The sequence below is a fragment of the Lampetra fluviatilis genome, chromosome 59 (assembly GCF_964198595.1).
Source record: "Lampetra fluviatilis chromosome 59, kcLamFluv1.1, whole genome shotgun sequence".
Classification (NCBI taxonomy): domain Eukaryota; kingdom Metazoa; phylum Chordata; class Hyperoartia; order Petromyzontiformes; family Petromyzontidae; genus Lampetra; species Lampetra fluviatilis.
In genome coordinates, this window is record NC_136333.1 from 5,705,417 (window position 1) to 5,849,595 (window position 144,179).

General features: G+C 54.6%; 2 protein-coding genes and 1 long non-coding RNA gene across 10 annotated transcripts in view; all 3 read right to left on the reverse strand.

Annotated features, from left to right (window-relative positions):
* Positions 1-827: 827 nt before the first annotated feature.
* LOC144950846 (high affinity cAMP-specific and IBMX-insensitive 3',5'-cyclic phosphodiesterase 8B-like) lies at positions 828-79,827 on the reverse strand. 8 transcript variants are annotated; one of them, XM_078880973.1, is made up of 23 exons: positions 79,590-79,827; positions 63,714-65,595; positions 49,985-50,041; positions 26,388-26,578; positions 25,157-25,216; positions 24,431-24,488; positions 22,008-22,096; positions 20,679-20,757; positions 19,422-19,802; positions 18,911-18,999; positions 18,103-18,157; positions 16,441-16,492; positions 14,627-14,704; positions 13,037-13,113; positions 12,108-12,272; positions 10,765-10,810; positions 8,833-8,983; positions 8,196-8,394; positions 7,316-7,533; positions 4,193-4,331; positions 3,213-3,380; positions 1,675-1,804; positions 828-1,038 (listed from the first exon to the last, which is right to left on the reverse strand). In XM_078880973.1, exons 2-23 carry the CDS (start codon positions 64,140-64,142, stop codon positions 929-931), a joined length of 3,021 nt encoding a protein of 1,006 aa, XP_078737099.1. In that variant the 5' UTR covers positions 64,143-65,595; positions 79,590-79,827; the 3' UTR covers positions 828-928. The 8 variants fall into 8 exon arrangements, with proteins under 8 accessions (XP_078737099.1, XP_078737101.1, XP_078737100.1 ...); XM_078880975.1 differs by lacking the exon at positions 79,590-79,827 and adding an exon at positions 70,504-70,570 and having other exon boundaries at positions 63,714-65,445; XM_078880974.1 differs by lacking the exon at positions 79,590-79,827 and adding an exon at positions 70,511-70,542.
* Positions 79,828-96,013: 16,186 nt separating this feature from the next.
* The window catches only part of LOC144950707 (uncharacterized), a 306,816-nt gene continuing 258,650 nt past the window's right edge, over positions 96,014-144,179 (reverse strand). Inside the window, exon 2 of the long non-coding RNA XR_013640396.1 lies at positions 96,014-96,583. This is a non-coding gene — a long non-coding RNA (uncharacterized LOC144950707). The remainder of the gene's footprint in view (positions 96,584-144,179) is intronic.
* Positions 100,805-144,179, reverse strand: part of LHFPL2 (LHFPL tetraspan subfamily member 2) — a 47,522-nt gene continuing 4,147 nt past the window's right edge. The window contains exons 2-3 of the mRNA XM_078880780.1: positions 103,516-104,176; positions 100,805-101,950 (exon numbers count right to left, since the gene is read on the reverse strand). Of these exons, the coding sequence (XP_078736906.1) occupies positions 101,694-101,950; positions 103,516-104,167 (909 nt within the window). The 5' untranslated portion in view covers positions 104,168-104,176 and the 3' untranslated portion in view covers positions 100,805-101,693. The remainder of the gene's footprint in view (positions 101,951-103,515; positions 104,177-144,179) is intronic.

The window sequence follows — 144,179 nt, forward strand, 5'->3', positions numbered from 1 at the left end:
CTGCGTGTCCGTTCCCCGTCTGCGTGTCCGTTCCCCGTCTGCGTGTCCGTCCCCCGTCTGCGTGTCCGTCCCCCGTCTGCGTGTTCGTTCCCCGTCTGCGTGTCCGTTCCCCGTCTGCGTGTCCGTTCCCCGTCTGCGTGTCCGTCCCCCGTCTGCGTGTTCGTTCCCCGTCTGCGTGTCCGTTCCCCGTCTGCGTGTCCGTTCCCCGTCTGCGTGTCCGTTCCCCGTCTGCGTGTCCGTTCCCCGTCTGCGTGTCCGTCCCCCGTCTGCGTGTCCGTCCCCCGTCTGCGTGTTTCGTTCCCCGTCTGCGTGTTTCGTTCCCCGTCTGCGTGTCCGTCCCCCGTCTGCGTGTTCGTTCCCCGTCTGCGTGTTTCGTTCCCCGTCTGCGTGTCCGTCCCCCGTCTGCGTGTTCGTTCCCCGTCTGCGTGTCCGTCCCCCGTCTGCGTGTTTCGTTCCCCGTCTGCGTGTTTCGTTCCCCGTCTGCGTGTTCGTTCCCCGTCTGCGTGTTTCGTTCCCCGTCTGCGTGTCCGTCCCCCGTCTGCGTGTTTCGTTCCCCGTCTGCGTGTTTCGTTCCCCGTCTGCGTGTCCGTCCCCCGTCTGCGTGTTCGTTCCCCGTCTGCGTGTTTCGTTCCCCGTCTGCGTGTCCGTTCCCCGTCTGCGTGTTTCGTTCCCCGTCTGCGTGTTTCGTTCCCCGTCTGCGTGTTTCGTTCCCCGTCTGCGTGTTCGTTCCCCGTCTGCGTGTTTCGTTCCCCGTCTGCGTGTTCGTTCCCCGTCTGCGTGTTTCGTTCCCCGTCTGCGTGTCCGTTCCCCGTCTGCGTGTTTCGTTCCCCGTCTGCGTGTTTCGTTCCCCGTCTGCGTGTTCGTTCCCCGTCTGCGTGTTTCGTTCCCCGTCTGCGTGTTCCGTTCCCCGTCTGCGTGTCTGCGTGCGTCACTGCGAGGGCGGAGGTCGCAACGTCTTCAGCTGCTGCTCGTCCATGCTCTTCCAGTAGCGGTAATTCTGGCCCAGGTGCTCCATGAGGTCAGGGAGGTCGGCAAACGCTGCGCACACCAACCACAGACGACAAGTCAACAACGCCGACCAGTCAACAACGCCGACAGTCAACAACGACGAATATCGGATCCTCTCGGAGAAAAGGTTCTGGAAGAACCAACGTTGGTTTAAACACCGGCTCAATAATGGGGACCCGAATGATGGAACGTGTCACCGTGTCCACACGGCGCTGTGTCCGTCCCCTCATGCCCGTATCTCCAGGACCCTGGCATCCCGTGTTCCCGTTGACCCCGTGTCCCTATGTCCCCTCGTCCCCGTGACCCCCCGTGACCCCGTGACCCCCCGTCCCCCTGCAATCATCCCGGTCTCTGTGTCCCCCCCCCTCCCCGCATTCTCACATCCCCGTGACCCCGTGACCCCTCGACAACCCCTCCCCCCCATGACCCCGTGACCCCCGCGCCACCGTCTCTCAAAGTCCCCGTGTCCCCCCGTCCCCCCACATTCCCACGTCCCCGTGACCCCGTGCCCCCTCGACGATCCCCCCCCCCATGACCCCGTGACCCCCGCGCCACCGTCTCTCAAAGTCCCCGTGTCCCCCCGTCCCCCCGCATTCCCACGTCCCCGTGTCCCCCTGACCCCTCGACGACCCCCCCATGACCCCGCGGGCGCCCGGCAGCTCTCACCGTCCCAGGCGTCGAACATGTCGCTGATGAAGTAGTCGATGAAGGAGATCTGGGACTTGGGGATGCTGCAGGAGGAGCGGTCAAACACCGGCATCACCACCGGCAGCCCCTTTCGCTTCTCCTCGTCCGTCTGCGGCGCACGCCACCATCACCACCGTCATCAACATCACCACCATCACCACCGTCATCAACATCACCACCATCACCACCGTCATCACCATCACCACCGTCACCACCGTCATCAACATCACCACCATCACCACCATCACCACCGTCACCAACATCACCACTGTCATCAACATCACCACCATCACCACCGTCATCAACATCATCACCATCACCACCGTCACCACCATCACCACCATCACCACCGTCACCAACATCACCACCGTCACCAACATCACCACCATCACCACCGTCACCAACATCACCACCGTCATCAACATCATCACCATCACCACCGTCACCACCATCACCACCGTCACCACCATCACCACCATCACCACCGTCACCAACATCACCACCGTCATCAACATCACCACCGTCATCAACATCATCACCATCACCACCGTGACCACCATCACCACCACCGTCACCACCGTCATCAACATCACCACCGTCATCACCATCACCACCGTCACCACCGTCATTAACATCACCACCATCACCACCACATTCATCATCATCACCGCCGCCATTATCATCACCATCATTATTACCACCACCAACAATATCACCACCACTATCATGAACATCACCGTCATCAACGTCACCACCATCATCAACATCACCACCGTCATCAACATCACCACCATCACCACCGTCATCAACATCACCACCGTCATCAACATCACCACCGTCATCAACATCACCACCGTCATCAACATCACCACCGTCATCAACATCATCACCATCACCACCGTCATCACCATCACCACCGTCATCAACATCACCACCGTCATCACCATCACCACCATCACCACATTCATCATCATCACCGCCGCCATTATCATCACCATCATTATTACCACCACCAACAATATCACCACCACTATCATGAACATCACCATCATCATCACCACCACCATAATCGCCATCATCATCACCACCGCCATCCAGAACATCAACATCACCACCACCATATCAACATCACCATCATCGCCATCATCATCAGTAAGAGGTTAATTTTGGGGTTAGACCAGGTACTGGTAGTGCGGTGGTACTGGTAGTGCGGTGGCTCTGGGAGTGTGGTGGTACTGGTCGTGCGGTGGTTTTGGTAGTGCGGTGGTACTGGTAGTGCGGTGGTTCTGGTCGTGCGGTGGTTCTGGTAGTGCAGTGGTACTGGTAGTGCGGTGGTACTGGTAGTGCGGTGGTTCTGGTAGTGCGGTGGTACTGGTAGTGCGGTGGCTCTGGGAGTGCGGTGGTTCTGGTAGTGCGGTGGTACTGGTAGTGCGGTGGCTCTGGTAGTGCGGTGGTACTGGTGGTGCCGGTAGTGCGGCACCACCGATGGTGCGGTGGCGCTGGTAGTGCACCGCTACCTGAGCGAAGTACTCCTCGGAGATGCGCCCCGCCCACTCGACGCACAGCGGCAGCGGGCGGCACGGGTTGGAGATGTCTGCGCACTTGATGAGCATGCGCTTGATGAGCAAGCGGCTCTCTGGGGAGCAACCTGGGCCCGTCGACTCTCCATCCCCTCCCCCACCATTCTGCATAGGGGGGGGGGGGGGGGGGACGTAGGGGGGGGGGGGGCGAGAGACACGGGTGGGGCATTGGTGAGACGTGGGGAGACGTGGGTGAGACGTGGGGAGATATAGTGGGGTGCGGGGGCAGGGTGAGTGTGGGGTGCAGGGTGCAGGGTGCGGGGGCAGGGTGTGTGTGGGGTGCAGGGTGCGTGTGGGGTGCAGGGTGCGTGTGGGGTGCAGGGTGAGTGTGGGGTGCAGGGTGTGTGTGGGGTGCAGGTGCAGGGTGCGTGTGGGGTGCAGGGTGAGTGTGGGGTGCAGGGTGTGTGTGGGGTGCAGGGGCAGGGTGAGTGTGGGGTGCAGGGGCAGGGTGAGTGTGGGGTGCAGGGGCAGGGTGAGTGTGGGGTGCAGGGTGTGTGTGGGGTGCAGGGGCAGGGTGAGTGTGGGGTGCAGGGGCAGGGTGAGTGTGGGGTGCAGGGTGTGTGTGGGGTGCAGGGGCAGGGTGCGTGTGGGGTGCAGGGGCAGGGTGAGTGTGGGGTGCAGGGGCAGGGTGTGTGTGGGGTGCAGGTGCAGGGTGAGTGTGGGGTGCAGGGGCAGGGTGAGTGTGGGGTGCAGGGTGAGTGTGGGGTGCAGGGGCAGGGTGAGTGTGGGGTGCAGGGGCAGGGTGAGTGTGGGGTGCAGGGTGTGTGTGGGGTGCAGGGGCAGGGTGCGTGTGGGGTGCAGGGGCAGGGTGAGTGTGGGGTGCAGGGGCAGGGTGTGTGTGGGGTGCAGGTGCAGGGTGCGTGTGGGGTGCAGGTGCAGGGTGCGTGTGGGGTGCAGGGTGCGTGTGGGGTGCGCACCACGGAGGCAGCGTCGTCTGCCCCCCCTCCCGGCTTGTTGATGCTGTTCACGAACTTGTTGACGTGCTCAAAGTGCTTCGTCATCTCCGTGGCCAGCACCATGTCGATGATGGCTTGCCGCAGCGTGCGGAAATCGCTCCTGCCACGCGGGGACACGCGCGGGGACACGGAGACACGGGGACACGGGGACACGGAGACACGGGGACACGGGGACACGGAGACACGGGGACACGGAGATACGGAGACGGGGAGTCGCGAGGATACGGGGACACGGAAATACAGAGACACAGAGACACGGAGACACGGGGACACGGGGACACGGAGATACAGAGACACAGAGACACGGAGACACGGGGATACGGGGATACGGGGACACGGAGATACGGAGACACGGAGACACGGAGACACGGGGACACGGGGACACGGGGACACGGAGACAGGGAGTCGCGAGGACACGGAGACACGGAGACACGGGGATACGGGGACACGGAGACACGGAGACACGGAGACACAGAGACGCGGGGACACGGAGATACGGAGACACGGGGACACGGAGACACGGGGACACGGGGACACGGGGACACGGGGACACGGGGACACGGAGACACGGAGACAGGGAGTCGCGAGGACACGGAGATACGGAGACACGGGGACACGGGGATACGGGGACACGGAGACACGGAGACACGGAGACACGGAGACACAGAGACGCGGGGACACGGAGATACGGAGACACGGGGACACGGAGACACGGGGACACGGGGACACGGGGACACGGGGACACGGGGACACGGAGACACGGAGACAGGGAATCGCGAGGACACGGAGATACGGAGACACGGGGACACGGGGACACGGAGACACGGGGAGTCGCGGGGGACACGGAGACACGGAGACACGGGGACACGGCGACGCGGGGAGTCGCGGGGGACACGGAGACACGGAGACACGGAGACACGGGGACACGGGGACACGGCGACGCGGGGAGTCGCGGGGGACACGGAGACACGGAGACACGGGGAGTCGCGGGGGACACGGAGACACGGGGACACGGGGACACGGAGACACGGGGACACGGAGAGTCGCGGGGGACACGGAGACACGGGGACACGGGGACACGTGGACACGGAGACACGGGGAGTCGCGGGGGACACGGAGACACGGGGAGTCGCGGGGGACACGGAGACACGGAGACACGGAGACACGGGGACACGGAGACACGGGGAGTCGCGGGGGACACGGAGACACGGGGAGTCGCGGGGGACACGGAGACACGGGGAGTCGCGGGGGACACGGAGACACGGGGACACGGAGACACGGGGAGTCGCGGGGGACACGGGGACACGGGGACATGGGGACACGGAGACACGGAGACACGGGGACACGGAGACACGGGGACACGGAGACAGGGAGTCGCGAGGACACGGAGACACGGAGACACGGAGACACGGGGAGTCGCGGGGGACCGGGGGACATGGGGACACGGAGACACGGAGACACGGAGACACAGAGATACGGGGAGTCGCAGGGACACGGGGACACGGGGACACGGAGTCGCGGGGACACGGGGACACGGGGACACGGAGACACGGAGATACAGGGGACACTTGACAGAGACATTGAGATGGCACGACATGGGACACGCAGATACAGGGACACAACGCCACCATCGTCACGGCGATTAGTTCTGCGGCGTGCAATGCCCATCATGACCACCGTCGCCATCACCACCGCCCCGTCACACGGGTGAGACGTGGGGGGAGACGTCGGAGGCCTCCGATCAGCGCGGTTGGCGACGCACAGCGCGAAAGCGGTTCAACATACCCACGCACATCGCCGCCATCACCACCGCCAGAGGCGTAGCTGGGGGGAGGGGGGGCAGGGGGGTACATGTGTCCCCGGGCACCAAGGTAAAGGGGTGCCAAAACGAGGCTTACAACGTTACATTAGAACTTATTGCGGCGGGCGCGGCAGCCTGAAACTACCGCACAAATCTACACCTCAACCTAAAAGTTTATATATCCTGCAACACACAGCCTACATGTCATGTAATTACATTTTGGTATGTGATTAAACGGGGGGGGGGGGGGGGGGGCGCTACACCACCACCCATCGTCAACGCAACCACCATCACCACCATTATTGTTTATTATTTGGTTCTTTCGGTTAAGTCACGTCTAAAGATAAAATAATAAATTAAATTAAATAATAGAATACGACGTTTCGATTGCAACACAAGCAATCATCATCAGGTATAATGAAATAGCGACATAAAATCTAACCAGAAAACTATAGACAGACATATTAGCAGACAGATATCACCAAGATACATAGCGAGAGCAACACAGGTAACAGAGAGGGGTGATCGTCTCTGTGTGGTGGCCTTAAATAGACAGAGGGGGGGGCGGAGGCAGAGAGAGGGAGGGGGGTTAGAGAAAAAAATAGCATATCAATGAGTGGTCAACAGACGTGGTGCTGCACGGCAAGCAAGCCTGAAAATCAGGAGGACACACTAAAATTAAATAACCTAGTAAAATATCGAAATGTAATGTAATACAACACAGAGGGTCGGTCAACACACAATTAACGCATAGCCTGGTTGATTACGTATTTCAAAGATTGCTAAGTTAGAATTTAAGTGTGAACATTCTCAAGAGGACACAGGCAGAGAAAACAAGTCGCCAGAGAGAGAGAAAAAAGATAAGTTTAAAACTTCCCCGTAGAGACGATCACCCCTCTCTGTTACCTGTGTTGCTCCCGCTATGTATCTTGGTGACATCTGTCTGCTAATATGTCTGTCTATAGTTTTCTGGTTAGATTTTATGTCGCTATTTCATTATACCTGATGATGATTGCTTGTGTTGCAATCGAAACGTCGTATTCTATTATTTAATTTAATTTATTATTTTATCTTTAGACGTGACTTAACCGAAAGAACCAAATAATAATTCCTGCAGTCACGAAAGTTCTAAAATTAAGATTGAACCATCACCACCGTCGCTACACCGCCACCCTCATCGCCTCTTCGCTGGTGCCCCGCCTCTCCGTGTCTCCCTCCTCGTCGCCCCACATCACGACCCCTGACCCCGACCCCTGACCCCGTCCCTCTCCCACGGTGCCCACCTCTCCATGTTGCGGAAGATGTTGCCCTTGTCGTCGCGCGTGCTCAGCTGGAAGGCGAGCGCCGCGTGGTGGCTCTCCAGCACGGCCGTGTCGTTGTAGAGCACCGCCAGCTCGCTGCCCGCGTTGCACAGGAACGAGTTGGTGCGCCCCGGGTGGTCCACGTCGTGCACCGTCGCCGCGATCAGCGCCGCCACCTCGTCGCACTGGTCCAGGCACGCCTGGGGGGAGGGGGGGGGGAGGGGGGGGGGGGAGCCCCGAGGAGCGAGGAGTTGGTGGCAGTGGTGGTGCAGTGGTGGTGGTGGCGGCGGGTGGTGGCGGCGGTGGTGGCGACGGTGGTGGCGACGGTGGTGGCGGCGGTGGTGGCGGCGGTGGTGGCAGTGGTGGTGCAGTGGTGGTTCAGTGGTGGTGGTGGCAGTGGTGGTGGCGGCGGTGGTGGCGGTGGTGGTGGCGGTGGTGGTGCAGTGGTGGTGGTGGCAGTGGTGGTGGCGGCAGTGGTGGTGGCGGTGGTGGCGGCGGTGGTGGCGACGGTGGTGGCGGTGGTGGTGGCGGTGATGGTGCAGTGGTGGTGGTGGCGGCGGTGGTGGCGGCGGTGGTGGCGGCGGTGGTGGCGGCGGTGGTGGCAGTGGTGGTAACGGTGGTGGTGGTGGCGGTGGTGGCGGCGGTGGTGGCGGCGGTGGTGGTGGCAGTGGTGGTGGCAGTGGTGGTGGCAGTGGTGGTGGCAGTGGTGGTGACAGTGGTGGTGGCAGCGGTGGTGGTGGCAGTGGTGGCGGCGGCGGTGACGGCAGCAGGAGGAGGAGGGAGGCAGAGAGGGGAGTTAAATGGTAGTTTGGCGGTAGTTAGGTGGTAGTTAGGCGGTAGTTAGGCGGTAGCTATGCGGTACCTTGACCCGCTCCTTTCGCAGGAAATATGCGGTGGCGTGCAGGACGTCTGCGGCGTGCGTGGAGTTGTGGTACGAGTTGCTCGAGTGGTAGTTGGTCTCGATGAGCGACAGCCACGTTCGCAGCGTCGCCTCCGAGCAGCCCAGGAAGTCGCAAACCCCGAAGCGCGCAAACACCTTGAGGCCCAGGTACACCAGCGGCCTGACTCACGCGCACAAAGACAAAGATCCCCCGTGTAGCCTTAACAGACTGTAGGGGCAAGTGCTGTTAGCGAGCACCTATGAAGGCCGGAACGGTACACGAGGGGGTGGGTGGCCAGCACCACGCCCGACCGCCTTTGTCTCCCCAGTGGAGATGTTTACACACCGCACCAGGTACTCATTTCAGGCTGAGTCGACCTAGGGGAGGCCCAGGACCGGTTCAGATAATCGTCACCGGTGTTAGCCGTGAGCGGGAATCGAACCCGGGTCGCCAGGTTCATAGCGCAGCGTAGCGCTAACCGCTACACTACCGCTCCCCTTGACTCACGCGCACACACACGTACACACACACGTACACGCACACACAGTTAGTACGCGCGCACGCGCGCGCATCTCCCCGCCGCCCCCACCTCCCCCCGCGCGCGTGCATGCGCGTCACCTCTTGTGCGTCACGTTCTCCGCCTCGAAGATGTCGAAGTCCCAGCGGTCCTCGAAGCCAAGCGCCTCGACGACTCGGGGTGGCGGCACCGCCGCGTCGCCCGGCGCCGGTGCCGTGGGGACCCGTAGCGGGCTCTGGGCGTGGTGCACGTCTAGACGCGGGGCGGAGAGACGCTCGCTCCCGTGTCCGTCGTTACACAGCCCCGCCGGTCGTTCCGTAATTCGCCCCCCGCGTCATTCGCTCCGTCGTTCACCCGCGAACCCGGCTCGTCATTCCGTCAAGTCTAGATTTGAAGTTTTCGTGGTTCTTTCGGTAGAGGCGAATTGCCCGATGATGCTGGATGCAATTACCAGCGAAACGTCACAGTACTCAAATTGTAAATGCTGTGGTTTCACGCTTCAACACACCGGTGGGCTAAAGCAGTGAACTGTTTGTCTTTTGTCAACGTGACAGTTTTTTTACTGATTGGCCGTGTCGGGTGGTGGAGGGTTACGACACATTTATAAATAACGCCATCTAAACCCAAAAACGTTGATTATGATTAATGAAAATAACTAAATCACGACGTTTCGGAGGCAACACAAGCTTCCGTCATCAGGTGGAACAACCACAGCAATTTGTTTTTTTTGACTGTAGTGGGCAGAGAGAGCTGTATGTGACAAGCGATTAGACATTTTTTGCTGGGGTTGTTCCATCCTGGTAACGGAAGCTTGTGTTGCCTCCGAAACGTCGTGGTTTAGTTATTTTTATTTTCGATTTAAAGCTTTCGTGACTGCAGGGATTCATCTTCTTGGTTCTTTCGGCAAAGTCACGTAGAAGTGAAGTAATAAAATAATAAAAATAAAACATAATAAAATAATTCTCACGACGTTTCGGCCACAACGCAAGCAGCCGTCCTCAGCTGCTTGCGTTGTGGCCGAAACGTCGTGAGAATTATTTTATTATATTTTATTTTTATTATTTTATTACTTCCCTTCTACGTGACTTTGCCGAAAGAACCAAGAAGATATTTTTATTTGATTTTATTTTCACCTAAGTGACTTTACCGAAAGAACCAAAGAGTCGTTTAGTTGCTCAGACAGAGAGGCGGGGTATGCGCAGTGGGATCTGCGCGTCTACACGGGGATGAGTCATTCACTCGTCAACTCATTCATTCATTTAGTCAACACGTCACTCAGTGCAACCCACAAACGCACGTGGTGGCACTAGTGTGCTGATCTTAAAGGTGCATTGAAAAATGTTGACACTCCGACTGATGCTCCTGCTGTTGTGGAGTGACTCATGCAAGCCAGCTATGGCTGCAGAGTTTGGTGGTACATGTTGTTGACGTCGTTTATTGTGAAAATTCGGTCACAGTTCCTATGACCTGCACTGTTTCATTGCTTTTATGGCTTTATCTTGGTGATTTTCGAAAAGTTTTTTGGTTTGGCCATGTTTGTTTGTTGTAGTACAGAGTTACACTGATGGCCTTAATCTAGGTTGTCTTGTGGTTGTTGTTGTTTGACTTGCATCCCACTGGGATATTTGCACACAGCGTTGGTGTACGGTGATTTTTTTTCTGCAATATTTTGCTGTCTTTTCTTGGATTTTCTGTTTGCACATATTCACTTTAAGATGTTTTCTTGTTCATGTTTTAGTTTTTTGCTTGTTGCGGTTGCACCCGATTCAAGAGCCGAATGGCTCACAGGGCTATACCTAATAAATGAACTTTGAACTTTGAACGTCCACCGGGCGATGCATTCGCTCAGGAAGTCATTCAGAAAGTGATGTATTCATTCATTATAATAACTATTCATTCATCAAATCATTCACTCACTCGTGTGCTCATTCATCCAGCCACCACCGCGCTTGCCTCCTCACTCACGCAGGGCCCGGCGAGTGAAGACGGAATGATCGACGGGAATGAATTAATGTGATTTGAATGGAACTCACTCTTGGAGAGAATGAAGTCATTTCCCGACAATCGACGCAGCCCATCCTGCAGAGACGAGAAACGAGGAGCGTGTCAACGGGACAAAAGGCAAAGCTCCCCCGTGTAGCCTACCCCAGGCTGTTGGGGCAAGCGCTCTTAGCGAGTGGCACCAATGAAGGATGACACGACGCAACATGGCCAGCACCCTGTCTCCCCAGCAATGATGATTGCACACCGCACGGGAAACTGTCCAGGCGGAGGTGCAGAGTCTGGTTCAGGATTGCGCCAATGGACATTGGCCGTGGCTGGGAGTCGAACTCGGGAACTCCAAAGGTGAGCGGAGAAGTGTAGGGACCCTGCAGTTTGGCGAGTGAGTGTGTGGTTGGGTGGGTTTGTGGGTGTGTGAGTGAGTGGGTGTGTGAGTGAGTGGGTGGTTGAGTGAGTGGGTGGATGAGTGAGTGGTTGGGTGGGTATGTGGGTGAAAATGTGAGTGGTTGGGTAGGTGAGTGTATCAGTGAGTGAGTGGGTGTGTGAATGGGTGAGTGTATGAGTGAGTGAGTGGGTGGGTGAGTGGTTGGGTGGGTTTGTGGGTGAATATGTGAGTGGGTGGGTAGGTGAGTATATCAGTGAGTGAGTGGGTGTGTGAATGGGTGAATGTATGAGTGAGTGGATGGGTGAGTGTTTGGTTAGGTGGGTTTGTGGGTGAATGTGAGTGGGTGGGTGGGTGAGTGTCCGTCTATTGCAGCAGAGGTGTAGAGAATTCCAACAAGACCTACATCTCTGCTTTATTGACCTGGTCAAGGCCTATGATACCATCAGTAGACCTGGGCTCTGGGTTGTTCTTCGTGCTTTCGGAGCCCCTTACCCTCTGCTCACGATCATTAAGGACCTTCATGATGGTGAGCGGGCCCGGGTAAAACTACGTGGCCGGGAGTCGGAGCCATTCCCTGTTCATCTTGGGGTGTGACAGGGGATGTCCTCTGGCTCCCACATTATTTAACATCTATTTCGACCACGTAGTTCGTGAAGCCTTCGATGGCTGTACCAGAGGAATTTCCATCTGGTGGGTGAGTGTTGTTTTGGGCCTGCAGTGTAGTGGCGGTTGAACACGGTGTGGTGGTGGATGAGCCGGAGCAGTCCGTGCACGTGTGGAGCGACCAATGAGCGAAGTTCACGGGAACCGTAACCACGGCAGCAGTAGTCGTCATAGCGATAGACGAGCGATGGGCAGGCCGCTAACCGCCGGTGCGAGCGAGCGAGCGAGTTAGCAAACTGGGTACGGCACGACCACCACCACCACATCCTTCCTGCCTCTCCCTCGCCCCTCGCCCCCCCCCCCAGCCCACCCCCCGCCCCCCGTCACCGTCATGAGCCCCCCGACGAGGTCGCTGGCGTGAGGGTCGTCGTCGCGCGAGCCCAGCTGCGGCGAGTAGAGCTCCGTGGTCCTCAGGATCTCGAGCACGCGGTCCAGAGCCTCCGCCACCGACACGGGGCTGCTCTCTTGGGCCGCGTTGATGATGTTGATCACCTGACGTGTGGGGAGGAGGGGGCGGGGGGGGAGCGGAAGTGGGGTCGGAGGTCAGCGACGTGATGGGGAGGGGGCGGCAGTGGGGTCGGAGGTCAGCAACACAGCTATTGAGTGTAGCACCAATGATGGTCAGCTGGTGTAGGGGAGGAGGGGGATGGCAGTGGGGTCGGAGGTCAGTGACGTGATGGGGGGCGGGAGGGGCTAAGGCAGTGGGGTCGGAGGTCAGCGACGTGATGGGGGGCGGGAGGGGCGGCGCCAGTGGGTTCGGAGGTCAGTGACATGATGGGGGAGGGGCGGTGGCAGTGGGGTCAGAGGTCAGTGACGTGATGGGGGGGAGGGGCGGCGCCAGTGGGTTCGGAGGTCAGTGACATGATGGGGGAGGGGCGGTGGCAGTGGGGTCGGAGGTCAGTGACGTGATTGGGGGCGGGAGGGGCGGTGGCAGTGGGGTCAGAGGTCAGTGATGGAGGAGGGGGAGGGGCGGTGGCAGTGGGGTCAGAGGTCAGCGACGTGATGGGGAGGGGCGGTGGCAGTGGGGTCGGAGGTCAGCGCCGTGATGGGTGCTGGTGGGGCGGTGGCAGTGGGGTCAGAGTTCAGTGACGTGATGGGGGAGGGGCGGTGGCAGTGGGGTCGGAGGTCAGCGCCGTGATGGGTGCTGGTGGGGCGGTGGCAGTGGGGTCAGAGTTCAGTGACGTGATGGGGGAGGGGCGGTGGCAGTGGGGTCGGAGGTCAGCGCCGTGATGGGTGCTGGTGGGGGTAGCGAGCACCTTCGTGATGGGGGCTTCGATGGTCATCGAGTGAATTCGCGCCATGGACGAGTTTCTCCGGTGGTGAACGCTGCCTCCTGCAGCCACACGCAGACACACAAAGACAAAGGTCCCCAGCGGAGCGCTAGAAGACTGTCGGGGCAAGGGCTGTGGGCGAAGGCAGGCACGGTATACAAGGAGGTGGGTGGCCAGCACCGCGCTTGACCAAAAATACACACATGCACACACACATACATACACACATACACACATACACACACACACACACATACACACATACACACACATACACACACACATACACACACACACATACATACATAAATACACACACACACATACATACACACACACATACATACACACACACATACATACACACACACATACACACACACACACATACACACACACATACATACACACACACATACACACACACATACATACACACATGCATATGAACACGATTACACGGAGACACACACACATACATACACATACACACATACATACATACACAACACACACATACACACAACACACACATACGAACACGATTACACGGAGACACACAGATGCACGTACAAGATATGCATTCGTCCACAAGGCACACGCGCACACAAAGACAAAGGTCCCCCGCGTAGCCTGTAACAGACTGTAGGGGCAAGTGCTGTTAGCAAGCAGCACCTATAAAGGCCGGAATGGCACACGAGGGGGTGGGTGGCCAGCACCACGCCCGGCCGCCTTTGTCTCCCCCAGTGGCGATGTTTACTACACCACCGCTACACCAGGTAACTCATTTGAGTCTGAGTCGACCTAGGGGAGGCCCAGGACCGGTACAGATAATCGTCACCGGTGTTGGCCGCATACACACACACACCTGCACACACGCACACATGTGTTCGCACACACGCACGTGTCCGCACACACGCACTTTACGTCTGTCTACTTGCCCATGTCCTGTCTCCTCCGTATGTGTCCCCTGCGTGTCCCCGCTTCACAAAGTCTTTCTGCATCTCCACACGTGTCTCCCTGTGTCTGCCTTCATGTCCCTGTGTCTTCTTGTGTGTGCGTCCCCCTCCACCATCGTCTCTTCATTTCTCCCTCCAAATCTCAGCGTTATCTGCTGTGTCTCCCCGTGTCTCCATACATGCCCCCCCCCCCCCGTGTCTCCCCCCCCCGATGTCAATATGTCACCCCCCCCCCCCATGTCTCCCCGTGTGTCTCCACGTGTCTCCCCCCACCCCCCCATGTCTCCCTGTGTCTCCCCCCATCTCCCCATGTGTCTCCGGATCTCCCCCTCAGTGTGTCTCCAGATGTCTCCCCGTGTGTTCCTCTGTCTCCCCGTGTCTACCCCCCCCCCCCGTGTGTCTCCAGGTGTTCCCCCCATCTCCCCGTGGGTCTCCCTCCGTCTCCCCCCCGTGTGTCTCCAGGTGTCTCCCTGTGTGTCTCTCCCCCCGTGTGTCTCCAGGTGTCTCCCCGTGTGTCTCTCCCCACGTGTGTCTCCAGGTGTCTCCCCGTGTGTCTCTCCCCCCGTGTGTCTCCAGGTGTCTCCCCGTGTGTCTCTCCCCCCGTGTGTCTCCGCACCATCACTGCCTCGGGACGTGTTAGAACGAACGTCGAGAGAGCTTTTCCTCCGGTCCTTGTGTCTCTGTGAGTGTCCGTCTGCCCCACACACACACGTACACACAGACACACACACGTACACACAGACACACACACGTACACACAGACACACGCACACAGACAAACACAAAGATCCCTTGTTATAGCCTTGAACAGACTTGTGGGGCAAGTGCTGTTTGCAAGTTGCACCTGTAAAGGCCGACACGACACACGAAGGGGTGGGTGGCCAACACCACGCCTGGCCGCCTTTGTCTCCCCAGTGGCGATGTTTACACACTGCACCGGGTACTCGTTTGAAGCCGAGTCGACCTAGGAGACGCCCAGGACCGGTTAAGATAATCGTCGCCGATGTTGGCCATGAACGGGTATCGAACTCGGGTCTCCGGGTTCGTAGCGCAGTGCTCGAACCGCTGCACTATCGCTCCCCACATGCACGCAGACACACACAGACACACACAGACACACACAGACACACACAGACACACACACACATAAGCCACACACATAGGCATACCAAGACACACACACACTCACGTTCACACACATACAGATAAGAAACACAGTACGAAGACACACACACACACATAGACACACGCAGACACACACAGACACACACAGACACACATACACATAAGACACACACACATACACACATAGGCATACCAAGACACACACACACACACTCACGTTCACACACATACAGATATGAAACACAGTACGAAGACACACACACACACACAATTCCGCACACAAACACATACACACTGAAAACGCAAAGACAAAGATCCCCCGTATAAACCCTAACAGGCTGTTGGGGCAAGTGCGGCTAGAGAGTGGCAGCACCTGTGAAGGCCGGCACGGCGCACGAGGGGGGTTGGGTGGTCAACGCCACGACCGGCCTTCGTCCGTACGGCTTCCCCTCGTTTTACGGGGGGTGCGCGTTCTCGAATAACGGCGCGTAACTCAAAATCGCGTCAACCAAAACGTCATTTACACTTCTTCTTGGTTCTTTCGGTAAAGTCACATAGAAAGGAAATAATAAAATAATAAAATAAAACATAATAAAATAATTCTCACGACGTTTCGGCCACAACGCAAGCAGCCGTCCTCAGGTGAAGAGCAGGTCTGTCGGGGAGACGCTGTGAGTGTCCGTCTGCCCCGACAGACCTGGTCTTCACCTGAGGACGGCTGCTTGCGTTGTGGCCGAAACGTCGTGAGAATAATTTTATAATGTTTTATTATTTTATTATTTCCATTCTACGTGACTTTACCGAAAGAACAAAAAAGATGAATCCCTGCAGTCACGAAAGCGTTAAATCAAAAGTCATTTATACTGTTAGTTTTTTCGGAAAAGTCACGTAGGTAAAAAATGAAATTAAAATTAATAAAAAATGTATTAATATAAATCACGACGTTTCGGAGGCAACACAAGTCTCCGTCATCAGGTGGGAGCGTCACAGCCAGATTTGCTGTATCAAGTGAGGCAGGGATAAGAACTTGCATCTCGTGTCGCTGGACGGGAGGTGTTGGGGGGGTGGGGGGTTACCAGCCTTCGGTAGGCAGGAAGTGCGCAGGCGGGGAGGAGGCGGGGGTTCAAAGGTCGAGTAATCGTCCAGCGGAAAAATAAAAAATAAACGACCGATTCCAATTTCGGTTGACCGATCGACGGGGGATCGACCCGTTATCCTTGCTGCGGAACTGTGGGTGGGTGGCCGGGGGGGGGGGGGGGGTGGGAGGAGGAGTTGGGGGGCCAGGCGCGGTGGAGGGATACGCACCTGTGTGAACGCTGCCCGCACGCCCACGCTCCTCCCTGTGTATCCCTTCACCCTGCAGGTGCGCACGAGAAAAGAAGCCAAAGGAGGAGAATGTCGATTTAAAGCTTCTTTCGTGACTGCAGGGATTCATCTTCTTGGTTCTTTCGGTAAAGTCACGTAGAATAGAAATAATACAATAATAAAACATAATAAAATAATTCTCACGACGTTTCGGCCACAACGCAAGCAGCCGTCCTCAGGTGAAGAACAGGTCTGTCGATAAGACAGAGTCTGAATGAACACCACCAAGATTGGCAGCGTATATTTAAGCTGGGAGGGAGGAGGAAGAGCGCCTTGACAAAAGAATTTGCATAGCAAGAGGAATTTTAGCATATTTATGTAATATTACACTATGTATTATTCTACCCACCCTACTACATAGTGTAATATTAAATAAATATGCTAAAATTCCTCTTGATATGCAAATTCTTTTGTCAAGGCGCTCTTCCTCCTCCCTCCCAGCTTAAATAGACGCTCCAAGCCCAGGACGTGTCATTCAGACTCCGTCTTATCGACAGACCTGTTCTTCACCTGAGGACGGCTGCTTGCGTTGTGGCCGAAACGTCGCGAGAATTATTTTATGGCGTTTTATTTTTATTACTTTATTATTTCCATTCTACGTGACGACTTTACCGAAAGAACCAAGCAGAAAGAGAAACTCCCCCCCCACCACCACCACCACCACCTCCACCACCACCACCACCACCACCTCCACCACCACCACCACCACCACCACCACCTCCACCACCACCACCACCACCACCACCACCTCCACCACCACCTCCACCACCACCACCACCTCCACCACCACCACCTCCACCACCACCACCACCTCCTCCACCACCACCACCACCACCACCTCCACCCCCACCACCACCACCACCACCACCGTGGTGGGACCTTGAGCAGACTGCCGGGGGGGAAAGTGGCGGCCGGGCTCGCGGGCACCCATGCAGGCCGGGCAGGGCCCCACAATACTGGTGCTCATTTAAGGCTGAGTTGACCTGGGGGAGGACCGGTTCAGATATTAGTCGCCGTCGTTGGGGTTGCGAGCGGGAGTCAAGCTAGGGTCACCGGGTTCGTGACAGACCGCATGCTGACCGCTGCTCCCCACGATGTGCATGGACGCACGCGCGCACATGCAGTGGTGTCACTTCCTGCGGCGCGGTTTCAGTGTCCGCTCCTCGCTCGCGAAGACGGAGAGAGGGGGACGACTCGGAGCGAGAGAGAGAGAGGACAACTCGCTCCCTCACTCCCTCGTTACCTCCCTCCCTCATTCCCACACTCCTTCATTCACTCCCTCCCTCACTCCCTCATTCCCTCACTCCCTCCCTCCCTCATTCTCACCCTCCTTCATTCACTCCCTCCCTCACTCCCTCATTCCCTCACTCCTTCACTCCCTCATTCCCACACTCATTCACTCGCTCCCTCACTCCCTCCCTCCCTCACTCCCTCCCTCACTCCCTCGTTACCTTCCTCCCTCATTCCCACACTCCTTCACTCCCTCCCTCCCACCACTCCTTCACTCCCTCCCTCCCTCCCTCATTCCCACCACTCCCTCCCTCCCTCCCACCCACCACTCCCTCCCTCCCTCCCGCGCTCCCTGCTAGAAGCGAGCTTCACCTGCGTGGCGTAGTCGCTGCACGGGCACCGCACCGACACGAAGTGCCTCGTCCACCTGCGAGTCCGCCGGGAGACACGGACAACAGCGGTGAGGACGGACAGGAGGACGGACAGGCGGACGGACAGGCGGACGGACAGGCGGAGAGCGGCTGGGCAACAGCGGTGAGGACGGACAGGCGGACGGACAGGCGGAGAGCGGCTGGGCGAAGTGAACGCCGTCTGTCCGTCGCCGCTCCAATTGTCTGGAACTGTGTGTTCGTGTGTGTCCACATGTGTGTGTCCGTGTGTGTGTTTGTCCGTGTGTCTCCGTGTGTGTGTTTGTCCGTGTGTCTCCGTGTGTGTGTTTGTCCGTGTGTGTGTTTGTCCGCGTGTATTTGTCCGTGTGTCCGTGTGTGTGTGTTCGTGAGTGTGTGCGTGCCCGTGTGTGTGTGTCCGTGTGTGTGTGTTCGTGAGTGTGTGCGTGCCCGTGTGTGTGTGTCCGTGAGTGTGTGTTCGTGAGTGTGTGCGTGCCCGTGTGTGTGTGTCCGTGTGTGTGTGTTCGTGAGTGTGTGCGTGCCCGTGTGTGTGTGTCCGTGTGTGTGTTTGTCCGCGTGTGTTTGTCCGTGTGTGTGTGTCTGTGAGTGTGTGCGTGCCCGTGTGTGTGTGTGTGTGTCCGAGTAGAGGACTGTTCGACACTTCACGTGGCCTTAACGTGCACATTGCCTGGCACAAGCGCGGTGGTGACGTCACTGCCACTTCATAGCGAATGGCGGTTGTTGTTGGTGTTGTTGGTGTCCGTGTGTGTCCGTGTGTGTGTGTGAGATCTCACCCGCCCTGCCCAATGACAGGAATGACCGTTGCGATCTGTTTGATCGTCTTCCCCGACTTGCACTTCGTGTACAGAGTCCCCTTCCATTCCTAGAACACGCACGTGCACACACACACGCACACACACACTCACGTACGCGCATATGCCACTACACAGCGGTGATGCCACCGCGGCGCTTGCGACAGGCTAGGTGCACACACACACACAAGACAAAGTTTCCCTCCCGACCATCTCCCCTCAACAGACTGTCGGGGCAAGTGCTGTTAGCGAGCACCTATGAAGGCCGGCACGGCACACGAGGGGGTGGGTGGCCAGCACCACGCCCGGCCGCCTTTGTCTCCCCAGTGACGATGTTTACGGCATCGCACCAGGTACTCATTTGAAGCCGAGTCGACTTAGGGGAGGGCCCAGGACCCGGCTCAGACAATCGTCACCGGTGTCGGCCGCGAGCGGGAATCGAACTCGGGCCGCCGGGTTCTTAGCGCCGACCGCTGCACCACCGCTCAAGCACCTTGCTGTGCTGGTCCGTGATCAAATCGCTGTCTTCTTCCTCCTCCTCCTGCTGCTGCTGCTGCAGCCGCTGCTGCTGCTGGTGCCGCTGGTGCCGCTGGCCATCGTCCGCACCGCCGTCGACGTCGCCGTCATCGTCGTCATCGTCAGCGAGCGGCTCTTCTTGCGCCGGCGGCTGCGGCACCGGCTGTTGCTGTTGCTGCTCGTCGAGTTCCGAGCCGCGCTCTCGCCGCTGGTTCCGCGAGCCATGAGCGTGAGCGCGGGCGAGCGCCGGCTGTCCGTGGGCGCGGGCGTCCGAGCCGAGGGCTCGCTCCGGAGCGGCGCGGCCCACCAGCTCGTCCGACGAGAAGCCCGTGGCTCGCTCGAACGCCGGGTTCACGTACTGCACCGGCGAGGCCAGGGCACGGGCGGACACACGGCGGGATGAACCGGACGGATGGACGCGGACGCACGGACAGACACAGGCGGACACGCGGAGGGACAGACACACGGATGGACGCAAGATGGGATGAACCAGATGGATGGACGCGGACGCATGGACAGACACAGACGGACACACGGAGGGACAGACACACGGATGGACGTGCGGACGGACGCACGATGGGATGAACCAGACGGACGGACGCGGACGCATGGACAGACACAGGCGGACACACAGAGGGACAGACATACGGATGGACGTGCGGACGGACGCACGACGGGATGAACCAGACGGACGGACGCGGACGCACGGACAGACACAGGCAGACACACGGAGGGACAGACACATGGATGGACGTGCGGACGGACACACGACGGGATGAACCAGATGGACAGACATGGATGCACGGACAGACACAGACGGATGCACGATGGAATAAACCAGGCAGATAGACAGACACACCGATGGACATGCGGACAGACGCACGATGGGATGAACCAGACGGACAGACGCGGATGCACGGATGGACGCGCGGACGGACGCACGGACGGACGTGGTGCGTACATGTTGTGTGGATGGTGCGTGTGCCACTCATTTTGTTTACACGTTGCATACGCGTTGTGTACACGTAACCAACGTGAATACAAACACGTACGCAACATGTACCCAAACACGTACGCACCACGTACCTGACAATCATGCAAAAATGTACCCAAAACATGTGACCAACATGGGTGTACACGGCGCGTACACACGTAACCACGTACACACGTAACCACGTACACGCGTACACGTGTAACCGCGTACGTGGCGGTGAGCGTGCGGCGTGTCCCCCACCTGTATCACGTGATCCTCGCTCGTGATCTCCACCGCGTCGTGGCAGCGCTGCAGCGCGGCCAGCAGCGCGTTGCACGCCCTGCGCTCGCCACCGCACCGTCACATTCACCGTCGTCATTGTCATCGTCATCATTGTCATCGTCATCATCGTTACCATCGACACCGTCACCGTCGTCGCCATCATCATCATCGTCATCTCGTCATCATCACCATCGTCACCATCATCGCCTTTACCATCAACGTCATCATTGTTGCCATGACCATCATCATCGTCATCATCGTCATCATCGTCATCATCATCATCACCTTCATCATCGTCGTCGCCATCACTATTGTCGCCGTCACCATCGCCACCACCATCACCATCGCCACCTTCGTCATCATCGTCACCATCGCCACCTTCGTCATCATCGACACCATCGTCACCATCATCGTCACCATCGTCACCACCATCACCATCGCCACCTTCGTCATCATCGTCACCATTGTCATCACCGTCATCATCGTCACCACCGTCACCATCGCCGCCGCCACCATCAGCTACTAAGATTCGTTATCAATTGCTGCTGGAAGCCAACGGCGGCAGAGCGAGCGGCTCCCAGTCGGAAGCTCCTCAACTCGCCGTCGCGCTTGGGCGTCTACTCGGCACCGTCGTCCGTCCGGGCACGCGCGATACAAACGAGCGCCACTCTGTGGGGAAGCTCAACGGCGGTCGTCCCTCTCGATAGGCTCGCACCTGCCATAGGAACGTGGAATTTCCACCACTGGCTCTGCAGCAGCTGTAACGTGGGGGAGACGTGCACCAAGCGATGCCTCAATGCTCAATCGAGCACAGGACATCTCTTTAATTATAATTAATTAGGGGGGGGGGGTGGGGGGGTTGCTGGTCTGATCTGATGGGCGATCGATGGGAGATCTCGAAGGATGAATGATGAGTGATCGATGGTTGATCAATGGGTGATCGATGGGTGATCGATGGTTGATCGATGTGAGATGGAAGGGTGATCGATGAGTGATCGATGGGTGATCAATTGGTGATCAATGTGTGATCAATGTGTCATTGGATGGAGATCAAAGGGTTATTAAATATTGATCTATGTGTGATCAGTTTGTGATCAATAGGTTATCCATGCATGATCCGTGGGTGATCAATGGAAGGATCACCAATGAGCGATCAATGGGCAATCGAGGGGTGATGCATGGGTGATCGATGGGAGATGGAAGGGTGATCGATGGGCGATCGAGGAATAATCAATGGGCGATCGAGGGGCAATCGAGGGGCGATCGATGTTCATGGGAGTCATGGTAACACAGGCGAGATTCGCGCACCTGAGTTTGAAGCTGGCACGGAGCTCCCCGTGCTCCAGCTGCAGCAGCTCGTTGTAGCAGACGCTCACCCGGTGGTCCTCCACGAACCTCTACAAAGACAAAAGTCCCCGCCCGCCCGCCCGCCCCGTGTAGCCTTAGCAGACTGTCGGGGCAAGTGCTGTCAGCGATGAGGGCCTGCGAAGGCCGGCACGGCACACGAGGGGGTGGGTGGCCAGCACCGCGCCCCGGCCGACCTCCGTCCCCCCAGTGACGATGTTTATACAATCTGCTGATTTGAGGCCGAATCGACCTAGGGGAGGCCCAGGACCGGTTCAGATAAATCGTCACAGTGGTGTTGGTGGCCGTGAGCGGGAATTGAACTCGGGCAGCCGGGTCCGTAGTGCAGCGCCCTAACCGCACTACCACTGCTCTCCACACACACACACTCATCGCACCTCCAGTGCACACACACACACACAAACCTTTAGTACACACACACACACCCACACACACACACTCATCACACCTCCAGTGCACACACACATTTAGCACACACACACACACACACCTTTAGCACACACCCACACACACACACTCATCACACCTCCAGTGCACACACACACCTTTAGCACATACACACAGACCCCACACCTCTAGTACACACATACACCTCATACCCACACCTCGAAAAACAAAGACAAAGATCCCCGGTATAACCTTAACAGACTGTAGGGGCAAGTGCTGTTAGCGAGCACCTATGAAGGCCGGCACGGCACACGAGGGGGTGGGTGGCCAGCACCACGCCCGGCCGCCTTTGTCTCCCCAGTTGCGATATTTACACACCGCACCAGGTACTCATTTGAGGCTGAGTCGACCTAGGGGATGAGCCCCCAGGACCAGTTCACATAATCGTCCCTGGTGTTGATTGTGAGCGGGAATCGAACTCTGGTAGTTGAGTTCTTAGTGGAGCGCGCTAGCCACTTCGCTACCACTCTAGCGCACACACACACACCTCACACACACACATCGAGCACACACACACCTCACACACACACACCTCACACACACACACCTCACACACACACATCGAGCACACACACACCTCACACACACACACCTCACACACACACACACATCGAGCACACACACACCTCACACACACACACCTCACACACACACACCTCACACACACACATCGAGCACACACACACCTCGAGCACACACACACCTCACACACACACACCTCAGACACACACACCTCACACACACACACCTCACACACACACACCTCACACACACACACCTCACACACACACACCTCAAGCACACACACACCTCACACACACCTCGCACACACACACCTCAAGCACACACACACCTCACACACACACACCTCACACACACACACCTCACACACACACACCTCACACACACACACCTCACACACACCTCACACACACACACCTCACACACACACACCTCACACACACACACCTCACACACACACACCTCACACACACACACCTCACACACACACACCTCACACACACACACCTCACACACACACACCTCACACACACACACCTCACACACACACATCGAGTACACACACACATCGAGTACACACACACCTCACACACACACATCGAGCACACACACACCTCACACACACACATCGAGCACACACACACCTCACACACACACACCTCACACACACACACCTCACACACACACATCGAGTACACACACACCTCACACACACACATCGAGCACACACACACCTCACACACACACATCGAGCACACACACACCTCACACACACACACCTCACACACACACACATCGAGCACACACACACCCCACACACACATCGAGCACACACACACCCCACACCTCTACCACACACGCACACGCACACCCCTCTAGCGCACACACACACACGTCCCCACGTGCTGGTGTGGAATTTGTCCCTGTGGTGCCAAGTCTCATTTGATTTTCACATTTTTTCCAAAAAAATCTGCAAACGATTCTCTAAACTGTGTCAGCCCCGGCTACCCGTACCCGGCCGGGTACCCGTTTGCGACCCTGGTGCGGCCGGGTACGGGTACGGGTAGGCCGTGAGTCACTGGTGAGTAACCGTTTGTCACTCAATTCCCAACGTCTTGTCTCTTCTCACAATTCAAGTTCCTAGAATCAACCCACCCGCGCCTGCAACGTGGCTTCATCCCAGAGGTCGCAATCGGGTACCCGATACCCGTACCCTACCCGATACCCGGCTACTCGTACCCGGCCGGGTATCGGGTACGGGTACCCGTTTGCGACCCTGGTGCGGCCGGGTACCGGTACGGGTAAGGAATCAAAACCCGTTTGCGACCTCTGGAGAAGATTCATCGGCCGATCGTTTCTGTGCGAGTCGCGCGGTTCATGGGATCTCGCTTGCTTACCCGCGTGAAGCCAGCTGTGAGCAGGGGCAGGATGCTCTCCTCCTCCTGATCAGACGGTCTGAGTTGGACACGGGTGTGGGGTGAGGGCGGGAAGAGAGAGAGACACACACACACACAAGACAAAGATCCCACGTCTAGCCTTCAACATGCTGTTGGGGCAAGTGATGTTTGTGAGACGCACACTCCGATTAGCAAGGTTGGCTACGTATGGTGCGAAAGAAGCTTAGCGTACATACACAGTACACCAGGGGTAGTGCGGCAAGTATTACACCTGACCGCCTTTGTCTCCCCAGTGCTGATGTTTATACACCGCATTGGGGGGCTCATTTTTTTGTGGTTGTGGTGGTGCTGGTGGTTGTGGTGATTGTAGTTGCGGTGATTGTGGTGATTGTGGTTGTGGCGATTGTGATTGTGGTGATTGTGGTTGTGGTGATTGTGGTGATTGTGGTTGTGGTGATTGTGGTTGTGGCGATTGTGGTTGTGGTGATTGTGGTTGTGGTGATTGTGGTGATTGTGGTTGTGGTGATTGTGGTGGTGGTGATTGTGCTTGTTGTGGTGATTGTGGTTGTGGCGATTGTGTTTGTGGCGATTGTGTTTGTGGCGATTGTGGTTGTGGTGATTGTGGTGATTGTGGTGATTGTGGTTGTGGTGATTGTGGTGATTGTGATTGTGGTGATTGTGGTGGTGGTGGTTGTGGTGTTTATCGTGGTATTCGCGGGAACTCACATTTTTCTGGTGACTACCACCAGCACTGTGTGCTCCGAATCTTTCGTCGCCCTAATAGACCTGCACACACACAAAGACAAAGATCCCCTGTGTAGCCTTAACAGACTGTTGGGGCAAGTGCTGTTAGCGAGCTGCTCGGCGCTCCGCTCGTTGTTGTGAGCGTCGCTCCTCCGCCCTCCGTTGTTGTTGGAGGGCGACTGCCTCCAACTCGGAGAGGACGACTCAGAGGGACGACTCAGAGGGGACGACTCGGAGAGGACGACTCAGAGAGGACGACTCGGAGAGGACGACTCAGAGAGGACGACTCGGAGAGGACGACTCGGAGAGGACGACTCAGAGAGGACGACTCAGAGAGGACGACTCAGAGAGGACGACTCAGAGAGGACGACTCAGAGAGAACGACTCAGAGGGACGACTCAGAGGGACGACGCAGAGAGGACGACTCGGAGAGGACGACTCGGAGAGGACGACTCAGAGAGGACGACTCAGAGGGACGACTCAGAGGGACGACGCAGAGAGGACGACTCGGAGAGGACGACTCGGAGAGGACGACTCGGAGAGGACGACTCGGAGAGGACGATTCAGAGAGGACGACTCGGAGAGGACGACTCGGAGAGAACGACTCGGAGAGGACGACTCAGAGAGGACGACTCAGAGAGGACGACTCAGAGAGGACGACTCAGAGAGAACGACTCAGAGGACGACTCAAGAGGGGACAACTCAGAGGGACGACTCAGAGGGATGACTCAGAGGGGACGACTCGAAGAGGATGACTCAGAGGGGACGACTCAGAGGGGACGACTCAGAGGGGACGACTCAGAGAGGACGACTCGGAGAGGACCACTCAGAGAGGACGACTCAGAGAGGTCGACTCAGAGGGGACGACTCAGAGAGGACGACTCAGAGGCGCCAGGAGGAAGCACCACAGACGAGGAGTGGGAAAGCAGCAGCAGCAGCAGCCGCCACGCAGTCTGAGTCGGTGCCAAATTACTACCAAGCTCTGCGGTCCGCTAGATATCAAGGTGTTTATCAGCCAACGAAACGAGCGCGTACACGCGCGCGCGCGCGGGAGGAAACCCGGGGCACCCCCCGAGAAAGCCCAAAGCGTGCGAGGGGGCAACGCTCTATCCCCGGTGGCGGGCGAGCCGGAGAGTTGCAATTCCACGAAAGGGCGGTTGCCGTGGAGATTTGGCGAAATCGGCAAAAATTTGGCGAGTGGCCGGACGCTCACCTGCACACGGCCTCGGCGCTGAAGTGCTGCGAGCTGCGGCCATCGACGACCACGAGGTCCGGGTGGGAGGCCAGGACGAGGCCGAGCGCCGCCTCGGCCGAGTGGGCGATGGCGCAGCGGTATGCGGCGCGCTCGCACGCCCACCAGAACCCGTCGCTCTGGCTGTCCTCGCGCGCAAACACCAGCAGCGCCTGCCCGGGGGGGGGGGGGGGGCACCGACGCAGCCACCGCAAGGAGGGGGAGGGAGGGAGGCGGCAAACGACGTTATCGTCGTCGTCGTCACAATCATAGACGTCATGGTCGACGTCACGATCAACGACGTCATGGTCGTCGTCGTCACGGTCGTCGGCACGATCAACGACGTCATCGTCGTCGTCGTCACGACCAACGATGTCATGGTCGTCGTCACGGTCAACGACGTCATCGTCGTCGTCACGATCAACGATGTCATCGTCGTCACGACCAACGACGTCATGGTCGTCGTCACGGTCAACGACGTCATCGTCGTCGTCACGATCAACGACGTCATCGTCGTCGTCGTCACGATCAACGACGTCATTGTCGTCGTCGTCACGGTCAACGACGTCATCGTCGTCGTCACGATCAACGACGTCATTGTCGTCATCGTCACGATCAACGATGTCATCGTCGTCGTCGTCACGGTCGTCGGCACGACCAACGACGCCATCGCCATAGTCGGTGTGGTTGCTTGCACCGTGTCATTCTGACGACGATGGTCAGGCCAAGCGCTGAGTCACGTTGTGCCGTGCAGGGACAGCTGCCCCTGGGGGTGCCCCTAGGCTAGACCACACAGCTTGCCACGAACAAACCACAATACCTCAGCTGATCTCGTGAAGGAGCATAAACCGCAGCAGCAGCAGCAGCGGCTTTTGGCTGCTAGCCATCGAACAAACATGGTGGTCACCGCATCGTGTGGCCGTCTGGAACGCTCTTCTTTCCAATATTAGGAATCCGCTGGAGCTATGATGCACTTTTAAATCATCATCTAGATTGACAAACTCATTTCTTGAGAACTACTTTACGAGTTTAGTTTGTTGTGCTTCACCGGCACCTCCGATTAGCACGGTTGGCTACGTATGGTGCGAAAGAAGTTCAACGTACACAACGATCACCACCCCCTACTGGCAGACTAACGCCCGCCTGCAAGGCTAAGCGCTGAGCCACATTGTGTGCTGCGCAGAGACAGCTGCCACTATGGGGTGGGGGGGTTCCCCTTTCAATGTTTGAGATGTGGTGTTAAGTCGCTTTGAGTTGTCGAGGCATTAGAGCAAAGCACAATGTAAATATCACTACGATTAACGTCGCTGCCATTTTTCTTCTTATTGGTTCTTTCGGTAAAGTCACGTAGAATTGAAATAATAGAATAATAAAAATAAAACATAATAAAATAATTCTCACGACGTTTCGGCCACAACGCAAGTAGCCGTCCTGCCATTCTTCTCAACCCCTGTCCATCATCGCCGACGTCATCACGGCGATTAATGATCATTCTCATCAATGGCATCGTAATCATCACGATTATCGTTTCGGTCACTATTAGCCTCCGTGTCACCATCATTATCATCATTATGATCATGGATATTACATACCTGTCAACCCCTTATCACAGTGCCCTACCTTATTACAGACCAATTCAGACCTTATTGGTCACCCCGTGCACCTTATACATCTCAACACATTCATCCCACAAAGTCACCATAACAAGGGAGAAACACAAATAGACAAACCATTTTGTTGCCCGTATTGAAACGGCTGTACGCCGTACGGACCTGAAAACTCAATTTCCCCTCTACAACAATACGGGTACACCGTATGGGTTGACAGGTATGATATTATTATAAGGATGCATATTGAGAGGGCTTGAGATGACGATGATCATGGTGATGATTGTTGTCATCGTCATCACCATTATCCAAAAAAAGAACAAAGAATGGCCGTGTAGACTACACAGGCTCAAACTCTTTTATTTCTTTCGGTAAAGTCACATCAGTAGAAAAAACAATAGATCACGACGTTTCGATCGCAACGCAAGCACTCGTCATCACGTTAGACAACCACAGCAAGGAAACTACTGATGACGGTTGCTTGTGTTGCGATCGAAACGTCGTGATCTATTGTTGTATTTCTACCCACGTGGCTTTACCGAAAGAACCAAAGAGTATGGATTCTTGCAGTCACGAAAGCTTCAAATCAACTACACAGACTAAATTTCGATTTAAAGCTTTCGTGACTGCAGGGATTCATCTTCTTGGTTCTTTCAGTAAAGTCACGTAGAATGGAAATAATAAAAAAATAAAAATAAAACGTAATCAAATAATTCTCACGACGTTTCGGCCACAACGCAAGCAGCCGTCCTCAGGTGGAGAACAGGTCTGTCTACTCGACAGACCTGTTCTCCACCTGAGGACGTCGTGAGAATTATTTGATTATGTAAAAAAAAAATTATTTTATTATTTCCATTCTACGTGACTTTACCGAAAGAACCAAGAAGATGAACTACACAGACTGTTGGGGCAAGTGCCATGATCCAGCGCCGATAAAGGCTGGCTCGGCACGCAGTGCGCGCGGTGGTGGCGGTGGTGGTGGAGCTACCGACCACACCCGACCACCTTTGTCTCCCCAGTGCTAACAATTTACACGCTGCAGCAACTACTCATTTCAGGCGGCGTCGACCTTGGTGGGGAGGCACGGCAGCAGTTCAGATTTCCGCACGCCGACGTTAGCCGTGGCCGGGAATCGAACTCGGGCCCGCCGGAACTCGTAGGGCTGAGCTCTGGCAACTGAAAGGCACGTACGCGCACACACGGAATGAAACCCGGCCTGGTTTGCGCATAGCGATAGCCGGAGCTGTTAGCGAGCGCCTATTATACGGTCCGTCCGAGACAAGGCGGCCGTGCCATCGGTACGATAACAGCGTCTCAAGGGCACGGGCGATAAAAGCAAATCCAACCTACGTGGAGGGGTGCGCGCGCACGCACACGCGCGCGCACACACGCTTACGCACGCAGATACGCACGCAGATACGCACACAAAGACCCCCCGTGCAGCCTTAATATACTTTTGGGGGCAAGTGCTGTTAGTGTAGAAGGTGGCGTGGTCAGAACCAAGCAATGGGGAGTGGTGGTGCAGTGGTTTGTGTGCTGCGCTACGAATGCGGAGACACGAGTTCGATTCCCGCTCGAGGCCAAAATGAGTGCCTGCTGCCATGTGTTAACATAATGACCCCCCACCCCGTGTGCCGTGCTGGCCTTCACAGGTGCTCGCTAACAGCACTTGCCCCAAGTCTATTAATGGCTATACGGGGGCTTTTTGTCTTTGTAAGTGTATTACGTTTAGCTGGAGAGAGGACGCTAGAGATGGAGCTGATGTGGTTACAGGAGGATGTGGAGCTGAGTGGACTTGTCGAAGACCGGTACCAGCGGTGTCAAGATCGGCCTCTGTGGAGGAGGCTCGTGAAGGACAGTTGGAGGCAACAACGGAAGGCAGAGGAGCGACGCTCACAACAACGAGCGGAGCGGCGGGCAGATAAAATGCAGCGAGTCAGGAAAGTGGGGGGCACAGCTTGTGCATCTGCCAGTCATCTCAGTCAGCCAACCCATGGCACCTGGGTCTGTCCCGTGACCTCATCCTCCTGCACCTAGACTGGCACGGCAGTCAACCCATGGCACCTGCTGGGTCTGTCCCGTGACCCCCTCCTCCTGCACCTAGCCTGGCACGGCAGTCAACCCATGGCACCTGCTGGGTCTGTCCCGTGACCTCGTCCTCCTGCACCTAGCCTGGCACGGCAGTCAACCCATGGCACCGAGGTCTGTCCCGTGACCTCCTCCTGCACCTAGCCTGGCACGGCAGTCAACCCATGGTACCTGGATCTGCCCCGTGACCCTCCTGCACCTAGCCTGGCACGGCAGTCAACCCATGGCACCGAGGTCTGTCCCGTGACCTCCTCCTGCACCTAGCCTGGCACGGCAGTCAACCCATGGTACCTGGATCTGCCCCGTGACCCTCCTGCACCTAGCCTGGCACAAGCGCCGTGGTGACACCACCACCACTTAGTGGTTAAACGGCGGTTGTTGTTGCTGTTGTTGTTGTGTGAGTGAACGCAGTGGCGGATGCATCGGGAATGATTTTTTTTCTTTTACTCCAAATTCTCGGTGCTGCTGCTGCTGCCGCCGCTCTCCGGTCGCCATGACAACCGCTACCCTGGCAACGGCGATGGCCACGCACGCACTCAGGGCGGTCACGTGCGTGTACTGTACGTGCGTGTACTGTATGTGCGCGTGTTATATGGATTGTGCGTGTGTATGTGTAATGTGTGTGTGTGTAATGTGTGTGTGTGTAATGTGTGTGTAATGTGTGTAATGTGTGGGTGTGTAGTGTGTGTGTAGTGTGTGTAATGCGTGTGTGTAATGTGTGTGTATGTGCTGTGTGTGCATTTGCGTGTGTGTGTGTACGGTGTGCGTGTGTGTACGGTGTGCGTGTATGTACTGTGTGTATGTGTCTGTGTGTGTGTGTACGGTGTATACTATGTCGTGTGTGTGTGTCTGTCCGACAACATTAAAGGCACACGACGAATGTTTGTGGCTATAAGCGAAATGAAACATAATGAACGCGCCTCGGTCGTTTGCGCGTATTAATAGCAGCAACAAAAAGCGACTGAAGGTCAGTGGCCATTATAGAGCCACAGTGCTGGCGGTCAGCCCCCCCCCTGAACCCCCCCCACCGCCCCCGTAACCCCCCCCCTCGTAACCCCCCCCACCGCCCCCGTAACCCCCCCCCTCGTAACCCCCCCCACCGCCCCCGTAACCCCCCCCCTCGTAACCCCCCCCACCGCCCCCGTAACCCCCCCCCTCGTAACCCCCCCCACCGCCCCCGTAACCCCTCCCCTCGTAACCCTCCCCATCCCCCCTCCTCCCCCCTCCTCCCCCCTCGTAACCCCCCCCTCGTAACCCCCCCCACCGCCCCCGTAACCCCCCCCCCTCGTAACCCTCCCCATCCCCCCTCCTCCCCCCTCGTAACCCCTCGTAACCCCCCCCTCGTAACCCCCCCACCGCCCCCGTAACCCCCCCCCTCGTAACCCCCCCCCCTCGTAACCCCCCCCCCTCGTAACCCCCCCCCCTCGTAACCCCCCCCCCTCGTAACCCCCCCCCCTCGTAACCCCCCCCTCGTAACCCCCCCCTCGTAACCCCCCCCTCGTAACCCCCCCCTCGTAACCCCCCCCATCCCCCCTCCTCCCCCCACACCCCCTCCCACCCCTCCTCCCCTCCACCCCCCGCCCCTCCTCCCCTCCACCCCCATCCTCCCCCCACACCCCGCTCCTCCCCCACCCCCTCCCCCCACCCTTCCCCCCACACCTCCCCCCACACCTCCCACCTCTCCTCCTCCCCCACCCCCCACCCCCTCTCCCACCCCCTCCCCCCACACCTCCTCCCACTCCCCCCACCCCCCCACCCGTGTGTGTCTCCGTCCCCCCTGCTCTCTCCCGCGTCTCTCGGGCTAAAGGGCACTTGGGACAAAGGCGACGCGATCCCCCGTGTAGCCTCCACACGAACTGGCGGGGCAAGTGCTGCGAGGCAGACGGAGCGAGCTCGCGAGCAGCACCTGCGAAGGCCGGCAAAGGGCACGCACCCAGGAGTGGGGGGTGGCCAGTACCCACCCACGCACGCACGCACGCATTTGTCTCACCCCAGGAGTATGTCCAAGGAGCATGGCCCAGGACACGGGTTCGAATATTCGCCGCTGTAATCATTGGGTGGCGATCCGGTGCCGGGATCCGACTCGGGTTCGCCGGGTACGCAGGGCAAAGCGCCGACCGGCTGCGCCACTGATAAAGGGCACGTAAATACACCACCCCGTGACAGCCTTGAACAGGTCGTTGGGGCAAGTGCTGTCAGCGAGTGGCACCTGCGAAGGCCGACACGGCACGCACGAGGGGATGGGTGGCGCGCACGCACACAAACGCACGCACGCACGCCCAGCTATCCAGCCGGACAAACTAATCGTCGCTAGGCTAGCCCCTCGTCTCGCAAGGAAGCACGACAAACTGGCCACTCCGGCTGTCGAGTGGCTCGCCAGCTAAGCTAGCCAGTAATCAGCCACTCAGCTAGTCAGCCAGCCAGTCAGCCAGCAAGACGCTGGGCTGGCTAGGCAGACTACTAGACACTCAGCCTGACAGCCAGAACATCAGTCGGCGACATAGCGAGTTGCCAGTGGTGCACGAGCTCATCCGGCGGAAGAGTTCGGTAAATCAGACACACAGCTCGGCACCCACGCTATGAACTCGGCCTCCTAGTCACGCAGTTGGCCAACAGGTTGTCCTACCCAGCCAGACAAAAATATATTCGCACACCACCCACCCAGCTTGCCACCCTACCACCCAGCCACTCATAAACCTGGCATCCACCCATCCAGCCTGCCACCCACCCACCCTGCCACCCACCTACTCATAAACCTGGCACCCATCCATCCACCCTGCCACCCATCCAGCCTGCCACCCTGCCACCCACACACCCACCTACTCATAAACCTAGCACCCACCCATCCACCCTGCCACCCACCTACTCATAAACCTGGCACCCACCCATCCAGCCTGCCACCCTGCCACCCATCCACCCTGCTACGCATCCACCCTGACACCCACCCACCAATCCACCTTGCCACACACCCATCCATCCAGCCTGCCACCCATCCAGCCTGCCACCCTGCCACCCATCCACCCTGCCACCCATCCACCCTGACACCCACCCACCAATCCACCTTGCCACACACCCATCCATCCATACACTCTGCTACCCAGCCATCCACTCTGTCACTCACCCATCCACCCACCCATCCACCCAACATGCTACCCACACACCCATCCACCCTGCCACCCACATTGTGAGGATTCTGCAATGCAGCTGAAATAACTGCCCTCCACAATGCATGCATCAACAAGACACACACACACACGCAAAGGTCCTGCACAGCCTACATAGACTGTTGTGTGGTAACCACTGTCACGGAGCGCCGCCGTTATTGTTGCTGGTAGGTAACCGCCTCGAGCCCACTGGCACTGCTGAGACACATCGCTTTCTCCAGCCCGGTGAGTGGCAGGACATGAGGTGGGTGGTTGGGCATGAGGTGGTTGGGCATGGGGTGGGTGGTTGGACATGGGGTGGGTGGTTGGACATGGGGTGGGTGGTTGGACATGAGGTGGTTGGGCGTGAGGTGGGTGGTTGGACATGAGGTGGTTGGGCATGGGGTGGGTGGTTGGACATGGGGTGGGTGGTTGGACATGGGGTGGGTGGTTGGGCATGGGGTGAGTGGCTGGACATGGGGTGGGTGGTTGGACATGGGGTGGGTGGTTGGACATGAGGTGGGTGGTTGGACATGGGGTGGGTAGTTGGACATGAGGTGGGTGGTTGGACATGAGGTGGTTGGACATGGGGTGGGTGGTTGGACATGGGGTGGGTGGTTGGACATGAGGTGGTTGGGCGTGAGGTGGGTGGTTGGACATGAGGTGGTTGGGCGTGAGGTGGGTGGTTGGACATGGGGTGGGTGGTTGGACATGGGGTGGGTGCGAACGCTCTGAACTCGCGAATTTAAAAAAGAGAGATGATATAGTCATCCTCTCGGCAGACAAGGGCAATGCCACGGTCATCATGGATAAAGATTCATACAACAACAAAATCCTGGACCTTCTTAATGATGGGAGTTACTCCAAAATTAAAAACGATCCCACTAAAAGCCTAACGACAAAAACCAACAGTATCATCATGAGTTCGACTTCCCTAATCGAACCAAGCAAACGTCCCTCTCTAAAACCATCGGCGGCAAGACCTCCCAGACTCTATGGTCTTCCTAAAATCCATAAAGAAGGCACCCCGCTACGACCCATCGTGTCGACGATAAACTCTCCGACGTACAAACTAGCCCGTTTTCTATCAGATACTCTGCTCCCCTTCACAGGCAAGACCTCTTCGGCAGTACTCAACTCAACCCAATTAGTCTCTATGGTTAAGGACATGGTACTATCTCCTGATGACATTCTCGTCAGCTTTGATGTAGTATCTTTGTTTACCAAAGTCCCAGTACCGGACACCCTAACAATAATTGAGGACTTAGTCCAACAGGGATTGAATTCTGATGTACCTGCGCTGGTTAGGCATTGCCTCACCAACACCTATTTTACCTGGAATGGCACCTTCTACAAACAGAATGAGGGTACCCCTATGGGCTCCCCCTTGTCACCAGTTATAGCCAACATTTTCATGGAAAAGTTTGAATCAGACGCCATCCAGACATCCACCCTGCGTCCTTCCCTGTGGAAGAGATATGTGGATGACACTTTCGTCATCTGGCCACATGGCCTCCCAGCATTGAACCACTTCTTGGACCACATCAATTCTAGACACCCATCTATCAGATTCACCATGGAAGTGGAGAAAGACGGTAAACTACCATTCTTGGATATTCTGTTTAAGAGGAGGCTTGACGGATCCTTGGGACATTCTGTCTACAGGAAAGCCACCCACACAGATTCCTACCTGAAACCGGATTCCCACCACCACCCATCTCAAAAGAATTCTCTCATCAAAACGCTATACCACAGAGCCCATGGCATTTCTGACCAACACCACCTGGCTGATGAATTAAGACATGTACATCGGGCCCTCAGGATGAACGGATACTCTGACCGTACTATCCGCCAAGCTGTCTCTCCCACCACACAGAAACAACCACATGAAACTCCGACCAAAACTATCACGTTACCATACATAGCAGGCGTGACCAAAAAGATCTCCAAAATTCTAAACAAACATAAGATCCAAGTCCGATTCAACACAGTGCATAAAATCCGTGATCTGATTCCATCTGTGAAGGATGTCGTTCCTGACTTACAGTATCCTGGAGTCTACAAATTGAGTTGCATTTGTGGTGATTGCTACATTGGAGAAACAAAACGTCATGTTGCTGATCGTGTCCGCGAGCACAAGTCAGATCTGAAACACGGCAGAACTGATTCTTCGGCCGTTGCCGATCATTGCTACAACTCGGCGGGCTCTCATGATATTGTCTTTTCCGAGACCAAGGTTCTCTGCAAGCCTCCTGGCTACCATCAAAGGTTTGTACACGAAGCCATACAAATATACAAACACAGACATAATTTCAACCGTGATGATGGGTACAAACTCAGTAATCACTGGAAAGATGTTATTAACCACGCAAAAAAGACTTAATTACACTTTTTGGACCATCTTATCTGACAGGCACTATTTTAATTTACTTCACCGAGTGTTAACATCCCCAGTTATTTTTAACAGTACTCTCTTCATTTTTCAGCCTGCATTGGTATAAACATGGGCATTTTCGTTCCTTTATTCTATCATGTGTATCAGACCTCCCCTCCCCCCTTTCTGCCCATTGTGTTGGCGTGCGCAGCAGCCGCGTCCAAGCCGTCGCCAAATGTTTTGTTGGCTCCCTCCCCCTCCCACCCCCCCTCCCTCCCGATACGTTCCATTCATTGGCTACCACATTCTGATGAACTCCCCCCCCCCTCTCCTCCCCCCCTTCAACTTGCTTATAAGGGATTACATTTTGAATCATTGCTTCACTTGATGCAGCTAATCTGGCTGTGACGGTCCCACCTGATGACGGAGACTTGTGTTGCCTCCGAAACGTCGTGAATTTTATTTTTATTTTTGTTTTGTTTTATTTTACTTTCATTACTTTTAATGTTTTACCTACGTGACTTTACCGAAAAAACCTGAGAATATGGGGTGGGTGGTTGGACATGAGGTGGGTGGTTGGACATGGGATGGTTGGGCGTGAGGTGGGTGGTTGGACATGAGGTGGTTGGGCATGGGGTGGGTGGTTGGACATGGGGTGGGTGGTTGGACATGGGGTGGGTGGTTGGACATGAGGTGGGTGGTTGGACATGGGGTGGTTGGGCGTGAGGTGGGTGGTTGGACATGAGGTGGTTGGGCATGGGGTGGGTGGTTGGACATGGGGTGGGTGGTTGGACATGAGGTGGGTGGTTGGACATGGGGTGGGTGGTTGAACATGAGGTGGTTGGGCATGGGGTGGGTGGTTGGACATTGGGTGAGTGGCTGGACATGAGGTGGTTGGACATGAGGTGGTTGGACATGGGGTGGGTGGTTGGACATGGGGTGGGTGGTTGGACATGAGGTGGTTGGGCATGGGGTGGGTGGTTGGGCATGGGGTGGGTGGTTGGGCATGGGGTGAGTGGCTGGACATGGGGTGGGTGGTTGGACATGGGGTGAGTGGTTGGACATGGGGTGGGTGGTTGGACATGGGGTGGGTGGTTGGACATGGGGTGAGTGGCTGGACATGGGGTGGGTGGTTGGACATGAGGTGGGTGGTTGGACATGGGGTGGGTGGTTGGACATGGGGTGGGTGGTTGGACATGGGGTGAGTGGTTGGACATGGGGTGGGTGGTTGGACATGAGGTGGGTGGTTGGACATGGGGTGGGTGGCTGGACATGGGGTGAGTGGTTGGACATGGGGTGGGTGGTTGGACATGGGGTGGGTGGCTGGACATGGGGTGGGTGGTTGGACATGGGGTGGGTGGTTGGACATGGGGTGGGTGGTTAGACATGAGGTGGGTGGTTGGGCATGAGGTGGGTGGTTGGACATGGGGTGAGTGGTTGGACATGGGGTGAGTGGCTGGACATGGGGTGGGTGGTTGGACATGAGGTGGGTGGTTGGACATGGGGTGAGTGGTTGGACATGGGGTGGGTGGTTGGGCATGGGGTGGGTGGTTGGACATGGGGTGGGTGGTTGGACATGGGGTGAGTGGCTGGACATGGGGTGGGTGGTTGGACATGAGGTGGGTGGTTGGACATGAGGTGGGTGGTTGGACATGGGGTGGTGGTTGGACATGGGGTGGGTGGCTGGACATGGGGTGAGTGGTTGGACATGGGGTGAGTGGCTGGACATGGGGTGGGTGGTTGGACATGAGGTGGGTGGTTGGACATGGGGTGAGTGGTTGGACATGGGGTGAGTGGCTGGACAAGGGGTGGGTGGTTGGACATGAGGTGGTTGGACATGGGGTGAGTGGCTGGACATGAGGTGGGTGGTTGGACATGAGGTGGGTGGTTGGACATGGGGTGGGTGGCTGGACATGGGGTGAGTGGTTGGACATGGGGTGGGTGGTTGGACATGGGGTGGGTGGCTGGACATGGGGTGGGTGGTTGGACATGGGGTGGGTGGTTGGACATGGGGTGGGTGGTTGGACATGGGGTGAGTGGTTGGACATGGGGTGAGTGGCTGGACATGGGGTGGGTGGTTGGACATGAGGTGGGTGGTTGGACATGGGGTGGTGGTTGGACATGGGGTGGGTGGTTGGACATGAGGTGGGTGGTTGGACATGAGGTGGGTGGTTGGACATGGGGTGGTGGTTGGACATGGGGTGGGTGGCTGGACATGGGGTGAGTGGTTGGACATGGGGTGAGTGGCTGGACATGGGGTGGGTGGTTGGACATGAGGTGGGTGGTTGGACATGGGGTGAGTGGCTGGACATGGGGTGAGTGGCTGGACATGGGGTGGGTGGTTGGACATGAGGTGGTTGGACATGGGGTGAGTGGCTGGACATGAGGTGGGTGGTTGGGCATGGGGTGGGTGGTTGGACATGGGGTGGGTGGTTGGACATGGGGTGAGTGGTTGGACATGAGGTGAGTGGTTGGGCATGGGGTGGGTGGTTGGACATGGGGTGGGTGGTTGGACATGAGGTGGGTGGTTGGACATGAGGTGGGTGGTTGGACATGGGGTGGGTGGTTGGACATGAGGTGGGTGGTTGGACATGGGGTGGGTGGTTGGACATGGGGTGGGTGGTTGGACATGGGGTGAGTGGTTGGACATGAGGTGAGTGGTTGGGCATGGGGTGGGTGGTTGGACATGAGTTGGGTGGTTGGACATGGGGTGGGTGGTTGGACATGAGGTGGGTGGTTGGACATGGGGTGGGTGGTTGGACATGAGGTGGCTGGTTGGACATGGGGTGGGTGGTTGGACATGGGGTGGGTGGTTGGACATGGGGTGGGTGGTTGGACATGAGGTGGGTGGGCGTGAGGTGGGTGGCTGGACATGGGGTGGGTGGGCATACAGGCCACGTGACCCCGCCAACACACCTCCACCTACCCTGAAGCATCCCAGAGAACCACTGCGTAGGTCGCATCGTGATTCCCCTATACACCTCTGCCGCAGCAGACGGACACAAAACATGACTTCTGCGCGTGACTGCCACGGCCTGACACCACATCGGGGCTCCACGAGCCTCCCCCCAGCACGCTGACCTGGCAAGGCGATGTCGATGAATCCCTGCCAGGATCTTTCCTGGCACGCCGAGGGGAGCATCGCCCCTGCGGTTGTTACAATCAGTGCAGGGTCTTCTACCCCCCCGCCCCCTCCCCAACCCGCTCCCCCCCCCCTCCCCTCGAGGGCATCCTTCCAATCCGTGCGGAACCCCATCCCCCCGTGGTCAAGACTGTCGTCGTGACGATGTCCTGCCGGGGCGCCGCCCGCACACGATCGCCGCTCAACCCTCAGCAGCTCGCTTGGGAGGTCACGACCCTGCCGGGCCGCTTGACCCTGGCCTCGGCGGCTTGGACCGGCCCTTCGACCCTCCTCGGCAGCAGATGGCACCGCATCTCGCTCGCTCACGGGGCGGAGGGCGACGGCTAATTCCTCCAAAATGTTGGGACTCCAACAAAGCTTTCAGAGTCAGCTCTCCCTCCACCGCTCCACCCCACCGACGACCGACAAGTTTCCTCCTGTCACCCTAGACCAGAGGTCGCAACCGGGTACCCGATACCCGTACCCTACTCGATAACCGGCTACCCGTACCCAGCCGGGTACGGGTAGCCGTTTGCGACCCTGGTGCGGCCGGGTACGGGTAGACCGTGAGTCACTGGTGAGTAACCGTTTGTCACTCATATTGGGTAGGGTACGGGTAGGGAACGGGTACCCATTTGCGACCCTGGTGCGGCCGGGTACGGGTAGACCGTGAGTCACTGGTGAGTAACCGTTTGTCACTCATATTGGGTAGGGTACGGGTAGGGAACGGGTACCCATTTGCGACCCTGGTGCGGCCGGGTACGGGTACGGGTAAGGAATCAAAACCCGTTTGCGACCTCTGCCCTAGACCCTCGGGGGAAAAAAAAGTCCCAGCAAACCTTGAGGACCCGAGATTTAACCCTTGGGTGGGGGGGGGGCCTTTCGCGACAAATGTCCTCACAGCACCACGCTGGCTTCAACCTCGGGGGGGGGGGGTGGGTGATGATCGGATCACCCCCCGCTCTTTCGCTTTATGGTGGACTAATCGAGTGGCAGGTTTATTTACGGACTGAGTTGAGAGTGTGATCTGTGGTGGTAGGCCAGCGAGGCAACCCGCCACTACGCTGCATCCCCGCAGCGTAGCACGACTCTCCGAAATCCCGAGCCAAAAGCTGCGGTAAAACCTCCTAATTCCCAGGCGAGGGCTATTCTAGGTAATAAAACGATTTGTATTTATTCTACCAGGTAAGGCCCACCCAGCTACGGAGCGCCCTGGCTATCATAAATGACGGCTCAACAAAGTGGCTTATCGTCGCGTGGAAATTTATAGCAGGAGCTAAATACTCTAAACACATATTTCTAAATGTTGGAGGTGGGGGAGGGGAAACCGGAGGACCCGGAGAAAAATCCACACGACCACGGGAAGAGAAAGAGGCACGCAGACTCCAAATAGACAGGCATCGGGGTCGGGATCGAACCCATGACCTCCTGTGTATCAGGCGAGGTAGTTAACATCTCCTAGCCACCGTGATGATGATGAGAGAGAGACACGCAAACTCCAAATATACAGCAGCAGGCGTCAGGGTCGGGATCGAACCCACGACCTCCTGTATATCAGGCGCGGTGGTTAACATCTCATAGCCACCATGGCGTTCGAGTAAGAACAGGCCTTGCCGCTTTCTCTCTCCCGTCAGCCAGGGAGCTCTGGACCGCGTAGTGCTCAACGCAGCCAGCGAGCATCTGCGCGAGCCACAGTCCCGAACCCCACCTACTTCCCCTCCACATCAGCAAGCGGTGGGGTAGAGAGGGGGTAGGAATGGTGCCAAATGGAGCAGTGCGTGACGCTCAAACTCTCACCAACCTAGACCGGGTTTGAGTGAAGATCCTAAGTGGACGCCCGCTCCACCACCACCACCACCACCGCGGTCCAAGAATGGCAGCTACCAACTAACGGGGCTGCAAGCTGAGCAGGAATCGAAAGGCCTCCTCCGACCGTTGTCTGCCGATGGCACCGCCCTGGCCCCGCGCCTTCGAACGAGCCGCACGTCTTTCGTCTGGGGATCCAGGGTCACCGAACAATCACACCGTGCGACTGTAACGCACGTCAGGACACGCGGCGTCACGCGCTACACAAAGGGTCCCCCCCCCCACCACGACCGCCTCTCTTCCCCACGGAGAGCCGGAGCAGACTGTCGGAGCGAGTGCGCTAGCAAGCGGCGGCACCTATGAAAGCTGCCACGGTACACGGCGGGAGTGGGTGATAATTTAAGGTCGAGTCGACCCAAGGGAGGCCCAGGACTGCTTCACGTAATCACCACCGGTGTTCGCCGTGGCCGGCAATTAAACCCGGATCGTCGGGTTTTGTAGCGCTAACCGCTGCGCCACCGCTCCCCCAGCGCACACGCACTCCCACGCACGCAACAAAAAAAGATCCCCCGTGTACCCTTAACAGGCTGTTGGGGCAAGTGCTGTTAGCGAGCACCTATAAAGGCCAGAACGGTACACGAGGGGGTGGGTGGCCAGCACCACGCCCGACCGCCTTTGTCTTCCCAGTGGCGATGTTTACACACCGCACCATGTACTCATTTGAGGCTGAGTCGACCTAGGGGAGGCCCAGGACCGGTTCAGATAATCGTCACCGGTGTTGGCCGTGAGCGGGAATCGAACCCGGGTCGCCGGATTCATAGCGCAACGCGCTAACCGCTACACCACCGCTCCCCACGCACACACACACACGCACGCACACTCGCACCCTTCTCCCCGTGTCCCCTCCACCCCGTGTCTTCCTGCGTCCTCCCCCTACACCCGGCCCGGTCACCGCCATGGCAACGGCACAACAAACACCGAGCGCGTGCGGCTCGTGACCTTTGACCCCACGCACCCCCCCCCCTTACCAACCCCCGCACCATCTCCTATTGACTGGCTCGCATGGTAACACCAATACGACTGACCCGACTGCGAAACTGACTGACTGACCAGCCGAGTGGCAGCTGTCTTGTCCAGCCGACAGGGTGGGAACGCTCCCAGCAGAGACACCACGAGGGATCGCCCCCTTTATTCAATTCTAGATTTGAAGCTTTCGTGACTGCAAGGATTCATACTCTTAGTTCTGTCGGTAAAGTCACCGTGTAGGTAAAAAAATGAAATTAAAATGAATAAAAAATAAAAACAATAAAATCACGACGTTTCGGAGGCAACACAAGCTTCCGTCTTCAGGTGAAACTGTCACAGCAAAAAATCTGTATCAAGTGGAGCACGGGGGGGGGGGGGTATGGGGGGAGGGCAGTGGACACCACGTGGCGTCCCTTCATTTCGGTCCGGTGCAGTCTTCCTTTATTCAACCGGGGGGCGTGCAAAATAAACCCACTGATCGTCATCCTCCTCTCTCTTGCAAACAGGGACCCCCCCCCCCCCCGTTACAAACGTAAACCGCACCGGAGCCCCAATACGAGGACTGGTCTCTCCCCTATCCGCCGCCCCCGACGGCATCCTTGATTTAATCCGTGCGCCCCAGAGGAACCCCAAGGAGGATCCACAGCGCCCACGTGGGCTCCCCTTTGTTAAATCCTTCATATTAAGTTCACTTGCTTGCTTGCGCGCTTACGACCGTGCAAATCTTTCGGTCGTTTTTTAACCCACTTCCCGTGATCCAATCGAGCTGACATTTTGCACAGACTCGTTGTGCGTGACAATTTATTTTCGTGAAATTTTTTTTCCAAAATTTTCCACTTTTTAGGAAAAAAAAAATTTCATATTTAATTTCAAATACCAATGTGATAAAAATGAAACTCTTACTCAAGAAAAACAGAAATGAATAATAAAATAAAACCGATGCCACGCATATAAAGGATTTATAGTGAAAAACTTTGTTTTTACGGGTTAATTTTTTTAACCTTGCCGAGCTCCACCGCTAAACCGCAGCACCCTTGAGCACGATAGACTGGAGGGCGCCCCCCTTCATAAAACCGTGCCAAGCCCCGAAGCCGAAGAACCCGCTCGTGACGGAGCCCGGCCTCCTGACAGCGACAAGGGATGAGCATCAACAGCGAAGGGCGACGCTCACAACAACGGGCAGAGCGCCAGGCGGCTAAAACGCAGCGAGGTGGCACTGTAAGGAGGGGGGCGGGGGGAGGCACAGCTGGTGCATCTGCCGGTCATCTCAGTCGGCCAACCCCATGGCACCCGAGTCTGTCCCGTGACCTCCTGCCAGCACAGCGGGCCTTTCCGACCTTACAAAGGCCGTGGGTGACGACCCCGCCACTCAGTGGCGAACGACAGTTTTGTTATTGTTGGTGTGCGTGTGTGTTTGTGCTGAGCGTGTGTGCGTGTGTGCGTGTGTGTGTGTTTGTGCACGCGCGCGCGTGTGCCAACTGTGCCAGGTTGTTGGCACAGTGTGTAGCACAGGTGGCGCATCTGCCAATCATCCCAGTCAGGTTGATCCATAACACCTGGGTCTGCCCCGTGACCTTCTGCCAGCTCGGAGAGCCTCTTCCACTTTGCGTGATGGACTTAACGTGAACCTAGCCTGGCACATCATATAATTCGTAACACCTGGGTCTGCCCCGCGACCTCCTGCCAGCTCAGAGAGCCTTCCCCACTTAGCGCGACGCCCTCAACGTGCACCTAGCCTGGCACATCATTTAATTCGTAACACCTGGGTCTGCCCCGCGACCTCCTGTCAGCTCAGAGAGCCTTCCCCACTTAGCACGACGCCCTCAACGTGCACCTAGCCTGGCACATCATATAATTCGTAACACCTGGGTCTGCCCCGCGACCTCCTACTAGCGCAGAGAGCCTTCCCCACTTAGCACGACGCCCACAACGTGCACCTAGCCTGGCACAAGCCCCGTGGTGACGCCAACCGCAGCCGAGCGGCGGTTGTTGTTGTCGCTACTGTTTGTTTATTGTTGTTGTTGTTGCTGTTGCTGTTTGTTTATTGTTGTTGTTGTTGCTGCAGTTTGTTTATTGTTGTTGTTGTTGCTGTTGTTTGTTTATTGTTGTTGTTGCTGCTGTTTGTTTATTGTTGTTGTTGCTGTTGTTTGTTTATTGTTGTTGTTGTTGCTGCTGTTTGTTTATTGTTGTTGCTGTTGTTTGTTTATTGTTGTTGTTGTTGCTGTTTGTTTATTGTTGTTGTTGTTGCTGTTGCTGTTTGTTTATTGTTGTTGTTGTTGTTGTCGCTACTGTTTGTTTATTGTTGTTGTTGCTGCTGCTGTTTGTTTATTGTTGTTGTTGTTGTTGTTGTCGCTACTGTTTGTTTATTGTTGTTGTTGCTACTGTTTGTTTATTGTTGTTGTTGCTGCTGTTTGTTTATTGTTGTTGTTGTTGCTGTTTGTTTATTGTTGTTGTTGTTGTTGCTGCTGTTTGTTTATTGTTGTTGTCGTCCCTGCTGTTTGTTTATTGTTGTTGTTGTTGCTATTTGTTTATTGTTGTTGTTGTCGCTGCTGTTTGTTTATTGTTGTTGTCGTCCCTGCTGTTTGTGTATTGTTGTTGTCGCTGCTGTTTGTTTATTGTTGTTGTTGTGCACGCGTGCGGTTCGGAGCGCAAGTGGCCGGCGCGCGAGCATCCAACCGCGGGCGCCTGCTGGCGCGCAGGCGGTCGCGTGCTGGTGTACGTGCGGACGAGAGCGTGCGCGCCTCCTCGCTCCTGTAAACAACTGGGAGAAGGCCACTTCCCGTGACCACGGACACTAGTTTTTTTTATATATATAGACAAAAAATAAGAAAAACAAAACGGCGTTATTTTTTTTTGCTCCAACGCGTAAACACGGCCCCCCCCTCTCTCTCGAATCTCCGCCGTGGGGACGATCGTGTGCCAGTGCTACCCTCAGTTGTGCAAGTGCTACCTCCGTCGCTCTTCCGCAGCAGCTCTGTCCCGTTTATTCGCGAAAAAATTTTGATCCAAATACATTTTTGTTCATCACCCGAAGGGAAAATTGTTCTTAGGCAGCCCTTGCCCAGATCAATGTACTGTACTTGGGGTGCCAAGATGGCAAGATGTGTTTTGAGACGAGGCTCAAAAGAAAGCTGTCTTTGGCGTGGGCCAATCAGTTTCGACGAGGCTCAAAAGAAAGCTGTCTTTGGCGTGGGCCAATCAGTTTCGACGAGGCTCAAAAGAAAGCTGTCTCTGGTGTGGGCCAATCAGTTTCAAAGACAATGCCATATACTATCAGAGTATGTTTTTTGTTTGCATTCTGACCACAAGTATTGTGGTTAATGCAGACACCATTCCTTGTAAAAGGTTTCAGTTTGGTGTTTGAACATCTTAACACCACTGTTTAGTTGCCAGAAAAAAGAGGAAAAACCTATTCTCATATTTTGGTACTGGCAAAGGAGGTCCCATGATGTTTCCTTCTTTTCAATCTATATAGATAAAAGGGAAATTTGTGAATATGTGTGTCTGTTCGAAATGTTTAGCATACTTCCCGACATGCAACAAACTTGAAATTTGGCATGTGGGTAGCTTCCAGACTGTACACAATGCAAAAAACAATAAAAATAGACTTTTGTATTTTGGGGGGCGGGGGTGGCGCAATAATGGATATATTTTGCACGGCAAGTGAGCGGTGACGTCATATCTGTGATGTCACCCGCACGCGGCAGCGTCACGCAGCGTGCCTGATGACGTCACGCAGCGTGCCTGATGACGTCACGCAGTGCGCCTGCTGACGTCACGCAGCGCGCCTGATGACGTCACGCAGCGTGCCTGATGACGTCACGCAGCGTGCTTGCTGACGTCACGCAGCGTGCCTGATGACGTCACGCAGCGTGCCTGATGACGTCACGCAGCGTGCCTGATGACGTCACGCAGCGTGCCTGATGACGTCACGCAGCGTGCCTGATGACGTCACGCAGCGTGCCTGCTGACGTCACGCAGCGTGCCTGATGACGTCACGCAGCGTGCCTGCTGACGTCACGCAGCGTGCCTGCTGACGTCACGCAGCGTGCCTGATGACGTCACGCAGCGTGCCTGATGACGTCACGCAGCGTGCCTGATGACGTCACGCAGCGTGCCTGATGACGTCACGCAGCGTGCCTGCTGACGTCACGCAGCGTGCCTGATGACGTCACGCAGCGTGCCTGCTGACGTCACGCTGCGTGACGTCATCAGGCACGCTGCGTGCCTGATGACGTCACGCGGCGTGCCTGCTGACGTCACGCGGCGTGCCTGCTGACGTCACGCGGCGTGCCTGCTGACGTCACGCGGCGTGCCTGATGACGTCACGCGGCGTGCCTGCTGACGTCACGCGGCGTGCCTGCTGACGTCACGCGGCGTGCCTGCTGACGTCACGCGGCGTGCCTGCTGACGTCACGCGGCGTGCCTGATGACGTCACGCGGCGTGCCTGATGACGTCACGCGGCGTGCCTGCTGACGTCACGCGGCGTGCCTGCTGACGTCACGCGGCGTGCCTGCTGACGTCACGCGGCGTGCCTGCTGACGTCACGCGGCGTGCCTGCTGACGTCACGCGGCGTGCCTGCTGACGTCACGCGGCGTGCCTGCTGACGTCACGCGGCGTGCCTGATGACGTCACGCGGCGTGCCTGATGACGTCACGCGGCGTGCCTGATGACGTCACGCGGCGTGCCTGATGACGTCACGCGGCGTGCCTGCTGACGTCACGCGGCGTGCCTGCTGACGTCACGCGGGGTGCCTGATGACGTCACGCGGCGTGCCTGATGACGTCACGCGGCGTGCCTGATGACGTCACGCGGCGTGCCTGATGACGTCACGCGGCGTGCCTGATGACGTCACGCGGCGTGCCTGATGACGTCACGCGGCGTGCCTGATGACGTCACGCGGCGTGCCTGATGACGTCACGCAGTGCGCCTGCTGACGTCACGCAGCGCGCCTGATGACGTCACGCAGCGCGCCTGATGACGTCACGCAGCGTGCCTGCTGACGTCACGCAGCGTGCCTGATGACGTCACGCAGCGTGCCTGATGACGTCACGCAGCGTGCCTGATGACGTCACGCAGCGTGCCTGATGACGTCACGCAGCGTGCCTGATGACGTCACGCAGCGTGCCTGATGACGTCACGCAGCGTGCCTGCTGACGTCACGCAGCGTGCCTGATGACGTCACGCAGCGTGCCTGCTGACGTCACGCTGCGTGACGTCATCAGGCACGCTGCGTGCCTGATGACGTCACGCGGCGTGCCTGCTGACGTCACGCGGCGTGCCTGATGACGTCACGCGGCGTGCCTGCTGACGTCACGCGGCGTGCCTGATGACGTCACGCGGCGTGCCTGCTGACGTCACGCGGCGTGCCTGCTGACGTCACGCGGCGTGCCTGCTGACGTCACGCGGCGTGCCTGCTGACGTCACGCGGCGTGCCTGATGACGTCACGCGGCGTGCCTGATGACGTCACGCGGCGTGCCTGCTGACGTCACGCGGCGTGCCTGCTGACGTCACGCGGCGTGCCTGCTGACGTCACGCGGCGTGCCTGCTGACGTCACGCGGCGTGCCTGCTGACGTCACGCGGCGTGCCTGCTGACGTCACGCGGCGTGCCTGCTGACGTCACGCGGGGTGCCTGATGACGTCACGCGGCGTGCCTGATGACGTCACGCGGCGTGCCTGATGACGTCACGCGGCGTGCCTGATGACGTCACGCGGCGTGCCTGATGACGTCACGCGGCGTGCCTGATGACGTCACGCGGCGTGCCTGATGACGTCACGCGGCGTGCCTGATGACGTCACGCGGCGTGCCTGATGACGTCACGCGGCGTGCCTGATGACGTCACGCGGCGTGCCTGATGACGTCACGCGGCGTGCCTGATGACGTCACGCGGCGTGCCTGATGACGTCACGCGGCGTGCCTGATGACGTCACGCTGCGTGCCTGATGACGTCACGCAGCGTGCCTGATGACGTCACGCAGCGTGCCTGATGACGTCACGCAGCGTGCCTGATGACGTCACGCAGCGTGCCTGATGACGTCACGCAGCGTGCCTGATGACGTCACGCAGCGTGCCTGATGACGTCACGCAGCGTGCCTGCTGACGTCACGCAGTGTGCCCGCTGACGTCACGCATTTCCCCTCCCCCCCCAAACCCTCCGCGTAGGCCGTGTATTAATCCAAGCCAAGAATCCAAGTCTCGGGCGAAGCCGGGTAGTAAAGCTCGTAGTATATATAATGTTGTTTGTCTCTTTAATAATCATTTACATTCATAAAGCGCCCTTCAACAATCGTTCTCAGGGTCGCCACGCATCGAAAGTGCGGAAATATGTGAACGTCAACTCGGGAAAGAAGAAGAACAGGAAGATGTGAGGAAGACGGTTGAAAATAAGAGATAGAAAGATATTTTTAACAGACTGCGTTTTTTTTGTCGAGATTTGAAGATTTGCCAAGTGTCTCGGAAATTTCGGTGCAGTAGTTGCAACGGCACCGTCACCACCCCCCCCCACCCCCCCCCCCCCGAGTGTGTAGAGCCTAGAGACCGCGCGGACAGTGAGCAGTGGACAATCTGAGGATCTTAATGACACTTGATGGAATATACGTGGCTGAAGGATACTCATAGTTTTTTCGGTAAAGTCACGTAGGTAAAAAATGAAATTAACATTAATAAAAAAAAATAATAAAAATCACGACGTTTCGGAGGCAACACAAGTCTCCGTCATCAGGTGGGACCGTCACAGCCAGATTTGCTGTATCAAGTGAGGCAGGGATTCCAAGATGCAAGTTCTTAAATACAAGTTAAGGGGGAGGAGAGGGGGGGAGGAGCTTATCAGAATGTGGTAGCCAATGAATGGAACGTATCGGGAGGGGGGGGCGGGGCTAAAAGAGAGCACGGGGTGCACCTGTACGTGGACAGGCCTGTGCACAAGCACCTGTTGGTACGCATGATAGAAGAGAACGAAAATGCCCACGTTGTTTATACCAATGTTGGCAGACAATACAGAGAGTACTGTTAAACACTGGGGATGTTAACACTCGGTGAAGTAAAATAGTGCCTGTCAGATAAGATGGTGGCTGAAGGAGGCCATGAGCATAGGGGGGTGGAGCGAGTCCATTTAAGGCCTTGAATGGCAGCAGCAAAATCTTAAAATCAATACGGGGGGGGGGGGTTACGAACGGGAAGCCAGCGAAGGGGCACAGGCGAGGGATGTGCTTCTACCTTGCTGTTGCTTTTAATGTGAGGCTCGTTACGCTTTAGTCCGTGCTTGTCGTTTTCTCGTCGTAAAGTTGGCCGCCACGTTTCGCTTCTCGCCCAATCCTGGCCACCTGGCTCAAAATCCTCAAGTAGCCGAGGGACGCTCTCACGAAACTTACTAAATCGACTCAAAATAAAATGAAGTGCGCGAAACATAACTAACGAACTAACTAGATAAACTAGATCAAATGAACTAACTAAAACATCACTAACGAACTAACTAAATAGACGAGAGAAAATGAAGTAAAATAAAACGTAACTAATTAACTAAACTAGATCAAATGAACTAAATAAAGCATAACTAACGAACTAACTAGATAAACTAGATAAAACGAACTAACTAAATAAACGAGACAAAATGAAGTAAAATAAAACGTAACTAATTAACTAAACTAGATCAAATGAACTAAATAAAGCATAACTAACACACTAAATTAACTGGATAAAATCAACTAAATAAAACAACTCACGAACTAACTAAACAAACTAGTGGACGCTCAGTGGACCACGACAGGCGGAGAGAGAAAGGGGGGGGGGGAATCCCAAAGAGCTCAAAGAGGGCGGCCCCCCAAATTCATGATAAAAAAAAAACGACGGACGGAGGGCGATAAGCAAAAATACGAAGCCCCGATTTGAAAATCCAACTAACCACGGACGAGCTAATTCATGTAAACAAACCGATAAACCGCCGCCATCTATGCAGCTCCGTGTCTGCATCTCTCGGATCTCACGGCATCTCTCTCATCTGCATCTCCCTCCTCTCAGCTGTCTACAGCTCGATCTCCTTGCTCACCGCTCTCTGATCTCAGATATTACCTTCCACAGACACGCAGAGCTAAAGATCCCCCGCATAGCCAAAAGAGAATCGTGAGACCAGTGCTACTAGCGAGTAGCACCGACATGAAGGCCGGCATGGCGCATGAGAGGGTGGGTGGCCAGCCCCACGCCCGGCTGCCTTTGTCTCCCCAGTGCTGATCGTTACACAGCGTACCTGGTACTCATTTAAGACCGAGTCATCATTGGTCGCGAGCGGGAATCGAACTCGGGTCGCCGGGTTCGCAGATCGCAGTGCCGGGTTCGTAGCGCAGTGCGCTAACCACTGCGCCGTCGCTCCCCACCTACGCAGACACACGCACGCACGCAAATGCCCCGTCCCACCTGAATCGGATCCTGCAGCAGTCTGATCGGTCCAAACGACACCTCCTTTGCCGAGGCCTGCACGCAGACGAGAGAAGACACAGGTGCACTGTGGATGCGGGTGGTGTTTGCGGGCACCTAGTGAGGCCGGTGAGCCACGCACGCTCGCACGCACGCACACACGCACGCTCGCACGCACGCACACACGCACGCACGCCATCGAGAAGGCGGCGTGCCTAGCGCCGTGCCCACAGGCCCAGTCGCCCGCACCTCCTTCACCTCGCTCGCCGCGCCGATTCATGCCCACGGACACATTCGTTGCCACGGCTCAGTTTAGGCTGAGTCGACCTAGAGGGCGTGGGGGGTTGGCGTGGCACAACCAGGAGTCGATCTCGGCTGCTTGGGACCGAGAACGATAGCCACACGGCCCACGGTTACAGCGCCGCCTCAACCCGGCACCGCCAAGTTGACCCGCGCACTCGCTGGCCGTGCCGTCCTCACGGGCGCAAGGCCATCGCGGACCACGTGGCGTTCTGCCGGCAGCTGCGAGTCCGCGGGCAGCGGGTGATGTCGCTGCCGCGGCTTTGCCCAATCGGGTACTTCGCCGGCGCAGGCAATGTTCACGCATGGCACACCGCTCCCTTTGAGCGATGTCGCGGCACCGAGTGGCGAGTGCGTGTGACCGTTCAGCCTCGTCTCCTCTCAAACACTCACCGCTCAACCAGATACATCACTCACCGCTCAACCAGATACATCACTCACCGCTCAACCAGATACATCACTCACCGCTCAACCAGATACATCACTCAACCAGATACATCACTCAACCAGATACATCACTCAACCAGATACATCACTCAACCAGATACATCACTCAACCAGATACATCACTCACCGCTCAACCAGATACATCACTCACCGCTCAACCAGATACATCACTCACCGCTCAACCAGCTACATCGCTCAACCAGATACATCACTCACCGCTCAACCAGATACATCACTCACCACTCAACCAGATACATCACTCAACCAGATACATCACTCACCGCTCAACCAGATACATCACTCAACCAGATACATCACTCAACCAGATACATCACTCAACTAGATACATCACTCACCGCTCAACCAGATACATCACTCAACCAGATACATCACTCACCGCTCAACCAGATACATCACTCACCGCTCGACCAGATACGTCGCTCAACCAGATACATCACTCACCGCTCAACCAGATGCATCACTCACCGCTCAACCAGATACATCACTCACCACTCAACCAGATACATCACTCAACCAGATACATCACTCACCACTCAACCAGATACATCACTCACCACTCAACCAGATACATCACTCACCGCTCAACCAGATACATCACTCACCACTCGACCAGATACATCAATCACCGCTCAACCAGATACATCACTCAACAAGATAGAGCCGCTCACCACTCGAGCGCATGGTACACTCACTACCCCCTAGAGTAATTTAAATACAACTCGTTGTTGTCGTCGTCGTCGTCATCATCAACGCCTGTCGTCGTTATCATTAGAGGGAGTGGTGGCTAGCCCAGCGACTAGGTCACTGGGTCACCGAGCTCAATGGCTGGCCACGACCCCAACACCAGCTACGAGCGACACCGTGTGTCGCTCACAAACCCTCCGCGGCTTCACCAGCGACGCGCGCTGCCCGAGTGCGGTGAAGTACGGTCGGACACAACCGCCATGGGCGGTGCGATGTTGTCATTCTCGTTTTTCTGAAAGACGCCTCGCCGCTCGGCCGGCTGAGACGCTCACCGCCCGCTCAACCAGAGAGGAGGCCCCCATCTACGAGGGGGTATTTTGGCCTAATCTTCTTGCGCTGGCCCAGGTGTCCAGGAAGAGGCGGTGGGTTATCCGCTTTATACCCCACCGGTGGTGGTGTGGGTTGGGTGGGTGGGGGGTGAGAGATTTAAGAAACTTTGCTTTCAACTGCCGCGCCGGAAGGTTGAACCGGCGACCGCTGAATTGCGAACGGAGCGTGCGTGCGTTGTTGCCGAGTGTTGTGTTAGTAACATTATTATCGTCGCACAACGAAGAAATTCGAGGGCGTGAGTGTTCAATGTCTTGGGAAGAGTGAAGAGTGTTTGCCCGGACAGCAGCTGCCCTCGTCAACGAGACTACGATCCTGGGACAGCCACGACGCAGGTGGCAACCCGATCCAAAGATCCCCCGTGTCGCCTGAACAGACCGTTTGGGGCAAGTGATGTCAGCAAGTAGCGCCTATGAAGTCCGGCATGCCACGCAAGGGGCGTCGGTTGGCCTATGCCACGCCCGGCCGCCTTTGTCTCCCCAGTGGCGATGATTTTTACGCACCGCACGAGGTGCTCATTTGAGGCCGAGTCGACCTAGCGGAGGCCCAGGACCGGTTCGGATAATCGTCACCGGTGTCAGCCGTGAGCGGGAATTGAATTTGGGTCGCCGGGTTTGTAGCGCAGAGTTTTAACCGCTACGCCGCCGCTCCCTATAAACCCAATCCACACGCACGCACACACGCGCGCGCACAGGCAAGGTTAGACAGCACTGTCTCCCTAAGGGCGGCTTACAGACGCGCACGCAACACTCGGACGCACACGCGCGCGCACATGCACGCGCAGACAGAGCCTCGGCGGGTCCAGCGAGAGACCGGTCCCTGCGGCGTAAATATTTGCGCTAATTAAATCACGCCATTTTCCACCGAGGAGTCTCGTTAAGGACCCACAGAGGAATTGGCGGAGGGAAATCGGGCGGAAATGGGGCGGGAAGCGTCACGACAACCACCGACGACGACGAGGAGAGAGAGAGAGAGACGAGGCCGTCGCGAGAGTGGCCAACGAGAGAAGGGAAACGAAGCAGACGGCGACGGCGGCGGGACAAGGTCACAGAGTTCGGAGGTCACAGAGTTCGAAGGTCACAGAGTTCGGAGTTCACGACCGCACAGGAACGGGCCGCACATTTTATTTTTCCACTGCGCAACCGAGCCGTGCCTAGATTTGAAGCTTTCGTGACTGCAAAGGATTCATATTCTTAGGTTTTTTTCGGTAAAGTCACGTAGGTAAAAAATTAAAATTAATAAAAGTAAAATTAAAATAAAATAAACATCACGACGTTTCGGAGGCAACACAAGCTTCTGTCTTCAGGTGGAACCGTCACAGCACGATAGCTATCGTGCTGTGACGGTTCCACCTTTTATTTTACTTTTATTAATTTTAATTTTTTACCAACGTGACTTTACCGAAAAAAACCTAAGAATATGAGCCGTGCCTGAAGGCTGTGCCAAGCCAGCCTCCGTGATAACGAACAGGCGGAGAAGATCGCACAGACGATTGCGCGTTGCGTTCCAACGTCGCAACGTAACCGAATGCATCGTCAGCCCCAACCCCTGGCCCTGCTTGGAAATCAGAGCTGGATTCGGATGTCTTGTGTGTGTCACGGATTGGGTGGGTCTGACTCTGCTTGGCAAACGGCCAGTGAAAGAAAAAAAAACACCAGTACGGTGAGAGCCCAGCACTAGCATGGTTCGGATGTGCCAGTGGAAAAACTACCAGTGCTGTGAGAGCCCTGCGCTGGCACGGTTCGGATGTGCCAGTGGAAAAACTACCAGTGCTGTGAGGGCCCTGCGCTGGCACGGTTTGCATGTGGCAGTGGAAAATTGGCTGAGAAACAGAAAAAAAAACAAGACTTTTTGCCCAGCAGTGGCAAGTTACCGGCTGGCATCAGCAACTCGTGAAGGCAGCATTGCGCAACCTTGAATTATTCACGAACTGTGATTTTTTGCTATTGTTTGCCTTCGCTTGCAATCCCAGCCACGCAAATCCCAGGCGTCGCGTCGCGAGATGAGGACGTTTTATCCAAAACGGAGGTTTTTTTTGGGTTAGCGTAAATATAAATGTGTCGTGAAACCCGCCGCCAACACCGGGCACAGCCCATTAGTAAGGGCTTGTCACGTAAACAAAACATAATACAGGTTTTCTTTTTGGGTTAGATCGCGTAAATATAAATGTGTCGTGAAACCCGCAACCACCCGGCACAGCCAATTTAGTAAGGCTTGGTGGCTAGGAGATGTTAAAAACCTCGCCTGGTATACAGGAGGTCGTGGGTTCGATCCCGACCCTGACGCCTGCTGCTGTATATTTGTAGTTTGTGTGTCTCTCTCTCTCATCATCATCACGGTGGCTAGGAGATGCTAACTACCTCGCCTGGTGTACAGGAGGTCGTGGGTTCGATCCCGACCCTGACACCTGCTGTATATTTGGAGTTTGCGTGTCTCTCTCTCTCATCATCATCACGGTGGCTAGGAGATGTTAACAACCTCGCCTGGTATGCAGAAGGTCGTGGGTTCGATCCCGACCCTGACACCCGCTGTATATTTGGAGTTTGCATGTTCTCCCCGTGGTCACGTGGATTTATTACCGGGTCCTCCGCTTTTTCCCTCCACATTTAGAATCAACATCACGTGTTTCGAATATTTGGTCGCTAAAAATGTCCACACGATAAGGCCCCTCACCGGGCTATCATTTGTGATAACCAGGTCGCTTCTGAAAAAGAGCTACGTAGCTCAGTGGGACCTTACTTGGTAAAATAAAAAAGATTAGTTTTAGTTTATAATCCCAACCGAGTAATATTCAGATAATTTTCCAATCTGCCAAATTCTGAGCGTGATGCCGGTGGAGGCGCCACGGCCTCCTCTTGCGAATTAACGCGAGTGGACCTCTGAGCGTCCACTATGGGGGGGACAGCGTTGCGGCGTGCGGTAGCATCAGTCACTATCCTGTGCCAGGCTATGTGCATGTTGAGGCCACGTGAAGTGTCGAACGCCCGCTGGCAGGAGGTCACGCGGCAGACCCAGGTGCCACGGGTCGATGCACCACCGGTGCCCCCGAATGTGCCAACTGGCTGTGCTTTAGCCACCCGGCGCTCCACTCATTGTTGTGAGCATCGCTCCTCCCCTATCCGTTGTTGTTGGAGGGCGACTGCCTCCAACTGCCCAGTAGTGTCCTTCACGAGCCTCCTCCACAGAGGCCGATCTTGACACCGCTGGTACCAGTCATAGGCAAGTCCACTCTGCTCCACATCCTCCTGTACCACATCACTCCATCTCTTCTCAACCCGAGCGATGCACACCACATCACGCATGAAAACAGGAAGGCGTTTTTAGTCCGAGTCAACCTAGGGGAGGGGGCTGGAGCCAATTGAACCACGAGCGGGAGCCAGCAGCGATCGCACGGATCGTGAGGCCGGCAATCTAAATCTGGATTTGTATAATCACACTGTATACAAGAGATGAAGATCCCCCAGGTAAGCTTCATGGACTGTAAGGGCAAGTGCTGTCAGTGAGCAGCACCTATGAAGGCCGGTATGGCACACGACGAGTGGGTGGGTGGCTGGTACCACACCCGGCCACCTTTGTTTTCCCCAGTGGCGATGTTTACTCTGGTCCTGGGCCTCCCCTAGGTCGACTCCGCCCCGAATGAGTAGCCAGGGTGCGATGTGTAAACATCGGATACAAAGGCGGCCGGGCGTGGTGCTGGCTGTTAAGGAAGTCACCCCCTCGTGCGCCGTTCCGGCCTTCGTAAGGGGGGGGGGGAGGGGGTGGGAGGGGTGGGGGGGGGGGCAGCACCACAGCCCGGCCGCCTTTGTCTCTCCCTTGCACGGCAGAGGTCGCAACCGGGTACCCGATACCCGTACCCTACCCGATACCCGGCCGGGTACGGGTACCCGTTTGTGACCCTGGTGCGGCCGGGTACGGGTAAGGAATCAAAACCCGTTTGCGACCTCTGTTGCAACGGGCAAGGTTTCAAACTCGCGCTCCCGCCAAAACCCGCCGGGCGAACCTCCGAAATCCCCGGGGTCGCGTTCAAGCGTCGAAATAAAAGGGCACGGGAGATTACCGAATAAAGCGCGGGTTTGAGAGAGGAAAATAAATAGATAAACAAGCCCGCGATACAAAGGGCACGGGGAGAGAGATGAAAGGGGCACCGCCAACCGCCTCGCCGCCATCACCGCCACCGCCTGCGACCACCACAAGGCCCCGTGGCCTTAGCAGGGAGCTACCTCGGACCCCCCGCCACGACTAAAGGGGGGTCACTTTAAAAGGATCCCTTTGACTTCAGTTGACAGAGCGGAGGTGGAGTGGGAGGCGGTGGGCGGGGGGGGTAACGGGGATTTCGTTGGGGGGGGGGGGTGGACGGGAGGTTGGAGGGACACCGAGAGATGGGAGAGCGGGGGGTTGGTAGGCCGGGGCGAGTGACGCGCGACCCCGCGGCCCGTGGGTGGAATAACGCAGCCGCCGGCCTCGAACAATGGCACCGGGTGGGGGACGGACACACGCACACACACACACAAAACCCACCACACACGCACACACGGACAAAACCCACCACACACAAAACCCACCACACACGCACACACACAAAACCCACCAAACACAAAACCCACCACACACGCACACACAAAACCCACCACACCCACCACACACAAAACCCACCACACACGCACACACAAAACCCACCACACACGCACACACAAAACCCACCACACACGCACACACAAAACCCACCACACACGCACACACAAAACCCACCACACACGCACACACAAAACCCACCACACACACACATACAAAACCCACCACACACGCACACACAAAACCCACCACACACGCACACACAAAACCCACCACACACGCACACACAAAACCCACCACACACACACACACACAAAACCCACCACACACACAAAACCCACCACACACACACACACAAAACCCACCACACACACACACACAAAACCCACCACACACACACACACAAAACCCACCACACACACACACACAAAACCCACCACACACACACAAAACCCACCACACACACACACACAAAACCCACCACACACACACACAAAACCCACCACACACACACACAAAACCCACCACACACACACACAAAACCCACCACACACACACACAAAACCCACCACACACAAACCCCTGACGAGGCAAAGGAGCAGCCCTGCAACTGCTCGCCCCCCCCCCCGCACAGCAGGGACGTGAGATTCGGGTCGGGGAGGCAGGGGCAAGTGCTGTGATTGAGCAGTACCCATTACAGCCGGCACGGCACGCCAAGGGGTGGTGGGTTTGTGCCAGAACCAGTGGCGGCGTTTCCACGGCGCGCTGGGTGCTCTACTTATTTGACGACGAGGCTCAGGACCGATTCAAATCACCGTCACCGGTGTTGGCCGGCAAGCGGGAATCGAACTCGTGCCGACGGGGTCGGAGGGCGGTGTGCTAACCGCTGCGCCACCGCTCCCCCACACCATACCTCACTTGCTGATTTGAACATTGTATTTTATTTCACCAGCTAAGGTCCACCGAGCTGCGTCTAGCTCGATTTGAGAAGCGACCTGGCCAATCACAACTGATAGCTCAACGAAGCGGCATCATCATCGTCGTCACTTGGAAACTTAGAGATGCCAAATAACTCTAAACGCCTGACGTCGATTCTAAATGCGGAGGGGAAAAACACGAGGACCCGGAGAAAAATCCACGACACCACAGGGAGAGAGAGACACGCAAACTCCAAATATACAGCAGGCGTCAGGGTCAGGATCGAACCCACGACCTCCTGCATACCAGGCGAGGTAGTTAACATCTCCTAGCCACCGTGATGATGATGAGAGAGAGAGAGACACGCAAACTCCAAATATACAGCAGCAGGCGTCAGGGTCGCGATCGAACCCACGACCTCCTGTGTACCAGGCGAGGTAGTTAACATCTCCTAGCCACCGTGATGATGATGATGAGAGAGAAACACGCAAACTCCAAATATACAGCAGGTGTCAGGGTCAGGATCGAACCCACGACCTCCTGTATACCAGGCGAGGTAGTTATAATCTCCTAGCCACCGTGATGATGATGAGAGAGACACACGCAAACTCCAAATATACAGCAGCAGGCGTCAGGCTCAGGATCGAACCCACGACCTCCTGCACACCAGGCGAGGGAGCTAACATCTCGCCTTAACAGAGTGTCAGGGCAAATGCTGTTAGCGAGCACCTATGAAGACCGGAACGGAGGTGGGGGTGGCCAGCACCACACCCGGCTGCCTTTGTCTCCCCAGTGGCGATGTTTACACATCGCACCAGGTACTCGTTGGAGGTCCAGTTCAGATGACCGTCACTGGTGTTGGCCGTGCACAGGACTGGGGTGGCGGTGTTCGTAGCGCAGCGCGCTACCCGCTACAACTACCGCTCCCCCAGTACAATCGCGCACACAGACTCTATGTGCACACACACTACGTACCTAAACACACACTACGTACCTAAACACACACTATGTACACACACACACACACTACGTACACACACTATGTACCTAAACACACACTATGTATTATTTGGTTCTTTCGGTTAAGTCACGTCTAAAGATAAAATATTATTTAATTTAATTCATTATTTTTTCTTTAGACGTGACTTAACCGAAAGAACCAAATAATAATTCCTGCAGTCACGAAAGTTATAAAATTAAGACACACTACGTACCTAAACACACACGACGTACACACACACACTACGTACCTAAACACACACTATGTACACACACACACACACTACGTACCTAAACACACACTACGTACCTAAACACACACGACATACACACACACACTACGTACACACACACACCGGCATTTTTGTTGGTGGTCTACCCAATCAGCACATCTTCATAACCTTCACCCAACCCCGACTCAAACCCGAACAGATCGCTGGCACATCACCAATGAGAGGACTACTGACCCTTATCAAACTCAATGAGCCAGACCAAGAGACCTTAACAATACCAGACACTCAACGAGCCAGACCAAGGGAACTTAATGACACCAGACACTCAATGAGCCAGACCAAGAGACCTTAACAATTCCAGCGACTCAATGAGCCAGACCAAGGGAACTTAATGACACCAGACACTCAATGAGCCAGACCAAGCAACCTTAACGATACCAGATACTCAATGAGCCAGACCAAGAGACCTTAACGATACCAGACACTCAGTGAGCCAGACCAAGAGACCTTAACGATACCAGACACTCAGTGAGCCAGACCAAGAGACCTTAACGATACCAGACACTCAATGAGCCAGACCAAGCAACCTTAACGATACCAGACACTCAGTGAGCCAGACCAAGAGACCTTAACGACACCAGATACTCAATGAGCCAGACCAAGGGACCTTAACGATACCAGATACTCAATGAGCCAGACCAAGGGACCTTAACGATACCAGACACTCAATGAGCCAGACCAAGAGACCTTAACGACACCAGACACTCAATGAGCCAGACCAAGAGACCTTAACGACACCAGACACTCAATGAGCCAGACCAAGAGACCTTAACGACACCAGACACTCAATGAGCCAGACCAAGAGACCTTAATGACACCAGACACTCAGTGAGCCAGACCAAGCGAACTTAACGATACCAGACACTCAATGAGCCAGACCAAGCGAACTTAACGATACCAGACACTCAATGAGCCAGACCAAGCGAACTTAACGACACCAGACACTCAATGAGCCAGACCAAGCGAACTTAACGATACCAGACACTCAGTGAGCCAGACCAAGCGAACTTAACGATACCAGACACTCAATGAGCCAGACCAAGCGAACTTAACGATACCAGACACTCAATGAGCCAGACCAAGCGAACTTAACGATACCAGACACTCAATGAGCCAGACCAAGCGAACTTAACGATACCAGACACTCAATGAGCCAGACCAAGCGAACTTAACGACACCAGACACTCAATGAGCCAGACCAAGAGACCTTAACGACACCAGACACTCAGTGAGCCAGACCAAGCGAACTTAACGATACCAGACACTCAATGAGACAGACCAAGCGAACTTAACGATACCAGACACTCAATGAGCCAGACCAAGCGAACTTAACGATACCAGACACTCAATGAGCCAGACCAAGCGAACTTAACGATACCAGACACTCAATGAGCCAGACCAAGCGAACTTAACGATACCAGACACTCAATGAGCCAGACCAAGCGAACTTAACGACACCAGACACTCAATGAGCCAGACCAAGAGACCTTAACGACACCAGACACTCAGTGAGCCAGACCAAGCGAACTTAACGATACCAGACACTCAATGAGCCAGACCAAGCGAACTTAACGATACCAGACACTCAATGAGCCAGACCAAGCGAACTTAACGATACCAGACACTCAATGAGCCAGACCAAGCGAACTTAACGACACCAGACACTCAATGAGCCAGACCAAGAGACCTTAACGACACCAGACACTCAGTGAGCCAGACCAAGAGACCTTAACGACACCAGACACTCAATGAGCCAGACCAAGAGACCTTAACGATACCAGACACTCAATGAGCCAGACCAAGGGACCTTAACGACACCAGACACTCAGTGAGCCAGACCAAGAGACCTTAACGATACCAGAGACTCAATGAGCCAGACCAAGAGACCTTAACGATACCAGACACTCAATGAGCCAGACCAAGATACCTTAACGATACCAGACACTCAATGAGCCAGACCAAGAGACCTTAATGACACCAGACACTCAATGAGCCAGACCAAGAGACCTTAACGATACCAGACACTCAATGAGCCAGACCAAGGGACCTTAACGACACCAGACACTCAATGAGCCAGACCAAGCGACCTTAATGACACCAGAGACTCAATGAGCCAGACCAAGAGACCTTAACGATACCAGACACTCAATGAGCGAGACCAAGCGAACTTAACGACACCAGACACTCAATGAGCCAGACCAAGAGACCTTAACGACACCAGACACTCAATGAGCCAGACCAAGAGACCTTAATGACACCAGAGACTCAATGAGCCAGACCAAGAGACCTTAACGATACCAGACACTCAATGAGCCAGACCAAGAGACCTTAACGACACCAGACACTCAATGAGCCAGACCAAGAGACCTTAATGACACCAGAGACTCAATGAGCCAGACCAAGAGACCTTAACGATACCAGACACTCAATGAGCCAGACCAAGATACCTTAACGACACCAGACACTCAATGAGCCAGACCAAGCGACCTTAACGACACCAGACACTCAATGAGCCAGACCAAGAGACCTTAACGACACCAGACACTCAATGAGCCAGACCAAGAGACCTTAACGACACCAGACACTCAATGAGCGAGACCAAGCGAACTTAACGACACCAGACACTCAGTGAGCCAGACCAAGCGAACTTAACGACACCAGACACTCAATGAGCGAGACCAAGAGACCTTAACGACACCAGACACTCAATGAGCGAGACCAAGCGAACTTAACGACACCAGACACTCAATGAGCCAGACCAAGAGACCTTAACGATACCAGACACTCAGTGAGCCAGACCAAGAGACCTTAATGACACCAGACACTCAATGAGCCAGACCAAGCGACCTTAATGACACCAGACACTCAGTGAGCCAGACCAAGCGAACTTAACGACACCAGACACTCAATGAGCCAGACCAAGAGACCTTAACGACACCAGACACTCAATGAGCGAGACCAAGGGACCTTAACGACACCAGACACTCAATGAGCCAGACCAAGCGAACTTAACGACACCAGACACTCAGTGAGCCAGACCAAGAGACCTTAACGACACCAGACACTCAATGAGCCAGACCAAGCGACCTTAACGACACCAGACACTCAATGAGCCAGACCAAGGGAACTTAATGACACCAGACACTCAATGAGCCAGACCAAGGGAACTTAATGACACCAGACACTCAATGAGCCAGACCAAGAGACCTTAACGACACCAGACACTCAATGAGCCAGACCAAGGGAACTTAATGATACCAGACACTCAATGAGCCAGACCAAGAGACCTTAACGATACCAGACACTCAATGAGCCAGACCAAGCGAACTTAACGATACCAGACACTCAATGAGCCAGACCAAGAGACCTTAACGATACCAGACACTCAGTGAGCCAGACCAAGCGACCTTAACGATACCAGACACTCAATGAGCCAGACCAAGCGAACTTAACGACACCAGACACTCAATGAGCCAGACCAAGCGAACTTAACGACACCAGACACTCAGTGAGCCAGACCAAGAGACCTTAACGATACCAGACACTCAATGAGCGAGACCAAGCGAACTTAACGACACCAGACACTCAATGAGCCAGACCAAGAGACCTTAACGACACCAGACACTCAATGAGCCAGACCAAGCGAACTTAACGACACCAGACACTCAATGAGCCAGACCAAGCGAACTTAACGATACCAGACACTCAATGAGCCAGACCAAGAGACCTTAATGACACCAGACACTCAATGAGCCAGACCAAGAGACCTTAACGATACCAGACACTCAATGAGCCAGACCAAGGGACCTTAATGACACCAGAGACTCAATGAGCCAGACCAAGAGACCTTAACGATACCAGACACTCAATGAGCGAGACCAAGCGAACTTAACGACACCAGACACTCAGTGAGCCAGACCAAGAGACCTTAACGACACCAGACACTCAATGAGCCAGACCAAGCGAACTTAACGACACCAGACACTCAATGAGCCAGACCAAGCGAACTTAACGACACCAGACACTCAATGAGCCAGACCAAGCGAACTTAACGACATCAGACACTCAATGAGCGAGACCAAGCGAACTTAACGACATCAGACACTCAGTGAGCCAGACCAAGAGACCTTAACGATACCAGACACTCAATGAGCGAGACCAAGCGAACTTAACGACACCAGACACTCAATGAGCCAGACCAAGCGAACTTAACGACATCAGACACTCAGTGAGCCAGACCAAGAGACCTTAACGATACCAGACACTCAATGAGCCAGACCAAGAGACCTTAACGATACCAGACACTCAATGAGCCAGACCAAGAGACCTTAACGATACCAGACACTCAATGAGCCAGACCAAGAGACCTTAACGATACCAGACACTCAATGAGCCAGACCAAGCGACCTTAACGACACCAGACACTCAGTGAGCCAGACCAAGATACCTTAACGACACCAGACACTCAATGAGCCAGACCAAGGGTGCAAGAAACTCACCTAGGCAGATTGAGGGCCACTCTACACTTGTTGAAAATCAACGAGGCCAGACCAAGACTTCGTCACGATGTCCGCAAGGGAACGAGGGCTCCCTTACACACAACCCCAGACCCCCAGACTCAGACCCCCAGATTCAGACCCCCAGAATCAGACCCCCAGACTCAGACCCCCAGACTCAGACCCCCAGACACAGACCCCCAGACTCAGACCCCCAGACTCAGACCCCCAGACTCAGACCCCCAGACTCAGACCCCCAGATTCAGACCCCCCAGATTCAGACCCCCAGACTCAGACCCCCAGATTCAGACCCCCAGACCCAGACCCCCAGATTCAGACCCCCAGACTCAGACCCCCAGACTCAGACCCCCAGACTCAGACCCCCAGATTCAGACGCCCAGACGACTCAGACCCCCAGACTCAGACCCCCAGACGACTCAGACCCCCAGGGACAACAAAACAAGACGCCGTAGAAGCCGGAACTCGTCCGAGTTTCAAATTCGAGTCGCCGAAACCCATCGAGCCAGACCACCACGGCACCGCCAGGACCACCCCGCGCCCAGATCGGAGCTCGCCGAGCCAGAGCCAGAGGCCGCCGCCGGCTTCGCTCACCTTGCCACTCGCTCTGCTCGTCTGAGTTTCGGCCTCCGTGCTGCCGCCCCCCCCGCCGCCTCCACCTCCTCCGCAACCTCCTCCGTCGCCGCCGCCGCCACCTTCATCCGCGTCGCCCCCCGCTCCTCCTCCTGCCACCGCCACCGCCGTCGCGCCGATCCCGGCTGCTTGGGCGGCCTCCCACGGCGCGCGGGTCCCGGCGAACGCGACGGCGCACGGCCCGGCGGGCGAGGCCGATGCGGCGGGCGGCGAGGCCTCGCCGTCGGCGCGGGCGACGGCGGCGGCGGCGGCGGCGTCGGCGGGCGCCGAGGGCGCGGCCTGCGAGGAGGCCGTGGCGGTGGCCGTGGCGCGCGGGGACGTGGAGTCGTCCGAGTCGCGGCAGTACAGCACCCCGCTGTGCGACACGTGGATGCTCGGGGCGCAACCCATGGCACCATGGACTCACCCGCACCTCGTCCTCCTCCTCCTCCTCCTCGTCCTCCGTCTCCTGCACCACTACCGGCTGCACCTCTACCGGCTATCCCACCACCACCACCAGCGCGGCCCTCCTCCTGCTCGTCACCTCTTCACCGCAGTCGTCCGCTTTGTCGTCTTCGTGCTGCTCCCCTCTCCTCCTCCTCCTCCTCCTCTTCTCCGTTCGTCTTCTTCCTCCTCCTCTTCTTTGTTCCGCTCCTTTCTCCGCCCTCCCTCCTCCTCCTCCTCCTCGCCTGCTGCCGCTCCTCGCCCCGTGGGGGCTCGGTCCACGGGCCCCGGACGGACACTACGGCCGGCGGTCACCTCTAGCCCCCGATGACGACACCAAGCGACGACGGCGACGGCGGCGGCCGACGATGCCGACGACGAACCCGTCGCCGGTCTTCTCACCCCGGCAGCGGCGCCGGCACTCGCACCGGAGGTGGCACCGGCGCGGGCACCAGCGGCGACGCCCGGCACCAATACCGGCGTAGGCGCGGCGGCGCGGCCACCGACGCCGGCACGGCGCGACGACGGCCCCGGCGGTGACCCCCGAGGACGATGACGGCCGTGCCGCTGACACCACTGATGCCGACGTCACCGGCCTTGAACTTTGTCCGCGAATTTTATGTTTTTTTTTTTACCACCGTCCGGCCGCCAGCCGCTCGCCCCTCGCCGCCCTCTTCACCGATGACACAGAGCGGTGGCGGCGACGCGGGGGACGCGGTGGGGGGTTGTGGGGGGGGGGGGGGGCGGGAGAGGGGAGGGGGGTGGACGTCGTGCGACCGAGACGGCGGAGCAAGTAGGACGAGCCTCAGCGTCGGCCGCGCCAATTCGATCCTGTTCCGTTGCTGCCGCTGGTGCTGCTGCTGTGGCACCGGTGGTGGTGGTGGGAGACAAAGGCGGCCGGGCGTGGTGCTGGCCACCACCGCTCCCTCGCGTGCCACAGCGCCGGCCTTGGCAGGTGCTGCTTGCCAACGGCACTTGTACCAACACTCTACTACAAGCTATACGGGGGGGGGGGGGATATATTTGCCTTTGGTGCGAGTGGTGCTGTTCTTGCCGCTGCTGCTGTTGATACTGCTGCTGCTCCTGCTGGTGCAGTTGCTCCTGTTGATGCTGATACTGCTGCTGCTGCTGCTGTTGATGATACTGCTGCTGCTCCTGCTGGTGCAGTTGCTCCTGTTGACGCCGATGCTGCTGTTGAAGTGTCGATATTCAAGGCTGCTCTCTCTCTCTCTCTCCGTCTCGCAATCTCTTCTCCACGGGAAGGTTTTTCCTAAAAAAAAATCCCAACTGTTTCCGGCGGTGGGTTTCAGCGTCGAGGCGACGACGCACAGCTGACCGGGGTCGCGGGGAACGCCTCGGCGCGCCGCGCGGTGCGGGTGGAAACCGGCTCCGATGCAATCTTCACGGCGGGCGATTGGATCTGTGCGACGGTGAATGAATCCGAATCAAAGGCCGTGCGTGGGTGGCTCAGCCCCAGAGAAGAGCCGGCCGGTCGTCAAAAGTGGATCGGCACGTCGAGATTAAACGTCCAGTCTGAGTCCAGGTACGGGTCACTCACGGGTCAGGTGATGTCACAGGCCACGTGATGTCACAGGTCAGGTGATGTCACAGGCCACGTGATGTCACAGACCACGTGATGTCACAGACCACGTGATGTCACAGGTCAGGTGATGTCACAGGCCACGTGATGTCACAGGCCACGTGATGTCACAGACCACGTGATGTCACAGACCACGTGATGTCACAGGTCAGGTGATGTCACAGGTCAGGTGATGTCACAGGTCACGTGATGTCACAGGTCAGGTGATGCCACGGGTCAGGTGATGTCACGGGCCACGTGATGTCACGGGCCACGTGATGTCACGGGCCACGTGATGTCACGGGCCACGTGATGTCACAGGTCAGGTGATGTCACAGGTCAGGTGATGTCACAGGTCACGTGATGTCACAGGTCAGGTGATGCCACGGGTCAGGTGATGTCACGGGCCACGTGATGTCACGGGCCACGTGATGTCACAGACCACGTGATGTCACAGGCCACGTGATGCACACAGGCCACGTGATGTCACAGGCCACGTGATGTCACACGTCACGTGATGCCACAAGCCACGTGATGTCACAGGCCACGTGATGTCACAGGCCACGTGATGTCACAGGTCAGGTGATGTCACAGGCCACGTGATGCACACAGGCCACGTGATGTCACAGGCCACGTGATGCCACAAGCCACGTGATGTCACAGACCAGGTGATGTCACAGGCCACGTGATGTCACAGGTCAGGTGATGCCACAGGCCACGTGATGCCACAGTCCAGGTGATGTCACAGACCAGGTGATGTCACAGCCCACGTGATGTCACACGCCACGTGATGTCACAGGCCATGTGATGTCACAGGCCACGTGATCCACACAGGCCACGTGATGTCACAGGCCACGTGATGTCACAGGTCAGGTGATGTCACACGCCACGTGATGCCACACAGCCCACGTGATGTCACACGCCACGTGATGCCACAAGCCACGTGATATCACACGCCACGTGATGCCACAAGCCACGTGATGTCACAGACCAGGTGATGTCACACGCCACGTGATGTCACACGCCAGGTGATATTCAATCCCCGCGATTCACTCCCAAGCCGAATCCGACCGATTCACTCGCGTCACGAATCCACAAAGATCCGACCTCACACCCCGGGCCATTCGATGCTCCCCAAAGACGGCCGCTTCGATCTTGCTTACACCCCAGGCGACCCCGGCGCGCGTCGATCCCCGTCAAGCCCGACCCCGGTTCGGGCACAGGCAGTGGCGATTCGATCTCACGGGAAGTGGACTCAATCCGAGCCATGGTTGCATGCGACGTCGATCCAGGAAATGCGAATTCAATTCAGATCCGGCGGATTTTGCCTCCAAGCGTATCTCTCTTCCCCGTCTACTCCACATACACACAGACCCCGGAGATTCCCATGTCGGGGACGAGAAGGGGAGATCGTTATTAAATAGATAGTTGTTAAATAGATAGTTGTTAAATAGATAGTTGTTCAATAGATAGTAATTGAATAGATAGTTATTAAATAGTTATTAAATAGATGGTCGTTCAATAGATAGTTGTTAAATAGATAGTTGTTAAATAGATAGTTGTTAAATAGATAGTTGTTAAATAGATAGTTGTTCAATAGATAGTTATTAAATAGATAGTTATTAAATAGTTATTAAATAGATAGTTGTTAAATAGATCGTTGTTGAATAGATAGTCGTTAAATAGATAGTTATTCAATAGATAGTTGTTAAATAGATAGTTGTTAAATAGATAGTTGTTCAATAGATAGTTATTAAATAGATAGTCGTTAAATAGATCGTTATTTATAAGCCGTTCTTAGGGCCGCCTTGGTCGAATGTCGGATAAACCACCCGGAACGCAACGTCACACAAACCGCCTGCGCGTCGACACCGCGTGGCTGCAGATGGTGGTGGTGGTGCTGATGATGATGATGGTGATGATGATGGTGGTGATGATGGTGCTGATGGTGGTGATGATGCTGATGGTGGTGGTGGTGGTGATGATGGTGCTGATGGTGGTGCTGATGGTGGTGGTGGTGATGATGGTGCTGATGGTGCTGGTGGTGGTGGTGATGATAGTGCTGATGGTGGTGGTGGTGGTGATGGTGCTGATGGTGGTGGTGCTGATGGTGGTGGTGGTGGTGCTGGTGGTGGTGCTGGTGGTGGTGGTGCTGATGGTGGTGGTGGTGCTGATGGTGGTGGTGCTGATGGTGGTGGTGCTGATGGTGGTGGTGCTGGTGGTGGTGCTGGTGGTGGTGGTGCTGATGGTGGTGGTGGTGCTGATGGTGGTGGTGGTGCTGATGGTGGTGGTGGTGCTGATAGTGGTGGTGCTGATGGTGGTGGTGCTGATGGTGGTGGTGGTGCTGATGGTGGTGGTGCTGATGGTGCTGCTGATGGTGGTGGCGGTGCTGATGGTGGTGGTGATGATGGTGGTGGTGGTGCTGATGGTGGTGGTGGTGCTGATGGTGGTGGTGGTGCTGATGGTGGTGCTGATGGTGGTGGTGGTGGTGCTGATGGTGGTGGTGGTACTGATGGTGGTGGTGGTGCTGATGGTGGTGGTGGTGCTGATGGTGGTGTTGGTGGTGGTGCTGATGGTGGTGGTGCTGATGGTGGTGGTGGTGCTGATGGTGGTGGTGGTGGTGCTGATGGTGGTGCTGATGGTGGTGGTGGTGATGATGGTGGTGCTGATGGTGGTGGTGCTGATGATGGTGTTGGTGGTGGTGCTGATGATGGTGGTGGTGGTGCTAATGGTGGTGGTGGTGGTGGTGCTGATGGTGGTGGTGGTGCTGATGGTGGTGGTGGTGCTGATGGTGGTGGTGGTGGTACTGATGGTGGTGGTGGTGGTAATGATGGTGGTGGTGGTGGTAATGATGGTGGTGGTGGTGCTGATGGTGGTGCTGATGATGATGGTGCTGGTGGTGCTGATGGTGGTGGTGGTGCTGATAGTGGTGGTGGTGGTGGTGCTGGTGGTGGTGGTGGTGCTGATGGTGGTGGTGGTGCTGATGGTGGTGGTGGTGGTGCTGGTGGTGGTGGTGCTGATGGTGGTGCTGGTGGTGGTGGTGGTGCTAATGGTGGTGGTGCTGATGGTGGTGCTGATGATGGTGCTGATGGTGCTGGTGGTGGTGGTGCTGATGGTGGTGGTGGTGCTGATGGTGGTGGTGGTGCTGATGGTGGTGTGGATGGTGGTGGTGCTAATGGTGGTGGTGGTGGTGCTAATGGTGGTGGTGCTAATGGTGGTGGTGCTGATGGTGGTGGTACTGATGGGGGTGGTGGTGGTGGTGGTGGTGGTGATGTTGATGGTGGTGGTGGTGCTAATGGTGGCGGTGCTGATGGTGGTGCTGATGATGGTGCTGATGATGGTGCTGGTGGTGGTGGTGCTGATGGTGGTGGTGGTGCTGATGGTGGTGTGGATGGTGGTGGTGCTAATGGTGGTGGTGGTGGTGCTAATGGTGGTGGTGGTGCTGATGGTGGTGGTGCTGATGATGGTGGTGGTGCTGATGGTGGTGGTGGTGCTGATGATGGTGGTGGTGCTAATGGTGGTGGTGGTGCTGATGGTGGTGGTGCTGATGGTGGTGGTGGTGCTGATGGTGCTGCTGATGATGGTGGCGGTGCTGATGATGGTGGCGGTGCTGATGGTGGTGGTGGTGCTGGTGGTGGTGGTGCTGGTGGTGGTGGTGCTGATGGTGGTGGCGATGGCGGTGGTGGTGGTGATGGTGGTAACACGAAACAGCTGAGTCTGAGCAACCAAAATAAAATCACGGCGCGCGTTTGAAGAGGTTTTAAAATAAACGAGGCGGCTTGGATGCTTCCAATGAAACACATATATTGATGGGATGAGGAATGTGATGCTGATAATGATGATGATGACGACGATTGGACAATGACGATAGAATGACGACGACGCTTATCAGAGACGAACGAACAGCCTTGCCTGGTGAAGAGGATGTCCTTATAAAGACGACGGCAGCAGCCGCGACAGAAGCGGAACAGATGCTCGCAAACACGGGACCATCATCACCACCACCATCATCATCATCACCTGCACTACCATCTCCATCGTTACGCGACACGGACCAGCGCTGCTGCATGGATGGCTACGGACGGCACCACCATCATCATCATCGCCACCACCACCACCATGATGATGATGAGATGTGCTACTGTGGCGATGGATGCGATGAAGTATCCAACGAAGAGGAATGATTGACTATTTAAATGTTTAACGATTTTTTCTTTTTTCCCTGTTGCAGTTCATAATGCCGAGCTTAGAATGCACATGATCACGAATCGGTGGGTGGCGACGATGATGATGGTGATGATGGTAATTTTTGAATTATATAAACTGCAGAATAACCAAACGTGCTCCGCTGGCGAGCACCGAATTCAAGGCTACACAGAGAAATATTTAAAAAAACAACACAACCCCCGCTGATGAAACCAAACGCAGTCTTAACAGAGAGAACGCGCCAACAGCTGATGCTGCTGCTGCTGCTATTGAATCACAGAGGCTGTAACAACAGCAAGCCCCGTTTCGCGAGCACCTATTAAGGCACAAACGCACAAGGCAGTGGCAAACAAACAGCAGCAGCAGCAGCAACGGAAATGTTAAGCGCACATCGCTGCGTAATATATTAACCAGCGGATCGCGACGATGATGATGATGGTGGTGGTGGGGGGGGTTGATGGTAACGACCGTTATGATGGTGGTGATTTTTTTTTGTTTTAAATGATGGCACACCGCGTCCTCACACACCGGACTAACACTCACTGCGCACCCAAGGAGGATGATGGGTGGTGATGGGACGGGGGGGGGGAGAAATGGCGATCCCGGTTGGCTGCCGAGTGATGATGATACGGGACAGGCACCGAATCCGCTACTCGCAGCACATCCCCCCCTCTCCTCCATCCCCCCCTACCTCACCCCCCCCTCCATCCCCCCCCCGCCTCACCCCCCCCCTCCATCCTCCCGCTCCTCCCCCCCCTCCAACCCCCCCCCCCCTGCTCCTCCCCCCTCCAACCCCCCCCCCTGCTCCTCCCCCCTCCACCCCCCTCCTCCATCCTCCCCCCTCCTCGTTCTCACCCCCCCCCTCTCCTCTCTCTCCACACGCAGTGGTGATGATGATAGTGCTGTGGTGATGGTGGTGGTAGTGGTGCTGTGGTGGTGGTGGTGCTGTGGTGATGGTGGTGCTGTGGTGGTGGTGGTGCGGTGGTGGTGGTGGTGGTGATGTGGTGGTGATGGTGCTGTGGTGGTGGTGGTGGTGGTGATGTGGTGGTGATGGTGCTGTGGTGATGATGGTGGTGATGCTATGGTGGTGGTGATGATGGTGGTGATGATGGTGGTGTTGCTGTGGTGGTGGTGGTGCTGTGGTGATGGTGGTGCTGATGGTGGTGCTGTGGTGTTGGTGATGGTGGTGATGGTGGTGGTGATGGTACGGGTAGCCGGGTTTCGGGTACCCGGTTGCGACCTCTGCCGCACACGCAAGACCCTGCGGAGAGGGCATTGGTGGTGGTGGTGGCGGTGGAGTTCGGGCGAATCGGAATGTTTGTTTGGACCTCAGGAGGAATCCGAAGAGCTGTGAAGCTCTTTGTTCACAGAACAACAACAACAACAACAAGAGACAACGATAGGTGGTGCAAAGTGGAGAAGAGATAAGCGAGTCACCGGAAACAATTAGAAATGAAGTCGACCGCGCAAGTAGATATTGCATAAGCGCAAAGGGAATTTCGGTCGATGTTCCAACGCTAAATGCAAACCTGGGCAAGGCAGCAAAACAACAACAACAACAACAGACCCCAGACCACAGCGAGACGACAACACAGACCACCTGTGGTATAGGGCGTGGTGAAGTGTGCGTGGTGTCACAGGGCAATAATTTGCACACGTGGGGTGCTGCATGAGAGAGATGGGAGAGTATTTACAGTTGGACCAGATGGCGTCATCTGGTCCAACACCAATGTGAGACTAGGCTCTAAGAAAAGCTGTCTCGGGTGTGGACCAATCAACTTCAAGGACAGTGCATATCATTATCATCATCAGAGTTGTTTCTTTTTGTTTGCATTTTGACTGCTTGTGTTGTGGTTATTGCAAACATGGTGCCTTGTAGAAAGGTGTCAGTTTTTGTACCAGTTGAAAGGGTAAAAACCTATTACTATATTTTGCCACTGGTAAAGGAGATGTCTCATAGTGGGGTATGGGTGGTTAGGGGGGGGTGAATTGATAAGACAATTTGGGTCCGGGGGGGGGGCATTGAAGCAACTGAGCTATTGTGACGGCTTGACGACCTGTATATATGGTACACTGCGTACTTTGTAGGGCATTACGGGGCATTAAGGGGCACTAAGGGGCATTGCGGTTCAACGTCACCGGAGCGCGCGCTCCAATCACGGCGCGTGCGCGACCTTTGATCGCACTCCCCTCCTCCCCCCCCCCCCTCGTGGTTACGTCATTGCAGGCCCCGCCCATCCGCGAGGAGACCCCGCCCACTCACGCAGAGACCCCACGCACAGGCTCCGCCTACTCGTGCATAGGCCCCCGCCCACCCACGCAGAGGTCCCGCCCACTCGTGCATAAGGCCCCGCCCACCCACGCAGAGGCCCCGCCCACTCGTGCACAGGCTCCACCCCGCTCACTCACGCATCGGCCTCACCAACGCAGAGGCTCCGCCTACTCGTGCACAGGGCCCCGCCCATCCACGCAGAGGCCCCGCCCACTCGTGCATAGGGCCCCGCCCACTCGTGCACAGGCTGCACCCCCCCCCGCTCACTCACGCATCGGCCTCACCAACGCCTAGGCTCCGCCTACTCACGCATATGCCCCGCCTACTCACGCATAAGCCCCGCCTACTCACGCCTATGCCCCGCCCACTCGCGCATAAGCCCCGCCCAGCTCGTCAGGAGCGGTTCAATTCCTGTTCACGGTCATCGTCGGTGGCGAACAGCTGAACCGGTTTCGAAGCCGTCACGCCCCCCCCCCTCTCCACCCTCATGCCTGCCCCCAGCAGGGTCCCTCAATGATGGGGAGACAAAGGCGGCCGGGAGGAGTCCTGGCACTCACAATCCATACTCCTGAGTTCTTTCGGCAAAGTCACCTGACGACGGACGCTTTGTGTGTTGCGCCCGAAACGTCGTGATGAATTCTATTTGAAACCCACGTGACTTTACCGAAAGAACCAAAGAGTATGGGGGGGTGGGGGGCGTCCATAAATGACGTCACGCAATTTTGGACAATTTTTGACCCACAAAAGTCAGCACCCCCCCCCCTCAAATATGACGTCACAAAGCTCTGCCCCCCCCCCCTCCCAAAAAAAAATAAAACATGCTTCAAATCTCTTTAAACTATTGTCATTGTAGCGCGTATTTAATGTGGCGCTGCACTCTGATGTTGTAGGAGAAAACATTTATTAAAAAGTCTATTTAATTAAGTAAAACGTGTTGTCTATATTTATTTAAAGTTGCGCATTTTGATGTGACGTCACATTTCTCTCCCCCCCCCCTCGTCACACATCGTCACAAATCTCTGACCACCCCCCCTCCCCCCGTAGGTGCGTGACGTCATTTATGGACGGCCCCATACCCCTGGATTGTGTGCCTAAATAGGTGCTCGCTAACAGCACCTGCTGTACCAGCCTGTGTACATCGAGACAGATAGCCAGCATTTTAGGCTGAGTCGACCTAGGGGAGATCCAGGACAGGCTCATATATTCGTGGCCACGCGCGCACACACACACAAAGATACAAAGATCCCCCGTATAGCCTTAACAGACTGTAGGGGCAAGTGCTGTTAGCGAGCACCTACACACACGCACACGCACACACGCGCACACGCACACACACGCACACACGCGCACACGCACACACGCACACGCACACACACGCACGCACACACACACGCACAGACACACACACACAGACACACACACACAGACACGCACAGACACACACGCACACACGCACACACACGCACACACGCCCACACACACACGCACACACGCACACACGCACACACACACACGCACACACGCACACACACACACGCACACACGCACACACGCACAGACACACACACACAGACACACACACACAGACACGCACAGACACACACGCACACACGCACACACACACACACGCACACACGCACACACACACACGCACACACGCACACACACACACGCACAGACACACACACACAGACACACACACACAGACACACACACACACGCACACACACACACGCACACACGCACACACACACACGCACACACGCACAGACACACACGCACACACGCACACACACACACGCACACACACACACACGCACACACGCACACACACGCACACACGCACACACGCACGTGGGGGCGGTGCCCGTGTGTGACCCCCCCCCCTCGTCCACAAGGTGCACACGCGACTCGTACGTCAATCGCGGGCAGCCCTACGTCATAGCGTCATAGCACGCAGTCTGTAACCTTGCAGCCCGTAGCAGCACTACAGCCAGTAGCAGCACTACAGCCCTACAGCACTACAGCCAGTAGCAGCACTACAGCACTACAGCCCGTAGCAGCACTACAGCCAGTAGCAGCACTACAGCCCGTAGCAGCACTACAGCCAGTAGCAGCACTACAGCCCTACAGCACTACAGCCAGTAGCAGCACTACAGCACTACAGCCCGTAGCAGCACTACAGCCCGTAGCAGCACTACAGTCAGTAGCAGCACTACAGCCCGTAGCAGCACTACAGCCAGTAGCAGCACTACAGCCAGTAGCAGCACTACAGCCAGTAGCAGCACTACAGCCCTACAGCCCGTAGCAGCACTACAGCCCATAGCAGCACTACAGTCAGTAGCAGCACTACAGCCCTACAGCCCGTAGCAGCACTACAGTCAGTAGCATCACTACAGCCAGTAGCAGCACTACAGCCAGTAGCAGAACTACAGCCCTACAGCACTACAGCCAGTAGCAGCACTACAGCACTACAGCCCGTAGCAGCACTACAGCCCGTAGCAGCACTACAGCCCGTAGCAGCACTACAGCCAGTAGCAGCACTACAGCACTACAGCCCGTAGCAGCACTACAGCCCGTAGCAGCACTACAGTCAGTAGCAGCACTACAGTCAGTAGCATCACTACAGCCCGTAGCAGCACTACAGCCAGTAGCATCACTACAGCCAGTAGAAGCACTACAGTCAGTAGCATCACTACAGCACTACAGCCAGTAGCAGCACTACAGTCAGTAGCATCACTACAGCACTACAGCCAGTAGCAGCACTACAGCCAGTAGCAGCACTACAGCCCTACAGCACTACAGCCAGTAGCAGCACTACAGCCCTACAGCACTACAGCCAGTAGCAGCACTACAGCCAGTAGAAGCACTACAGCCAGTAGCAGCACTACAGCCAGTAGCAGCACTACAGCCCTACAGCACTACAGCCCGTAGCAGCACTACAGCACTACAGCCAGTAGCAGCACTACAGCCAGTAGCAGCACTACAGCCAGTAGCAGCACTACAGCCCGTAGCAGCACTACAGCCAGTAGCAGCACTACAGCCAGTAGCAGCACTACAGCCAGTAGCAGCACTACAGCCAGTAGCAGCACTCTGTAGTCTGATGATTATTTTTAAACAACAAAAAAATCTAGTAGTAGGTTTTTACCCTTTCAACTGGTACAAAACTGACACCTTTATACAAGGCATCATGTTTGCAATAACCACAACACAAGCAGTCAAAATGCAAACAAAAAGAAACAACTCTGATGATGATAATGATATGCACTGTCCTTGAAGTTGATTGGTCCACACCCGAGACAGCTCATCATCAGAGTTGTTTCTTTTTGTTTGCATTTTGACTGCTTGTGTTGTGGCTATTGCAAACATGATGCCTTGTATAAAGGTGTCAGTTTTTGTACCAGTTGAAGGGGTATAAACCTACTACTATATTTTGCCACTGGTAAAGGAGATGTCTCATAGAACAAAAAAATCATCACAACCCGTACTCTCTGTGTAGCACGAATGCAGTGTGCTCTCCGATGATTTACATTTGTAAAAGTACGGTTGAGCTTGTGCCCGTATGATCGGTGCTATAACTGGGTCACGTGGTGTAACTCTGTTGCTTTGTGATGCATCTACTCATCTGTCTGCTGATGATGATGTAGAGGCTTTACATTCTACAAGCTGCGTCCTTTGGTACGTGAGTTCCTACACACACCCCCCACCCCAATCTCTCTCTGTCTCACAGTGCAAGCATTCAGTACCAATCACCCGTCACCCCGGCCGGGTACGGGTACCCGTTCCCTACCCGTACCCGTCCCGTTCCCTACCCGTACCCGTCCCGTTCCCTACCCGTACCCGTCCCGTTCCCTACCCGTACCCGTACCTTACCCGAAATGAGTGACAAACGGTTACTCACCAGTGACTCACGGCCTACCCGTACCCGTACCCGGCCGCACCAGGGTCGCAAACGGCTACCCGTACCCGTACCCGGCCGGGTACGGGTAGCCGGGTATCGGGTAGGGTACGGGTATCGGGTACCCGGTTGCGACCTCTGGGGTACACGAACTCAGTTTGACACTGAGTCGACCTGCCACACGGACACACTCATCTCTACGTATGTAGGCAAAGCAAAGGCAAAGATCCCCCGTGTAGCCTTAACAGACTGTTGGGGCAAGTGCTGTTAGCGAGTAGCACCTATGAAGGCCGGCACTGTGGCACACGAGGGGGTGGGTGGCCAGCACCACCCCCGGCCGCCTTTGTCTCCCCGGTGGCGATGTTTACACACCGGAGCAGGTACTCATTTGAGGCTGAGTCGACTTAGGGGAGGCCCATGACCGGTTAAAATAATCGTCACTGGTGTTGGCCTTGAGCGGGAATCGAACTCGGGTGGCGGGGTTCGTAGCGCGCAGCGCTCACCACTATGCCACCACTCCACAGGTGCCCCTCGCTAACAGCACTTGCCCCAACGGTCTGTTGAAGCTACACGGGGGATCTTTGTCTTTGTCCCCCCCCCTCTACATACACCCACCCACGACAAAGACAAAGGTCCCACGCGTAGCCTTCGGAGACTTTAGGGGCAAGTGCTGTGAGCGATTAGCGCCTATGAAGGACACCCACCACCCACCCCACATATACACACACACACGCACACACGCATACGCACACACGCACGCACACACGCACGCACACGCACGCGTAAACATGTACGGACTCATATCGCTATGACAATTTGACAACAAATATTTATACACGCGCGCGCGCGCACCACGCAGATTGATGTTAATGGCCCATCACCCCTCTTCGATACAGGTCATAATAAACAGGACCCTGCGGGGTGGGCTGGTAGGAACGAATAACCAAATAATATAAACATAATGTATTATTACACTTGTTAAGCCAGGAAAGCCCCACTGAGTCAAAAGGTTTTTGTCGGGTCCTGGCAAGTGTTTGCAGTAGGGGGCGATGTTGATACACGGACGGACGGACGGACGGACGGACGGACGGACGGACGGACGGACGGACGGACGGACGGACGGACGGACGGACGATATAATCTATTGGTGGTCTGGTCCACTTGGTTCCTACCAGTATCATGAAACATAGATGCTACTTACTCGCTCTGGTGATGACATCGTGGGTGTGTCAGAGCCAACGTGCACGATGTCCATCTCGCTCGCAGTCGTGAAAGCGCGTTTATACGAAACCCAGGAGAGCCGGGAGAACGACGAAGGCAGGGAGGGGGGGATGGGGTTAACCCTCACAGCTCCGCACAGACGGATTCAACAATCCCGTACCGCCATCGACAAGAAGCACGCGGTATGTTCACCACACCACGCAACACCTATGAAGAGGCGGCGCGTGGACATCACGCCTTGAACGCCTCCCCCCCACGCACACCGCGCGCCACGTTCTCTGCACTCAGTTGAGGCTGAGTCGACCTAGGGGAGGCCGCCGGACCGGTTCCAGGCGTTCGTCGCCGGGGCTTCGTATTGCGCTCACCACTGCGCCACCGCTCCCCGCAGATGCCACGCGACACAAACGCGGAGAGCTGATCAAAATTTCTCAGCTCAGGAAAAGGGGTTATTTTCCGGAGCTCTGCCCCGTACAGCTCCACCCAAAGCAAAATCTCCGTACGCTGCACGCAACCCCAAAACGCAGACGCACAAACCCACCACGTGAGCGGTTGGCAAAGTGACCAGGGCGCCTGTGCCAGGCTAGGTGCACATTCGAGAACGGCGCGTTAAGCGTGTAAAGGTTCGCTGCTGTGTCGGTCACGGGACAGGCCTGTGGCAACTTGCCGTGGTTTAGTCACTACACCAGGCACTCCTACACACAAAGACAAATACAAAGATCCCCCGTATAGCCTGGACAGGCTGTTGGGGCAAGTGCTGTTAGCGAGTAGCATGTTTGAAGGCCCGCACGGCACACGAGGGGGTGGGTGGCCAGCCACCACGCCCGGCCGCCTTTGTCTCCCCAGTGGCGATGTTAACTCCACGCAGCACCAGGCACTCATGTGAGGCTGAGTCGACCTAATATATACAAAGATAAAGCTCCCCCGTACAGCCTCAACAGGTTGTTAAGGCTATCAAACCTCTAAAGACACCGATACACACCTGTACACACACTCACATCAACACACATCTGTACACACACTCCAATACCAATGCACGCCTTTCACCACTAAGCGACTGTGAGGTCATCAACAGCGCCTGTGCCAGGCTAGGTGCACATTGAGGCCACGTGAAGTGTCCGAAGGCTCGCTTAGAGGAGGAGGAGGCCACGGGACAGACCCAGCAGGTGCCATCGGTCGGCTGCCTGAGATGACCGGTAGATGCACCACCAGCTGTACCCCCCTACTGTGCAAACGTGCTGCACTTTATCCGCCCGGCGCTCCGCTCGCTGTTGTGAGCGTCGCTCCACTCTGCCCCCCGTTTTTGCTGGAGGGCGACTGCCTCCAACTGCCCAGTAGCAGCGTCCTTCACGAGCCTCCTACACAGAGGTCGATCTTGACACCGCTGGTACCGCTCATCGGCAAGTCCGCTCAGCTCCACGTCCTTTCGTAACCGCATCAGCTCCATCTCTTCTCTAGCCCGTGTCGTGCCCGTTCACACAAACTCACATCTACACACACATCTACATACACATCTACACACACACACATCTACACACACACACACTCACATCTACACACACACACATCTAAACACATCTACACACACACACTCACATCTACACACACATCTACACACACATGTACACACACACATCTACACACACATGTACACACACACATATCTACACACACACATCTACACACACATCTACACACACACATCTACATACGCACATCTACACACGCACATCTACACACACACATCTACACACACACACATCTACACACACACATCTACACACACACACATCTACACACACACATCTACACACACACATCTACACACACACATCTACACACACACATCTACACACGCACATCTACACACACACACATCTACACACACACACATCTACACACACACATCTACAAACACACATCTACACACACATATACACACACATCTACACACACATGTACACACACACATATCTCCTCACACACACATCTACACACACACATCTACACACACACATCTACACACACACATCTACACACACACATATACATACACACACATCCACACACACACACATCTACACACACACATCTACACACACACACATCTACATACACACACATCCACACACACACAATCTACACACACACATCTACATACACACACATCTACATACATACACACACATCTACACACATATACACACACACACATCTACACACACACACCCGTGCACATACCTGCAGTCGTCCCTCGGATCCGTTGCTTAATTCCCCGTCCATGGTGCCGTCCTTGCCTTCTCAATGCCCCTTCAATGCCCCTTCAATGCCCCTTCAATGCCCCTTCAATGCCCCTTCAATGCCCTCCCGATGCCCTCTCATCAGCTGAACTATTTGGGGTGGGGGTCTCGTGACTTCAGCAGCTGCGGAATGGGGACCCCCACCTGCGATTCGTCCTCTGTCTCCTGTCAATCAAAGTCCCTTTCCGTCTTTGTCTCTCTTATAGCCCCTAGCCCCCCCCACCCACCCCCGTGCCACCTACCCCTCTCAGCAGAGGCGGGAGGGTGACACCACCTGTACTGTCCAATCTCTAAGCACGCGTGTGTGTGTGTACGTGTGTGTGTGTTCGTGTGTGTGTGTGCGTGTGTGTGTGTTCGTGTGTGTGTGTACGTGTGTGTGTGTTCGTGTGTGTGTACGTGTGTGTGTGTACGTGTGTGTGTGTTCACGTGTGTGTGTACGTGTGTGTGTACGTGTGTGTGTGTGCGTGTGTGTGTACGTGTGTGTGTGTGGTGACGTCACCGCCACTTTGTGGCGAATGGCGGTTGTTGTTGTTGTGTGTGTACGTGTGTGTGTGTACGTGTGTGTGTGTACGTGTGTGTGTTCGTGTGTGTGTACGTGTGTGTGTACGTGTGTGTGTGTGTGTGTTAGTGTACGTGTGTGTACGTGTGTCTGTGTGTGTGTTCTCTGCTCCTCTGTGTGTGTGTACGTGTGTGTGTTAGTGTGTGTACGTGTGTCTGTGTGTGTGTTCTCTGCTTCTGTGTGTGTGTTGTGTGTTCTCTGCGAGACGTGTTCCTCTCTGTGTGCGTGTGAAGATACAAAGACAAAGCTTCCCCCCCCCTCACACCACCCTCTTCTCCCGTATAGCCTTCGCAGACTGCTGGGGCAAGTGCTCCCTACCACGTGCGCGTCTGAAACGAATGCATGCGAAACTCAGTGTGTGTGTGTCCTTGTGTGTGACTGTGTTATGTGTCAGTGTGTGTGTCACTGTCTGTCGTGTGTCAGTGTGCGTGTCGTCTTTTGAGTGTGTGTGTGTGTGTCCTTGTGTATCTGCGTGATTGTGTGTGTGTGTCAGTGTGTGTGTGTCCTTGTGTGTCTGTGTGATTGTGTGTGTGTCACTGTGTGTGTGTCCTTGTGTCTGCGTGATTGTGTGTGTGTCAGTGTGTGTGTGTCCTTGTGTGTCTGTGTGATTGTGTGTGTGTGTCAGTGCGTGTGTGTCCTTGTGTCTCTACGTGATTGTGTGTGTGTGTCAGTGTGTGTGTGTCCTTGTGTGTCTGTGTGATTGTGCGTGTGTGTCAGTGTGTGTGTGTCCTTGTGTCTCTATGTGATTGTGCGTGTGTGTCAGTGTGTGTGTGTCCTTGTGTGTATGTGTGATTGTGTGTGTGTCAGTGTGTGTGTGTCCTTGTGATTGTGTGTGTGTCAGTGTGTGTGTGTCAGTGTGTGTGTGTCCTTGTGTGTCTGTGTGATTGTGTGTGTGTCAGTGTGTGTGTGTCCTTGTGTGTATGTGTGATTCTGTGTGTGTCAGTGTGTGTGTGTCCTTGTGTGTCTGTGTGATTCTGTGTGTGTCAGTGTGTGTGTGTGTCAGTGTGTGTGTGTCAGTGTGTGTGTGTCCTTGTGTGTATGTGTGATTGTGTGTGTGTCAGTGTGTGTGTGTCCTTGTGTGTCTGTGTGATTCTGTGTGTGTCAGTGTGTGTGTGTCAGTGTGTGTGTCCTTGTGTGTCTGTGCGTGTGTCAGTGTGTCTGTGAATCTCGCCTTTGTCTGTACGCATCCTCCTGTTTCCGTCTTTGTATCTCTGTCTGTCTCAGTGTCTCTGTCTCTCTCTCAGTCTCTCTCTCAGTCTCTCCGTCCGTCTTTGTCTCTCTGTGTGTGTCTCTCTCTCTGTGTGTGTCTCTCTCTCTCTCTGTGCGTCTCTCTCTCTCTGTTTGTGTCTCTGTGTGTGTGTCTCTGTGTGTGTGTCTCTGTGTCTGTGTGTGTGTCTCTGTGTGTGTGTCTCTCTCTGTGTGTCTCTCTGTGCGCGCCCCTGCTGTCTGTGATCATCAGGATGAGAGTTTGTCTTGTGGGCGGAGACCGGCGGAGTGTGTGGGGGATGGGGGATTTGGTGGTGGTGGGGGTGGTGGGGGTAGCAGCGGGGTGGTGGGGGTAGCAGCGTGGTGGTGGGGGTGGTGGTGGGGGTGGTGGTGGGGGTGGTGGTGGGGGTGGTGGTGGGGGTGGTGGTGGGGGTGGTGGTGGGGGTGGTGGTGGGGGGTGGTGGTGGGGGTGGTGGTGGGGGTGGTGGTGGTGGGGGTAGCAGCGTGGTGGTGGTGGGGGTAGCAGCGTGGTGGTGGTGGGGGTAGCAGCGTGGTGGTGGTGGGGGGTAGCAGCGTGGTGGTGGTGGGGGTAGCAGCGTGGTGGTGGTGGGGGTAGCAGCGTGGTGGTGGTGGGGGTAGCAGCGTGGTGGTGGTGGGGGTAGCAGCGTGGTGGTGGTGGGTGGTAGCAGCGTGGTGGTGGTGGGGGGTAGCAGCGTGGTGGTGGTGGGGGTAGCAGCGTGGTGGTGGTGGGGGTAGCAGCGTGGTGGTGGTGGGGGTAGCAGCGTGGTGGTGGTGGGGGTAGCAGCGTGGTGGTGGTGGGGGTAGCAGCGTGGTGGTGGTGGGGGTAGCAGCGTGGTGGTGGTGGGGGTAGCAGCGTGGTGGTGGTGGGGGTAGCAGCGTGGTGGTGGTGGGGGTAGCAGCGTGGTGGTGGTGGGGGTAGCAGCGTGGTGGTGGTGGGGGTAGCAGCGTGGTGGTGGTGGGGGTAGCAGCGTGGTGGTGGTGGGGGTAGCAGCGTGGTGGTGGTGGGGGTAGCAGCGTGGTGGTGGTGGGGGTAGCAGCGTGGTGGTGGTGGGGGTAGCAGCGTGGTGGTGGTGGGGGTAGCAGCGTGGTGGTGGTGGGGGTAGCAGCGTGGTGGTGGTGGGGGTAGCAGCGTGGTGGTGGTGGGGGGTAGCAGCGTGGTGGTGGTGGGGGTAGCAGCGTGGTGGTGGTGGGGGTAGCAGCGTGGTGGTGGTGGGGGTAGCAGCGTGGTGGTGGTGGGGGTAGCAGCGTGGTGGTGGTGGGGGTAGCAGCGTGGTGGTGGTGGGGGTAGCAGCGTGGTGGTGGTGGGGGTAGCAGCGTGGTGGTGGTGGGGGTAGCAGCGTGGTGGTGGTGGGGGTAGCAGCGTGGTGGTGGTGGGGGTAGCAGCGTGGTGGTGGTGGGGGTAGCAGCGTGGTGGTGGTGGGGGTAGCAGCGTGGTGGTGGTGGGGGTAGCAGCGTGGTGGTGGTGGGGGGTGGTGGTGGTGGTGGGGGTGGTGGTGGTGGCAGCAGCGTAGTGGTGGTGGGGGTGGTAGTGGGGGTAGTGGTGGTAGTGGGGTGGTGGTGGTGTGAGCGAGGTGAGTTGTGAGTTCAACTATGGGGGGAGCGGTGGTGTAGCGGTTAGCTACGATACAGCTGGCGACCGGAGTTCGATTTTTAAGGCCTCGACACAGAGACGTGGTTTCTCTGTGTGCCTATGTACGTCTCTCTCTATGTATCTCTGTGATATCTGTCTGCTTATATGTCTGTCTATATTTCTCTGGTTCTGTGTTTGATCTCTCTCTCAAATTTAGCATTCTCAGGAAGAACGTAATCAACCAGGTAGGGTGTTGACTGTTATGTTATCCGACTCTCTGTTGTAGTAGTGTATAGTGTAGTGTAGTAGTGTATTGTAGTTTAGTGTATAGTGTAGTGTAGTAGTGTGTAGTGTAGTGTATTGTAGTGTATAGTGTAGTAGTGTAATGTATAGTGTAGTAGTGTAGTGTATAGTGTAGTGTTGTAGTGTATAGGTAGGGTATTGACTGTTATGTTATCCGACTCTCTGTTGTATTACATTACATTTCTAAGTATACCAGATTTGTGTTTCTATTTCATTTATACCTGATGATGATTGCTTGTGTTGCAATCGAAACGTCGTATGCTAGTATTTCATTTATTATTTTATCTTTATACGTGACTTTACCGAAAGAACCAAAGATTTGCCCCCCCCCCATGTTGACTCCATGGCTACGGCCTTGCCTTAACAGACTGTTGGGCAGAGGTCGCAACCGGGTACCCGATACCCGTACCCTACCCGATACCCGGCTACTCGTACCCTGCCAGGTACGGGTACCCGTTTGCGACCCTGGTGCGGCCGGGTACGGGTAGGCCGTGAGTCACTGGTGAGTCACCGTTTGTCACTCATTTCGGGTAGGGTACGGGTAGGGAACGGGTACCCATTTGCGATCCTGATGCGGCCGGGTACGGGTACGGGTAAGGAATCAAACCCCGCTTGCGACCTCTGCTGTTGGGGCAAGTGCTGTCAGTAAGTAGCATCTATGAAGGCCAGCAAGGCACATGAGAGGGTGAGTAGCCAGCAACCACGCCCGGCCGCCTTTGTTTCCCTACTGGCGATGTTTACACACCGCACAAGGTGCTAAATTTGAGGTTGAGTTGACCTAGGGGAGGCCCAGAACCGGTTCAGATAATCGTCACTGGTGTTGGCCGTGAACGGGAATTGAACTGGGGTAACCGGTTTCGTAGCGCAGCGTAGCGCTCACTGCAACCACAGACACACACTCACGTCTCTCACGCTCACACCACACACACCACACACTCACACTCACCACACACTCACACTCACACCACACACACCACACTCACCACACTCACCACACGTCTCTCTCACACTCACCACACTCTCACACTCACACCACACACACCACACACTCACACTCACCACACACTCACACTCACACCACACACACCACACTCACCACACGTCTCTCTCACACTCACCACACTCTCACACTCACACCACACTCACCACACTCACCACACTCACCACACGTCTCTCTCACACTCACCACACTCTCACACTCACACCACACACACCACACACACCACACTCACCACACTCACCACACGTCTCTCTCACACTCTCACACTCTCACACTCACACCACACACACCACACTCTCTCACACTCACCAAACTCACCACACTCAATCACGTCTCTCTCACACTCACACCACGCACACCATACTCTCTCACACTCATCAAACTCACCACACTCACCACACTTTCACACTCACCACACTCTCACACTCACCACACTCACCACACTCCCTCACACACTTACCACACTCTCACACACTCACCACACACTCACCACTTTCTCACACTCACCACTTTCGCACACTCATGTCTCTCCCACACTCACCACACTCTCACACACTCACCACACTCTCACACACTCACCACACACTCTCACACTCACCACACTCTCACACACTCACCACACTCTCACACACTCACCACACACTCTCACACTCACCACACTCTCACACACTCACCACACTCTCACAAACTCACCACACTCTCACACACTCACCACACTCTCACACACTCACCACACTCTCACACACTCACCACACTCTCACACACTCACCACACACTCTCACACACTCGTCTCTCTCACACTCACCACACTCTCACAGACTCACCACACTCTCACACACTCACCACACTCTCACACTCACCACACTCTCACACACTCTCACACTCACCACACACTCTCACACACTCACCACACTCTCACACTCACCACACTCTCACACTCTCTCACTCTCTCACACTCACCACACTCTCACACACTCACCACACTCTCACACTCACCACACTCTCACACACTCTCACACTCACCACACACTCTCACACACTCACCACACTCTCACACTCACCACACTCTCACACTCTCTCACTCTCTCACACTCACCACACTCTCACACACTCACCACACTCTCACACTCACCACACTCTCACACTCACCACACACTCTCACACACTCACCACACTCTCACACTCACCACACTCTCACACTCTCTCACTCTCTCACACTCACCACACACTCTCACTCTCTCACACTCACCACACTCACACACTCACCACACTCTCTCACACTCACCACACTCTCACACTCTCTCACACTCACCACACTCACCACACTCTCTCACACTCACCACACTCTCTCACACTCACCACACTCACCACACACTCTCTCACACTCACCACACTCTCACACTCACCACACTCTCACACTCACCACACACTCTCACACACTCACCACACTCTCACACTCACCACACTCTCACACTCTCTCACTCTCTCACACTCACCACACACTCTCACTCTCTCACACTCACCACACTCACACACTCACCACACTCTCTCACACTCACCACACTCTCACACTCTCTCACACTCACCACACTCTCACACTCTCTCACACTCACCACACTCACCACACTCTCTCACACTCACCACACTCTCTCACACTCACCACACTCACCACACACTCTCACACACTCACCACACTCTCTCACACTCACCACACTCACCACACACTCTCTCACACTCACCACACTCACCACACACTCTCACACACTCACCACACTCTCTCACACTCACCACACTCTCTCACACTCACCACACTCTCACACTCTCTCACACTCACCACACTCTCACACTCACCACACTCTCACACACTCTCACACTCACCACACTCACACTCTCACACTCACCACACACTCTCACACTCACCACACTCTCACTCTCACACTCACCACACACTCTCACACTCACCACACTCTCACACACTCTCACTCTCTCACACTCACCACACTCTCACACACTCTCACACTCACCACACTCACACTCTCACACTCACCACACACTCTCACACTCACCACACTCTCACACTCTCTCACTCTCTCACACTCACCACACTCTCACACACTCTCACACTCACCACACACCAAACCCTCTCACTCACGTTGCTGATTAATGTCAAATCCGCTTACACGCCTAAACAAAACACTTCCTTCAGTTATCAAACGTTGTCCACGTCATGCGATTTAAATGCTCTCGACGTCATGAGGCACAATTACTCGAGTGGCTTAGACTTGAGCTCCAAATGTCTATTTAAGTGTGAGCGTGTGACAGAGTGTGTGTGTGTGTGAGAGAGTGTGTGTGTGTGTGCATGATAGAGTGTGTGTGTGACAGAGTGTGTGTGTGTGTGTGAGACAGAGTGTATGTGTGTGTGCGTGATAGAGTGTGTGTGTGACAGAGTGTGTGTGTGTGTGATAGAGAGTGTGTGTGTGTGACAGAGTGTGTGTGGGTGTGTGTGAGAGAGTGTGTGTGTGACAGAGTGTGTGTGTGTGATAGAGAGTGTGTGTGTGTGTGTGACAGAGTGTGTGTGTGATAGTGTGTGTGTGTGTGACAGAGTGTGTGTGTGTGTGACAGAGTGTGTGTGTGTGATAGAGAGTGTGTGTGTGTGTGTGACAGAGTGTGTGTGTGATAGTGTGTGTGTGTGTGTGATAGTGTGTGTGTGTGTGTGACAGAGTGTGTGTGTGATAGTGTGTGTGTGTGTGACAGAGTGTGTGTGTGTGACAGAGTGTGTGTGTGTGAGAGAGTGTGTGTGTGACAGAGTGTGTGTGACAGAGTGTGTGTGTGTGTGATAGAGAGTGTGTGTGTGTGTGTGACAGAGTGTGTGTGTGATAGTGTGTGTGTGTGTGACAGAGTGTGTGTGTGTGTGACAGAGTGTGTGTGTGATAGTGTGTGTGTGTGTGACAGAGTGTGTGTGTGTGTCTGTGTGATAGAGCGTGTGTGTGACAGAGTGTGTGTGTGTGTGACAGAGTGTGTGTGACAGAGTGTGTGTGTGTGTCTGTGTGATAGAGCGTGTGTGTGTGTGAGAGAGTGTGTGTGTGACAGAGTGTGTGTGACAGAGTGTGTGTGTGTGTGTGATAGAGTGTGTGTGTGTGTGTGTGACAGAGTGTGTGTATGTGTGACAGAGTATGTGTGTGTGTCTGTGTGATAGAGCGTGTGTGTGTGTGATAGAGTGGGGAGCGGTGGTGTAGCGGTTAGCACGCTGCGCTATGAACCCGGCGACCCGGGTTCGATTCCCGCTCACGGCTAACACCGGTGACGATTATTTGAACCGGTCCTGAGCCTCCAATAGGTCGACTCAGCCTCAAATGAGTACATGGTGCGGTGTGTAAACATCGCCACTGGGGAGACAAAGGCGGTCGGACGTGGTGCTGGCCACCCACCCCCTCGTGTACCGTTCCGGCCTTCATAGGTGCTCGCTAACAGCACTTGCCCCTACAGTCTGTTAAGGCTACACGGGGGATCTTTGTCTTGTGTGTGTGATGCTCTAGAATGTGTGATTTGTGTACAGTTGCTGTGTACGTATCTGCTCCTTCTGTGTGATTTACTGAAGATGAAAATGATTGATTGATCTTTGACGATGTTAATGGTTGAGTTATCATAGTTGATGATGATGATGGCGTGGTATTGATGTGACGTCACATCAAAATGCGCAACTTGAAATAAATATAGACGACACGTTCTACTTAATTAAATTGACTTTTTAATAAATGTTTTCTCCTACAACATCAGAGTGCAGCGGCACATTAAATACGCACTACAATGACAATCGTTTAAAGCGATATGAAACATGTTTTTTTTTCGGGGGGGGGGGGGGGGGGGGGGGGGAGACAGCTTTGTGACGTCATATATTGAGGAGGGGGGGTTCTGACTTTATGTGACCCCGTGTGACGAGCTGGGGGGGGGGGGTCAAAAATCGTCCAAAATCGCGTGACGTCATTTATGGACGGCCCCTGAGTGGGTGATGTTCTCGCAGGCGTAGCTCACCGCTGCTACACAGCGGCGGTGTGTAGCGGTGGGCGCTATAGCGCTGACATACGAAACCGGCGACCCGAGTTCGATTCCCGCTCGCGGCCAACACCGGTGACGATTATTTGAACCGGTCCTGGGCCTCCCCAAGGTCGACTCAGCCTCAAACGAGTAACAGTTTCATTTATTTGGTACCACCACGGCAGGGCCGCCTTTGTCTCCCCAGTGGCGATGTTTACACACCACAGCAGTTGCTCGTTTGAGGCTGAGTCGACCTAGGGGAGGCCCAGGACCGGTTCAAATAATCGTCACCGGCGGTGGCCGTGAGCGGGAATCGAACTCGTGTCGCCGGGTTCGTAGCGCGGCGCGCTACCCACTACACTACAACGCGTGACGCTTCCACGTGCGCGGGTCACGTGACAGATGTGACGTCACAGCTCACTTGCCGTGCAAAAAAATAAATGCATTATTGAGCTCCCCCCCCCACCCCCCCGAGAATAAAAACAAAAGTGTGTTTGCATAATGTTTGCATGGTGCACAGTCTGGAAAGGACCCACATGGCAAATTTCCAGTTTGTTGCATGTCGGGAAGTACGCTAAACATTTTGAACAGACACACACATTCACAACTTTGCCTTTTATATATATGGAGATAACCATGTGAGGCATGCGGCTCTTGACTCGGGTGTAACCGCAACTGAACAAAAACACGGACAAGAAACATCTAAAAGTGACTACACGCAACAGAAAAATCCTGGAAAAAAACAGCAAAGTCTTCCAGAAAAAAACACCGCATTTCAACGCTGTGTGCAAAAATCCCAGTGGGATGCAAGTCAAACAATAACAACCACGAGACAATGTAGATTAAAGTTATCAGGCCAACTCTGTACTACAACAAACAAACATGGCCAGACCAAACCGTCCTCAAAATCACCAAAATAAAGCCACGAAAACAATGTAACAGTGATCATAGGAACTGTGATTCAAATCCAACAACACACGATATACATAACATGTACGACGATTATCTGAACCCGGTCCTGGGTCTCCCCTAGGTGGACTCAGCCTCAAATGAGTATCTGCTGCGGTGTGTAAACGTCGCCACTGGGGAGACAAAGGCGGCCGGGCGTGGCGCTGGCCACCCACCCCCCTCGTGTGCCACACCGGCTTTCATAGGTGCTCGCTAACAGCATTTGCCCCGACAGTCTGTTCAGGCGATACGGGGGGTCTGTGTGTGTGTGGGAGGGGATACAGGAGTTCGATAATCCACAGATGGCCGGCAGTGCAGCAAGTAGGCCGCTGACCCTATACATGCGACTCACACAGAGACCCACAGACTCACACAGAGACCGATAGACTCACACAGAGACTCATAGACTCACACACAGATCCGTAGATTCACACAGTTAACCATAGACCCATAGACTCACACAGAGACCCATAGACTCACACAGAGACCCACACTCACACAGAGACCCATAGACTCACATACACATCCGTAAATTCACACAGATAGCCATAGATTCACTAATAGAGCCATATATCTACACGGAGACACATAGACTCACACAGAGACCCATAGACTCACACAGAGACCCATAGACTCACACACAGATACGTAGATTCACACAGATAACCATAGACCCATAGATCCATACAGAGACCCATAGACTCACACAGAGACCCACAGACTCACCCAGATATCCATAGACTCACACACAGATCCGTAAATTCACACAGATAGCCATAGATTCACTAATAGAGCCATAGATCCACACAGAGACACATAGACTCACACAGAGACCCATAGACTCACACAGAGACCCATAGACTCACACAGAGACCCATAGACTCACACAGAGGCTGAGAGCTCACACAGAGACCCGTACACTCACGCAGCGACCCATATACTCATACCTGTAAACCCCTTATCAGTGCCCTACCTTATCAGTGCCCTACCAAACCTTATTGGTCATCCTGTGCCCTTATAAATCTCAACGTTCATCCTACAAAGCCCGTATTGAAACGGTTGTACTCCGCATGAACCTGAAAACTCAATTTCTCTGTACAAAAATACGGGTAAACCATTTGGGTTGACAGGTATGAGACTCACACAGATACCAATAGACTCACACAATGATCCATAGACTCACACACAGACACCCATAGACTCACACAGACACTCATAGACTCACGCAAAGATCCATAGACCCACACACAGACACCCATAGACTAACACAGACACTCATAGACTCACACAAAGACCCATAGACTCACAGAGATACCCATAGAATCACACACATACACCCATATACTCACACAGAGACCCATAGACTCACAGACACCCATATACTCACACAGAGACACCCATAGAATCACACAGAAACACCCATAGACCCATACACAGACACCCATAGACTCACACAGACACCCATAGACTCACACAGAGACCCATAGAATCACACAGAGACACCCATAGATTCACAGAGACACCCATAGACTCACACAGACACCCATAGGTTCACACAGAGACCCATAGAGAGGGGGCTGATTACACATCCCAGGTGGGGTCACATTCTTTTCCCTCTAGCCCCCTCCCCTTATCTCACCCCCCCCCCCGTCCCCCCCCATTATCTAATCACGCACCTGCGTCACACACCTGCGTCACTCTACACCTGGGGGCAGGGGGTGGGAGACGGCAGCGTGATTGGGCGAGTGAACTTTGATCGGCTCGTGTCCACGGGAGTGGAGGATTGGCTGGGGTGAGACTCTAACCCCAACCCTCTCAGCCTACCCCTGACTCTCACCCCAACCCTCTCAGCCTACCCCTGGCTCTCACCCCAACCCCCTCACCCTACCCCTGGCTCTCACCCCAACCCTCTCACCCTACCCCTGACTCTCACCCCAACCCTCTCAGCCTACCCCTGACTCTCACCCCAACCCTCTCACCCGACCCCTGACTCTCACCCCAACCCTCTCACCCTACCCCTGACTCTGACCCCAACCCTCTCACCCTACCCCTGACTCCAACCCCAACCCTCTCACCCTACCCCTGACTCTGACCCCAACCCTCTCACCCTACCCCTGACTCTCACCCCAACCCTCTCAGCCTACCCCTGACTCTCACCCCAACCCTCTCAGCCTACCCCTGACTCTCACCCCAACCCTCTCACCCTACCCCTGACTCTCACCCCAACCCTCTCACCCGACCCCTGACTCTGACCCCAACCCTCTCACCCTACCCCTGACTCTCACCCCAACCCTCTCAACCCTACCCCTGACACCAACCCCAACCCTCTCAGCCTACCCCTGGCTCTCACCCCAACCCTCTCACCCTACCCCTGACTCTCACCCAACCCTCTCAGCCTACCCCTGACTCTCACCCCAACCCTCTCACCCTACCCCTGACTCTAACCCCAACCCTCTCACCCTACCCCTGACTCTAACCCCAACCCTCTCACCCTACCCCCTGACTCTCACTCCAACCCTCTCACCCTACCCCTGGCTCTCACCCCAACCCTCTCACCCGACCCCTGACTCTGACCCCAACCCTCTCACCCTACCCCTGACTCTCACCCCAACCCTCTCACCCTACCCCTGACTCTCACCCCAACCCTCTCACCCTACCCCTGACTCTCACCCCAACCCTCTCAGCCTACCCCTGACTCTCACCCCAAACCCTCTCACCCCGACCCCTGACTCTAACCCCAACCCTCTCACCCTACCCCTGACTCTCACCCCAACCCTCTCACCCTACCCCTGACTCTCACCCCAACCCTCTCACCCTACCCCTGACTCTAACCCCAACCCTCTCACCCTACCCCTGACTCCAACCCCAACCCTCTCACCCTACCCCTGACTCTCACCCCAACCCTCTCAGCCTACCCCTGACTCCAGGGTTGGGGTTAGACCCAGGGGTATGCAAATTCTTTTGTCAAGGCGCTCTTCCCCCTCCAACCCAGCTTAAATATACGCTCCAAGTCTGGTGGTTTTCATTCAGACGCTGTCTTTCCGACAGACCTGTTCTTCACCCGAGGACGGCTGCTTGCGTTGTGGCCGAAACGTCGTGAGAATTATTTTATTATGTTTTAATTTTTATTATTTTATTATTTCCCTTCTACGTGACTTTGCCGAAAGAACCAAGAAGATGAATCCCTGCAGTCACGAAAGCTTTAAATCGAAAAGGCTTTGTGAGTCACAGGCCTCGACAACAACACCACCAACAATAGCAATTCACTTTTAACATTATTTACTTTTACGCTGCATCGAAACTACAACTCCGATGAGGCGAACATTACATCGGCGTTTCAGAGCGTCGAGAAAAAAAATCGTCAACGTTGGGACGAAGATTTATGATGAGTACGGTGCTGGGCACGTTTTACTGCTTGGTGGGTGTGTGTGTGTGGCCTTTGGCCAGGGTTTAGCCTCGGACTGAATGTCCCTGCTAGGACTGTGAGGGTCAGTGCGAGTGTCTGTGGTTGTACTTTGGTTAGGGCAGTATTGGGGTCAGGGCTATGGTTAAGACGAGTGGTAGGATCACGACCAGTGGTAGAGGTCAGGGTCAGTGTTGAGGTCAGGGTCAGTGTTGAGGTCAGGGTCAGTGTAGAGGTCAGGGTCAGTGTTGAGGTCAGGGTTAGTGTTGAGGTCAGGGTTAGTGTTGAGGTCAGGGTCAGTGTAGAGGTCAGGGTCAGTGTTGAGGTCAGGGTTAGTGTTGAGGTCAGGGTCAGTGTTGAGGTCAGGGTTAGTGTTGAGGTCAGGGTCAGTGTTGAGGTCAGGGTTAGTGTTGAGGTCAGGGTTAGTGTTAAGGTCAGGGTCAGTGTTGAGGTCAGGGTCAGTGTTGAGGTCAGGGTCAGTGTTGAGGTCAGGGTCAGTGTTGAGGTCAGGGTCAGTGTTGAGATCAGGGCGAGTGTTAAGGTCAGGGCTAGTGTTGAGGTCAGGGCGAGTTTTGAGGTCAGGGTCAGTGTTGAGGTCAGGGTCAGTGTTGAGGTCCGGGTCAGTGTAGAGGTCAGGGCGAGTGTTGAGGTCAGGGTCAGTGTTGAGGTCAGGGTCAGTGTTGAGGTCAGGGTCAGTGTTGAGGTCAGGGTCAGTGTTGAGGTCAGGGCTAGTGTTAAGGTTAAGGTCAGGGCGAGTGTTAAGGTCAGGGCGAGTGTTGAAATCAGTCAGGGTTCACGTTGTGGGTATATTCCAGTTTCCCTCGCCAGAGGGCGCTGTGCACCCAGAAATTGCTGAGAGGGACGCGACTCTCGTGTCCGATGCAAAAGCAAACTCGACCAGAGCACTTCCCGTAGCCCTAGAACCAACCATAACTCACCCACCCACCCACTCAGTCCCTCACCCACCCACTCAGTCACCCATCCATTCACCCACCCACTCAGTCACTCACCCACCCACTCGCTCACCCATCCAATCACCCACCCACTCAGTCACTCACCCACCCACTCACTCACCCATCCATTCACCCACCCACTCAGTCACTCACCCACCCACTCACTCACCCATCCATTCACCCACCCACTCAGTCACTCACCCACCCACTCACTCACCCATCCATTCACCCACCCACTCAGTCACTCACCCACCTACTCACCCACTCACTCAGCCATTCACTCATTCACGCACCCACTCACCAACCCACCCACTGACTGATACACCCACTCACTCGCACACCCACTCGCTCAGTCACCAACTAATCCCACCACTCACTCACCCATCAACCTACCCACTCGGTCACTCACCCGTCCACGCACATACCCACCCACTCACAGACCCACTCATCCACCGACCCACTCACCCACCGACCTACCCACTCACCCACTCACCCACCCACCGACCTACTCACCCACCGACCCATTCACTCATCCATTAACTCACCCACCGACCCACTCACCCACCGACCCACTGACCCACCGACCCACTCACCCACCGACCCACTCACTAATCCATTCACTCACCTGCCCACTCATCCACCGACCCACTCACCCATCCACCCACCCACTCACTCATCCATTCACTCACCTGCCCACTCACCCACCGACCCACTCACCCCTTGACCCACTCACTCATCCATTCACTCACCCACCCACCGACCCACTCACCCACCTACCCACTCACCCAATGACCCACTCACTCTCCCACCGACCCACTCACCCACCGACCCACTCACCCACCGACCCACTCACTAATCCATTCACTCACCTGCCCCCACCTGTCGCACGCTATCAACACGACACACGAAGTGCCAATGCTCTTTTCAAGAGGTACGGTCACCAGTTACTTGGCAACAACAAAGCGCGGTCAGTCTGCGTCTCGCCGCCCCGATCACACAAACCCCGTCCCACCCACCACGATCCTAACCGACAAAACCTCAGCCCTGAGACTCCGACCTTCACTTTAACCTCGGATGTGCGCTGTGGACATTTCGGACGCGTAACCCCCCCCCCCACCCGTCCTGACCCGTGGAAGTAGCCGCGCAGGAACTAGCGCCGAGTTTCCTGTTGACGGGAGAATGGAGCTGCCGCCGTGGAAGAATGCGGAGAGGCAGAATCGAAGAGAAAATAAACATTGTCGCTCGGACGCGAACTTCCCGCGGCGTGGGTGAACTTCCAGACTTTCCCCCCCCCAGGTCACGGAGCTATTGTGTCGAGAGCTGTTTGGGTGAAGTTTGCAGACATCGTCAATCATCATCAGCAGCAGCAGCGGCAGCGGCGGCAGCAGCAGAAGCGAGATTATCGGTATCATCATCATCAGCAGCAGCAGAAGCGTGTGCATCGTTATCAATAACATCAGCAGAAGCGGCAGCATCAGTATCATCATCAGCAGCAGCAGTAGCAGAAGCGGGTACATCGTTATCAATATCATCAGCAGAAGCGGCAGCATCAGTATTATCATCAGCAGTAGCAGAAGCGTGTCCATCGTTATCAATATCACCAGCAGAAGAGAGACCATCGGTAACATCATCATCAGCAGCAGTAGCAAAAGCGGGTGCATCGTTATCAATATCATCAGCAGAAGCGGCAGCATCAGTATCATCATCATCAGCAGCAGCAGAAGCGGCATCGTCGTTATCATCATCGGTATCATCATCATCAGCAGCAGCAGCAGCAGAAGCGGGTGCATCGTTATCAATATCATCAGCAGAAGCGAGATCATCGGTATCATCATCATCAGCAGTAGCAGAAGCGGCAGCATCAGTATCATCAGCAGGAGCGTGTGCGCCGTTATCATCAGCAGCGGCAGCAGCAGCAGAAGCGTGTGCATCGTTATCAATATCATCAGCAGAAGAGAGACCATCAGTATCATCATCAGCAGCAGCAGCAGAGGCGTCATCATCATCATCAGCCGAGCATGAGGCGTTGACAGCTGCCGGGCACTGCGTAGGGATCCAACAGCGAGTGTTGGTGGGTCACCGAACGCGCAGATGTCGTGACTTTGCCCGTGACTCGCCGGCAGAGGGCGCTGCAGCGATTGTGCACGAACACCCATCTGTTCCATCTGCGGCGACCAGAGTGGTGAAGTATGGTCGAACAGCGCGCAACTTCCCTCCCTCCCCACACGGTGTGGAGTGGCCGTCACCATCGCCATATGTTACCCTGCGAATGTCGTATGAACGTCGAATAAAAACGTCGTATAAACGTCGTATGAACGTTGTATTATAAATACTGCAAATGGAAAACAAACGACACGGGACGGCACATTTTAGGCAAAAGTTAAGTCACATTTTTATTACGCGATGTCGTTCATCAAGAATAAAAAAAAACACGCGCATACAACACGACTTGTAACTGAATCGAGATTTTAAATTGTACGATGTTTTAAAAAAAAAACTTGCACTGAAAAAGTTAGATTTTTTTTGCCGAAAGTCAAGATTTCATAATAGCTCAATTGTCTTCTCGCCCTGTGCAAGTAGTGAGTGAGTGCTAAAATCGGTGTGTTCTACAGTGAGTGTGAGTGTGTGTGTCTGTAGTGTGAGTGTTAAAATCTGTGTGTGTGTCGTGAGTGTGTAATATGTGTCTGTAGTGAGTGTGTGTGTTCTGTGTGCGTCTGTAGTGAGTGTGTGTGTTCTGTGTGCGTCTGTAGTGAGTGTGTGTGTTCTGTGTGCGTCTGTAGTGAGTGTGGGTGTGTAATCTGTGTGTGTGTAGTGTGTGTGAGTGTGTAATCTGTGTGTTCTGTGTGTGTGTAATCTATGTGTGTGTGTAGTGAGTGTGAGTTCTGTGTGTTCTGTAGTGAGTGTGAAGGACGCTACTGGGCAGTTGGAGGCAGTCGCCTTCCAACAACAGCGTGAGCAGCGACGCTCACAACAACGGGCAGGAGAGCGCCGGGCGGATAAAACGCAGCGAGTTGGCACAGTTGGGTGATGCTTGCATCTCATCTCAGTCGCACCCCCAAGCGCTATTGTGACGTCACCGCCACTTTGTGACGTAATCGGCGATGGTTGTGATTGTTGTTGTGTGGAGTTTGTAAATCCCCCCCTCCCCCCACCCCCTGTTTCCGTACGCGTTTCCTCTGGGTTACCCCCCCCCCTTCCTCCCATAGCAAAGACAAAGATCCCCCGTGTAGTCCTCACAGACTGTTGGGGCAAGTGCTGTTAGCGAGCACCTATTAAGGCCGGCACCACGTCCGGCCAAGCTTTGTCTCCCTGCAAGGCGATGTTTACGCAAATTCATCCCGAACCGATCCTGGGCTTTCTCCTAGGTCGACTCAGCCTCAAATGAGTACCTGGTGCGGAGTGTAAAACATCGCCGCTGGGGAGACAAAGGCGGCCGGGCGTGGGTGCTGGCCACCCACCCCACCTCGCGTAGCCGTTCCGGTCGTCATCGCCCCCTACTCGCTAACAGCACTTGGCCCAACAGTCTGCTACAGCTATACGGGGGACCTTTGTCTGTTTTTACAACCTCCATTGAGTAGGTCACGTGGTGCAGCACGTGCACGACCCAATTACGAGCAGCAGCGACGACAACGACGATGATTGGCGGATGACAACGAACGAGGCTTAATAATAATAACAACAAGAATAGCGATTTAAAGCTTCTTTCGTGACTGCAGGGATTCATCTTCTTGGTTCTTTCGGTAAAGTCACGTAGAATGGAAATAATAAAATAATAAAAATAAAACATTATAAAATACAATTCTCACGACGTTTCGGCCACAACGCAAGCAGCCGTCCTCAGGTGGAGAACAGGTCTGTCGGAAAGACAGAGAAGAACAGGTCGGTTTGATAAGACAGCGACTGTCTTCTTCTTGGTTCTTTAAAAGTCCCTTCTACGCGACTTTACCGAAAGAACCAAGAAGATGAATCCCTGCAGTCACGAAAGCTTTAAATCGAAATTTAGTGTCTGTCTTCTCGACAGACCTGTTCTCCACCTGAGGACGGCTGCTTGCGTTGTGGCCGAAACGTCGTGAGAATTGTATTTTATTATGTTTTATTTTTATTATGTTATTATTTCCCTTCTACGTGACTTTACCGAAAGAACCAAGAAGAACAACACGAGCGTTAAAGCCAACAAAGTCAAAATGGGAAACATTGCAACAATTGTCTTCACTGCTTCAACAACATTGACACTCCTATAACAGATAATTGATATATTTTCGAACCCATCATAATTCACAATTACCGTAATCTCCAGATTATAAGACGCACTGCACCCCACCTCCATCCCCTGTATTGTAAAGCAAAAGTTGGGAGTGCCTCTTAGGCTCTTACCGTGTGTCTCTGTCTGTGTGTGGGGGGAGCGGTAGCGTAGTGGTTAACGCGCTCACGGGCCAAACACCGGTGACGATTATCTGAACCGGTCCTGGGCAAATCCCCTAGGTCGACTCAGCCTCAAAACATCGCCACCGGTTGGAGACAAAGGCGGTCGGGCCTGGTGCCATAAGGGGGGCAGCACTTGCCCCAACAGTCTGGCAAGGCTATACGGGGGACTATGTTGTTGTTGCGAAACCAGATTTGTTTAACTTTGTTGGCACGCGTTTAGGGGTTTCGTCTAACACCAGAGAATACGGTTATTATTTTAAAAAAAAAACAGCAATAACAACAGTAACATTGTAACGACCCAAATATGATTTCTCGGTATAAAGTTGTGATTATGTTCGGAGGTGGTGAGCGGAATCTCCATCTGTGTAAACAAAGCGATTAAACAACAACAACGACGACGATAAGTCTATGCGTGTCTCTACACAAGAAGAGCTTAACCTGGTTTCACTCACTCGCCCATCCCCAACCACTCACCCGATCACACTCGCACGCACATTTCGACTCAATTACCCACTCACCCACTCACCTACACACCGACCCCAAGCACTTAAGGACCGTCCATAAATGACGTCACGCGATTTTGGACGATTTTTGACCCCCCCCCCCCACCACTAGTCACACGGCGTCACAAAAAGTCAGCCCCCCCCCCCTCAAATATGACGTCACAAAATTCTGCCCCCCCCCCCAAAAAAATGAAACATGCTTCAAATCGCTTTAAACTATTGTCATTGGAGTGCGTATTTAATGTGGCGCTCTGATGTTGTAGGAGAAAACATTTATTAAAAAGTCCATTTAATTAAGTAGAACGTGTTGTCTATATTTATTTAAAGTTGCGCATTTTGATGTGACGTCACATTTCTCACCCCCCCCCCCCTCGTCACACATTGTCACAAATGTCTGACCCCCCCCCTTCCCCTAGGTGCATTCACTCACTCATTAACCCATACATCCAACTGCTCACCCACTCGCTCACCTGTTCTTTCACCCAACTATAAAGACAAAAGTCCCTCCCCATATAATCCTGAAAGGCTGTTGGGGCAAGTGCTGTTAGCGGGCACCTTTGATGGCTGGCACAACAGTACCGACGTTCACACATCACACCAGGTGCACATTTACAGCTGAGTCGACCTAAAGGGGCGACGGGGGGGGGGGGGTGATGGTTAACTCGCTCACCGTTACGGAGCCGCTCCAAAACGGCTCACTCTCTCGCACACTCACCCAAGCCGCTCACCCAAGCCGCTCACCCACCGCTCACCCATTGCCACCTCCAACCCACTCACCGCCACCACTCACCACAACCGTTAGTATCGTACATCGTAATCAATATGAATGCGAATTTGTGCTCAAATGAATTACCCTCAATATACCATTGGAACCTCATTTGCCAGTAAAAAAATATGATAATTGTTTTTTTTACCCTTCTATCTGGCAACAAAACTGACACCTGATACCCTCAATATGTTGAAAGTTCTGAGATTTCGAATCCAAAGCAGGATCACCATCATCATCTCGGTCAGTAAAATGAGCACCACATTGTGAAGAAAAGTCAGCAGTGGTTATTACACCTACGGACGTACTATTCCCCGCCATGGGAACGTGGAATGGACACAGCTTGGCACACAGACGCCAGCGACAATCGCTGTTATTCATTCACACAATTTCCACCGCATCATCATTAGTGGTTGTGCATAAGGGACAGTCTTTGCCACACCCCGTCATAGAAATGTGGAGTTTCCACAGGTTAAATCAACAGTAAAATTTTGACTTAAAACTTTCGCGACTGCAGGAATTCATATTATTTGGTTCTTTCGGTAAAGTCACAGAGATAGAAAAAATTAAAATATTTAAAAAATTAAAATAAAAAAAACAAACGGTAAAGTCACGTAGAGAGGAAAAATAAAATAAAACATTTAAAATAAAAAATAATAAAAACGGTAAAGTCAAATAGATAGAAAATAAAATTAAAATAATAAAAAATATAAAAAAAACTCAGGCCTGTTGACCGCTTGTGTTGGGATTGAAACGTCGTGAGTTTTTTTTTATATTTTTAATTTTTAATTTTATTTTCTATATACGGGATTTTACCGTTTTAATTATTTAAATTGTTTTACTATTTTTTTTTTATCTACGTGACTTTACAGTTTGTTTTTTTATATTATTATTTTTTTAATATTTTTATTTTTTCTATTTACGTGACTTTACCGAAAGAACCGAAGAACACCAGTTGTTGTTTTTGCAGTTGTTGCCCAGTGGCTCGGGATGAACTTGGCACCGTCACGCGACTGTGGAACTTCCGAGTTGCGCTTGACACACGACGCTACAGCGAGTCTTCCCGTCGCTGGGCTAAGCCACGGACATCCTGGTCCCCGTCAAAGCAACGGCGAAATGCCCGGGACGAAACAGAGACCACGAAACGTCCTCCCAAACGCGAATAAATTGCGCGTGGGGAGGGGGGTGGGGGAGAGTGGTGTGTGACGAGCAAACTTAAAAATTCTACAAAACAAACAAAATAAATAACAACGATAATATATAATGTGTGTATATATAGAAATGTCATTCACTCGGGGAGAGAGAGAGGCCTTGGGGGGCGGGTGTGTGTGGCAAGCCTCAACGAGGAGTCTGAAGGCTCGCTCGCGGGAGGGCTCTGCCCCATGGCTGTCGCTGGCTGGACGGGCCCCCCCCCCACCACGTGCCCCCCCCCCCCCCCGTTACGTGCCCCCCCCCTCCCGCTCCGGGCCCAGAATTGACCAACTTTGGCGCGCTGCAACCCGCTTGCAGCGCTGCCGTGTTACATCGCTGCCACCGCCGCGTATGTCCTCTCGCGCGACCGTCAAAACCACCCCCCCCCCCCAACCTTCAACTAAAGCGAACACCCACGCTTGGCCCCACCACCATCGTCGTCGCCATCACTGTGACCACCGCCATCGCCACCCTCCGTGTGTCGCTGGTTGAGCCTCCCAGAAACTGTGCGCCTTAATCATCGTCACCATCGTCGCCATCGTCGCCATCGTCACCATCGTCGCCATCGTCGCCATCGTCGCCATCGTCGCCATCGTCGCCATCGTCGCCATCGTCGCCATCGTCGCCATCGTCACCATCGCCACCATCGTCACCATCGTCACCATCGTCACCATCGCCTTGTTCAGCCTCCCAGAAGTGTTGCTAGCCAGAGATGACAGCAGCAGCAGTAGGAGCAGCTGCCGCTGGGGGTGCCCTTTCACATTATATTTGAGACGGGACGTGAGATGCCACTCTTGGAGCAACGGAGGGCGGCCTCCATCGAACGCACGGGCCACGATCATCATCATTGTCACCTGGCTGAGCCTCCAAGACATTCTGGCAGGCACCACCATCATCGTCGTCGTCGTCGTCATCATCCCCACGTGGTCCCCCCCTACGCGTCATGCCTCCAGGGAATGTTGGTAGCCATCGCCACCACCACCATCATCATCGTCGTCACCACCACCACCACCATCGTCGTCGTCGTCGTCATCACCACCACCAACCCCACGTGTCCCTATCACGCCGCGCAGAAATGTAGAATCCTTAATCGCCGCCGCCATCATCGCCGCCGCCGTCATCATCACCGCCGCCGCCGCCGCCACCGTCACCGCCGCCGTCATCAGGGCAGGCAGATGAGGGTCTTGCCCTCGTCGATGGCCTCCTGCACCTCGTCGCTGGAGGTGGCCACCTCGGCCTGCGCGGAGAGCACGGCGCACGCGAAGGCCCCCACGGTGGCGCCCAGCGCCGAGTAGAAGGCCCAGCCGAGCGAGCAGGAGGCCGGGCGGAAGGGGCCCGCGCCAGGGCCGCAGAGGTCGCGGACGCGCGGCGAGCCCCAGCCCGCCGCGTACAGCACCAGGCCCAGCAGCAGCAGCAGGCCTGGGGAGGGGGGGTGGGGGCGGTGGGGGGGGGGGGAGCGAGGGGTTAAAGTTGAGGGGTGGGGGTTGAGGGGTGAGGGTTGAGGGGTGAGGGTTGAGGGGTGAGGTATGATGGGTGAGGGGTGAGGGTTGAGGGGTGAGGGGTGGGGGTTGAGGGGTGAGGGTTGAGGGTTGAGGGGTGAGGGGTCAGGGGTGGGGGTGAGGGGTGAGGGTTGAGGGGTGAGGGGTGGGGGGTGAGGGTTGGGGGGTGAGGGTTGAGGGGTGAGGGTTGAGGGGTGAGGGGTGAGGGTTGAGGGGTGAGGGTTGAGGGGTGAGGGTTGAGGGGTGAAGGTTGAGGGGTGAAGGTTAATGGGTGAGGGGTGGGGGGGTGGAGGAATGGGGGGGTTAGGGTTGAGGGGTGGGAGTTGAGGGTTGAGGGATGAAGGGTGAGGGTTGAGGGGCGAGGTTCAGGTTTTGTTTTATTTTTATTATTTTATAATAATTATTTTATAATAAAAATAAAACATAATGTTTTATTCTTATTATTTTATTACTTCCCTTCTACGTGACTTTACCGGAAGAACCAAGAAGATGAAACGAACGACTTTTATAATCGTCGTTAATGATTATCATCATCATCATCTGAGTCTCAGCCAATCGGTGTGCGTTGTGGCTGCGGCCGTTATCAGCACGTGTGTGTGTGTGTAAACACACACACTTCCGGTGATTAGCTTAATTGGCCGTGTCATTATTCACAACCCAAGTTTCCTTCCCCACGAGATCCCAGGAATTGCTGCTGCTGCTGCCGCTTGATTCAACGGTACACCCCCCCCCCCATCATCTCTCTCTCCCATACACACGTCCTGTTTTTACGTGTGTGCGTACGCATGTTGAACTCCTTTCACACCGTGCGTGGCCAACCGTGATCATCAAAGGTGCTGGGGAAGGACAACGAACTAAACGCGACAAGCAGTTCTAGAGAAATTTGTTTAGATTTTTGTTTTTGTAAACAATTTTATTTTATTTTGCTAGGTAAGGCCCACTGAGCTATGTGGCTCCGTTTCGGAAGCGAACTGGCCTCACGTGAGAGCTCAACGAAGTGGCTCATCATCGCGTGGAAATGTATCGCAGCAAAATGCTCTAAACGCGTGTTGATGTCCATTCTAAATGTGGAGGGCAAAACCGGAGAAAAATCCATACCACCACGGGGAGAGAAACAGACACGCACACTCCAAATATACAGCGGGCGTCAGGGTCGGGATCGAACCCACGGCCTCCTGCAATACCAGGCGAGGTAGTTAACATCTCCTAGCCACCGTGGTGCCAATCACACCACGTCACATCGCACCGCGTCACCACCGGCGACAGCCTGCACCAGGCCGCACACCGCAGCATCGCGCCGCGTCACCACACCATCGCCACACCGCGCATCACCACACCATCGCCACACCACGCCGCGTCACCACACCATCGCCACACCATGCGTCACCTCACCATCGCCACACCGTGTGTCACCACCGGCTAAAGCCTGCACCAGGCCGCACACCGCGTCACCACACCATCGCCACACCGCGCCGCACCACTCACCGGCGACAGCCTGCACCAGGCCGCACACGTTGAAGATGCTCTTGCGAGCGACGCTCTGCACGCACAGCGACAGCACGGAGCTGAGCGCCAGCAGCGCCAGCAGCAGCAGCGCCGCGCCCAGGAACACGGCGCTCGCCTGCCACAGGCCGCTGGCCAGCTCGCCAAACGAGGCGGCGTACGGCCCGCACGACTCCTCCGCCTCCCCGCCGGGCCCCGCGGGGCGCACCATCCGGCACCGGTTGTAGACGCCCAGCGAGGGACGGTACGCCGACGCGCCGCCGCCGCCCGCGGCAACCGGCGACACCGCGAGATGGTGGGGGGCCGCCGCGTCGTCCAGCTGGTGGTGGTTGTGGTGGCTGTGGTTGTGGTGACGGTGCTGCTGGTTGCGGTGATTGTGGTGGTTGTGGTGGTGAGTCGCCGGAGATGGCGGCTGACCGAGGATGTCCGCCGGGCCGGCGGCGGCACGAACGGTGGAGCGGTTGGCGACGACCCCGCCGCCGATTCCACCGCCGGCGACGCCGACGCCGCCGGTGCCGGCCTCCTCACCGATGAGCCACTCGGTGCTGAGGAACGCGGCCATCTCGGCGAAGGCCGTGGCGATGCTGAGCAGCGTCCACAGCAGCGAGCGGCACGTGACGATCACCTGGCACATGGCGGAGGTCTGGCGGAGACACCACGGGGGGGGGGGGAGGAGACGTGAGACGAGACGGGATCGGAGGAAACGCGAGTCTGGAGCAGTGGGACAGCACGTGACCATCAGCTGGCAGGTGGTGGAGGTCTGACAGAGATACCACTAAACTATACACTAAATTATACACTACACTATACACTAAACTATACACTAAACTATACACTAAACTATAAACTAAACTATAAACTAAACTATACACTAAACTATACACTAAACTATACACTAAACTATACATTAAACTATACACTATACACTACACACTATACACTAAACTATAAACTATACACTAAACTATACACTATACACTACACACTATACACTAAACTATACACTATACACTACACTATACACTAAACTATACACTAAACTATACACTATACACTACACACTATACACTAAACTATACACTATACACTACACTATACACTAAACTATACACTAAACACTACACACTATACACTAAACTATACACTAAACTATACACTAAACTATACACTATACACTACACACTATACACTAAACTATACACTAAACTATACACTAAACTATACACTAAACTATACACTATACACTACACACTATACACTAAACTGTACACTTTTTTACTTTACCAGGTAAGGCCCATTGAGCTATAAATGTATTGTTTTCAGAAGCGACCTGACCACAAATGATAGCTCAACGAAGTGGTTTATCGCGTGGGTATTCATAGCAGCCAAATACTCTGAAACGCGTGATGTTGATTCTTAATGTGGAGGGAAAAACCAGAGGACTCGGAGAAAAATCCACGCGACCATGGGGAGAGGGAGACACGACAAACCCCAAATATGCAGCAGGCATCAGGGTCGAAATTGAACCCACGACCTCCCACATACCAGGCGAGGTAGTTAACATCTCCTAGCCACCGTGATGATGATAGAGAGAGCGAGAGACACGCAAACTCCAAATATACAGCAGCAGGCGTCAGGGTCGGAATTGAACCCACGACCTCCTGCACACCAGGCGAGGTAGTTAACATCTCCTAGCCACCGTGATGATGATAGAGAGACACCGCAAACTCCAAATATACAGCAGGCGTCAGGGTCGGAATGTAACCTACGACCTCCTGCATACCAGGCGAGGTAGTTAACATCTCCTAGCCACCGTGATGATGATGATAGAGACACGCAAACTCCAAATATACAGCAGCAGGCGTCAGGGTCGGAATGTAACCTACGACCTCCTGCATACCAGGCGAGGTAGTTAACATTTCGCCACCGTGGCGCCGCACGTGTACACTGCGCGGGGACACTTGGAGACACGCAGACAGCATCGGAGGAGTCACGAGCAGAGTCTGTCTAGCCGGGCGGTGGTGGCTACGCGCGCAGCGTGGAATCCAGCGTCGTGGAGGCGAGGGATTGGCGGGTCACCTAAAACGACGTGAAGCTCCATCTCCCTTCTCGTGAGCGGGCGTCGAGGAGGTGCCCTTACCCTGGCCCGCCAGCAAAAGTGCAGACTGGTCTCGTCTGCCCCTTCTGTGTGGGATCGAGCGTTGCTCCCTCGCAACACGCGTGGGTTATCTCCCGCATGTGCGCACTCATCAATTGGCCGATTGCAGGTCGAAATTATTGTAATTACTAAATAATCGAGAGCAGGAAATGGCACCTGACAATCACCTGGCACATGGGTAAGTCCCGTGGAGACACGGGGAGACGGGGCGGGTGGGGGGGGAGACACGGGGAGACGGGGCGGGTGGTGGGGGAGACACGGGGAGGCACGAGAGGTGTTTGCCGGACACCAGTGGTCGCAAACGGGTTTTGATTCCTTAGCCGTACCCGTACCCGGCCGCACCAGGGTCGCAAACAGGTACCCGTACCCTACCCGATACCCGGCTACCCGTACCCGGCCGGGTATCGGGTAGGGTACGGGTACAGGTACCCGATTGCGACCTCTGGGATGAAGCCACGTTGGTGGGTGGGTTGATTCTAGGAACTTGAATTGTGAGAAGAGACAAGACGTTGGGAAATGAGTGACAAACGGTGACTCACCAGTGACCCACGGCCTACCCGTACCCGTACCCGGCCGCACCAGGGTCGGGTAGCCGGGTATCGGGTAGGGTACGGGTATCGGGTACCCGGTTGCGACCTCTGCGGGACACGCGTGAAAAATAACTTCACGTCTCCACGGATTCCTCCAGGGTGAGTAGGCGACTCGCAAGGATTCTGATTTTTGAAAGGAGGAGACATCGTCGGAATCCGGAGAGGAAATGACGTTTCACCGACAGCGCCAAGAGATGTTTGAGCAGGAGGAGGATGCTGCGTGGAAGACACCGATTCATGACGGAATCTCAACGGCCTCCCAAGGACTCGAGTTCGCTCACCGCACAATCGCACCAAGTCACACGCGATAGTGGAAAGGTGTGTGTGTGTTGGGGGGGGGGTGAAGCTTCGCAGACCCCCAATATATTGGTTATGTCATAGACCAGTGGTTCTTGCGACCAAAAAGTATAGTGTCAATACATACGCGGGGTTGGATGAAACAAAGTAAGTTTTACTGACGTGCCCCCGTGCTTCATGTGTGTTTCGATGAAAAAAAAAAAATCCGCCCATGTCTCGCGTCCCCCCAGAAAGGGCATCTCGCACCCCCAGGGGGTGCATGCCCCCAGGTTAAGAAGAAGAACCACTGTGTTCTTGGTTCTTTCGGTCAAGTCACGTAGAATGGAAATAACAAAATAATAAAAATAAAACATAATAAAATAATTCTCACGACGTTTCGGCCACAACGCAAGCAGCCGTCCTCAGGTGAAGAACAGGTCTGCCGAGAAGACAGAGTCTGAATGTGTCTTCTCGACAGACCTGCTCTCTGCTTGCGTTGTGGCCGAAACGTCGTGAGAATTATTTTATTATGTTTTATTTTTATTATTTTATTACTTCCACTCTACGTGACTTTCCCGAAAGAACCAAGAAGATGAATCCCTGCAGTCACGAAAGCTTTAAATCGAAAAAGAACCACCGTGATAGATGATTTTTCAGATTTTTCTCAAAAATGTGTCAAAACCGTAAGCAAGAAAAAAAGCTATAACCATTGGTGTATATTGACATTTAAATAAACTGTCAGCCTGTACGTCGCTGGCACGTGAGCGACCAACCGCCCCTCCCTGCAGCCAGCCAGCCAGCAAAACTTTTGTCCAATCGAGTGTGAGAGAGTACGAGAGCTTATCGATACACGGCCCGGGGGTAGAGGGTGGGGGTGGGGGTGATGACGTCAACACGACCCCACGAAACTCCTGGGCTCGACACTGCGGGTGCGGGTGATGACGTCACCGCCTCAGCTGTGGCGGTGACGTCATCACCCCCGCCCCACGCGCAAGCCAGCCAGGCAGGCAGGAATCCAGGGGGAGAAATTATCAAACGAACTCCGCGGAGGAAAGGAAGAGATGTTGGAGGTGGAACCCGTGGGCTCTCTCACCACTAGATGCCGTCACCCCGGATCTGCGGTTGTGTCAAATGAAAACGGAATTCTTACACAATTTAGTTCGGTTTACAGAAATGATCTGTCCGTGTTTCCTGAATGTTACAGCTGGGTGCGTCGCTGCTCAACAAAGACAAAGATCCCCCGTATAGCTTTAACAGACATTGCGTGACAAGTATTTACTTGTCGTCCGTGACAAAAGAGCTTGATTGCTCATCAGATTTCTTCAGCATAAATATTCAGATCCTGAAGTGCTGGATGTGCAGCACCACCCCTGGCCACCTTTGTCTCCCTGTTGGCCATGTTCACTACACACCGCACCAGGTACTCGCGTAACGCTGAGCCGAGCTTGGGGAGGCCCAGGAAACGGTTCAGATAATCGTCACTGATTCTAGACTTGAAGCTTTCGCGACTGCAAGGATTCGTACTCTGAGGTTTTTTCGGTAAAGTCACGTAGGTAAAAAATAATAATTAATGAAAATAAATCAATTGATTTATTTTCATTTATTATAAAAAATAATAATTTTCATTTATTATAAAAAATAATAATAAATGAAAATAAGTCAATTGAAAATAAATCAATTGATTTATTTTCATTTATTATTAAAAATAATAATAAATGAAAATAAATCACACGTGAGTGAGCGAGTGGTCAAGTAACAGACCCAGCTGGTGCCATGATGTTGACTGGCTGTAGATGACACCCACGCACCCAGGCAAGCGTCACTCACACTCACACACGTGAGTGAGCGAGTGGTCAAGGAACAGACCCCAGCTGGTGCCATGGGTTGACCGACTGTCAATGACACGCACCCACGCAAGCGTCACTCACTCACTCACACGTGAGTGAGTGAGTGGTCAAGGAACAGACCCAGCTGGTGCCATGGGTTGACTGGCTGTAGATGACACACACGCACCCACCCACACGTCACTCACTCACACACACACACGTGAGTGAGTGAGTGAGTGGTCAAGGAACAGACCCCAGCTGGTGCCATTGGTTGACCGATTGTCAATGACACACACCCAGGCAAGCGTCACTCACTCACTCACACGTGAGTGAGCGAGTGGTCAAGGTACAGACCCCAGCTGGTGCCATGATGTTGACTGGCTGTAGATGACACACACGCACCCACACGTCACACACTCACACACACACGTGAGTGAGTGACTCACTGCGACCACAAGACTCCTCGCCGCTGTCCGACTGCGTCTCTACGAGAAAGCAGCGTCACCAGTGAACGGGGAAACAAAACAAATTGCTGACGCGTCCTCCAAGTGCCCCAAAATGTGTCACAGCCCTCCCCCCCTCGTCGCAGTGTACAGTGGGGGGCCCCCACTCACCACCCAGGGCCCCCCAAACGCAGTGTAAACTGGGGGGCCCCTCCTCACCACCCAGGGCCCCCCACCACCCGGGCCCCCCACCGCAGTGTAAGCGTGACTGGAATGGTTTCATTCCCTGCGGCGTCCACTCTGCGTTTCGTAACTCAATATCCACACACCCCCAGCCCCCTGCCCCCACCCCCCACCTCGACATTATTCGCTGTTTTGTTCAAAATGACTTCAGTTTTGGGTGCTTGGGGTGTGCTGGTGGTGATGGTAGTGTTGGTGTGTGTGTGTGTGTGGTGGTGTGTGTGGTGGTGGTGGTGTTGATGGTGGCGTGTGTGTTGGTGGTGATGTTGGTGTGTGTGTGTGGTGGTGTGTGTGGTGGTGTTGATGGTGTGATGGTGGCGTGTGTGTTGGTGTGTGATGGTGGTGTGTGTGTTGGTGGCGGTGGTGTGTGTTGGTGGCGGTGGTGTGTGTGGTGGTGGTATGTGTGGTGGTGGTATGCGTGGTGGTGTGTGTGGTTTTGTTGATGGTGTGATGGTGGCGTGTGTGTTGGTGGTGATGTTGGTGTGTGTTGGTGGCGGTGGTGTGTGTGGTGGTGGTGTGTGTGGTGGTGGTGATGTGTGTGTGTGTGGTGGTGTGTGTGGTGGTGGTGATGTTGGTGGTGTGTGTGGTGGTGTGTGTAGTGGTGTGTGTGGTGGTGGTGCGTGTGGTGGTGTGTGTAGTGGTGTGTGTGGTGGTGGTGCGTGTGGTGGTGTGTGTGGTGTTGTGTGTGATGGTGGTGATGTTGGTGTGTGTGGTGGTGGTATGTGTGGTGGTGTGTGTGGTGGTGTGTGTGGTGGTGTGTGTGGTGGTGGTGATGTTGGTGTGTGTGGTGGTGGTATGTGTGTTGTCCGGCAAAAACAACCCCGACCTCCTAGTTAGTGTTGGATGACAACACTGTAGTGAGTAGTGCCGTGGGGGGAGGGCCAATTCCGATTGGCCATTCCCCTCGTGGCGTTTGTAGCCACCACAGCGGCCAAAAGGGGGCTCTGGACGGATGCGAGGGGCTGGTAACCCTCCACCTTCAATTAATTACCACGAAACCACGTCTAACATATCTAATTAAGCTTGTGCCGGAGGCCCCGGGGGGGACAGGCGTCTATGACGTCTCCTGGCCAAACCCGATTTGGCGGAGCCAGGAGACTGAATCCTTACCCTCGGGACTCCTCCAGAAACAACAAAAAACCACTGCGGGTGGCAACGTGGAATGTTTCAACGCTCACTACGGAGGAAAGGCTGCCACTCCTCTGTCGGGAGCTGGACCGGTACTGCCTGGATCTCTGTGGTATTCAGGAGGTCCGGTGGACCGGCTCTGGCTCCTGCCACCATGAGGGGTGGACAGTCCTCCACTCGGGGCAGGAGACTGCCAAACAACATGATGGGGGCGTGGGAGCGTGGCGGTGAGGTGTGGGAAGCGGTAAGCCCCAGGCTACTTTGGGCTCGCCTTCCCATCAACCGGAGGTGAGGAGTGGTGGTCGTGGTTACTTATGCCCCCACCGAAGACGAACATCCGTGGAGGGGTGCAAGCAAAGCCGATGAGTCAGATGCCTTCTATGACCTCCTGTCACAGGTACTAGCTAAAGTGGCCCCTCAGGATAGAGTCATCTTGTTGGGCGACTTCAATGCCCGAGTTGGTCATGACGCTGGCACCTTGGAAGGCATGGGTCAGATCAGCTTAATAACAACGGTAGGAGGCTGCTAGATCTTTGTGCAGCCCATGGGCTTGTAATTAACCAACACTCTGTTCCGGCATCAGCGCATCCACACAACATCATGGATGCATGCCAGGTCCAAGCAAGAACATCTGCTGGACTACATAGTGACGGAACAGCGGATGCGGGCCCATGTCCTTGACACCAGGACCTACCGTGGAGCTGATCTGCCCACTGACCATCAACTTGTCATCTGTAAGATGCGCCTGCCATTCTTCCACTCCGATGGAGGGTTTACACCCAGGACCCCAATGCGGTTTCAGGAAAGGGCGGTCTTGCACAGATGCCATATTTTCTGTCCGTCTGCTACAGCAGACCTGTTCAATGATACCATCAGAAGGCCTGGGCTCTGGGTTATTCTTCGTGCTTTCGGAGTCCCTGACCCTCTGCTCACGATCATTAAGGACCTACATGATGATGAGCGGGCCCGGGTAAAACTACGTGGCCGGGAGTCGGAGCCATTCACTGTTCACCTTCGAGTGCGACAGGGATGTCCTCTGGCTTCCATATTATTTTACATCTTTTTCGACCACTAAGCACCTGCCTGGGTATTTTGTACCATCGGACACTCTACCCCGACAACTCCCAATTGGTGATGGGGCAGATGTGGAGAGAGTGGAGAGTTTCTCATACCTGGGCAGTGTGCTCATGACCGGCTCTGGCTTGACAGCAGAGGTTTCATTCCGAATCAGTCGAGTGGCATTATCTTTTCATCGGTTGCGTAACGCTGCTGTGTGGAAGCTACCTGGTCTGTTGCTCCGCACGAAGCTTCAGGTCTTCTCGGCTACTGTCATTCCCTCCCTTCTCTACGCTTGCGAAACGTGGACCCCCCTAATGGAACATCTTCGCCGGTTAGAAACATTTATGCTGGCCTGCCTACGATCCATCCTGGGTTTAACCAGGCTGGATTGTGTGAGGAGCTTACAAATCCTTGAAAGATCTGGGCAAAGTCCCATCGGTGAGCTCCTCCGGCAAGCAAGGCTGCGGTGGCTGGGTCATGTAGCCCGCATGCCCAGCCACCGCATGCCGAAACAGCTTTTGTTCGGCCGGATCGAGGGGGCTAAACGGGCGCGGCACGGGCTAGAGAAGAGATAGAGTGATGTGGTACAGGAGGACGTGGAGCTGAGTGGACTTGCCGATGACTGGTACCAGCGGTGTCAAGATCGGCCTCTGTGGAGGAGGCTCGTGAAGGACGCTACTGGGCAGTTGGAGGCAGTCGCCCTCCAACAACAACGGAGGGCGGAGGAGCGACGCTCACAACAACGAGCGGAGCGCCGGGTGGCTAAAGCACAGCAAGTTGGCACAGTAGGAGGCACAGGTGGTGCATCAGCCAGTCATCTCGGTCATCTCAGTCAGTCGACCCGTGGCACCTCGGTCTGCCCCGTGACCTCCTGCCAGCAGGCGTTCGACACTTCACGTGGCCTCAAGGTGCACATGGCCTGGCACAAGCGTCGTGGTGACGTCACCGTCACTTAGTGTCGAATGGCGGTTGTTGTTGGTATTTGTCGTGGTGGTGTGCTGGTGGTGATGTTGGTGTGTTTGGTATGTGTGGTGGCGGTGTGTGTGTTGGTGTGTGTGTTGGTGTGTGTGGTGGTAGTGGTGTGTGCTGGTGATTTGGTGTGTGTAGTGGTGTGTGCCATGGTGCTGTGTTTGGTGTGTGTGTCCTGTGATGGTGGTGTGGTGGTGGTGTTGATGGCCGGGTGTGGTGCTGACTACCCATTCGTGTGCCGTGCCGACCTTCATAGGAGCTCGCTAATGACACAACAATCTGTTAAGAGGCTATACGGGGGATCTTTGTCCCATATATACAAAAACAAAGACAGCACACGAGGAGGTGGGTGGCCTGCACCACGCCCGACCGCCTTTGTCTCCCTAGTGGCGATGTTTACACACCGCACCAGGTACTCATTTGAGGCTGAGTCGACCTAGGGGAAGCTCAGGACCGCTTCAGATAATCGTCACCGGTGTTGGCTGTGAGCGGGAATCGAACTCGGGTCGCCGGGTTCATAGCGCAGCGCTACACCACCGCTCCCCACACACACACAGCTACACACACACAGCTACACACACACAGCTACACAAAGCTAAACACACAGCTACACACACACGCCTACACACACACAGCTACACACACCCATGCAAATACACGAAACTGGCATGCTCACGCAACGTTCATATCGGCAGCAGCATCATCAAATCGCGTGCCCTGCCGTTGCAAACCATTGATCCCGCATCCGAATGTCTTCCGTGACTCACCGCTGTGACTTTTCACGTCTCTGGGCATCGCAAAGTCCCCCCCCCCCCCCCAATCTCCGTGACTTCAACTCTCTCGCCCTCCTCCTCCTTTATAGCGGCCGGCCGCACGAGTTTATTGGGGTGGTGTGGGGTGGTTTCTTTTCTCTTACTGCGAGTCCAGAGAGTCCACGTTGACACGGCGGGGAAATTCCACATTGCAGTGACGAGGGGTGCCAAGTCCATCCGAGAATAAACATCGCCGTGCGAGAGATGCTGCTGCTGCTGCTACTGGACAGTGGGATTTAATTGAATGGCTTTAGCTACCCTGGAGGAGTGATGATGATGATGATAACGACGTCGATGATGTTTCGATTTATAGCTTTCGTGACTGCAGGGATTCATCTTCATGGTTCTTTCGGTAAAGTCACGTAGAAGGGAAATAATAAAATAATAAAAATAAAACATTAAAATAATACAATTCTCACGACGTTTCTGCCACAACGTAAGCAGCCGTCCTCAGGTGAAGAACAGGTCTGTCGGAAAGACAGCGTCTGAATGGGGTCTTTCCGACAGACCTGTTCTTCACCCGAGGACGGCTGCTTGCGTTGTGGCCGAAACGTCGTGAGAATTATTTTAATGTTTTATTTTTTATTATTTTATTATTTCCCTTCTACGTGATGACTTTACCGAAAGAACCAAGAAGATGAATCCCTGCAGTCACGAAAGAAGCTTTAAATCGAAATTTAACGTTCGCATTAATAGCGCGACCATAATCTTCAACGGGCATCCCAGAAAAGCCTCCCTCCCGACAGCCACGTGATTCTCCCGATCCCTTCAACAGAACGCGGCAAACATTTGCCGCGCGTGCGATCGGCTTGCAGAGCGATTCCCCCCGGCGTGAGGCAGAGGTTGCAAACGGGTTTTGATTCCTTACCCGTACCCGTACCCGGCCGCATCAGGGTCGCAATCGGGTACCCGTACCTGTACCCTACCCGATACCCGGCTACCCGTACCCGGCCGGGTATCGGGTAGGGTACGGGTATCGGGTACCCGATTGCGACCTCTGGGATGAAGCCATGTTGCGGGCGCGGGTGCGTTGATTCTAGGAACTTGAATTGTGAGAAGAGACAAGACGTTGGGGAATGAGTGACAAACGGTGACTCACCAGTGACTCACGGCCTACCCGTACCCGTACCCGGCCGCACCAGGGCCGGGTACGGGTAGCCGGGTATCGGGTAGGGTACGGGCATCGGGTACCCGGTTGCGACCTCTGACGTGAGGGTCATTTGGCTCGACGGTGACCTCTCATCTCACGCCGCGAGAGGCAGTCGCACCCACACTCTGACCCCGCCCCGCGGGGCCGAGACCTGCCCAGTCGACTACGCCGCTGTGCATGCGTTGTGTTCGAGAGGTCACTTTGCTCGCCTTTCCCATACGCGGCGCTCCTTTGTCGTGTTCTCTGTGACCCGTGCCCTCTATTGGCAACATTTGTGAGCAAGAGCTTCATGGTTCATCGGATTCCTCGAGTGAAAAAATGATAAACGTTCGGATTGTGATTTGAAGCTTTCGTGACTGCAGGACACGATACTCTTTAGTTCTTTCGGTAAAGTCACGTATAAAGATAAAATAATAAATGAAATACTAGCATACGACGTTTCGATTGCAACACAAGCAATCATCATCAGGTATAAATGAAATAGAAACACAAATCTAGTATACTTAGAAATGTAATGTAATACAACAGAGAGTCGGATAACATAACAGTCAACACCCTACCTATACACTACTACACTACACACTACACTATACACTACACTACTACACTATACACTACACTACTACACTATACACTACACTACTATACACTACACTACACACTACTACACTACACTATACACTACTACAACAGAGAGTCGGATAACATAACAGTCAACACCCTACCTGGTTGATTACGTTCTTCCTGAGAATGCTAAATTTGAGAGAGAGATCAAACACAGAACCAGAGACATATAGACAGACATATAAGCAGACAGATATCACAGAGATACATAGAGAGAGAGACGTACATAGATTTGTGTTTCTATTTCATTTATACCTGATGATGATTGCTTGTGTTGCAATCGAAACGTCGTATGCTAGTATTTCATTTATTATTTTAACTTTATACGTCACTTTACCGAAAGAACCAGCAAGTAATTCCTGCAGACACGAAAGCTCCAAATTAAGGGAAAACAACAATCGATCACGACGTTTCGATTATTATTTTCCTACGTGACTTTACCGAAAGAGTTTTCGGATTGTGATACGTGCACTTTCCTGGGTGGATGGAGGCGGGAATGGGGAGGGGGCGGATTTTGGGGGGAGGGGGGGGGTTGGTGGGCGGCTGAGATTTCAGAAACTCGCCCCATTGTTTCAACGGCCACTCCGGAAGATGGAGTTGAACCGGTCGACCTCTGCATCTGCAAGTCAAGTGGTGCCGCTCTACCATGACGCCACCGCAGTTGCAGCTAAAGCATCCAGATGGGCACAGAGGAGGAAGAAAAAAAATTAAACTAGCGACGCCAACGCACGCAAGAGATGATGATGATGATGGACCGGGATGTGGGCTGCACAGATGGGTACACGAACCCACGAATGCCACACGACACCAGAAACAAAGATGCCCCGTGTAGTCTCATCAGACTGTTGGGGCAAGTGCTGTTAGCGAGTGGCACCGATGAAGGCCGGAACGGCGCGCGAGAGGGTGGGTGGTCAGCACCACGCCGGGCTGCCTTTGTCTCCCCAGTGGCGATGTTGAGGCTGAGTCGACCTAGGGGAGGCCCAGGATCGGTTCAGATAATCGAGACCACCACAGACATCGCCACCACACAGAATCTGTTTTTATCTTGGAGAAATCCGATGAGCTATGAAGCTCTGTTTCACAGATGTCACAGAAGCCCACACACACTCACCCACACACACAGACATCACCACTACACCCACCACCACCACCACCACCACTCACACACACTCACCCACACACACTCACACACTCACCCACACACACTCACTCACCCACACACACTCACCCACACACACAGACATCACCACTACACCCACCACCACCACAACCACCACCACCACTCACACACCACACCACCACACACACCACTACCACACTCACACTCGCCCACACACACAGACATCACCACTAAACCCACCACCACCACCACCACTCACACACACTCACACACACTCACTCACCCACACACACTCACCCACACACACAGACATCACCACTACACCCACCACCACCACCACCACTCACACACACTCACCCACACACACTCACACACTCACCCACACACACTCACTCACCCACACACACTCACCCACACACACAGACATCACCACTACACCCACCACCACCACCACTCACACACCACACCACCACACACACTCACACACTCACCCACACACACTCACTCACCCACACACACTCACCCACACACACAGACATCACCACTACACCCACCACCACCACAACCACCACCACCACTCACACACCACCACACACACCACTACCACACTCACACTCGCCCACACACACAGATGATCTATCTCTCACACAAACACCACACCACCACACACACTACACAGACATCACCACTACACACCACTACCACCACACTCACACACCACCACCACTACACCCACCACCACTACACCCACCACGACCACACTCACACACACCACCACACTCACACAACCACCACCACTACACACACCACCACACTCACACACACCACCACCACCACTCACACACACTCACACACACCACCATCACTACACACCACCAATACACACACCACCACCACTACACACACCACCACACCCACACACACACACCACCACCACTACACACACCACCACACTCACACACACACCACCACACTCACACACACCACCACACCCACACCACCACACACACACCACCACACTCACACACACCACCACCACACTCACACACACCACCACCACTCACACACACTCATACACACCACCGCCACTACACACACCACCACACACACACCACCACACACACACACCACCACACTCACACACCACCACCACACTCACACACCACCATCACACTACACCCACCACCACCACCGCACTCACACACACCGCCAACCACACACACCACAGACACCACCACTACACACACCACCACCACTACACCCACCACCACCACCACACTCACACACACCACCACACTCACACACACCACCACCACTACACACACCACCACACTACACACACCACCACCACACTACACACACCACCACCACACTCACACACCACCACACTCACACAAACCACCACCAGTACACACACACCACCACACTCACACACCACCACACTCACACACCACCACCACCACCACGAAACACCACCACACTACACACACACACACCAACCACACACACACCACCACACTACACACACACACCACCACACTCACACACCACCACCAACCACACACACATGGCCGCTCCAATTGACCCCGTGACCCGGCAAACAGCACGGGCCGTTGTCACGGTGACGAGCAAACTGGACAATTAGGGGATCTGGTGGGGGCCAGTGCCCCCCCCCCCCCCCGAGCTCCCACAGCAAACAGCGAGACCCCCAAACAGCCTCCAAGCTACAGCCCCACCCCCAACACGTGCCCTGGGGGGGGGGGGGGGCACGGGGTCCACCCCCCCCCCCACACATACCGAGAGAGTGCGTGGGAGGGAGGTCAGTGCGGTGAGTAGGTGTGCGTGTGTAGGTGTGTGAGTGTGGGTGTGTAGATGTGCGTGTGTGTAGGTTGGTGTGCGTGTGTGTAGGTTGGTGTGCGTGTGTGGGTGTGCGTGTGTGGATACGTGTAGGTGTGCGTGTGTGGGTGTGTAGATGTGCGTGTGTGTAGGTAGGTGTGCGTGTGCGGGTGTGTAGGCTCTGTGTTGGTGTGCGTGTGTGTAGGTAGGTGTGCGTGTGTGGTGCGTAGGTGCGCGTGTGTTGGTACGTGTGTGTGTGTGTGGGTGAGTAGGTGTGTGTAGGTAGGGGTGCGTTAGTGGGTGAGTAGGTGTGCGTGCGTGTGTGTAGGTGTGCGTGTGTGGGTACGTGTGTGTAGGTGTGCGTGTGTGGGTACGTGTGTGTGTAGGTGTGCGTGTGTGGGTACGTGTGTGTGTAGGTGTGCGTGTGTGGCTGTGTAGGTGTGCGTGTGTGGTGTGTGTGTAGGTGTGTGTGTGTGTGTAGCTGTGCGTGTTGGTGAGTAGGTGTGCGTGCGTGTGTGTAGGTGTGCGTGTGTGGGTACGTGTGTGTAGGTGTGCGTGTGTGGGTACGTGTGTGTGTAGGTGGGCGTGTGTGGGTACGTGTGTGTGTAGGTGTGCGTGTGTGGGTGTGTAGGTGTGCGTGTGTGGTGTGTGTGTGTAGCTGTGCGTGTTGGTGAGTAGGTGTGTGTGTGGTGTGTAGGTGATGCGTGTGTGGGTACGTGTGTGTAGGTAGGTGTGGGTGAGTAGGTGTGCGTGTGTGGGTGAGTAGGTGTGCGTGTGTGGGTACGTGTGTAGGTAGGTGTGCGTGTGTGTAGGTAGGTGTGCGTGTGTGTAGGTAGGTGTACGTGTGTGGTGTGTATAGGTGTGCGTGTGTGGGTGTGTAGGTGTGTGTGGGTACGTGTGTGTAGGTAGAATGTGGGTGTGTGTGTAGGTAGGTGTGCGTATGTAGGTACGTGTGTAGGTAGGTGTGCGTGTGTATAGGTAGGTGTGCGTGTGTGGTGTGTAGGTGTGCGTGTGTGGTGTGTAGGTGTGCGTGTGTGGTGTGTAGGTGTGCGTGTGTGGGTGAGTAGGTGGGCGTGTGTGGTTTGTGTGTGTGTAGGTGTGCGTGTGTGGGTGTGTAGGTGTGCGTGTGTGGTGTGTATAGGTGTGCGTGTGTGGGTACGTGTGTGTAGGTGTGCATGTGTGGGTGAGTAGGTGTGCGTGTGTGGGTGTGTGTAGGTAGGTGTGCGTGTGTGTGTGAGTGAGTAGGTGTGCGTGTCTGGTGTGTAGGTGTGCGTGTGTGGGTGTGTCGGTGTGTGTGGGTACGTGTATGTAGGTAGGTGTGCATGTGTGGGTGAGTAGGTGATGCGTGTGTGTGCGTGTGTGGTGTGTGTAGGTGTGTGTGTGTGGGTGTGTGTGCGTGTGTGGTGTATGTAGGTGTGCGTGTGTGGTGTGTGTAGGTGTGTGTGTGTGGGGCAGTAGTGCAGCGGTTATTGCGCTACGCTACGAACCCGGCGACCCGGGTTCGATTCCCGCGCACGGCCAACACCGGTGATAGCGATGATCTGAACTGGTCCTGGGCCTCTCCTAGGTCGACTCAGCCTCAAATGAGTACCTGGTGCGGTGTGTAAACATCGCCTTCATAAGTGCTCGCTAACAGCACTTGCCCCAACAGTATGCTAAGGCTTTCCGGGGGATCTTTGTCTTTTGTGGGAGGGAGTGTGTGTGTGTGTGTTGGTGTGTGACAGAGACAGCGTGTGTATGTGTGAGGGTGTATGGATGTGTGTGTGTGTGAGAGACAGAAGGCGTCTCTATGTGTGTGTGGGCGGCCGCGCGCGTGTGCGGGGTAGTATGTGTGTGTGTGGAGGAGTGTGTGAGTGTGTGTGTGTAGGAGTGTGTGCGTGTGTGTGTGTAGGAGTGTGTGTGACACACAGAGAGAGAGAGTATAACAACTGTGTATGAGAGACAAAGTGTGTGGTGTGTGTAAGAAAGTGAGCAACAGTGTTTGTGTGAGATAAGGTCTGCATGGCTGAGTGAAAGAGTGCCTGAGTGCGTTTATGTATTTGTGTGTGTGTGATGGACAATCTGTGTGAGCCTGGGTAGGTGTGTGTGTGAGTCTGGGTGTGTGTGTGTGTGTGAGTCTGGGTGTGTGAGTCTGGGTAGGTGTGTGAGTCTGTGTGTGTGTGTGAGTCTGGGTGTGTGTGTGAGAGTCTGTGTGTGTGTGAGTGTGTGTGTGAGTCTGTGTGTGTGTGTAAGAGTCTGGGTGTGTGTGTGTGTGAGTCTGTGTGAGTCTGTGTGTGTGTGAGTCTGTGTGTGTGAGAGTCTGTGTGTGTGTGTGTGAGAGTCTGGGTGTGTGTGTGAGTCTGGGTGTGTGAGTCTGGGTAGGTGTGTGAGTCTGTGTGTGTGTGTGAGTCTGGGTGTGTGTGTGAGAGTCTGTGTGTGTGTGAGTGTGTGTGTGAGTCTGTGTGTGTGTGTAAGAGTCTGGGTGTGTGTGTGTGTGTGAGTCTGTGTGTGTGAGTCTGTGTGTGTGAGAGTCTGTGTGTGTGAGAGTCTGTGTGTGTGTGAGGGTCTGGGTGTGTGTGTGTGTGAGTCTGTGTGTGTGAGTCTGTGTGTGTGAGAGTCTGTGTGTGTGTGTGAGTCTGTGTGTGTGTGTCTGTGTGTGTGAGTCTGGGTAGGTGTGTGTGTGTGTGAGTCCGTGTGTGAGTGAGTCTGTGTGTGTGTGAGTCTGTGTGTGAGTGAGTCTGTGTGTGTGTGTGAGTCTGTGTGTGTGTGAGCGACATTGGGGTGCGATGGTGTATAAGTGAGTGTGCTGTGCCCACTAACCCGGCGGACCTGAGTTCAATCCCCGCTCGCAGCCAACACCAGCGACGATTTTCCGAACCGGTCCTACCCTAGGTGGACTCGGCCTCAAATGAGGTACCTGGTGCGGTGTGTGGTAAACATCGCTACAAGAGAGACAAAGGCGGCCGGGCGTGGTGCTGGCCACCCACCCACTTCGTGGACCGTTCCGGCCTTCGTAGGTGCTACTCAGTGACGGGGTCTTGCCCTGCAAGGCTACACTGGCGGTCTTTGTCTTTGTGCGAATGCGTGTGAGAGCGATCGTCAATGTGTGCGTGTTGTAAGGGAGATAGCGCGTGTGGGTGTGTGTGTGTATGGGTGTGTGTGTGTATGGGTGTGTGTGTGTATGGGTGTGTGTGTGTGGGTGTGTGTGTGTGTGTATGGGTGTGTGTGTGTATGGGTGTGTGTGTGTATGGGTGTGTGTGTGTGTGTATGGGTGTGTGTGTGTATGGGTGTGTGTGTGTGTGTATGGGTGTGTGTGTGTATGGGTGTGTGTGTGTATGGGTGTGTGCGTGTGTGTGTATGGGGTGTGTGTGTGTATGGGAGTGTGTGTGTGTATGGGTGTGTGTGTGTGTGTATGGGTGTGTGTGTATGGGTGTGTGTGTATGGGTGTGTGTGTGTGGGTGTGTGTATGGGTGTGTGTGTGTATGGGTGTGTGTGTGTATGGGTGTGTGCGTGTGTGTGTATGGGTGTGTGTGTGTGTATGGGGGTGTGTGTGTGTATGGGTGTGTGTGTGTGTGTATGGGTGTGTGTGTATGGGTGTGTGTGTATGGGTGTGTGTGTGTGGGTGTGTGTGTGTGTATGGGTGTGTGTGTGTATGGGTGTGTGTGTGTATGGGTGAGTGTGTGTATGGGGGTGTGTGTGTATGGGTGTGTGTGTATGGGTGTGTGTGTGTATGGGTGTGTGTGTGTATGGGTGTGTGTGTATGGGTGTGTGTGTGGAGTGGGGAGCGGTGGTGTAGCGGTTAGCGCTACGCTGCGCTATGAACCCGGCAACTCAGATTCGATTCCCGCTCACGGCCAACACCAGTGACGATTATCTGAACCGGTCCTGAGCCTCCCCTAGGTCGACTCAGCCTGAAATGAGTACCCGTGCGGTGTGTAAACATCGCCACTGGGGAGACAAAGGCGGTCGGGCGTGGTGCTGGCCACCCACCCCCTCGTGTGCCGTTCTGGCCTTCATAGGTGCTACTCGCTAACAGCACTTGCCCCTACAGTCTGTTAAGGCTATACGGGGGATCTTTGTGTGTGACCATGAGGGTGTCGGAGAGGGAGGAGATGAGTGTGTGTTTGAGTGAGTGGGTAAACATAAATGTGTGCGCGTGTGTTTTTTCTCGATGCTGGCCACCCACCTCCAGCCCTTGCCCCGGCGGTCTGTTGAGGCTACACGGGGGGCCTTTGTCTTTATGTGCGCAGTGATAAGCCCTGCAGAGGTGCTCGCTAACAGCACTTGCCCCGGCAGTCTGTTAAGGCTACACGGGGGGCCTTTGTCTTTATGTGCGCAGTGATAAGCCCTGCAGAGGTGCTCGCTAACAGCACTTGCCCCGGCAGTCTGTTAAGGCTACACGGGGGGCCTTTGTCTTTATGTGCGCAGTGATAAGCTCTGCAGAGGTGCTCGCTAACAGCACTTGCCCCGACACTCTGTTAAGGCTACACGGGGGGCCTTTGCCAGTGATAGGCGCGCTCCGTGAAGAACCCGGCGACCCGAGTTCGATTCCCGTTCACTACCAAATAACAGCGACACATTAGAACCGATTCCTCCTCATCATCCTCATCATCCTCTCCCCTTCCTCGGTGGACTTGAGCCTCGAAAAAATTAACCCGTAAAAACAAAGTTTTTCACTATAAATCCTTTATATGCGTGGCGGCTAGAGTCCTCTCGTCCTCTGGCTTGAGATGGCTGCCACCTATGGGTCAGATGATTGCCTGGCAGCATTAAGCAATTGGTCATTAAATATTAAAAAAAAATCCTAAAATGTTGAAAATGTTGGAAAAAAAAATTCACGAAAATTAATTGTCACGCACAACGAGTCTGTGTGCAAAGATGTCAGCTCGATTGGATCACGGGAAGTGGGTTAAACAAAACGACCGAAAGATTTGCACGGTCGTAAGCGCGCAAGCAAGCAAACAAGTGAACTTAATATAAAGGATTTTAAAAAAATCGAGTAACAGCTGCGACCATCCATGCGACGTGTGACAAAACGTCGCCTCTCGCGGGGAGACAAAGGCGGCCGGGCGTGGGTGTATGCCACCCCCAATCCCTAACCCTTCGTGCGTGGCGCCGTGCCGGCCTTCCTAGTTCCCTGGAAAAACAGCACTTGCCCCAACAGCATGTTAGGGGGGGTAGGGAGGGTTGGTGGTGGTGGTGGTGTCTTTTGTCTTTGGTGGTGGTGGTGGTGGCGGTCTGCGCGACAGATGGGTCGTGTTAACAGACACTACTGCCCATTAGCTCGCTTGTCTTATCCATCTCCTGGAGAAGGCTTTGGTTGTCTGCTAAATAAAAAAAAATCTCGCCCAGAGCGAGAGAGCGAGAGAGAGAGTCGAAGGGACTCTGAGATTATCATTTTTTCCACCCCCAACTCACCCCCCCCCTCCTCTGCTCAATGGCTATCCCACAGAACATTTGTCGTGGATCTGTGGTGAGGTCTGGAAATTCTGAGAAAATAACTAAATAAATGAAGAATGAACACGGCTAACGGAACTCGCACACACGCGCACGCATGCACACCCGCACGCGCACACACACGCGCGCACACACACACGCGCACACACGCACACACACGCACACACACACGCACACACACACACGCACACACACGCGCACACACACGCACACACACACACACGCGCACACACGCACACACACGCACACACACACGCACACACACACACACGCACACACACGCGCACACACACGCACACACACGCGCACACACACGCGCACACACGCGCACACACACGCGCACACACACGCGCACATACACACGCGCACACGCACACACGCGCACACACACACACACGCACACACACGCGCACACACACACCCGCACGCGCACACGCACACACGCACACGCACACACACGCACGCACACACACGCGCTTGGAATCTTTCTCCGGTCTCTTTCTTTCTCTCTCGTTTTAACATCCTTCAGAGACGCCCCTAGAGAGCTGCGATGAACTCATGGAATTAGAAGGGGGTTTTGTGTCTGCGTGACCCTTCATATGTGTGCGTGAGCGCGCGCGAGTGTGAGTGAGTGTCTGTGTGAGTGAGTGCGAGTGAGTGGGTGTGTGTGAGTGTCTGTGTGAGTGAGTAGTGTATGTGAGTGTTTGTGTGAGTGAGTGCGAGTGAGTGTGAGTGTGTGAGTGTCTGTGTGAGTGAGTGCGAGTGAGTGGGTGTGTGAGTGCGAGTGGGTGTGTGTGAGTGAGTGAAAGTGAGTGGGTGTGTAAGTGAGTGCGCGCGAGTGTGAGTGAGTGTGAGTGTCTGTGTGAGTGAGTGCGAGTGTGTGTCTGTGTGAGTGAGTGAGTGAAAGTGAGTGGGTGTGTAAGTGAGTGCGAGTGAGTGTGAGTGTGTGAGTGTCTGTGTGAGTGCGAGTGTGTGTCTGTGTGAGTGAGTGAAAGTGAGTGTCTGTGTGAGTGAGTGCGAGTGAGTGTGTGTGTGTGAGTGTCTGTGTGAGTGTCTGTGTGAGTGAGTGCGAGTGTGTGTCTGTGTGAGTGAAAGTGAGTGGGTGTGTAAGTGAGTGCGAGTGAGTGTGAATGTGTGAGTGTCTGTGTGAGTGAGTGCGAGTGTGTGTCTGTGTGAGTGAGCGAAAGTGAGTGGGTGTGTAAGTGAGTGCGAGTGAGTGTGAGTGTGTGAGTGTCTGTGTGAGTGAGTGCGAGTGTGTGTCTGTGTGAGTGAGTGTGTGTGAGTGTTTGTGTGAGTGAGTGCGAGTGAGTGTGAGTGTGTGAGTGTCTGTGTGAGTGAGTGCGAGTGAGTGGGTGTGTGAGTGCGAGTGGGTGTGTGAGTGAAAGTGAGTGGGTGTGTGAGTGGGTGCGAGTGTGTGTGTAAGTGGGTGTGTGTGAGTGTGTGTGAGTGGTTGGATGTGAGTGAGTGTGAGTGGGTGTGAGTGAGTGTAAGTGAGTGAGTGAGTGTGAGTGAGTGTGTCTGTGAGTGAGTGTGAGTGAGTGTGAGTGAGTGTGTGAGTGTGAGTGGTTGGATGTGAGTGTGAGTGAAAGTGAGTGAAGGTGAGTGGGTGTGTGAGTGAGCGGATTCGTGTGAGTGGGTGTGTGAGTGAGTCTTAGTGTGAGTGAGTGAGTGTGTGTGTGTGAGCGTGAGTGAGTGTGTGTGAGTGAGCGTGAGTGAGTGCGTGTGTGTGTGTGAGTGAAAGTGAGTGAATGTGAATGGGTGTGTGAGTAAGTGTGTGTGTGTGAGCGGTTCTCGCTAACAGCACTTGCCCCAGCAGTCTGTTAAGGCTATACGGGGGGGGGGGGTCTTTGTCTTTGTCTGTGTGATCCAATCGATAATCCATCAATGACGAAGACGATGGCACTGATGGTGAGTCTCAGCCAACCAACATCTGACTTGGACGTGAAGTCTCCGATCACACAACGAGATCACAAGCACCTCCACATCGACACATCTGACGCCTCTCACCCACACGAACATCATCACCCCTCACCCGCAAACTCACCGCGAACCTCACCACCACCCTCACCACCAGCATCACCAACACCCTCACCACCACCCTCACCACCAGCATCACCAACACCCCCACCACCAGCATCACCACCACCCTCACCACCACCCTCACCACCACACTCACCACCAGCATCACCACCAGCATCACCAACACCCTCACCACCACCCTCACCACCACCCTCACCACCAGCATCACCAACACCCCCACCACCAGCATCACCACCACCCTCACCACCACCCTCACCACCACACTCACCACCAGCATCACCACCAGCATCACCAACACCCCCACCACCAGCATCACCACCACCCTCACCACCACCCTCACCACCACACTCACCACCACCCTCACCACCACCATCACCACCACCCTCACCACCAGCATCACCAACACCCCCACCACCAGCATCACCACCACCCTCACCACCACCCTCACCACCAGCATCACCACCAGCATCACCAACACCCTCACCACCACCCTCACCACCACCCTCACCACCACCCTCACCACCACCCTCACCACCAGCATCACCAACACCCTCACCACCACCCTCACCACCAGCCTCACCACCACCCTCACCACCACCCTCACCACCACCCTCACCACCAGCATCACCACCAGCATCACCACCACCCTCACCACCAGCATCACCACCAGCATCACCACCACCCCCACCACCAGCATCACCACCACCCGCACCACCACCCTCACCACCAGCATCACCACCACCCTCACCACCAGCCTCACCACCACCCTCACCACCAGCCTCACCACCACCCTCACCACCACCCTCACCACCAGCATCACCACCAGCATCACCACCACCCCCACCACCAGCATCACCACCACCCGCACCACCACCCTCACCACCTACCTCACCACCAGCCTCACCCTCACCCCTCAAGACCACCCCCACCCTCACCAGCTAGACCCTGACTGCTGTCGTGTGGAATGAGTGGTGAATGAGTGATGAATGAGTGGTAAATGAGTGATGAATGAGTGGTGAATGAGTGGTGAATGAGTGATGAATGAGTGATGAATGAGCGGTGAATGAGTGATGAATGAGTGGTGAATGAGCAGTGAATGAGTGATGAATGAGTGATGAATGAGTGATGAATGAGTGGTGAATGAGTGGTGAATGAGTGATGAATGAGTGATGAATGAGTGGTGAATGAGTGGTGAATGAGTGATGAATGAGTGATGAATGAGTGGTGAATGATTGGTGAATGAGTGGTGAATGAGCAGTGAATGAGTGATGAATGAGTGATGAATGAGTGATGAATGAGTGGTGAATGAGTGGTGAATGAGTGATGAATGAGTGATGAATGAGTGGTGAATGAGTGGTGAATGAGTGGTGAATGATCAGTGAATGAGTGATGAATGAGTGATGAATGAGTGATGAATGAGTGGTGAATGAGTGGTGAATGAGTGATGAATGAGTGATGAATGAGTGGTGAATGAGTGGTGAATGAGTGATGAATGAGTGATGAATGAGTGGTGAATGATTGGTGAATGAGTGATGAATGATTCGTGAATGAGTGATGAATGAGTGATGAATGAGTGGTGAATGAGCGGTGAATGAGTGATGAATGAGTGATGAATGAGTGGTGAATGAGTGATGAATGAGTGATGAATGAGTGATGAATGAGTGGTGAATGAGTGATGAATTAGTGATGAATGAGTGGTGAATGAGTGATGAATGAGTGGTGAATGAGTGATGAATGAGTGATGAATGAGTGGTGAATGAGTGATGAATGAGTGATGCATGAGTGGTGAATGAGTGATGAATGAGTGAATGAATGAGTAGTGAATGAGTGGTGAATGAGTGAATGCCGCTCTTTAGTTCCCCTAGTAAAGCTAAACCCAGAGCCAGAGGCAATTTTATTGAGCATTCACAATACAGTAGTGGGTGTGTGTGAGGGTGTGTGTGACTGTGTGTGTGTGAGGGTGTGTGTGTGTGACTGTGTGTGTGTGTGTGAGGGTGTGTGAGGGTGTGTGTATGTGTGTGTGAGGGTGTGTGTGTGTGTGCGACGGTGTGTGTGTGTCTGTGTGTGTGTCTGTGTGTGAGGGTGTGTGTGAGGTAGTGTGTGTGTGGTGGTGTGTATGTGTGTGAGAGTGTGTGTGAGGCGGTGTGTGTGTGTATAGTGGTGTATGTACTGCTGTACATGTGTGTGTGTGTGTTAGTGCGGTGTGTGTATAGACATTGGTACTTGTTTGAATCAGACACAATGAAATGAAGAAGATGATGATAATCAGTCAGCCCGGCACACCACATCGAGCATACCGGACCCAAACCCCCCCAACTCAACTTGCTTCTGCGGGCACCCAAAGCTCTGGGATTTCGAACTCGGGGGAACTTTTCCGATGGGAGTTGTTCACGGAAATTGGGACCGCGAACGGCACCGGAGGGAGGGGGTGATGGTGGGGAAGGAATTCAAGAGGGCGTCGTTATTTTTAGACGGAGGGGTGTTTTAGGGGTTTTTTTTCTCTCTCGCTCCTTCTTCTGGGTTCCTCTCGGCCCCGAGTGGGATGATTTGTTGATCGCCGTCAGGGAAAGCGCGGTGGCAAATGCCTCTTTGGGTGCTGCCCCTCCTCGCCACCCCACCCACCCACTGCCCCTCCAACAACCCAGCCACCACCACTACCCCCCTCGTTCTCTCACTACCAACACTGCCACCGCTACTGCCACCGGCACCACTGCCACCACTACCGCCACCACTAACCACCACTACCGCCACCACTACCGCCACCGCCACCATGACCACTACTGCCACCACTACCGCCACTACCGCCACCGCCACCACCACTACTGCCACCACAACCACTACCGCCACCGCCACTACTGCCACCACAACCACTACCGCCACCACCACTACCGCCACCGCCACTACTGCCACTGCCACCACTACCGCCACCGCCACCACCACTACCGCCACTACCGCCACCACCACTACCGCCACCGCCACCATGACCACTACTGCCACCGCCACTACTGCCACTGCCACCACCACCGCCACCATAACAACCACCACGACCACCACCGCCACGACCGCTACCACTACCACCACCACTGCCACCACTACCGCCACTACTGCCACTGCCACCACGACCACTACCACCACCACTACCACCACTGCCGCCACTACCTCTACCACTACCGCCACTGCCACCACGACCTCTACCACGACCGCCACCGCCACCACTACCGCCACCACTACCACCACGACCTCTACCACTACCGCCACCACTACCATCACTGCCACCACTTCCGCCGTTCTCAACCACAATCCCATCGAGTCGCTGCATTAGCTAGGAGATGTTAACTACCTCGCCCGCTATACAGGAGGTCGTGGGTTCGAACCCAGCCCTGACGCCTGTGCATATTGAGAGTTGGCGTTTCTCTCTCTCCCCGTGGTCGCGTGGACTTTTCTACGGTTCCTCAGGTTTTCCCCTCTACATTTAGAAGCCCCGTGCGTTCGGAGTATTTGGCTGCTATAATTTCCCGTACGATGATGAGCCACTTCATTGGGCTCTCATGTGTGGACAGGTCGCGAGAAACCCTAAATATTGACCTCAAAAAACTAAATAACCTTTAACTCATCTTCTTGGTTCTTTCAGTAAAGTTACGTAGAAGGGAAATAATAAAATAATAAAAATAAAACATAATAAAATACAATTCTCACGACGTTTCGGCCACAACGCAAGCAGCCGTCCTCAGGTGAAGAACAGGTCTGTCGGAAAGACAGCGTCTGAATGAGCTCATGAGAATTGTATTTTATTATGTTTTATTTTTATTATTTTATTACTTCCCTTCTACGTGACTTTACCGAAAGAACCAAGAAGATGAATCCCTGCAGTCACGAAAGCTTTAAATCGAAATTTAACCTTTAACTCTCTAAATAAAACCAGCTATGGCCCACTCAGCTCTCTAACTTTTTTTTTTAGAAGCGACCTGGTCATTACAAATGATAGCCCAATTAAGTGACTTATTATGACGTGGACATTTCTCAGCCACTTAATCCCAATTAAAATGAGCTAATGCCAATATCAATCCTTGACTCGCTGCACTAATCCCGTATCTCAAATCTCAACACCAAACCGCTAATTTACGGTACCCTAATGCCGAGCCCAATGCTCAACCTCCACCACTGTGATTCCAAACCCCAATCTCAAAACCTCAAACCCACACAACAGTCATAAAAAAAAGCCGCAAAATCGTGAGCCCGCAAAAAGGTCAATCCTAAACATCGACCCCCACGCAAACTCGCAAGAGGCCCTCGACCCAAATTATTAATCCCAAACCCATAAATCCCACAGCCCCCAACCCCCCAATCACTAAACCTTATAAGCGCAAATCGCAATTATCAATCGTCTTACCATAATTCCAAGCAGGAATCTCAAGATCCGAATAATAATTATTAATCCAAAACCCATAAATCCCACAGCCCCCAACCACCCAATCACTAACCCTTATAATGCCAATCGCAATTATCAATCGTCTTACCATAATTCCAAGCAGGAATCTCAAGATCCGAATAATAATTATTAATCCAAAACCCATAAATCCCACAGCCCCAACCCCCCAATCACTAACCCCTTATAAGCGCCAATCGCAATTATCAATCGTCTTACCATAATTCCAAGCAGGAATCTCAAGATCCGAATAATAATTATTAATCCAAAACCCATAAATCCCACAGCCCCCAACCCCCCAATCACTAAACCTTATAAGCGCCAATCGCAATTATCAATCGTCTTACCATAATTCCAAGCAGGAATCTCAAGATCCGAATAATAATTATTAATCCAAAACCCATAAATCCCACAGCCCCCAACCCCCCAATCACTAACCCTTATAAACGCCAATCGCAATTATCAATCGTCTAGATTTGAAGCTTTCGTAACTGCAAGGATTCATATTCTTAGGTTTTTTCGGTAAAGTCACGTAGGTAAAAAAACATTAAAAAGTAAAATAAAATAAAAAATAAAAATCACGACGTTTCGGAGGCAACACAAGACGGAAGCTTGTGTTGCCTCCGAAACGTCGTGATTTTTATTTTTTATTTTATTTTAATGTTTTTTACCTACGTGACTTTACCGAAAAAACCTAAGAATATCTCAATCGTCTTACCATAATCCCAAGCAGGAATCTCCAAGTTCCGAATAAAAAGAAAACCCCTAAGCCTAACCGTGAACCCTCTATCGCAATCCTAAAAATCGCATCCCGTAATCCCAATCAGAAATCCTAATGCCCTCCCCCCAACCATGGCAAGCAATCTCAAGAGTTGCCAATCCAGAAATAAACAAACGATGTTCGTGACTTTGGCAGTGAAGCACAAACACAAACTGTGGCCTTAAAATTTTTAAAAAACTTCATATAACAGGCGACGTTTCGGGCAATGGCCCTCTTTCATGGCACGTAGAGAAGCCGCAAAAACGTTCATCCTGGAAGAAACTCTTCGTCTACGTTCTCCGTTCCACGAGTCCCCAACACGTGGACCTGGAGCCGAGCTGTTGGTCCCGGTCCGTAGTAGCTAGTCACGTGGTAACTAGTGTAGTTACTAGTGTAGTGTAGTTACTAGTGTAGTTACTAGTGTAGTTACTAGTGTAGTGTAGTTACTAGTGTAGTTACTAGTGTAGTAACTACACTAGTAACTAGTGTAGTTACTAGTGTAGTTACTAGTGTAGTTACTAGTGTAGTGTAGTTACTAGTGTAGTTACTAGTGTAGTTACTAGTGTAGTAACTACACTAGTAACTACACTAGTAACTAGTGTAGTTACTAGTGTAGTTACTAGTGTAGTTACTAGTGTAGTTACTAGTGTAGTTACTAGTGTAGTTACTAGTGTAGTTACTAGTGTAGTTACTAGTGTAGTAACTAGTGTAGTTACTAGTGTAGTAACTACACTAGTAACTACACTAGTAACTAGTGTAGTTACTAGTGTAGTTACTAGTGTAGTGTAGTTACTAGTGTAGTTACTAGTGTAGTTACTACACTAGTAACTACACTTGTAACTAGTGTAGTTACTAGTGTAGTAACTACACTAGTAACTAGTGTAGTTATCCTGGTGGTCACCACCCGGTTAACTACACCAGTCACGTGGTAACTGGTGTAGTTATCCTGGTGGACACCACGTGGTTAACTACACCAGTCACGTGGAAACTGGTGTAGTTATCCTGGTGGTCACCACCCGGTTAACTACACCAGTCACGTGGTAACTGGTGTAGTTATCCTGGTGGTCGTCACCACAGGTTGTCATTCTGTTAAGGGGGAAAGTTGCCCCGTGTGTTGGAGTTGAATAAATGTGTTGCCTCCATGTCTACGCCTGCGACTCAGTCGAACTCACCACACGTACACTACATTGCAATCTATTCCTCAAATCCCGAAAGCTAATCGCGACGCTCAAAAGCCACCTCGAAACCCGAAAGCTCTCTCCCCCGATTCCAAACCCCAGCCTCAAATCCCAGACGGCAACTTGAACCGCGAGCTCGATGCCCGGGACCACCGGGAACCTCCGGCGAGCTCGCGGGTTCTGCGAATCCTCCGGACGTCTCCCCCCTGTCTCTCTCTCTCTGCCCGCTGCCCTGCGGTCCCACGCCGAGTGACCACAGCAGCAGCAGCAGCAGGCGGGGAGACTCCGCAGGAACTGAGACTTTGCAGGGATTTTTTTTTGCTCAAATACGCAACGAATTGTAAACGCAACAGCTGACGGTGGCGTGGTGGTGGTGTTGTGGTGGTGGTGTTGTGGTGGTGGTGTTGTGGTGGTGGTGTTGTGGTGGTGGTGTTGTGGTGGTGTTGTGGTGGTGGTGTTGTGGTGGTGGCATGGTAGTGGTGGCACGGTGATAGTGGCACGGTGGTGGTAGTGTGGTGGTGGTGTGGTGGTGGTGGCATGGTCGTGGTGTAATAGTGGTGGCATGGTCGTGGTGGCACGGTGATAGTGGCACGGTGGTGGCGTGGTGGTGGTAGTGTGGTGGTGGTCTGGTGGTGGTGTAGTAGTGGTGGCATGGTAGTGGTGGCACGGTGATAGTGGCACCGTGGTGGTAGTGTGGTGGTGGTAGTGTGGTGGCGCGGTGTTGGCATGGTGGTGGTGTGATGGATACGATCAGGGCTATAGTTATGACTATGCCTCGGGTTATGGTTAGGGGTATGGCGAGCGGTATGCGTACGTCTAGAGTTGGTACACTTCAGGGTAGGGTCATGCTTAAGACACAGGGGTTCAGATAGGTGCAGAGGTACTCGGGTTAGCGATGCGGTTAGCAGCGTAACATTGCTACGGCCAGAGGCTTGGGGCAGGGTGAGGGATAGGGGTTAGAGGCAGGGGTAGATGCGCTGCTAAGATCTAGGGGTCAGCGTTCAGGGGCGACGGTTACATATTGGCAAGGGCGCAGTCGTTGTTGTTAAAGTGTTGGGGTTAAGATGGCAGGGGTCAAACGGACAGCGCTAGCTCGGGGTTAGGCGTGCAGGTGGAGGTTGGGGTGACGTCATTTGGGTTCGGCGAAGTTGGGTGGAAGCGTGAAGGTTTGGGTTCGGAGAACAGTTGGGGTAAAGCTGGAGGGAAATTTGTGGCAGTTTGGGTAGAGTTAGGGGGTACAGTAGGGTACAGTTAGGGGTACAGTTGGGGTGCAGTTAGGGGTACAGTTGGGGTACAGTTAGGGGTACAGTTAGGGGGTACAGTTGGGGTACAGTTGGGGCAGTTAGTGGTACAGTAGGGTACAGTTAGGGGTACAGTTGGGGTGGAGTTAGGGGTACAGTTGGGGTACAGTTGGGGCAGTTAGTGGTACAGTAGGGTACAGTTAGGGGTACAGTTGGGGTGGAGTTAGGGGTACAGTTGGGGTACAGTTGGGGCAGTTAGTGGTACAGTAGGGTACAGTTAGGGGTACAGTTGGGGTGGAGTTAGGGGTACAGTTGGGGTATAGTTGGGGTATAGTTGGAGGTACAGTTGGGAGTACAGTTAGGGGTACAGTTTGGGTAAAGTTAGGGCACCGTTAGTGGTACAGTTAGTGGTAGTCAGGGGTACAGTTAGTGGTGCAGTTGGGGTACAGTTGGGGTGCAGTTAAGGGTAGAGTTTGGGGTACAGTTTGGTACAGTTAGGGGTACAGTTTGGGGTTAGGGTTCAGGTCAACTCTATTTGTCCTATGGCTCTACCCCCCACCTCCCTCCCTGTCGTCTCCGTGTGTGTCTCTCTCTCTGTGTGTCTCTCTCCGTGTGTGTGTGTGTCTCTCCGTGTGTGTCTCCGTGTGTGTGTCTCTCCGTGTGTGTCTCTCCGTGTATGTGTGTGTCTCTCTCTGTGTGTGTCTCTCCGTGTGTGCGTGTCTCTCTCTCTGTGTGTCTCCGTGTGTGTCTCTCCGTGTGTGTGTGTCTCTCCGTGTGTGTGTCTCTCCGTGTGTGTGTCTCCGTGTGTGTGTGTGTGTGTCTGTCCGTGTGTGTGTGTCTCTCCGTGTGTGTCTCTCCGTGTGTGTGTCTCTCCGTGTGTGTGTCTCTGTGTGTGTGTGTCTCTCTCCGTGTGTGTGTGTGTGTGTCTCTCCGTGTGTGTGTCTCTCTCCGTGTGTGTGTGTGTGTCTCTGTGTGTGTGTGTGTCTCTGTGTGTGTGTGTGTGTCTCTCCGTGTGTGTGTGTGTCTCTCTCGCCCTGTTGTCCTGTGCATCGCTACAGGTTAATGTGTTTGTGAGCGGCCATGCGCAACCAGATAAAACGAGTGAAGCATTCCAAACACACACACCACAGGCAAAGGTCTCCCCCACCCACAGTGTAGCCTCCACAGGCCGTTGGGGCAAGTGCTGCTTAGCGAGTAACTTCCTAAGGGACGCGAGGGGGGGGGGGTGTTTTAAACGCAGCACCGGCTACTCGTTTTAAGGCTGAGTCGACCTTGAGGTTCATGGTGCCCAGGACCGACTCGAACGCATTCGGGGCCGTCCATAAATGACGTCACGCGATTTGGGACGATTTTTGACCCCCCCCCCTCAAATATGACGTCACAAAGCTCTGCCCCCCCCCGCTCCCCAGAAACCATATTTCCATTTTTTTTAAATAAAACATGCTTCAAATCGCTTTAAACTATTGTCATTGTAGTGCGTATTTAATGTGGCGCTGCACTCTGATGTTGTAGGAGAAAACATTGATTAAAAAGTATATTTAATTAAGTAGAACGTGTTGTCTTTATGTATTTAAAGTTGCAGCATTTTGATGTGGCGTCACATTTCTCAAACCCCCCCCCCCACCCCCTCGTCACACATCGTCACAAATGTCTGACCCCCTCCCCCCACCCCCAAGGTGCGTGACGTCATTTATGGACAGCCCCTTAACCCGTGTCGGCAAACTCTTCCTGCGCGGTATCCATGCCGCAGCCTGCACCACCGCCGCCTTCAAAGCCTCTCTCGCGATGCTGAGCGCAAATTCACGGGCCCGCTTGGTCACCTCATCACCATCATCATCATCACCTCAACATCACAACAAAGCCAACCCCTCTCAACGCGTGGCGGTGTTGGTTCTAATGCGGATGGTCAGAATCGAACCCACGATGATGATGACAGAGAGAAACACGCAAACTCCAAATATACAGCAGCAGGCGTCAGGGTCGGAATCGAGCCCACGATCTCCTGCACACCAGGCGAGGGAGTTAACATCTCCTAGCCACCGTGATGATGATGAGAGAGAGAGAGAGACACGCAAACTACAAATATACAGCAGCAGGCGTCAGGGTCACGATCGAACCCACGACCTCCTGCACACCAGGCGAGGTAGTTAACATCTCCTAGCCACCGTGATGATGATGATGAGAGAGAGACACGCAAACTCCAAATATACAGCAGCAGGCGTCAGGGTCGCGATCGAACCCACGACTTCCTGTGTACCAGTCGAGGTAGTTAACATCTCCCAGCCACCGTGATGATGATGAGAGAGAAACACGCAAACTCCAAATATACAGCAGCAGGCGTCAGGGTCGGAATCGAGCCCACGATCTCCTGCATACCAGGCGAGGTAGTTAACATCTCCCAGCCACCGTGATGATGATGAGAGAGAGAGAGAGACACGCAAACTACAAATATACAGCAGCAGGCGTCAGGGTCGCGATCGAACCCACGACCTCCTGCACACCAGGCGAGGTAGTTAACATCTCCTAGCCACCGTGATGATGATGATGAGAGAGAGACACGCAAACTCCAAATATACAGCAGCAGGCGTCAGGGTCGCGATCGAACCCACGACCTCCTGTGTACCAGGCGAGGTAGTTAACATCTCCTAGCCACCGTGATGATGATGAGAGAGAGACACGCAAACTCCAAATATACAGCAGCAGGCGTCAGGGTCACGATCGAACCCACGACCTCCTGTGTACCAGGCGAGGTAGTTAACATCTCCTAGCCACCGTGATGATGATGAGAGAGAGACACGCAAACTCCAAATATACAGCAGCAGGCGTCAGGGTTGCGATCGAACCCACGACCTCCTGTGTACCAGGTGAGGTAGTTAACATCTCCTAGCCACCGTGATGATGATGAGAGAGAGACACGCAAACTCCAAATATACAGCAGCAGGCGTCAGGGTCACGATCGAACCCACAACCTCCTGTGTACCAGGCGAGGTAGTTAACATCTCCTAGCCACCGGCACCACCACCACCAGCACCACCACCAGCACCACCACCAGCACCACCACCAGCACCACCAGCACCACCACCACCACCAGCACCACCACCAACACCAGCACCACCACCAGCACCACCACCACCACCAGCACCACCACCACCAGCACCACCACCAGCACCACCACCAGCACCACCACCAGCACCACCACCAACACCAGCACCACCAACACCAGCACCACCACCAGCACCACCACCAGCACCACCAGCACCACCACCACCACCAGCACCACCACCACCAGCACCACCACCACCACCAGCACCACCACCACCAGCACCACCACCACCACCACCAGCACCACCACCACCAGCACCACCACCACCAGCACCACCACCACCAGCACCACCACCACCAGCACCACCACCAGCACCACCACCAGCACCACCAGCACCACCACCACCACCAGCACCACCACCACCAGCACCACCAGCACCCCCCCCCTCGCTCCTCATCTCTCCCCTCGGGTCAGATAAGGCAGCAGGAATGTGGAACAGAGCCCACAAATCATGCGCACGCCTCGACCGCCTGCACCCACACACACCTACACACCTCCATCACGTGCACACACACACACACCTACACACCTACACACCTCCATCACGTGCACACACACACACCTACACACCTCCATCACGTGCACACACACACACCTACACACCTACACACCTCCATCACGTGCACACACACACACACCTACACACCTACACACCTCCATCACGTGCACACACACACACCTACACACCTACACACCTCCATCACGTGCACACACACACACACCTACACACCTACACACCTCCATCACGTGCACACACACACACACCTACACACCTCCATCACGTGCACACACACACACCTACACACCTCCATCACGTGCACACACACACACCTACACACCTCCATCACGTGCACACACACACACCTACACACCTCCATCACGTGCACACACACACACCTACACACCTCCATCACGTGCACACACACACACCTACACACCTCCATCACGTGCACAACACACACACACCTACACACCTACACACCTCCATCACGTGCACACACACACACCTACACACCTCCATCACGTGCACACACACACACCTACACACCTCCATCACGTGCACACACTACACACCGTACACACCTACACACCTCCATCTCGTGCACACACACACACACCTACACACCTCCATCACGTGCACACACACACCTACACACCTACACACCTCCATCACGTGCACACACACTCACACCTACACACCTACACACCTCCATCACCGTGCACACACACACACACCTACACACCTCCATCACGTGCACACACACACACACCTACACCACCCTACACACCTCCATCACGTGCACACACACACACCTCCTACACACCTCCATCACGTGCACACACACAACACCTACACACCTCCATCACGTGCCACACACACACACACCTACACACCTCCATCACGCTGCACACACACACACCTACACACCTCCTCACGTCACCACATCACCTACACACCTCCATCTCGTGCACACACACACACCTACACACCTCCATCACGTGCACACACACACACACCTACACACCTACACACCTCCATCTCGTGCACACACACACACCTACACACCTCCATCACGTGCACACACACACACCTACAACACCTCCATCACGTGCACACACACACACCTACACACCTACACACCTCCATCACGTGATCACGTGCACACACACACACCTACACACCTACACACCTCCATCACGTGCACACACACACACCTACACACCTCCATCACGTCCACACACACACACCTACACACCTCCATCACGTGCACACACACACACCTACACACCTACACACCTCCATCATGTGCACACACACACACCTACACACCTACACACCTCCATCACGTGCACACACACACACCTACACACCTCCATCACGTCCACACACACACACCTACACACCTCCATCACGTGCACACACACACACCTACACACCTACACACCTCCATCATGTGCACACACACACACACCTACACACCTCCATCACGTGCACACACACACACACACCTACACACCTACACACCTCCATCATGTGCACACACACACACACCTACACACCTCCATCACGTGCACACACACACACACCTCCATCACGTGCACACACACACACCTACACACCTCCATCACGTGCACACACACACCTCCATCACGTGTACACACACACACCTGCACAACGTGTACACACACACACCGTGTACACACACACACCGTGTACACACATACACCTCCCACAACGTGTACACACACACACCGTGTACACACACACACACCTGCACAACGTGTACACACACACACCGTGTACACACACACACACCTGCACAACGTGTACACACACACACCGTGTACACACACACACCGTGTACACACATACACCTCCCACAACGTGTACACACACCGTGTACACACACACACACCTGCACAACGTGTACACACACACACCGTGTACACACACACACACCTGCACAACGTGTACACACACACACCGTGTACACACACACACCGTGTACACACATACACCTCCCACAACGTGTACACACACACACCGTGTACACACACACACACCTGCACAACGTGTACACACACACACCGTGTACACACACACACACCTGCACAACGTGTACACACACACACCGTGTACACACACACACCGTGTACACACATACACCTCCCACAACGTGTACACACACACACCGTGTACACACACACACACCTGCACAACGTGTACACACACACACCGTGTACACACACACACACCTGCACAACGTGTACACACACACACCATGTATACACACACACACCGCGTACACACACACCTCCACACCGTGTGCACACACACACCTCCATCACACACACACACAACGTGTACACACACACAGGTACATCCCCCATGAGTCATGGAGGTTGTTTGACCATACTTCACCACTCTGGTCAATAAAGATCCCCCATGTAGCCTTAACAGACTGTAGGGGCAAGTGCTGTTAGCGAGCACCTATGAAGGCCGGCACGGCACACGAGGGGGTGGGTGGCCAACACCACGCCCGGCCGCCTTTGTCTCCCTAGTGTTGATGTTTACACACCGCACCAGGTACTCATTTGAGGCTGAGTCGACCTAGGGGAGGCCCAGGACCGAACTCGGTTCGCCGGCTTCGTAGCACAGCGCGCTAACTGCTACACTACCACACACACACACGCAGGTGTACTGTACACACGCAGGTGTACTGTACACACGCACATGTGTACTGTACACACGCACATGTGTACTGTACACACACACAGGTGTACTGTATATACACACAGGTGTACTGTATATATACACACAGGTGTACTGTATATATACACAGGTGTACTGTATATATACACAGGTGTACTGTATACACACACAGGTGTACTGTATATATACACAGGTGTACTGTATACACACACAGGTGTACTGTATATATACACACAGGTGTACTGTATATATACACACAGGTGTACTGTATACACACACAGGTGTACTGTATATACACAGGTGTACTGTATATACACAGGTGTACTGTATACACACAGGTGTACTGTATATACACAGGTGTACTGTATATACACAGGTGTACTGTATACACACAGGTGTACTGTACACACGCAGGTGTACTGTACACACGCACATGTGTACTGTACACACGCACATGTGTACTGTACACACGCACATGTGTACTGTACACACACAGGTGTACTGTATACAAAAACGAAGAAATCAACCTCCCACAGTGTAGCCTTCACAGACTGCTGGGGCAAGTGTGGGGTTAGCGAGCGCCTATTAAGGGGGGGGGGGGGCACACTCCCCTCTCCTTACACATCCATCTCTCCCTGTACCCCCCTCCTCCACCCCCCCCTCCTCCATCCCCCCCTCCATCCCCCCCCTCCATCTCCCCTCACCCCCCTCTCTGTATGACTCCATCCCCTTAACCCGTCTCCCCCCCTCCATCTATCCTCGATCCAATGTCAACAAACTCCCCTCCACTCTACTCTCCATCCGCTTTGTCGAATCTCCTCCCCCCCCCATCTCCCCCCCCCCCCATGACTCTCTCCCCCCATCACGACTCCCCCCCCCCCTCATGACTCTCTCCCCCCACTCCCCATCTCCCCCCCCCACGACTCTCCCCCCCCCACCCCCCATCTCCCCCCCCCCCCACGACTCTCCCCCCCCCACCCCCCATCTCCCCCCCCCCACGACTCCCCCCCCACAACCCCCCCCTCCCCCCCCCCCACGACTCCCCCCCCCCCCACGACTCTCCCCCCACCCCCCTCCCCCCCCCTTCTCCCCCCCCCCACGACTCTCTCCCCCCACCCCCATCTCCCCCCACCCCCTTATCCACCCCCCCACGACTCCCCCCCCCACAACTCCCCCCCCCACGACTCCCCCCCCCCACGACCCCCCCCCCCCCACCAATCTCATTGCCGCAGACTCAGGAAACAGAAACGAAAACGCCGAAGAGCCAGACAAAGACAAAGGTCCCCCGTGTAGCCTTTGACCGTCTGTCGGGGCAAGTGCCAGTTGGCGATGAGAGCACCTATGAAGGCCGGCACGACACACGAGGGGGTGGGTGGCACAGCACCACGCCCGGCCGCCTTTGTCTCCCCAGTGGCGATGTTTACACACCGCACCAGGTACTCATTTGAGGCTGAGTCGACCTACGGGAGGCCCCAGGACCGGTTCAGATAATCGTCACTGGGCGTTGGCCATGGGCGAAAATCGAACTCGGGTCGCCAGGTTCGTAGCGCAGCGTAGCGCTAACCGCTCCACCACCGCTCCCCGCACGATGTAAGTTCAACAAAACAAAGATCCCCCGTATAGCTCTACCAGACTGTCGGGGCAAGTGCTGTTAGCGAGCACCTATGAAGGCCGGCACGGCACACGAGGGGGTGGGGTGGCCAGCACCACGCCCGACCGCCTTTGTCTCCCCAGTGGCGATATTCACACACCGCACCAGGTACTCATTTGAGGCTGAGTCGACCTAGAGGATGAGGCCCCAGGACCGGTCCACGTTGGCCGTGAGCGGGAATCGAACTTGAGCCACCGGGGTTCGTAGCGCTAACAGCTCCGTATGTTCAACACACACACACACACCCTCTTGGTTCTTTCGGTAAAGTCACGTAGAAGGAAAATAATAAAATAATAAAAATAAAACATAATAAAATTATTCTCACGACGTTTCGGCCACAACGCAAGCAGCCGTCCTCAGGTGGAGAGCAGGTCTGTCGAGGAGACAGAGTCATTCAGACTCATTCAGACGCTGTCTCCCCGACAGACCTGTTCTCCACCTGAAGACGGCTGCTTGCGTTGTGGCCGAAACGTCTGTTTTATTTTTATTATTTTATTATTTCCCTTCTACGTGACTTTACCGAAAGAACCAAGAAGATGAATCCCTGCAGTCACGAAAGCTTTCAATCGACACACACACATCAAGGAAATTGACCAAACATCCGAATGTAGCCCCCCCCCCACCGCTCATCCCGCCGTCTCCGCTGCACCCCCAAACCTCTACTAGAAACCATCCCTGGAGACGCGGCAGAGCTTCCCTGGGTAAACAAAGGGCATTGTTTTCGCTCGAGACAATAACAGCAGCAGCGAGTGCACTCCAACACCATGTGAGACTAGGCTCTAAAGAAAGCTGTCTCGGGTGTGGACTAATCAATTTCAAGGACAGTGCATACTACAATTACTACTACAATTTACACTGGTCAACAAAATAAAAACATTTTTTTTCCGGCCTGGACTTTTGCAGCTGTTTTAGACTAATTTCAGGGTGCTGATTCCAAATCTGATCTCAGATTTGCTCTATCACATCTCATTTTTATGCTATCGGCATACCCCATTTTCATTGATTTTACCCGAAATTAACTCTGTCACTTATGATTGCAAGTTGTTGCGAGTCAGTGACTGCTTTAGTGTTAAAATACGGTGCTGTATTTTTAGGATAGTGCGTTTATAATATCACTTTATGTATATATCCACATTTATTTAATATTTTTCTACTGCAGTTTTTATTGAAAATGCAATATTTGATATCTCAAAAACCTGATGTGATAGCCAAAACTGATGCCAGATTTGGAATCAGCACCCCAAAATTACATTACAAACCGTTGGAATACCTTATGCCAAAAAACAGTGTGTTGACCAGTGTTAGCAAAGGCAGTGTAGAGGCCTCATCCAGCAGTAGAGAGGCCCTCATCCAGCAGCAGATTAACAAAAAGGGCTGTCCGTGTGGGGTTACTGAAATTTGCCGTTTAACATACACTGCGTCGTTTGTTGGGCGTGTGCTCAGCCATCATGTTATAAAATATATTTATATTATTATGGAATAATGTACACAAAGCTGCCTGTAACAGATACCGGCAGGCAGCATTTAGGGTTTAAAAATCCGCAGAAGGTCTCACGGACGGTGGCCCTCCCTCCGCGTCGCAATTTGCCCGGTGACGGGTCGATAAAATGCCACCGCGGATTTCCACTTGCGGGCGGCGTTTTTACCAAAAAGAATCCAAATTCGGGATCCGTCTGACGCGCGAAAGGCGGCACCGCGTCGTGGGGAAACCCCCCGGCCGGCGGGCATGAGTTCGACTCCGGGACACGATCAACGTCCAGTGGCGACGGACACACAGAGGACGCCTCCGATTGCGAATGTTCCGACTTTGGAACTTTCGGAGAAACGAAACAAAGCCGTATGGTCCAGTCGCCTGTTCGGACCGCGAGTCGTGGGTTCAACCGCCGCACAATAGATGGCGGTGGTGGCATCTACATCTACAGAACGTGAAAAACCAGTGGCATCTACATCTGCAGAACGTGAATAACCAGTAGCATCTACATCTGCAGAACGTGAAGAACCAGTGGCATCTACATCTGCAGAACGTGAAGAACCAGTGGCATCTACATCTGCAGAACGTGAATAACCAGTAGCATCTACATCTGCAGAACGTGAAGAACCAGTGGCATCTACATCTGCAGAACGTGAAGAACCAGTGGCATCTACATCTGCAGAACGTGAAGAACCAGTAGCATCTACATCTGCAGAACGTGAAGAACCAGTGGCATCTACATCTGCAGAACGTGAAGAACCAGTGGCATCTACATCTGCAGAACGTGAAGAACCAGTGGCATCTACATCTGCAGAACGTGAAGAACCAGTAGCATCTACATCTGCAGAACGTGAAGAACCAGTGGCATCTACATCTGCAGAACGTGAAGAACCAGTGGCATCTACATCTACAGAACGTGAAGAACCAGTGACATCTACATCTGCAGAACGTGAAGAACCAGTGGCATCTACATCTACATAACGTGAAGAACCAGTGGCATCTACATCTACAGAACGTGAAGAACCAGTAGCATCTACATCTACAGAACGTGAAGAACCAGTGGCATCTACATCTGCAGAACGTGAAGAACCAGTGGCATCTACATCTACAGAACGTGAAGAACCAGTGGCATCTACATCTACAGAACGTGAAGAACCAGTGGCATCTACATCTGCAGAACGTGAAGAACCAGTGGCATCTACATCTACAGAACGTGAAGAACCAGTGGCATCTACATCTACAGAACGTGAAGAACCAGTGACATCTACATCTGCAGAACATGAAGAACCAGTGGCATCTACATCTACAGAACGTGAAGAACCAGTGGCATCTATATCTACAGAACGTGAAGAACCAGTGGCATCTACATCTACAGAACATGAAGAACCAGTGGCATCTACATCTACAGAACGTCAAGAACCAGTGGCATCTATATCTACAGAACGTGAAAAACCAGTGGCATCTACATCTACAGAACGTGAAGAACCAGTGGCATCTACATCTACAGAACGTGAAGAACCAGTGGCATCTACATCTACAGAACGTGAAGAACCAGTGGCATCTACATCTACAGAACGTGAAGAACCAGTGGCATCTACATCTACAGAACGTGAAGAACCAGTGGCATCTACATCTACAGAACGTGAAGAACCAGTGGCATCTACATCTGCAGAACGTGAAGACGTGACAAACCCTACTGGACGCCTGTGAGAAAGAGCTTAGAGCTCATCGGATTCCTCCTCTCGTCCAAGTCAAGGTTCTGATGATTCTGGCTGCCCGCTCCACTGCTAGCCTACCCCGTACAGCCGTCACCCCCCCCCTCCTCCCCACGTCTCCTCGCCTGCCCAAGCCCCCCCCCCAACTCGCCTTAACGCCATCCTCAAAATCACCACCAA

Excerpts from the sequence above, each read along its gene's own strand:
- LOC144950846 (XM_078880973.1), bottom strand. The coding sequence starts at position 64,142 with ATGGGTTGCGCCCCGAGCATCCACGTGTCGCACAGCGGGGTGCTGTAC. Across the intron at positions 22,097-24,430 it reads TCACAGCTGGCTTCACGCGG|AGGTTCGTGGAGGACCACCG; the intron begins GTAAGCAAGCGA and ends TTGTCTTTGTAG. Across the intron at positions 14,705-16,440 it reads TGCGGGCAGCGTTCACACAG|ACGGACACTCACAGAGACAC; the intron begins GTGCGTATCCCT and ends TGTGTGGGGCAG.